Source organism: Manacus candei, unplaced genomic scaffold, assembly GCF_025592945.1.
Source record: "Manacus candei isolate 608988 ecotype Guabito, Panama unplaced genomic scaffold, ASM2559294v1 h1tg000015l, whole genome shotgun sequence".
NCBI classification, from domain to species: Eukaryota; Metazoa; Chordata; class Aves; order Passeriformes; family Pipridae; genus Manacus; species Manacus candei.
Genome location: NW_026138063.1, coordinates 9,034,308 through 9,144,408, shown reverse-complemented (window position 1 = coordinate 9,144,408; position 110,101 = coordinate 9,034,308). Strand labels below are relative to the sequence as shown.

General features: G+C 55.6%; 1 protein-coding gene across 4 annotated transcripts; it reads right to left on the bottom strand.

Moving 5' to 3' along the window:
• Positions 1 to 17,120: 17,120 nt before the first annotated feature.
• On the bottom strand, positions 17,121 to 78,369 carry EPHB3 (EPH receptor B3). 4 transcript variants are annotated; one of them, XM_051781489.1, is made up of 17 exons: positions 78,314 to 78,369; positions 78,030 to 78,156; positions 31,294 to 31,358; positions 30,253 to 30,925; positions 23,019 to 23,174; positions 22,532 to 22,867; positions 21,653 to 21,777; positions 21,326 to 21,494; positions 21,113 to 21,218; positions 20,655 to 20,752; positions 20,356 to 20,478; positions 20,009 to 20,256; positions 19,550 to 19,765; positions 19,310 to 19,459; positions 19,028 to 19,221; positions 18,708 to 18,863; positions 17,121 to 18,386 (listed from the first exon to the last, which is right to left on the bottom strand). In XM_051781489.1, exons 2-17 carry the CDS (start codon positions 78,145 to 78,147, stop codon positions 18,278 to 18,280), a joined length of 3,042 nt encoding a protein of 1,013 aa, XP_051637449.1. In that variant the 5' UTR covers positions 78,148 to 78,156; positions 78,314 to 78,369; the 3' UTR covers positions 17,121 to 18,277. The 4 variants fall into 4 exon arrangements, with proteins under 4 accessions (XP_051637449.1, XP_051637448.1, XP_051637451.1 ...); XM_051781488.1 differs by lacking the exon at positions 78,314 to 78,369 and having other exon boundaries at positions 78,030 to 78,159; XM_051781491.1 differs by lacking the exon at positions 78,314 to 78,369 and having other exon boundaries at positions 20,655 to 20,707; positions 78,030 to 78,159.
• Positions 78,370 to 110,101: the final 31,732 nt, after the last annotated feature.

Sequence of the window (110,101 nt, the reverse complement as noted above, 5' to 3'; positions counted from 1 at the left end):
AGACCCTCTGGCTGCTGCTGGTCCTGGGAAGAGGTATAGCAAGGAAAGGGGCTTATAGCCCTCCCTCCACTTTGCCCTCCTCCAGTCTGCTGTGGTGCATGTCAGAGGCCCCTGTCCCTGTCAGCTGGGATGGGCCAGGATGGCCAAATTCCTCTGGGCTGATGCTGATGTCAGTTTTTCCGCGGCACCTCTCGAAACGGGGCCGGGTGCCTGTCCGGGCTGGCAGAGGGACAGGCCATCTCCCCAGCTGTCATCACTCTTGCCTGTCCCCTCAACGGCCCTTAGAGGCACCAGGCCCTGGGAGGGACCCGGGGACTGCTGGAGCCTGAACTGGGAGCCTGCAGGAGCGGGTTCCTCCATGGCAAGAGGCTCCATGCTGGACACTGGCAGCTGCCCACTATGCCCCTGCCAGACCCACTGAGCTGGAGGGTGGGCTGGGATGAAAGCTGTGGTATTTTGCTAGGCTTGGAATTAACTTAGTGGCTTTGGAAGACAAATAGATTAGAGAGCTGCAGGGATTGGGGCAAGGATCAGCTAAATTGGAAGCGAAGGAGGGCGGGAGCGTCCTGCCCAAACCCTGCTGCCCCCTGCCCAAAGACCCACCCCAGCCCCATCCCTGCAGCACCCAAGCCCAGGGTGCCTCCACAGGGTCCTCACAGTCCCCTCCCATGACCAATCTGGTGGTGGGACTGGTTGGGACAGACTCTTCTCTCCAGCCCAGCTCTTGGCTGCACATCAGCAACCTCCAGGCATTGCTGCCTTACCTTTCCTTACCTGTCCCTTTTCCTCTGTGCCCCTTTCCCTGCCTTCTCTTTCCCCAGCACCCCACATCCCCACCAGCATCCCCACTGCATCCTGGCCATGGGGATTCCCTTGCATCTCTCCTCACATGTCATGAGGCCATGGTTCTGAAAAAAGTGGTCCCAAAATAAGCTTCCTCCAGGACCCCATAAATCTCAGCAAAGCACCGAGTCATGGTGTCAGTCCTTCAGTCCCTTTTGCTGGCAGGGTGCCCTGCCCCATCCCCACGTGTCCCTCTTGGCACCTCAGAAGGGTTTGGGGTTTTGTTGCCACCCAGATAATATTGGGTCTCAGGGGCAGCTCTGCTCACTGGAGATTGGATCAGCAGTAATGAACAACATCTGGGTGTGGAGTCTGGGGACAGAGAAGATGAGGGGACAGCCCTGTCCCCCTCCAGCAGCCTAGGCACATCTCTGGGGACATTGGGCAGCACCAGACCAACAGGCTTCACTACCCATTTTGGGGTGACACCTTCATGGCAGTATCCCCAGTGCTATTCATGACCCGAGCCTGGCAGGTCTCAGCCAGATTTTGATGGTGCAGTGGGGAGAGAGTGCCTGGCCTGGGGGTCCTCGAGGAGGAGGGGGCTGTGGCGAGGAAGGCTGGGTGTGGAGGACAGCCTCCTGCTGCCGCGGCCCCCCCGGCGCCCCCGTCCCCCTCCCGCCCCCGCTTCCTGCGCAGGCGGCCCGGGGAGGCGATGAAAGCAGCCCCAGCAGATGTTTCTGGCTTGTTTTCATCTCATTAACTGTTTCCTCTTTTATTATGGGATAAATTATTAATTGTTCGGTGCGAGGAAGAAAGGAAAGAGAAATCCTGACGGAGAACCCGCAGGCTCCGGGGAGGGTGGTGGGCAGGGGTTGGCACAGCCTGGGGCAAGAGGTAAGCAGAGGGGATTTGAGATCTCTAGGGTAGAGGCAGCCCCTTGCAGTGACACCAACCCCAGCTGTCCCCCCGAAAAAGGGGGGCAATGTGGAATGCAGGAGGTGGTCCAGGAGTGGGGCAGGGGGGGGCTGCCGGCACCTGGCCTCTGTCAGCAGCTGAGGAAAGTAACCCAGACAGACAGAGCAACGGCAGGGCTGGGCATGGGATCCAGACATCTGGGCACCAGTTTCCAAGCCCCTTGCTCAGAGACCCCCAATCCCTTCTACCTACCCCCTCTGGCCCCTGTGGGCTGAGAACGGACACACTCGCTTCACCTCCTGGCCAAGGGGTGGGGCTCAGCCCTGCCCTGCCAGCCCTGACCCCCACTGCTCCCCAGCTCCTACCCCCCTGAAATATTCATGGCCCACAATGACGAGCTAATTTAATTGCCCTGATGAGAAGCTGAATAATTTACGTTCTTTTCTAGCAGGTCAGGAGACATCATTAGCAGCTGATCTTAGAGCAGGGAGGGGAAGTGGCCAAGCCCCCATCCTGCTGTTTGGGGACGTCAAGTGGGCAACAGGGACCCAAAAGTGTCCACATCCTGGAATCCCCATATCTCCATGGCATGTGATGACATCTGAAGTACCAAGCCCCCCGACCATCCTAAACCCCACCGGCACCGTGGGGTGGGAAGGTGACCCCAACCCGGGATGTTGTGGCTCCCATGGTCCTGGGGTCCTGGTGGGCTCTGAGGCACAACCTCCCTCCATCCCCACCACTGACGCTTTGGTTTGCTGCCAGCAGCAATGGCTGGGATGAAATACGGCTGGGAGAAGGGCCCTGCACGCTCCGGATTCCTGAGATAAGGGGACAGGCGGGACAGGGACCTTTATTTACATTTTTTTCCTGGAAATTTCAGCCTCTCTCTAGTGAGACTCCATCCGGCTGCCATGAAGATAAGAGGGGCTTCTGAGGGGGCTGTTGGGAGTCAGGATGCGTTTCAGGGGGCTTATTCCCTTCCCAGCCCCGATGCTTGCCCCAGTCCCCCTACCCTGTGCGAGTGGGGGGCACAGCTGAGCACCAAGGTGGGGCTCAGGACTGGCTCCTTCCGCATCAAACTCCATGTTTCTTCCTCTCCACTGCTATGGTGGGGATCTGGGGGGGGCCTGATCCACCACATCCCCTCACCCCACTGTGTCGAGGGGAAGCAGTGTCTCCTGCTGGCTGGGCCCCACCTTGGTGGGAAAGGCCCAGCCCGGGATAACAGTGTTGTGATGGTCATGCCAGGAAATTTCGGGCCAGAGGCCACAGCAAGGTCTGCAGCCGGCTGCCCGATAACGCCTGGATTTCCTCCCAGCACTGCACAGTGTCCGGCTGGTGGGGAGGGATGTAGTGTGGGGGCTGTCCAGCAGCAGCCCCTTGTGCTCTGGCCAGAACAGCCCCAGAGGGCTGCCCCCTGGGGAGCACAGTGGAGCCCTGGGGGGGTCTGGCACTCCGGCAGTGCCGGGGATTCCAGGCTGTGCCCCTTGCAGCACTGGGAGCATCTCTGTCCCAGGGAGGGATGGGTGGGCAAGAGGGGCTCCTGCAACCTGTGGGTGCCTTCTGCACCTGAAGCCCCGGGGGTCCTGTCCCCACTGCCCCCATGGGGTCATCTGGGGAGGCTTCCTGGGAGGTCTAGCACTGGCTGGAGTGGAGGACAGAGCCAGGACTCACTGCGGCCACCCCAGTTGCCGGCTGGGCAGGGGCACAGTGGCATCCCCACAGCCAGGTGTGCACCCACACGCACACCTTTGCACATACAGACACTAAAATATACACACACAGCTACACGTGGCACTGACATCCCACACACAGACACAAACACCTCCTCCTCCACGCATTCAGACACACACAGACAGGTTCACATGTGTGCACGTACCTCCATGTTTGCACACACGTGCATCTATACACCTGTGCATGTACAAAAATACATACTGATGTGCACATCAGGAGGTGTGTAAATGTGCACACATGGGCACTCATGCATGTGCAGGCACACACCCAAACCCATACACGCGCACACACACACACACACACATGGGTGGTCCCCATGCACATACGCTCCCCATAAGTGCACACACACAAATACACGTGAACTCACACATACAAACACAGCCGTTCTCCGCTGCCTGCACGTGTGCTGCCTGCCCGGGGTACTGGCGGGTGCTCCCCATGCAGCCGCTGCCCCCCGGCCACTCTCCGGAGTTTGAGATCGAGGAGGAATTTTAAATACATTGACCCCTGACCCGTTCCTGCCTGTGAGGGGAAGCCAGACCCCGGGCTGCCCCCAGCCGGATGGGGACGAGGGGGGGCCGCAGGGGATGGTGAGCCCTCAAAGCCCATGGAGGGCAAGGGGGGCACTTTGCCTCACCTCCCTTTTTTCTGCGCCCCATGTGCCTCCTGCCTTGGGGAGCACCAAGAAGGGTCACACCAAAACATTGCTGCCTGTAGCACTCATGGCTTGGGGATTCCACAGCTGTGTGCCCCACATCAGGGAGGGTCTGTGGGAGCGGGATGCCCCTGCCATGCCCTCTGCAAGGGGTCCTGGGCCCCCTACCCTGCTCCTGCCCGGCTCCTGGCATTCCTGCCTCCCGCACAGAGGGGCTGTGGTGATGGCAGTGTAATTAAAAACGCAATTAAGCGCTGCCACTTAGCAGAAAAGTCATACAGTTTGGGGATAATTATCTGACAATATAACAAGTTGCCCAACATTAATCAGGCGCTGATCTGCTCCGGCAGCTGTGCTCCCTGCTCTGGCCACACTCTAATGGCATCATTCAGGAGATAGCAATAAATCAGGCCCTTATGCAGGCCCCGGGGGCAGCACACTGTCCCCTGCCTGTGTCTGGGGTTTTTGGGGTGCCAAAGCAGCATGTTCTTCACCCAGCTCCAGGGTGCTTCTCTTCTGTCTGAGGGAGCCGAGAGCAGTGCAGGGCAGTGGGGAGGGTCCTAAGGGATCAGCCCTCACCCTAAGTTGAAAGGATGGTGGGACACCCCTGAAAGGGGACCTGCTGCAGGGGGGATGGCTGTGCCTGGGGTGATGGCTTTGCCTGGGGGAGATGCTCCAGGCTGGGGGCTGCCCACTCGTCTCCAGCAAGGGGCATCCACAACTCCTTGCCCTCTCCAGGGATGGCAAAGGGACCCCAGATAGTTGAGGGACATGGGGTGGGAGAGGGCACACTGGCTATCAAACCCATCAGTGATGTGGGGTATTAATGAGTATTTATGGCTTGTGTTTGTCAGTGTTAATGAAGCCTTTGCGCTGTAACAATATTAACTCTGAAGCAGAGGTGAGTCCTCCCTCTGCATCACCCCAGCATTGCCTGGGGACTGTTCCCACACCAGGGCAGACCCAGACATTGTCCCATCCTAGTTGCCCTCCTAATGCTGTTCCCTGGCTTGGATGCTGAGGGGTCTCATGCCGCAGGGACCCCTTGGTGCCACATCTCCCTGAGCTGGAGATGAGCCCCTTACCCAAATTTACCCCTACAACCACTGTGTTGGCACAACTTGCTTGTGGCATGTTCCTCCTACACTGCTTTGCCACAGCCCCTAGCTCTGCCCGTCCTTGTCCCCATCTCTGTCCCAGCCTGTCCGTTTCGGAGTGGGAAGCACAGCTCTGTACAGATCTGACTTCTAAGGACCGGAGATAAAAGCAGAGCTCATTGCCTTTGTTTGAGCTCTGGCCTGGCGTGGGCTGGGGAGGGGGAACCCACCAGAAAGAAACCAGCAGCTTAACACATTCACTTCGCCCCTAATTTGCCGGTTCTGCCACAAAATCCCATTACAAAGGACTTAGCGCTGCGCCCAGGAAGAGGTCACCGCCGCCAGGGGCCCCCGAGGAGATTTTCCAGCCACAAAAAGCACGAGAAAAGAGCAACCCCATCTCCCCTGAGCGCTTCCCGGCACGGCGAGGGATGGGCACAGTGTCCTGGGGTCCCCTGTCCCCTGCCCATCCCCTCCATTCTGCACCTGGCAGCAAGGAGAGCAGTTGCAGAGGCACAGCTGGGTCAATTCACCTTTATAACTCCCAAAACAAATAAAATGCGGATTGGCATTGATCCGCAGGTGTTGAGCAGGGCCATAAAACACCAGTTCCAGCCAACGGGCGCTGCTGGAGAGCCAGCTGCACTGGGCTGGGTCCCTGCAGCCTGGTGGGGGATGTGGCTGTGGTGGTCCCCCAGAATGCATTGGAGGCAATGGGGTGACCCTACAATTGGGTGTACAGGGAGGGTGCTGGAAGCTGTGGTGAGCCCAGAGTCACCCCTGGTATTCCTGTGCCATGGGGACTGACTGTGCCGGGCTGGGCAGAGCTGCCTGCCAGCCCTGGGCACCCTGCTCAGGGTTGTGCGTGGGGGGTGGATTTGGGGGACCCTGAGGTCAGGCAGTGTGCGTGGGAGTGCAAAAAGGGCAGAGTGGGTACACATAGCCGGAGCTGGCCGTGGGTGGATGGGTGTGCACCAGCGGGTGCATCCACACAGCTGTGTGTGAGGGAAGAACACACACACACCTCTGAGCAGGGCAGCCCGTGCACGAGTGGGCACACACACCTGTGCGAGTGTGCACAGACACGGGGACCCTCGGTGGGGCCAGGACAGAGCAGCTCACCGACTACTGCATGGGGCAGTGGCACACACAACAGCTCGACACAGTGGGGTGGGGGCATGAACCTCTGGGATTGGGACAGTGTGGGGCTGGGGCACAGCTGTGTGTTTGGCACTGCTGCTGCAGGCTCCAGGACGCTGGTGGAGTGGGGAGCGAGGCCCATTGGTGCTGAAAGGAGCGGGGGCGAAAGCCCGGGCGGGATGGAAATGAGCCCCCGGGGGTTCGCACAGCACAAAGGCGCCTGCTGGGGTGGGCCGGGACCTTCCCAGCCCCTCACCACAATGTTTGCAAATACCAAAGGCCACTTATGACGGGGGCCGCCAGCAGGGAGAGCGAGGGGGGCTCCCAGCATCCCCCTCTGGCAGGGGGCTCCTCGACCCTCACAGTGCCTCATGGATGCCCCATGGCACCCCAGATGGCGGGGTGAGGCTGGCAGGGGCTGCCCATTGCCCTTGTCGGCGTCCCCTGTGCGGGAGCCAGGGGAGCAAGGAGTGTCGTGGAGGAATGTCCCCGCTCAATGCCCACCATGCCGGGGCTGACAGCCCTGAAATCGGGTTGTCACATCCCGTCTGGGCAGCCCTTCACCTCCATTTGTGGGAGCTTGTTCGGCTCCCGCCTCATTCAGCCAACACAAACAGCACTTAACCCTCTGGCTCCCACCGGCCCAGGGTGGGGGGCTACCGCCCCCAGGCAGAGCACTGGGCATCGGGATGTGCCCGCCATCATCCGTAGGGATGTGCAGCATCCATAGGGATGAGGTGAGATACCCCATGGTGCCACGTTCTTTGGAAGGGAAGTTTTGGGTCCCCAGGACCTCCCGCCCTCACCTCAGAGCCCCCAACAGACAGCCCGACCCAAGACCCACTGCCTGCCCCGGGAGGGGAGGCTCATGCCAACCCCTCTGATACCCCACACCCTTCCACCACCGCCTCCCTCCAGCCCCCACGGCCACCTCGAGACCCCTTCCCACCCCCCCGCGGGGACACCCACCCGGCAGCAGCCCCAGCCGCCGATGAAAGCAGGAGCAGGAGCCTTTCCTTTGACACAATTAAGCAGCCCGGGGTCCCAGCGCCTCGGCTCGCCGCAGTGTGTTAAATTAATGTAGCAGAAAAAATCATTATGCGGGGACACAGATGGAAGTGACCAAGCAGAAAATGCGATGTGCAGCGGCAGAGGACCCCTCTTACCCGTGTAAACACCACAGGGAAGAACAGGTTTCCCAGCTCCCAGGCGAGGAGGTGACCGCAGCCTGCCAAGGGGCTTCCCCCCTACATTGCCACCAGGGCAGATCCCGGATGGAACCAGGCACGGGGGTCCCGTGGGTGGGTGAAGAGGGCAAACGGTGGGACCCCCTGGACAGCAGCTACCCCTGGTGCAGGAGGGCTGGCCAGCGAGCCGGGTAGTGCGTGTGGCCGGGCCGCCGCTCACAATTACCATGTCATTATGTGCCGGCACAGCCGTGGCTAACGGAGCAGAAAAGCGGCCCCTGCTCAGCAGCCGTGGGGAACGGGGTGGGGGGGGGGGCCCAGGGGAGCACCCAGAAACATGTGTGCATGCACCCATACATGCACTCCGCACATGGCCCTGGGAGTGGGGGCTCATTCCCCAAGTTCCACCAACACTGGGGACCTCTCCCTGGGTGCACACCTCAGTCTCACCTGCCTTTGTGGCCCCAAGGGACCTGCACTCACCGTAGTGACCCTCTCAGTCACCAGAGGAGCTGCCCTAGAGAGGGCTTCTGCTCCCCTGGCAGATAAGCCCAGGGCAGACAAGGTCCTAGGGCTCTGCTCAGCAAACACTGAGAGCTGCAGGGCTGGTTCCCTAGACCTTGCACACTAGGAACCCCAAATACTGGGCAAAGGGTTCCCACACCAGGACCCAGTATGGGGCACAGCAGGATGCAGAGGGACAGAGGGGTGCTGAGCATGTGGGAAACATGGGTCTGATGTCATCAAGGCAAACTGTTCTCCTCCTCTCTCATGGGTCCTACCTGCTTCTTGGGCAGGAGCTAGAGCCTTGCAGTATGAACCTACAGATTTTTTAGTGTGGCAGGGGCTAGGACTGCCCCTGTGTGTGTGTGTGAGGTTCCCACTGTCTCTGTGGGTCCCTAGACAGCCCAGCTCTTCTCTTGGTTGGTTAACCTTATACTCTCCAGCCTCCTCCAGCCTGGATTTTCCCCAGCTGGCCAACTCCTGGCAAAGGAGGGCTAATTTACATGCTTGCCCTCATTTCCCAGGAGCTCCCAGGTGTCAGTGTTTGGGCACTTCCCATGTCACCTCCCTCCGGGGCCTGGGATAGCGGGACATGAGGACGGATGGAGGGTCAAGGGGGCAGCTGGGGGTTGGCCGGGGTTATCACACTGGGGTGGTGTGGGATGATAACCAGAACTCCCTCCTGTCAGCACCGTGGGGTGTGAGAGCAGGATGGGGACAGGGACCATCCCCAAGCCCCTGTCCCCCACCTTGGGGATGCCTTGGGATGGCGGGTGCCTGCTCCTCGCTGCCTCCCTGTCTGGCTTTGTTTCCACTGGGCTGTGTTCCCACCGGCCCAATATTCATGTGGGCCCCTTCCCTCCCCGGGGGGCTGCTAATCCCCCCCGAAACGGGCCAGGGATTGTTGACCGAGCTGCCATATCCCTTGAACAAGCAAGCCTGGGCCCCGCAGCTGCCGCCGGATTAAGAGTCACCCTTTCGCTGCCACAGCCCCCACACCAGAGCCCATGGCCCCCCACTATGCTCAGCCCCCCATCCACGATGGGAGGGGCAGCCAACGGGACGCCAAGGAGATGGTGGTTTGGGGCACTCCTGCAGCCAAAGCTGACAGGTTTAGTGGGGCTCTGCCAGCACCTGAAATGCTGGATCTGCTGGGTCTAGCTGGGTCTGGCTTGTGTTGGCAGTGCCTGGGGAGCAGGGGCAGGAGCATGCCACCATGCAGGAGTGAGCCCCAGGAGGGCATGCTGGAAAGGGTGACACTGGCACTGTCATCAGCGGCTGCTGGGTCAGTCCCCTTCCTGCTGCCACCAGCCATGGCATAGGCAGAGCTATGCACGACAATGGCAGCGGGTGAGGAACAGCTCTCACGCTCCAGAATTGTGGGTCATTGGAATTACAGTAATTAGTGTGTGCTAATGGCATCTAATTAACACCCGACAGTGCTGATGCAGAGCTTGCTAAGCTGGGCACCTGACCCCTGCCCTGCTGCCTCAGTTTACCCACTGGCAGCGTGGGTGAGCCTGGCACCTGGCTCCCCATGAAGCCAAGGAACATCAAACTAACAGGGAAATATCACATGGAGAGGGGACCAGCTGCTGGCTTGTTATCAGGGCCAGTCCTGCCAAGTGCCCCTGTCCGGGGCAGCCTCTGGCTATCTCGTTATCTCAAGAGCTTTTTCGAGGTCGGGGTGGACATGTCTGCACACAGAAGTGGGTGTTGCTGGATGCCCAAGCCAGGGTGGCTTGGGGGTATCCAGGGGTGTCTTGGGGATGAAAAAAAAAGGGAGGGAAGGGCAGAGTACCCCGTTTCTGCTTGCTCCTGCTGAAGGAAGGAACAGTGGGTCTGCCTTTTGTAGGGGGAAACAGGCATCCATGGGTGCTATTCATACCTGGAGAGATTAAAAAAAATGCCTTCTGGTTCCATTGACAAGCCCCCAGAGCCTTGCAACAGCATTCATCCCAGCTAAGTGCACAGGGCAGATAAAGAGTCTTCAAGAGTCCCCAAGGAGCTGCCTGAGATGTTTGCTGTCCTCAGAATGCATTTTTGGTGGCGAGCACCTTGTCTCTCTCTCGCAGGGACTCCCTGAGCCCTGCAGCAGCCTCAGCAGTGGTGCTGGACACCTACTATTGTGGGTTGTTATGAGGAAAAGCCCTTTACCCACACTGTGCTCATCCCAGCTGCTCATGGAGTTTCTGTCTCCAGGTGACATGTGACCTCTTCTGGGGACACCACCTTGAGGACAAGCCCTCCTCCCAGAGCAACTGGTGTAGTGGGTGCCATCCTCTGGAGGGTGGGCTTGGCCCCTCCCAGTGCTGTGGGGATATCTGGAGGTTGCGGCTAGCAGGTCATCCTGGCTCCATGGGACATGGAGGGTTTCCCAGCACCAGCGTTTAGGGGCATTTTGTGGCTGACCTCATCTGGGCAAGGGGATAGTGCAGGGGGAAAGGCTACTTCAGGAATTTCAAACCCCGGCACAAGCTGTCCTGCCTTCAATGCAGGCAGCGAGTGTGAAGTTAAGAGATAAAGAGGGAATTAGGAGATAAAGTCTGCATAATCCCAGTTGCTCTATGCAATTAAAATGAGCTTCACCCCGCTGTAATTGGATGGAAGCTGCCTGGCAGCGTCAGCGCGGCCGGGAGCGCTGGGCGAGCAGGCGCGGAGGATTCACCGCACCGAGCACCGAGACTTATCTCCCCGCCAGAAAAACTGAGAGGGCAGCGACACAGAGAGCGGGAGTTAATGAGATGAAAATGGAAAGCCTGGCACAAAGGATTAGCTCCCGGACCGCTCTGCTGCTGAAATCCCAAGGTTTCCTGGGAAGGCTTTCCTTGCATCATGGATACATCCTGCCTAGGCCTGCTTTGCAGAGGAGGGATGTGCTTGGAGCAGCAAAATTTGGCTCTTCTTCACTACTTGGACCCCTCAGTTGGGACCGGGCTGTCCCAGCCACCAGCTCCACCTGCTCCATTGCAACAGCGCCCCAGTGCCCAGTTTCCCTCCAGAGGCTCCCTGCACAAGATGATCCCTAACAGCATTTACAGCTGCTGGTATTAAGCAGAAATGAAAAAACCCTAGTACAGATTAAAAGGACACTGATGGAATGCCAGGAGAAGAATTACAGCCCTAATAAACTGCTGCTTTCTGCTGGGGGTGGGCGACAGGGGGGTTTACGAGGCCATTTAAACTTCACTGTCAGAAAGGTGTATTAAAGCCATAAAGGTCTCGTTGCCTCTCCTGTCCCCTGGATGCCGGAGCATGGCTGTGGTCATAAATCCACCTGCTCACAGCCCGAGGCGAGGGGCCCAAAGCCCCTGGTCCCTGGGAAAAGCCAGGAAGAGCAGTGAGGCCTCCTTGGCTGGGGTCTTGGAGGGTGACGTCAGCCCTGGCGCGAGATAAATGCCGACCGCAGGCCGGCAGGGACGGGATTATCTCGGCGCGGAGGCTGGGACATGCCTTGTCCATCACCCACCGCCCACCCGCTGGGAGCGTGTGAACAGGAGCCTGCATCCCCGGTGCCAGTGCACCCACCCTGTCCCCTGCCTGCCACCTGGGCCCAAGGGGACAATGGCTGGGACCACAGCACAGCTGCTGTCACACTCTCAGGGACAGTCTCTGCCCCACACCAGGCCCCAGATGTTCTGTGCTGTGGCTCCATCACCCAGGTCCTTGACCCCATGAGTCCTAGAGCTGAAGGCCGTCATGGGACAGACCCTTCCCATCCCTCTGCCTGGCTCTCCCCCATCCCTGTGTGGTCCTGCATGTTTGTTTGCACAAGGCTGATGACGCTGGCTCACACACCTCAGCACTCATGCTCGGGTGCTCCTGCCCCAGGCTTGGCTTATCCTCCTGATCCCCTTCCTGCAAGGCTTGGCTGTGGATGGAAACATCCGCCACCTCCACGGAGCTTTTTGCCTCCCTCCTCTCCGTCAGTGCCTCCTGTGGGGTCCTTCTGTGCCATGACATTGTGGGATGGAGATGGGGTTTGGCACAGGAAGAGGGGACAGGAACAGGGAGAGATACAGGGACAGGAATGGGGATGGTGCTGGAAGGTGCTTTCCAGAACAAACCACCTGGCACAGCCTGACTCACTGCCCCAGGGATGGGTCATGGTTTCAGCTTCATCCTCCCGGGGCGCAGTCCTGGCTCCCCGCCTGGATGACAATGGGGACAGCGGGATGGGGGAAACTACACCAGGGAGGTGGCAGAGGTTGAGCCACCCTGGGAGGTGCTGACATGAGGCACCCTTCTTTTCAGGCACCAGCGTGGGGCTGCTGGGGTGGCAGGGATGTGCTGGGGGTCAATGGGGCTGGATGAGGAGGCCCAAGAGCAGGCAGGATCCCATGGGGGAAGTTATGGCTGGGTGACAGCTGTCTCTCCCTCCAGTATGCTCTGCTAGGAGCCACTCTCCCCCTCCACTGCCCCAGTTTGGGGGCCCTTACTCCTTGCTGCTTCCCATGCAGGCTCATTAGCGAGTTCAGGGCGAGGAAACCCATTAATGGCACGAAATGACTTCAGGCTGTGGCACGGGGAGCGGAGATCCGAGCCCAAACCCTCGCGCAGAGCGGGGACTGCTGCTTTTCCCCTTCCCTTTGAACTTCCCCAGCTGCCCGGAGCTGCGGTTCCCTTGAGCACAGACCAGGGCATCTGGGATGTTGGGACACAGCAGGGTGCGGTACCCGTATCCCCCACCCACTGCTGCGCCTTCCCCCTCCACGGGCTCAACCCATCCAGCCTGGCTTCAGGGCAGTCCTCGGGTTCACAGCATCACTCTGGAGCATCTGGCTCTTGCAACAGGATGGGTCATTGGAGTTTTGGTTTTGCCAGGCTCCCGGTCATGCCACCCCCAGGGGAAGAGGTGGAGGGGGCAGGGGCGCTGCCAGGGCCCGGAAAGCCCTGCACTGGTCGCAAAGCCAGCGTGCCGGGAGGTGGCCGGGGGCCCTGCGTGACTCAGTCCGCCGTGGAGGAGGCAGAGGTGGGGTAGCGATACCAGAGCTAAAAAAAACCTGGCCGAGCGCCGGGGAGAGGAAATTTCTCATTAGCCAGAAATGTGTGGCTGAACCAGTCTGACACCCGGAGCGGCCCCCGGCCCCGGCGGCGATACTGGCCCCGGCTCCGAGGGAGATCAAAGTGGGAAGAGGAGCAACAAGGGGCCTCGGGGGCGGGGATGAGGGGGGCAGGGCGAAGGGGTCCGCCGGTGTGGAGATGTCAGATTTGGGTGGCAGGAGGGGCTGGGTGGGCAGTGTCCTGGTTGATGTTGCTCCACAGGGTGCAGGCAGCAATATCTGTGATACTCTGGGGATGGGCAGGGGTGATGGTCAGTGAAACCCAGGCAAGGCAAGCTGGCAGGGACTAGGGCATTTCTAGCTATCGCTCCTGCCCACGTGGCAGTCCTTTGGTCCTCTCATTCCCAAAGGAGTCAACGTTTCTAGCCAGGGCAGCCCTTGGTGGCAGCCTCAGCCCTACCAGCAGGGCCACCATTGCTTTCCATCTGATTTTCCCCTGCAGACTCAGCCTTTCCCAGACCACACTGGGTCGAGGCATTTCCCTGGTCTTGTTTAATAACCCAAATCTGCTTTTTGCCTCGTGGTCCATCACTGGGTGAGATTCTGCTCCCTGAATAGAGCAGACAGGCGCAGTGTGATTGATGCGGGCGCATTTGCTTGCTGGCTGCTCTGCCAAAGACGATGTCAGCTCCCAGGCATCTGGGAGAGAGCTGCCTCTTGCTCCCCAAGGCAGCCCCTGGCCCTCAGATCCCCTTTTCCAGAGCATCCCAGGCTGGCTGGCAGCTCCTGGGGGTCTTGTCCCTCATGGTCCCCCTGTGGGGACACGCAGACCTGATGAGGGGGTGAGGATGCAGCCCTGGCAGCAGTGCTCAGGGAGGACGAGCTGCGTCAGCAGCAGAGGACAGACGTTGCACCATGTGCAAATCCCCTGCTAGCAACCAAAGGAGACTGGAAGGAAGGAATGGAAAGAAAATGATTAAAACAATTTCTTTTTTTTTTTTTTAATAAAAAAAAAGCCCTGGGAAAAAGCCGTGTAGGGTCCTGGCACGTGAACAGAGTCTGTAAGTGGTCTTAAAAATTACCAATAAATAATCTTAACGGGAAACAGAAGGAGCAGAGCTGGGGTGTTCGTGGGTGTCTCGTGGCTCTTTGCGAGCATGGGAAAATGCTCTGGGTCCTATCCCTCGTGATGTAGGGACAGCCCCTTTCTGGGCCATGGTGTGTCCCTGGCTCCGGCCACAAGGCAATGACCCGCCTGGCCGGCGTCCGGCCTGTCCTTGGCTGAGCGGGTGCAGGATGTGACACCCCAGCAAGGCTGTGCTGGCAATTCCCATAGGCACAGTGTGGCAGTGGGGACATGGCAGAGATTGTGGAAGAAGACCAAGCCCTCGCTGCCCCATGCCTCGTGCTGGCCTGCTGGGTCATGGACCAAGCCATGCCGAGCCGTGATCCCTTCCAGCTGTGCTGGCCCCAGGCGGCTGACAGGGCTGCGGGATCCTCTCCCTGCCAAGTCGTTGAGGTGTCAGCCAAGAGTTAGCAGGGAAAACGCCAAGCAGCCGCCAAGCCGGCCAACCCCTCATCCTCAGCCTTCCTCCTCCTCCTCCTCCACTGCAGAGAGCCTCCCACCATCCTGCTGGAGCCCTGAGCCCGCATCCCACTCCAGCAGGGTCCCCCCTTAGCACCCAGTGTGCCTTCACCCCAGCTGTGCCCCAGGACCCCCCACCGCCACTCCCAGGGTGTCCTCCCCATCCTGGCCCCTCCACCTGGGGTGCATGGCCCCCTCCTATGGGTCTGTCTGGAAAGGGATGGTTCCCCCTCCCCAAACTTTCCAGCTCTCTGCAGAGCAGGAACAATCGTAGCCTTTGTCTTCCCTTAATCTCCTGGTTAGGAATTAAAAGGGGGGAAAAAACCCAGCAGCACAAAAGACTCTTTTGCATGGGCTGGGAGAGGGGAAGCCCAGGGCACAGGCATAGTGCAGGCAGGGTGCAGGCAGGGCTTGCCTTTCCCCCAGCCCAGCCTGGCCACCATGCTCCCCAAGGGCCACCCCACACTGTTCCCATCCCTGTGACCCCAGGATGTTCCTGCAGAGGCATCTGAGGGGTGAGGGCTCTGGGAGCATCCTCTGGTCCCCTCAGGCCCTCAAAAAGTCCTCACTCATTGGCTGTTCTGGGAGGAGGCAAGGAACATCTTTGGGGGGCACTCGGGCTGGGCTTGAGGTGCCGAGTGCCTCCTGCTCACTGCCGTGGGCTCGCTTTCACACACACAGTGCCCAAACACACCCTCACCCCCCCAGCGCAGGGCTCCCTGGCACCCAGAGCCCCCAAAGAACCACACAGGCATCACAGACCTCCATAAAATTCCTTAAATAATTTAATTGAAAAAAGTCTTTTTGTTAAAAAATATTTTTACAAACGCACGCTCGCATTGATTTCCCTGGCTGCTGTTTTTTTGTTGTTGCTTTTCTTTCACCATGGAACAGAGCTTTCCCCCAGTGTGGATTGATATGGAAAGGGAGGTGGCAGGTACAGCATGAGGAGAGCTGCTGGGTGCACCCAGGCTGGCTGCAGGAATGCCGTGTCCTGCCCCATGGGAGTAGGGTGTGCATGGAGAAGGCTGGGAGAAGGGGCTTGTTGTTTGAAATGAGCAGGGCCTCTCCCCAAAGCAAAGTCAGGCCAGAATAGAAGGTTGAGGTGGGGATGTTTGAGGTGCACTGGGGCTAGTGGGACCCCAAACCTTGCAGCAGCAGGGGCTGGGGGGACAAGGGAGGAAAGGGGCAGATCCTGTGCCCCACAGTGCTTCCAGGTGGAGGACTATGGGGAATTAGCAAGCCCCAAATAGGCTCTGACACCTCTTTAGCCACTTGCTCTTTAAAGTCTCCCAGTGACAGGGTTCCTTGGCCTGATCTGGGAGAGGAGTGAGGTCTGCCCAGCGCTGCTGTTTGGGGTCCCACTGTGGCAGGCTGGGGAGCAGACAGGATAGGGAGAAAGACAGGATGGGAAATCCCAGCAAAATGAGGCTGCAGTGTCCCCAGCAGCCAGCATTCCAGATACATCCTGCAAAGAAGAGATGGTGGGAAGCAGGGAGACCGTTGCCTGGTACAGGACCTGCTGCCAGCCGCCCTCCCGGACTTGTTTACTGTTCTCTGTGGAGAAGGACGGGGTTAATGAGAAACCCAAAGGCAGGCCAGTTCCAAGGAAAGGGGAAAAACAACACCTGCTCTGTCAGCCTGGGAAGGAGGGGAGCAGGGCCAAGTAGTGGGGAGCAAATGGGCGCACCTCCTCATTTTGGGGAGCAACTGCTTGCCCCTATGCACTGCCAGCAAAGCACCCCATAAGCCAGCCAGCAAGGTGTACTGCAGCCAAGAGGGACCTGAGAAACCCAGGATGAGCAACTGGTGGTCCCACTTGGCTACTATGGAGCAATCCCCCCTGGACTGAGGGCATGGGATCCCTGGCTCTGTTCTCCCAGGGGGTTACCTTGCTGCCTGCAGCCAGTTGGTTCACCTTGGTGTGTTCCCACCTGGCTCAGCAGCCGCCATTTCACAGGGAAGAGTGAGGCCAGTGATTGAGGGATGCCCAGGGGCTGTTGCAACATTCCTGCTGGGGGCCAGATTCTGCCCAGGGGGAGCAGAGAAGGAGCAGCACCCTGGGGAGAAGCCTCGGGGCTGTGGGGACCCTCTGGCACTGGGATGGGCAGTGTGCATGCCTGCTCTCCACTTGGCTTTCACATTCAGTGTTTGATTCCCCCAGTTTCAGCCTGACTTGATGAGGGAATGGGGGAAAAAGTTGCTGAGCACCTCTAGTACATTAGATGGAGTTTCCTGACTGGCTCTGCTCTGGGACTCACAACCTCCACCCTATGCACCCCACACGGAGCGCGCTGGGTCTCCCAGCACTGCAGGGTGGGTACATCATCACTGCCTGCTCCCCGTGGGACAACCCGAAAACATGACAGCAAGAGAAGACGGGAGCAGAAAGGGGCATAGAGCCAGCTTGGGGTTGGACAGGAGGAAGAAGAGGATGGCCCTGGTGGGCAGCAAAGCTGCAGGCAGCCAGGCCCATCCAATGAGAGCGCGATCGAGCAAAGGAAACTCGGGTAAAATTCTTATTGCCTTTATTCTGCCCATTGCCTCCCACAGTCCTGCGGCCAGCACACACCCACGCACGCATGCACACACTCACGCACACTCAGGCACGCTGGGAGTCTCTCCCTCGGCTCGGAGGAACCGGGCTGCAGTGAATCCTCAGGGAAAGGTGAGTGAGTCTTTTGGCAGCAATCACAGCGTGTGTCAGGAGTGGGCAGCCATGCCGGCGGCACCTGCTCCTTCTGCATAAAAGAGGAGGCTGCGGGAGCCGCGGCCCCGGCGCAGCCCCCACCCCAGCCCCGCTCTCCGGCCCCTCGGGGGGAGCGCGGCTGCCGTCGGTCCGGGGGCGGAGGGTCCCTGTGCAAACGTGCTGACGGCCTCGCTCTGCAGTCCAGAGCCGGCCAGGAGAACCAAGAGGGTAAGAGATGTGGAGCCAGGCAGCTGGTCCCCCTCCCTCCCCTTTCTGCTCCCTCTTTTCTTTTTTTTTTTAATATATCTCTTTTTTTTTCTTTTTTCATTTTTTTTGCCTAACTCCCTGCATAGTAAATCGGGTTCGAGTTCTGGCGTGCAAAGCCAAGAAAGGGAGCGAAGCCTTCCCTTCGGACACGTTCCAGTGCAGACCCTCGGACGGAGGGCTCGCCAGGGCTGGAGGAGAGAAGTGATTGTCTGGGGCTGGTGGCCCCAGCCCTGTCGCTGGCTTGGCCTCCCCCGGCTGCTTCCATTTGAGGACCAGAGTTAGGGAAGGGTTCTGACGTGTCTGATGGACTCAGTGGACGGGTCAACAGTCTGTGGCCTTGGGGAGGTGAGGGAAGTGAGGACTGGGGGGAAAACGGGGTGAAAAGAAATCCAAGAAGCAGAACAACTCTTCAAACCGATGAGCACCGAGACAGGGCGGGAAGCGGGATGTGCCATCTCTGTCCCATAATCCACCTTCAATATGAAGATGTGTTGCTGCCTCGCCGCTCCAGGACACGGGACGAAAAGCTGGGCTCCCTCTCGGCATGAGTGCCTTTGATCCAGGGAAGGGTGTCCAGTCCCATCCCGTCCCAGGCGACCGTCCGAGGCAGAGGAGCGCCGTGTGGAGGGGAAAACGGGAAGCTGGGCTGCACCGCAAACTGAACCTGGTTGGCAGGTTCCCTCGGTCCGTTCCAATGCAGAGTCCCCTGTGGTCAAACCTGCACTGGGAGCGTCTGGTTCATCTGCAGCCTCATGTCCTGAATGCTGCTCAATATCTTCTTCTGGTGCCCTGCTAACGTCACCCCTATCCTCAGCAGGTCCCTGCAAAGACAAGGTGAAGACTCAGCCCCCCACCACCAGCAACATCAGCATGTGGCCCTGCCCCATGTAGCTGCAAGGCTAGGGACCTATCCGTCTGCATTACAGCCCTCTGCTAAGCTCTGGTGCTCCTCTAACACCAGGGGACTAGATGCTGAATCCCAGACCTGAACTCCCTTGGGACTGGATGCTAAATCCCAGCCTTAACTCAGCCAACTACGTGCCCAGGTGGGAGGAGGTGGCTGTCAGAGAGGCAAGTGACAAGGGACACTGTGCAGCAGCCCCAGCCCCAGCCACTTCTCTCCTCTGCAAGCAGGGACTTACTCTGCAGTCATCTGTGCCACCAGGTCAAAGGAGGCAAACCCGGCATTGACAAAGTTCTCCTTGTACCGTCCCATTTTGATGGCATCCAGCCAGTCTCCCACGGTGGTGAAGGTGGTGTAATCCGGGACGGTGCGGTCCAGAAGCGGCTGGGAGATGCTAAAGGGCAAGAGAGCCACAGGTCACAGGCAGCAGAGGGCAGAGAGATGTAACTGGAAGCAGGGGATATTTCTTATCCCTGTCCTCCCACAGTCTATTTCCAACCACTCCAGCATTTCCTGGGCTTGGGGGAAGCCCTGGCTGGAAACAGGAATGCCACTGACCCAGACTGGACGCTGGCGATGACTTTCAGGCTGGCAGCATTGCGGATGAGCTTGTCCAGCGTGTTGACGATCTGTGCAAACTTGGGCCGCAGGTTGCGGTCCCGCACCCAGCAGTCCAGCATCAGCTGGTGCAGTGCAGTGGGGCAGTCCATGGGGGGTGGCAGGCGGTAATCCTGCTCCACTGCATTGATCACCTGCAGAGAGACATGTAGGCTGTGAGCCACCTGGGCTCCCACAGGCAGCCTACAGCCCCCAGTTCCCCGCTCCCCAGAGAGCACTTACGTCCTGGTTGGACATGTCCCAGTAAGGTCGCTCCCCGTAGGACATAACTTCCCACATGACGATGCCGTAGCTCCACACATCGCTGGCTGAAGTGAATTTGCGGTAGGCAATGGCCTCAGGAGCCGTCCATCTGATTGGGATCTTGCCCCCCTGCACAGACACACAGCTCCCTGATTAGCACATACCTGAGGTGTCTCCCCCCACCCCCAGATCAGTGGATCCCTCACGAGTGTCCCATACCAGGGAGCTGGTGTAGGTGGGGTCAGCCGGGTCATCCTCCAGAAAGCGAGAGAGCCCAAAGTCGGACACTTTGCAGACCAAGTTGCTGTTGACAAGGATGTTGCGGGCAGCCAGATCCCGGTGCACGTAGTTCATCTCCGAAAGGTACTTCATGCCAGCAGCGATGCCTCGCATCATTCCCACCAGCTGGATGACTGTGAACTGCCCATCATTCAGCTGCCAAGGGAGAGATCAGAGGGGCTTGCAACCCACCAAACAGACTGAGGAAGGATCCCAATGTGCCACCATCATCTTCCTCCTCCCTAGAGCCACCCCTCTTCTCCCACCCCATGATGTCTATGCAGAGTTTAGCTCCAGGGACTCTAGCATGACAATATAGAGGGGTGGGGAAAGGCTTGGAGTTGCTGTCCCCCATTCACAGCAGTCCCCACCCCAGGGCAGGAAGGTATGGATGCTCACCCGGAGGAAGGAGTCAAGTGCACAGTTCTCCATGAATTCCGTGATGATCATGACGGGGCGGCTCTTGGTGACCACACCCTCCAGGTGGATGATGTTGGGATGGTCGAACTGGCCCATGATGCTGGCCTCGCTCAGGAAGTCCCGCCGCTGCCGCTCGGTGTAGCCCACCTTCAGCGTCTTGATGGCCACAAAGATCTCACGGCGGCCGGGCAGCTTCAGGCGTCCACGACAAACCTCACCGAACTCCCCTGTGGTGGGGAAGGAGAGAGGAGAGCAGCACAGTGAGCCATGGGACAGGGTGGGAGGTGGTAGTCTCAGCAGCTGCTGTGCCCATATCCAGGACTTGCCTGCTCCAATGACCTCCTCAATTTTCACACAGGAGATGTCAATCTCCTTGGCGAATTCCCGAACAGCTTCATTAGGGTCCTCATATGTGAAGGGGTCAATGTACACCTTCGTCCCAGGGGTAACTGCAAAGGCAGGAGTCATGACCAGGAGGGACACAGCACAGGTGACAGATGCCAAGTTACTTGGCTGGCTGTCAGCCCACCCCTCCTTCATTAGCAAAGGCTGTACCTTTGCCTGCGCACAGGGCAGGAATTGGGAGAGAGCAGGCAGAGCCCATTTGCTGGGCTCTCACACTCACCATATTGCTGCAACTTCTCTGTGTACTCAGGGTCGGTGTTGTTGCGTTGCTTCCTGCCCAAAGGAGACGAGAGGAGGTGTTCAGTAACCATCCCTTTCCTGATGGGGCAAAGACATTCACTGCCAGCTTCGAAATCCCAGCATAGACAGTCTATGCCAGAGAGCCTTCCCTCTGGCAGTCTGCGTGCAGAGCCATCCCTCCACCCGAGGTGCTATGGGAGGAGATGGCCTAGTTGTGCTGCAAAGATGGCAGAGCACAGCTCATGCTGGGGAAGGAGACCGGTACAGTCCTTCCACAGAACCCAAGGTCTGGGATCCCTGCATGGCAGGTCCAGTCCTTCGCTCTCAGACTGGAGCTGACAGAGCTCTGCCCGTAGGTCAGGGGAAGAAAGCTCTGTGGCACAAAGGAGCAACCCCCAAACCCAGCTCTGAACCCACCCTTCCCTGTAAAGCCAGTACCTGAAGCAGACGATAGCGATCACCACCACAACGATGACGAACACCAACCCTGCTGTGGCCGAACCTACGATCAGAGGCAGTTCCTGGAAAGTCTTGCTGGTGGAGCCTGGACGGATGGAGAGGCAGGAATCAAAGTCAAGCTAGGGAAGGAGCATGCATAGGAGCATGCATAGGAGGGCTGGGGGATGGAGGCAGCCCAGTCCTGGTACCTACCACCCTCTGCAGTTGTCTGAAACTCCGTGGGGAGGCTGTAGCGGCCATATCCAGCCACGGTGCGTGCCCGGACCTGCACCATGTACCGAGCATTGGCCTTCAGCCCATCCAGCCGCACCGAGTTCTTCTGGCTGGTGACTGTGTTGGCGATGCCATCACTCTGGCCTTGCTGTAGGGGAGACATGTGGGCGTCACCTCTGGGAAGCCCTCCCCTGTTTGGTGGCTCCCACATTCCCCAGGGACCATCTCTGCAGTGGCTCCCTTTGCCACAGAGCTGATGGCCAACTAAGAAAGGCTGGAGGAGGGAAAAAGCTGCTCCTGCTTTACCTTCTCCGAGTACTTGATCTCATAGTCAAGAATGATGCCGTTGGGTCTCTCTGGGGGAGTCCATGACAGGGTCATGCTGTTCCCAGTGCTGCTGTGCAGGTGCATTGTCGGCACGGCAGATGGGGCTAGGAAAGAGGGCAGAGGAAGAATGAGCCACTGGTGCCAGGCTCCCCCCCTCCACCATCCCACATCAGTGTAGGACCTGCTTGGATGATCTTGGTGGAAAGGCATGGAAAACACTGGCCTCCCCCAAGTTTCTGTACGGAGGTGTGATCTCAACACCAAGGGGAGCCTCAGAAATAGTACCAAGGCTTCACCCCATGCCTAGCTGCAAACTGGTCTGGGGAAGTGCCCTGCCAGCCCAAACTGGGGCTCCCTCCCTTCCTCCACTTGCCAGGAGCTCCACGCTCCACCCCACCAAGACCCATGAAATCAGATCAGAGCACAGTGGCTGGAGATTACCAGTGTGCTGGAGCAGGGCCAGAGCAGGTGGAAGGAGGGAATGGCAGAGGGAGGGAACGGCTGGCTGCAAAGCTTTGGGCTGGTGCTGAGCCTTCCCAGGCCCACAGGGGAGAAATCTCATTTCCTTCCTCCTTCCTTTGCAGCAGGCACAGCATCTCTGGGGTAGGTCCAGGAGCTCCAGAGTTCTCTGGAGCATCTGCCAACCCTACCCTTCTCCACTTGCATGTGTTCTGATCACATCTCCTCAGGAGACATGCGTTAAACGGAGAGGGCAGTTCACCCAGGGGATTAGATGCAGACGTGGAGAGCCAGTTACGCAGCACCACAAAGGACTGCAGCCTCCCAGGCTGTCAGCAGGAAATCTCTGCTCCGCTCTGCGGCAGAGATCCAGCCCCTGCTCCTTGCAGCTCCACTGACCTGCCTGGTTGGTGGTGATGTTGACAGAGGCAAAATGGGGAGGGTAGGGACTCTTGTTGGAGATGCCATTCACAGCCTGGATCTCGAAGGTGTACTGGGTGTGGGCCATCAGGTTGCTGATGTAGATGCGTCGCTCGGTGAGGCCGAGCTGGCGCGGCACGAACTCCACGTTGTCGTCGCAGCGGGTGCACAGGCGCCGCTCCACACTGCACTTCTTGCAGATGACGTTGTAGAGCAGGTCATCCCGCCCGCCCGTGTCCTGTGGCTCGCTCCACTCCAGCACCAGCGATGTCTCGTTCACATTGGAGATGACATTGCGGGGGGCCGAGGGGACGCCTGCAGGGAGAATGGGGGGGTCAGGGATGGCATGTCCTCATGCCCAGCTCATGCCTGGTGTGGGCCCAGCATGCTCTTCCACCCCAGACGTGGACCCTCACCACTTCCACAGCTCCCCTTGCCTCCCCTCCTTGCCCCGGGCAGGACTCACTGGTGCAGGCACTGTCTGCAGGGTCTGTGTCTGCCCGGAAAAAGCCATTTCGACAAGTGCAGACCATTGCTGCTCCAGATGTGGTCCGGCTGTTGGGAGGGCAGGGAGAGCAGGGACCTTCCCCCTGCTTAGACTTGAAGGTTCCTGGGCCACACGCTGGAGAAAGGAAAAACAGACCTGAGTTATAAAGTGAACCCAGAAAGCATCCATTGCCCTCAACAAGGCTGGGGAGATCCTTCCTCACTGCCCTGCCAAATCTTCAATCAGTGGCTTGAAGGCCACTTACAAGTCTTTCCATCACTGTCAGCCATGCCCAGGTATGTAGCACCTCTGGCTGTGCAGAGTGGGCAAGAGTGGGCTGCCAGAGGGCAGGAGCACCAGCCAGCTCAGGCACAGCTCTGCCCAGGAAATGCTGCGCTCCAGCAGCAGGACCACGGTAATTAGAAATGGGAAGAGCTGGTCACCACCAGCAGCACTGGGGGCAGGGCAGTCCATTCAGGAGACCACATCATCGGTTTTGTTTCTTCACTGCTCTTCCCAAGGGTTTTGCCATGCTCCCTTCCCCAGATGGTTTCCCGACCCAGCACGCTCCATAAGGTCATTGATCCATTCTCCGGAATTTGAGCTGGAATTAAGGCTCAAAAGGAAAGGATTTCTCAGCCCTGCTTGCAGTAGCCCCTGTGAGAGGCCTCCACCATCCAAAATCAGCCACTCAGCCCCAAACCTTCCGCCTTGGGCTCTTCAGCCACTTCTCAGTCCCGGGGCGGTGGCACCTCCCGAGGTCGGCTCAAGTGGAGCACTGAGTGAGATGAAAACATTCCTGCAGGTCCTTGGCTAAAGAGCTGCTTCAGCATCACTGCCACCTCCCTCCTCCACTTCCGATCAGGGTCCTTCAAGGAGCCATAAGTCCTGGGATATGGCCTGATTGGCACCACAGGGTGTTTATTTGTAACGAGGGGCACGTGAAAGGATTAACAGCACTTGAGTTGAGGAGCAATGTGGCCTCAGGAACCCAACCCACACCTCAAAATAGCCCAATTTATCACAGTGCTGCCCAAGGAAGTGGATTCTGTGCTCTGTGTTTGCAGCCAGATGAGAGACCTGCTGGTGCCACCTTTGCTTCGGCATAGCCCTGTCCCACCTTCCACCCCTGTCACACGTCACCCTGAAAACAGGAGGAGGTTTCCTGGTGCTTCACCAGGCTGTGGCAAGTGGAAGTTTCCTGCTATGAGGCATCTCCCGTCACCCTCTGTGGAAGTTTTCCGGCTGGTTGCAGCCCCACACGGGGCGTGGAGCGCTGCTGAGTCACACGCTGCCGGGCCGGCCCTGCAGGGACCCGCACGCAGGTCCGGGGTGCTGTCCTGGGCCCCTGGTTTGACCAGACACCGGGAAGTAGAAGCCCCAAGGGAGAAGCCCCACTCCAGCACGGTGCTGCTGGGCAGGGGTATGTGAGAGCAGCCCCTCACAGGGGGTGTCACCCCGCTGCCACAGAGGGGACTGTGTGCTCTCCAGTCCCATTGCCTGCATGGGTGGCAGGAGCTACTTCCTGCTCTCAGGGTGTGAGCCTTCCGGCAAGGAGACTTCTTTGGTCAAAACAGGACCGACCACATGGCTCGACTCACTCCAGTTCCTTGACCTGAGCTCACCCAGCCTCTGGGCCTTCCCTTTGGAAATGAAAGCTTAGCCTGTCTCACTGTGCAGGCTGGAGGGCAAAGGAGTGTGCAGACCTGCTCCTTGGCTAGCAATGGGAGGCCAGCAGGTCCAGGGCTCCCATCTCCCCAGCCTGGGACACCCTGGCCACCACAAAATGGGTCTTTATGTGGACAGCAGATGCCCAGAGGTCGCAGAGCAGCCTCAGCACAGGCAGACCCACCCCAGCTGGAGTCCCGGGCGGTTCAAACTGGGTGGATGCAGATTCACACATAAGGAACCAGATTGTTGAGGAATGAGAGATGACTGAAACCTCTTGGACAGGAATGCTCTGGGCTCAGAAAGCTGCCAAACATGCTTTGGTTATGGAGAGGAGCCCAGATCCATCAGGGACAAAACCCCCTGAAATAACAGGCTTGTTGGGGGGAGAGTGAAGTCAGAGCAACCAGAGCTTGTGTGAAGCTGACAGCCCAAGCATGGCATGGCAGCTAGGGACAGCCAGGTACTCTGCAAAGGATGCAGGAGGGATGAGGGCACTTGGCCTCCTGCACATGCAGTGCCAGCTGGTGCCCAGTGGGTTACAGGCATGGAGGGGACAGTGACCTCCCAGATATGGGAGGAAGGGACAGGCAGAGCTGTCCTGGGGCAGGTGCCTGCCACCCCGCAGGAGTGCCCAGTGCAGGCACAAGGGGTGAAGGTCATTTCTTCACATTCTCATGCTACCCTGGCAGGAGGGGGGAGAGCCATGTCTTAGCCCTGTTAAGCGGGGAAGAGCAGGAGAGGGACCGAGGCCCAGATGCACTCCAGTGTTTAAGTTTCCAACTCTGCTTAATAAATCAGAGCATAAAGACCTCGGTGGCAGCATGACAGCTCTCAGCCGCCACATTTGAAGGCTGTAACCGAGCTGAAAGCTGATCCCAGGTCCCCGGTGGATAAGCCGCTGTGTCATCTCTTCTCTGCAAGAAACTGCCTGTACAACAACCACTGTCTTGGCCGGCAAGCCGCGGAACGAGCCTGGGAGCTCTGGAGTGGGACTGTGACTCCATCCAGCCGGAGCTGGGAAGCCAGGCTCCCCTCTCCCTACTGAGAGCTTTGCATAAGCACTTTTCCTGCTGAAGTGTCCTCAAATAAAATAACAACTCTGAACCTCTGCACACAGATCACATCTCCTGGTGCTGTGCTGCGGTCACCTCTGGGGAGAACATGACAGTCACTGACAGCCACAGGATAACAGGTCAGGGAACCGAAGCGGAGCTCCCCGGCCTGAAGAGGAGCTGCTGGTTTGATGGGAGGGAGAGGCAGTCTGGCCTGACAGCAGGGATCGGCCTCTGAGGGGATTTGTGTGGGGTGTGGGAGGGAGGAGGGCAGTAACAAAGCCCTGCTGCAAAGCTGCCCCTGCACCCTCTATGGAGCATTGCACAGCCGGCATGGCACGGCAACCTCGGCCATCCGGTTGCTTCTGGCAGCCCCTCCAGAATTTTCATCAGTCGCCCACCTCCAGGGCCTGATCCTGCCTCACAGAGCTGCAGCACAGGGCTGGGGGAAGAGGAGGGCACTATTCCCACATACAATCCCCACACTGGTGAATAAAATCCAAGGAAGGGAGCTGAAAAAAACACCGAAATAAAACCTTCCTGGCAGCAGCAGAGAGCAGTGACTCATCCCACAGGCAGCCTCCATTATTGCACGGGATGCAGGCAAGCGGCAACGAACCTTGAGTGCATCCCCAAAACTTTGGGGTTCCCTCCCTTGGGAAAGGCAAGGATAGTCGTGACACATCAGGAAACACTAGCCCCAAACTACCGTGTCTCATGTCTCAACTGCTTTCCCATTCACACTACACTATTCCAGCATCCTTCCAGCTATTTCTCTCCCTGTAGGATGAAGCAGAATGCCTTGTTTCAGCCTAGATAAATTAAACTGATCATATCCCTTTGCCCAACAACCCTGTAATTTCTTTAGAGGCAGCAGCCGGCTTTGCTTGGGACGATCTGTGCTTTATGAACCCGCATGGCTCGCTCCCTTCCCGCTGTCATAAGAGGCTGCAGATGGAGCAGAACTGTGGAAGCAACAGCCTGGCTATAGCTGAGGCGGTAACTCTGTTTTTAAGTCTCTCTTAAAAGGCAGTTATTTAAAAAAAAATAAAATAATCACACTTTAGGTGAAAATATTTCACACCAGCGCAGTCCAAAAGTGGATGGAGTAAATCTGAAGGGAGGGAAGGGAAAGAGCCCTCAGGGGTTTGAAGTGGCATCCAAAGAACAGGCGGGAAAGCATTTTTTTTCAAGGAAAGAAAAAAATTCAATAAGCAAAGCTGCCTCTCAAGCCACAGTGGGTCACAGGCAGTACAGCAGGGGCAGATTTCCTCGAACGTGTTACAAGTAACCCATTGTGGAGTTGCCTGGCTATAAACCGGCAGTTCTCCCTGCCTTCCCTGCTGCTGCCTTTGATCTGGGAGCCCGGGCAATTAATCCCAGGCAGTTTCACTTCCTGGGTTTCATGCAGCAAGCCCATGTTGCAATGCAAAGCTGCAAACAGTTGGCAAGTCCAATGCTTGCTTGGCAATTTTTTTTTCTTTAATTCAGGGTGATGTTTCCATTAGTCACTGATTGCAAGGGAAATTTATTTTTGCAAAAATTCTGGTTTTGGCCCCAGCCTGACCTGCGCTCACCTACTGACTGTGCCCAAATGTTCAGTGGCTGGTGCCAAGAGAAAAGGGACATCAAAAAGTCTGAGAAATGGGTCTCAGGAAAGTGTGGTGTCAGGCTGGACACTGTCACCTCAGGTGCTCTTATGGTTTGGGTATCCACAGATTGCACCACACAGCTTCAGTCTCCCTCCTGAGTGGGGTGTAGGCTCTGGGGGCACTGTGGTCCTCCTCCAGGACCCCCATGGACATAGGACCAAGTGACAAGGGGGCTCACGGCTCACCCTGGCATGGCAGCCAGCCAGACCCCAAACCTTTCTTTGCGTGAAGCCAGCAACATGAGGGGTGCAAACCCCAATGAATTTGGCATGGGAGCACATGCCCGGGAGCACTTTTAGGGAGTCCCTTGACAGCAGGTCCTCTGAACAGTTTGGGTGCTTGCTAACCAAAAGGAGAAGAGATGGGATTGCAGGGCTTGGCGTGCAAATGCAGTGTGTCCCTGTCTGTGGAGGAATATGGGGGCCTTTGTCCCCCTCCCTGGTCAGCAGCTCTTCTTCATCCTGCAAGAGCTGCCTCTGCAGCTCTGTGTGGCAGGGAGTGTGTGGGAAGCGGCACAACCCCCAGAAGGACCGTGTGCTAATTAAATAAAGATAATGAGGCTGAGAATGAGATGCCAAATCAATGCTGTGGCAACTCAGGACTAGAGCGCCAGGTACCAGCCTGGCGTATCGCCTTACAAAGCATGCCAAAGAATCTGTCTTCAGCTGGGCAGGATGAGCCCTCTGCTCCCGAGGGACTGGGATACAAGCTGCATTGTAACAGGTCTGAATGCAAGGCCTAATCTTGGCTCCGGATGGAGATAAAGAGGAGGAGGAGGAGATCTTCAAAGGCCACTGAAAGTCTGGGGAAAGGGGGAGATTTACAACAGGGCTTATCCCATCTAAGCGGTAACAGGGTATTGTTATTTATTAAAATGCCATCTGGCACTCTGGAGTGCTGCTCGCCCGCTCAGTGAAGCCTCAGAGGGCTCCCCAGGGTGGGAGTGATGAAACCCCAGCTCCGTGGGGCTGCATCCACACCTCTCTCCATGATGTGGGGGCCGGGAGCCTTCTCGGTGGTGCTGGACTGTCAAAATGGGATAAGGGAACATCCAGCCAAGAGCAGAAAAGGGAGCTTCAGCTCCAGCTTCTCCCAGCCCTTCTTCAGCTGTTTCCACTTAAAACACACGATCATATGGCGGAAAATCTGATCTTACAAGCGCAGCGCAACTTTCCCAGAGAAACGTGAGGACACTGCCGCTTCTGCCCAGCAAGAAGGCAGGCTGCCGGATGGAGACGTGCCCGTGGCTCAGCATGGCTTCCCTGCCTGCAGCAGAAGAAGCTGGGGCTTGGGGGGAAAATCAAAGGTGCCGGGAAAGCCGCCCACGTGGGGGTCTATCCAGCTTGGGGGATGTGGAGAGTGGACCTCACTCTAGGCTCCAGCGATGCCCTGAGCCCAACTCGAGGAGCCCTCAGTCCTGCCTTGGGATGCCCCAGCCAGGCAGAGACCAGATGCTGGCTGGAAACGGTGTCACCTTGTGCCCAAACCCCACTCCCTGCTGGGAAAGAGCCAACACCCTTTATGGTCCAAGATCTCCCAATCCAAGCAAGAAGGAAACCAGTTCCCCAGGAGCGTGGACCCCAGAGCACAGTTTTAAGTGGGGACGGATGCCTGGCACCAGTGTCCATCTGCCCCAGGAGGAGCCAGATTGGCTGCTCTCAAGAGCGACGTGGGGGCTGGGACACCGAAGTCAGGGCTGTGCTGGCACTGACGGTGCTGGAGGCTCTGGACACCCGGCAGAGCTGCAGCCCTGTGGAGACTGAGCTCTCCCCAACCAGCCACAGCAGCATGGCTGACAGCAACACCACTCCCAAAGCCAACGGAGAGGCCAGCCTGGCCCGAGCCCCACATCACGGGCCGTCCCACATCGTGTGGCCCCTGCCAAAAGCAAAGGGCCAGCGCCAAGCATCCCGTCATCGGTGAGCATGAGGCATCCAGTGCTGGGGGCCCAGCCAGCATCCCACTCCCTGCTCAATGCCTCCAGCCAAGGAGAACAGCGACCTTTCTGCCCTAAACCCCAGCCACCCCAGGGCAGGGTCCTGCCTGCCAGAGAAAGCTCCCAATTTAAAAATCACCCCAAGGGAGAGTAAGATCCAGCCAGGCAGATTTTTCCTTATCAACACACCCAAACTGGGTTAAACTGCAACACCAAAGTTACCGTGGGAGAGCATGGCAACTGCAGGACCCACACAGAGCTATCCTGCTGCTATGGTGGCTCTCCATCCCCAGCATCAACATGTGCAGGATGTGTTTCCCTCTCTTCTGAGCAAGAAGAAGAGGCTTCAGACCCCCTGCCTTCATGCTGCTCCCCACCCTCCCTGCTGCTAGCTTTCAGCACTGTCAGGGGGAGCATGCATCCACGTGGTTTCTCCCACAGCGCAGTGGAGCCCCGATCACCACCAGGGCTTCCGAGTGCCTCTGCACAAGCAGCGTGAAATCACACTTGCCAGGAACAATCAATAGGCTCAGCCACGAGCACTGCAGGAGGGAGAGAGGGGAGATGCTGGATATGGCAGCAGCGGCAAGAGAAAGGTTTTGGTAATGCTCAGGGGCTTAGGTGTGCTGGATCCCTGCTGAGGACCATGCCTGGAGCTGCAAGGAGATGCATCCTGCACTGGTGGTTGCAAACTAGTGTGTCACAGCAGACACCGCACCAGGCCAGGCCACAAAGGCTTTAAGGTTTCCAAGTCAAACTGCAGGCCAGTCCTCTGAGAAACCACCCTGCTCCCTTCTCAGGGAAGAGCCTCCAAAACCAAACTGAGCTCAACACAAAACCACCTCCACCGCGTCAACGCATCCGTGGGGACAAAAGCCATGATCGCTCTGCCATGTGCGTACCTTGGCACTGGGTATCCTTCATGGCCGGCTCGTACCCAGCGGCACACGTACACGCTCCCACAGGTACCATCCACTCGCCGTCACCGTTGCAGTACAGCTTTAGGGGCACAGACACCTCCACCGCGTTGGGGATGCAGGTGCCTGGCGCGATGACCAGAGAAGTGGGCTCGGCCCCCGTTAAAGTCTCCGGGAAGATAGCAAAGCCAGCAATGGTGTTGGAGCATTTCTTGTAGAAAGCCCGGACGGAGATGAGGGACATGCAGGCTCCCAGGTCCTGGAAGGCGAGGTAAAAGCCATTCTTGGAGAGGGGTCCAAAGCTGCGCACCTTGGTGTTCACGCGGCCAGACTCCAGCTTGGAGAAGCTCTCATCTGGGGCAATTGTATCCACTTTGATGTAGGGGTTCTCCATCCAGAAAGGGCTGTTTGCAGAGGCAGAATCCGTGTCTGACTCATAATAGAAGAGGTTGAAGGTCTCTTTGCAGGAGCCGGGGATGTTGGGGATGCTGTTGCAGTCCCGCACAGTGAACTTCAGCTCCACGTAGACGCGCTGGACGTCCTGGCGCTGGATGAACTTGGTGCGAAGCCAGTTGTTCTGGTTGGCCTCCCGTACATTGCAGACCTGGTACGTGCGGATGGGGTTCATGGCCTCATCGTAACCGCTGACTTCTTCCCACTGTGAGCGAGAGGGGAAGGGTTAGATCCCCAGCTGGGGACATCAGTGTCACGGACACATCGTGAATGTGGCTGAGGGTGGGGGGGAACAGGCAACAGTCAACAGGGAAGGGCAGCAGCTGCACCTACACCTGTCACAACCCTCCTGGTCATCAAGGTGACTAAGAGCAACCCAGGCCAGGGCCCACAGCACTCCCGCTCTGCTGACACAGAGTCAGGAGGAGATAGTTTCATGAGGCGAGGATAAGCATGGGAGGGAAGGACAAAGACACAGGTCCACAAAGGCACTGGTGAGCAACCCTGATTCCCGTGGGGCCAGGGCCAGCTGTGCCCTTTGGAGGTCAGGACCAGGGCTGGCTCCAAACTTACCCCTGTCTCTGGATGAGTTGTCCAGGCCAACTCAGAGGTCACCCACTTCGTGTCCATCAGGGTCTCTGGAGAGAAAGGAAGGAGAGAAAGAAGTAATTGGAGATGAAGGCCAAGATTAGAGGGAAAAAAACAGGAGGAGTGGGGGAGAAGAAAGCTGAGCCTGACATTTCTGTGGAAAACAGCAACTTGGGGGGTGAGACATGGTGGGAGGAGCGGGAGTGGAGCAGACAGACTCCAGATTTCTCTTCTCCCATCAGGAGTACAGGAAGAGCGAGGCGTCCCCAGAGAGCTGTGCCGGAGCAGGCAAGCAGGACAAGGAGATGGCCAGGCGGTGAGGGGGGGATGGTGATGGGCTGCCACCCCCAGCCACCAGCACAGCCAGTTGTGCCCCCCGGCCAGCACAGGGGGTGCCAGAGGAGGGAAACCGGGCGCCCCCGTCCGCTCCCTCCCCCTCTGCTTTGGCAGGGCGCGTATTTACTGTGGCTGGGGTTGAAAGGGCCCGTTCCCATGACAGGGCGGTGTGGGCCAGGCAGGTTTATCCAGAGGAGGAGGGACTGGCAGGCTGCTCTCCCAGAGACGCCCCACATCACTCATTTTACAAGAGGGGAGAAGAATTTGACCGTCTGGCCAACATTCCTGGAGCAGACTACAAGACAAACCACCCCGGCAGCATTCCCCAAACAGCCCCAGCCCCAGCCTTGGGGGAGCAGGACGCTTGTCTGGGAAGAGCTGCAATTGCAGGCAGCTGTCGCTAATCCCAGGCAGAGCCGCGTGGCTCCACGCGAGCACTGCGTGCAAAAACCAGGAGCAAAATGCAAGGAAGAGAGTACGGCAACAGGCTGTGGAGCCAATGGCCCCGCTGTGGGCTGCTGGCCTTGTGACCCCCACTCCAGGGATGGCCTCTAGGCTGTTTGGAGGGAAGCAGGCACCTGGAGGTTTCTGGATTGCGGGTCTTCTGGAACCTTTTCTGCCTAAGGGGGGTCTAGTGCAAGAAGTGTGCAAATGCCTGGAAACCCTGATGTGCCCAGAGGGGCTTTAGTGCCTGCCCCAAGCAGGACCCTGGACCAGTGCCAAAATGCCTCCCTGATGAGGGCATCCTGCTCCCCAGCTGCAGGTATGGCCCCATCCCAAAGCCCATGCAGCTCCCCAAGGGCTGTCTATCCATCCATCCATCCATCCATCCATCCATCCATCCATCCATCCATCCATCTATCAGCCCACTCAGGCCCAAGATGAGGGGCAGGGAGCCATGGCTCTCTAGCCCCTAGAACCAGCAGTGGGAGCCTCTCACTCTGGCTGGCTGGGGCACAGGACATGCCGGGGCAGCTCAGCTGTGCCGGCACCATGGCTCAGCCCCAGAGTGAGAGGCAGTTTCAACTTCTTTCCCTCCACCCCAGGAAAACCACAGGCTGACCCAGCCAGGGAGGAAGTGTGGAGGAGGAAGGAAATATTCACGCGTTGCAGGGTTTCGGATGAAGCCCGTCTGGAGGTAAACACCTTCCTCCCGCGTCCCACCCCGGGGAGACCCGCCAGCAGCTCCTGCGCCAGCACCCACAGACAGGCCGGGAGCATGGGCTGTGGGTGCCACTGCGGCGCAGATAAACAAGCACATTTGGGGACACGTGGGCTCTCCGACCTGCCTCGCGGTTTGCCAGGTTCCCAGCCAGGCCAGTGAGCCTGCTTCTTGCCCAGGTTGCTTGCCTGGAGCAAACACAAGCACAGTCCTATTGTGGGCTGGTGGCACTGGCAATGGACATGGCAAGGGGGACAGAGGGAGGAAAACCCCTCATGGTGTTAGCTCCCCGGTGAGAGAGGGGCAGGGAGGCAATCTCTACAACAGACATCAGCTCTGATTCGCAAACACAGAGGTGGTTACTGGGTAGCGGTTATTTACTGTTTTTCAAAAACACAAACTAGGAGCATCTGGCAAAAACAAAGGCGGAGAAAGAAGGAGCCCTCTGCCAACTGGGTAACGCAGGAGGGCTGGGGCACAGGATGGGCAGGATGGCGCTGGGCACCCATGAGGCAGCCTCTGCTCAGTCCCATGGCACTACCTGCCCAAGGAACACAGCAACACGCCGTCCCTGTCTCTTCCCATTTCCCACACCATCAGTTATTGAAGACCAGTAGGAGCCCAAGTGCAGCTCTGTGTGGTCACAAGACCCCCAAGGACGCTGCTGCACTCCCCAGACCCCTGCATGGAGTGGCTACCAGGGCAGGTGGGCAGTGCCAGACAATGGGGGAGCAGGTTCCCAAGTGGAGCTGCCCACAGCTCTCCGAGGGACAGACCCCGTGCTGGCTGCCCTAATAAGGGCACAGCGGTGCCGTGAGGGCCTAGACGTGCCGTGCTGGCGGCAAGCAGAGCCAAGCATGTGCTCGGCGCTGACAGCGCTGTGCTGCCAAGTCCTGGTGCGGATACCCTGTGTGGGTCCAACCAGTGCAGGGCCCCACTGCCGGCATGGGCAGCTGGTGGGTGTTTCTGCAGGAGGAGTGGGGAAGGGATGCCCTGCGTGCTCAGGGCTGGGGCTGCTGATGGATGAGCGGCTGCAGCGGTGAGTCAGGCTGAGGAGATGGGAATCTGGGTGCAGGGTGTGCCCGCAAGCAGAGCAATACAAGGATCCCGTGGCAAGCCATGGCACAGCTTGGACTGACCAGACCATGGGGGGAGTTTGCTTCCCAAACCTGTCCAGGACGTGCGGGAAGCCTCCTGCACTCCATGAGGCTCCATGTAGGAAGCCCTTGCCATGGCAGACGTCCCCTCCAGCAGCGTCCTTCCCCATGAGTGCTGGTCCTGGGCAGAACCTCAGCTTGGACAGGAGGCTTGCTGCCTGCATCCTAATTTGGCAGCATCTGCCATCTGACCAGCAGAGGAGAGAAAAAACTGACAGAGCCAAGTCAGCTGTTGGCGTGAGAGCCACGTAAACCACATGGAGAGAGTGGGAAGAGGAAATAATAAAAATAAAATCACTGAGCAACTCAGCTAAAGGAAACAGGCTGAGTGCAGAGGGCAGAGGGGGTTTCCTGCAGCCACAGGAGTGACCCAGGTGGGGTCAGCAGAGCTTCCCAGACCCTCATAGCCTGCCACAGTGAAGGTCGTGGGTGGATGGCCCCATGGGCTGCTGTGCTGCATGGTCCCAGGGCTGGTGGCACATGCTGGGCTGAGCCACAGAAAACGCTCTCTGCCCATAAAGCTGCCACAGAGATCTCACAGCGGCCTGGGACCGAACCTGTGTCCTCCCTGGGAGGACACAGTGCCCAGGGTGCTAGTGCCAGTGCCCAGGGTGGGGAGCCCAAGCACTGAGCTTCAGTGGTTCAGGAGCACACAGCTGCTCTCTCCCTCCAGTGCAGGGTGCCAGAGGTGGGCTGAGAAGCGTCCCGGCACAGTTCAGGTTTGCAGGTGCTTTGAAGGGACGTGAACGGTGTCAGGGCCGGCTCAACAGTGAGTCAAAGACACTTCAATCCCGCACGCCACAGAGAGAGCCTGGTCCCATTAGTCAACGGGAAATTGGCTCCCAATTTCACCAGCTTGGGGAAGTCACCCTAAGGCTTGCTTTATCACTGTCTGCAGTGCTGGGAGTTGTCCTCTCCTTACCTTCAGCTGGGCAAAAGCAAGGGATGGAGCAGGAGCCTCGCTATGCTCAGCGAGTGCAGATGGTCATGGTCAACCCCACATAAAAGCAGTTCCATGGCAGAGTGGGATCAGGGACAGGGAAAGAGCCTTATTCCTCGGTTAGGGCTTTGAGCATCACTCCAATTGCCTCTTCCCTGCCCTGCAAGTCTCCTCCCAGGCACACCCTGTGCTGCGAAGACAAGGGGTACCCCCAGCAGCCCTTCCATCACCTCCACAGAGTCCCCAGCAGTTCACTAGGTGTTTGAAGCCCTGGCAAGGACCCATCTGGAGCCAGGGACCTCTTTCTCCTGGTGCAGAGGCTCAGGAATGCGGCGTGCATGGTCTGAGGCCAGCGAAAACGTTTGAACTCCCCCCTTAAGAGGCCCAGAGAGCCCGTCTCGCGCTGTTGAGCGGCAGACGCGCGCGGCAGCAATGGCTGAGCCAGGAAAGGGGGGGAGAAATATCAAAATTCTTTCAAGATGAAGCCACTGGGGAAGACTCAATCGTCTCCACCAACAGGCTCCAATTTGAACGCTCTCTCCTTTGAATACAGGGACTGATGGCTTTTATCAGGATGTGCTGGCAACATAGAACACCAGCTCCTAGACCCAGTGAGGAGAAGGCAGCTCACGCAAGTCCAGAGCATCCTGGAAGAAGGCAAAGGAGGGAAGTTACTAAAGACGCCCACGCAGCTTTGCTGCAAACAGAGGAACCTGTTCTACAACGTGTCCATGCTCTCTGGGAGCTATGCACACCATGGCACCATGGTTGCAGGAGCTCAGTGTGGGATGAGTGGCTCGGACTGGCCATATGGGCCACTTGCCCCATGCTGAGCTCCTGCAGACACCATCGATGGCTGGACCATTTGCCCCAGGACATGCCCCACCATGGTGGTTGTTCATAGTGGTGTTGGATGCCTCTCCGCCTTACTGCCATGCTTTTCTCCTCTGTAAGAAAAAGCAGCTTGTTTAGGGATGTATTTTAAATCTTGGTGACTGCCTGCTAGTCAAAAAGCCACCGAAAGGGGCATCTCCCGGTATATTTTAATTTCCTTCTTGGTTTTGAAGATAATTACGGCAGGAGCGAGTGGCCTCGCATGCTCCCCATTCAAGCACCTATCGGTACAATTAATCCCGGCACTGTTCTGAGCAGCGGCACAAAGGGCCTTTGGTGTAAGGTCCTTTATCTGGGAACAAAGAGCTGCCTGTGGGAGAGAACCTGAGGTTGCACTTTTCCCGCTGACGAGCGTTTCCCGTACACAAAAGCTGAGCCACACCGAGCGCCCTGAGAGCACGTCAGGTCTGGGAGACCCCGCAACATGTTTTCTTGAAGCATGCAGCTCACCCAGATCCCTCCTCCTCCAGGAGGGTTCTTTCCTTTCTGACCCCAGCTAAACCCTGTATCCATCCTCCTGGGCAGGGGATGTCCCTGTTCCAAGGCTAGGGGACTTCATGTGCTGCCTGCATTGAGGAAACTCTCCTGTCCAGCTCGGCCCACCATGCTCCGTGGATGGAGCACACCACAGACAGCAGCTTTGGAGCCGTCGTGTGCACAGGAGGTGGTATGCTGGGAGGTTTTGGCACTTGGCAGCCCCTTGTGCCAGAGCTGCACTGCAGGGAGGGGAGGCTCTTGCTGATGCAGCTGAGAGCCAGGAGAGCAGGGAGGGAAACTGAAGCCAGGGAGGGAGGCAGCAGGCAGGGCATCAGTGGACTTGGCAGCACCGGGGGTGGGCAGAGGGTACCCATGGCGGAGGTGCCAGGCGTGGGGTTTGAGAGCGTGGGGAAGGTTCCGGCAGGCGCTGTCTGCCAGCTCCCTCTGCAGGGACGGGGCTGGCAGCACTGTCAGCATGCTGTACAGCCCACATGCCCTCGTCCTGCCCTCTCTCCCGGGGACCCTCTGCATGCCTGCCCACCTGAGCATCCAGAGCAAGGCCAGGGGGCTGTGCTAGTCCCACCCTTGCCCTCCCTGGCTGTCAGGCCAGGCAGGCCAGGCGGTGCGGTTCAGCCCAAGGGAAGGGCTGGAGCACTCCCTATCACCGCCCACGCTGGGAACCTGTCCTTATGCCGAGTAGGGCGCCTGCTGCTCCCCAGTGCTGAGGGGGAAGACGCAAGGCTGCCGTGGGAGCCGGCCTCCCACTTCCTTCCTCTCCAGGGGGACATGGGAGCTCTGACCACCCAATCCCACCAGTGTGCACTTGCCCCAGGTCCAGGGCAAGCCAGTGAATTGTCAATGAACTGGGAACAAAGGGAAGAGAGGAGGGGAAAAAAGAGAAAAAAAAGAAAAAGGGCCTGTATCACAGCTGTGGCCCTTCATGCCAAGGGCGTTTGGCCCATCATCAAAGGGGATCGGATTTGCTGAGGCAAATGATGACACATCCACTTCAAGCGGGGCAGGTTCTGCCTGCTGCTGGAGGCGAGCCACCAGAGTGAAGAAGTACTGTGGGCACTTAATAATAGACTCATTATTTCTGCATTATGGCAGGGCCCAGAGGCCCCAACTGAGATTAAGGTCCCTCTGCACACACACCGCGCATGCACGTGCAAAGGCAGAGGCAGTCCCTGTCTGGAGAGCCCAGCCAAGGGTGGGCAGCACTGCCAGTCCCGGCACCATTCACCATTGCTGGTTCCAGCCCTGCCAATACCATGGTAAGTTCACAGCAGGGCCCAAGACTGCCATTCCAAGGATGCTCCAAGGATGCATCCTCTATTTCCCAATTCCACACCTGCACTGGGGTATTAACTTTATGCCAGGAGACAGTCCCATGGCTCTGAGCCATTGGCCTTCTGCATCTTCCTCACAGTCCCCCCATCCGACCCCAACGCCCTTCACCTTCTGCACGGGCCAGATCCAGCTTTCAGATGAGCGGGAGCTGCCTGGCACACGGGATGGAGAGGGACAGGAGCACTCCCTCCATCCAGCCCTGCCTTGCCATCGACCCACTGGCCGCTAACCGGCTGAAGAGGGTTTTCCGGTCGTGTGCTCCTCGCCAGGAGCTGTTTCCTGACGGCCATGAGACAGACTGAAGCATGTGAGGGAGGACAGGTGCCAGTTCTGCAAAAGGCAGATCAAGTGGCAGTGCCTGGGATGCGGGAAGGGATGGGTGCTCCTTTCCTCTTGGTCACGCACCAGATGGAGGCAGGGAGGGCAGATTTCTGCCATTTCACGAGCAGGGTCATGCCTGTTCCAGCACCCACCAGTATCACACTGTGTGCACCCCCCTCCAAAGCGCTGCATTCAGAGCCTGGGACTTTTGCAGGACAGCAAGCTCCCGCCCTCCAGTTGCACGCCAAAGACACGTGCAGCCTGCTGCCCAAACCCTGCCAGGTCCCGCTGCCAGGTCCCGGTCCTGCAAAAAGGCTGTACTGACGCTGGGAGAGGACGGGAGCCAGCTGCTTGAGTCCAGCCCTGCACTGCAATTACTGTTCTATTAATACCACGGGAATTTCGGATGTCAGAGCCCAGTGTGCTACACCAGGGTCAGCTTGGCCAAGGAAGAGCTGCCATCCCTGCCCATGTGGTGGATGCACCTTGGTACTCTCTGCTTCAGCTTGCCCAGGAGGAAAAGATGCTTTTCCTGTGGCAGGCTGTGGGCAAGGGGAATGGACAGACCCCACAGACAGCCTCTCATTCCTGCTGCCTGACAGCCTGCTGCCAGACACACTGCTGGCCTTAAAATGATTGCTGCTCACTTGGGATAGGAATGTCCCTGCCTGGCCCCAGGGAAGGGGCTGCTCACTGCAGCTCCCCGCCATGGGGACAACGTGACCAGCCATGCCAGGCAGGCAGGACCTCTACAGCCAGCAGGCAGGACAGATTTATAGGTCACCGTCCCCAGCAGGAATGGCCATGCCTCTGTCCTCCACTGCCACAGAAATAACTCATCCGATCAGGACATGCCAGACCTGTTCGGGCTGAGAATGCCATTGACTAGGACATAGGCAGGAAATGGGCCTGCAAAGCCACCCTTGTTTCCAGGACATGCTATGATAGGGACGTTCCTGCCACCTCTCTCTGTGACCCCACTGCCCTGTGGCCATGGTTTCACGGGGCAGGCATCCCCACAGGGCCATCAAGGTGAGCCGGGCTGGTGCGGGTGGATGTAGAGTCCCAAAGTCCCTGGGGGAAGGAAGAAAAGGCAGTCGGTGCTGCAGACCTGTCTCCGCAGGGCAACTGTTTGCGGCAGGCTGAGATCCAAAAGGCCCCTCTCTCCCTCCAGCTCCATTTTTTCCAGGTTGTACTTTTGGAAAGTGCACAGAGAAAGAGTAATGATATTTAAAAGAAAAAAAGCTCCACCTCTTCCCCAAAAAAGGTTACTCAGTGCACATCCAAAGGCTCGCCCCACAGACGGGTGGCTCGGCTGCCAAGCTCCATCCCATCCCGGCAGCGCAGAGCGGGAGTTTCTGCCAAGATCTCCCTCCTCTCTACTGCCTGGGGCAGTTACCCAAATCTCTGCACTGCTCTTTGCTCGCTTCCTCAGCTCTCTGAGAGCACCAAGCCCATCTGGAACTGCTTAAACCCAAATATTGCCCCCCCCCTTCCCCACCTCCCCCACCCCCAAAGTCAGATTCTTCCAGAGTTAAAACAAGCACAGAGTCAGGAGGGGGTGCCGGGCCGGGCTGACTCGCTCCTTCATTTCAGTTTAATTTCTGGGGAACTAGAATAAATCTGTTCCTGGCGATCGTTCAAGCCCTGCACATTTTTCTCATTAATAAAAAAAGGCCTTGGATAGCACGCCGCGTGTGCATGCCCCCCCTCCCGGCGGGGTCCCCCATGTGCCCCAGCCCTCGCTGGGCAGGCGCTGAGCACCCAAGAGACAAGCAGGACTGGGTGAGGGAACATGGGGACAACAGTGTCCCTTCCCCAGGACAGGGATGGGTTTTGGCAGCCCTGTGCGATGGCCACACCTCACAGAGGAACAGGGAGGCTCAAATCCCCTCGCAGCTGCCGCTGGGGAGAAGAGTCCTGGGGGAGGGCTCCCCTGAGAGGGGACATCCCTGCTGCCCACCCCTTCGGCATTGCAGCCCCTGCAGGGCCCCCGGGGCATTCCTGGGGAGGGGGGCTGGGAAACAGGTGTTTGTCAACAGTTCCTGCCACATGCATGAGAAACACCAGGCCCTGCAGTGCAGCGGGGCTTAGCGATGGGCAAAAATAAAATTAAGAGACCCCTACAGCAAAATCCCCTCCGCCCCAGCCCGGGACCCACAGCCAGCACACGCTGGCATGCGCATGGAGAGCGGCCGTGGGGCCGGCGCTCGGCCCTGCCGCCGTCCTCCAGCTTCTTCCCAAGATGGCTCCCGTTCCTCTTCAGCGGGGCGGCCATGCGAAGCCAGCACTGGGCTCGCTCCCTCCTGCCTCAGGGAGCAGGGGCTGGAGGGCTGGGCTGCACTGAGGGAAAAGAGGGCACCAGGGGAGGGATGCAACCCCTCTGGGAAAGGTGGCACCGTGGGAAGAGCTGCAATTGCAGCAATGGGGATGTCGCCCCACTCCCAAGCTCAGCACCGGAACTCCTCCGTGGCTGTGCCGAGGGTGGGTGATATCAGTGCCCAAGCATGGGAGGATGAGGGTTCACCAACAGTGCCAAGCCTGCCCCTCTGCAGGCAGGACACCCACCTGCCCGCTCTACAAAATGGCTCCCACATAAGAGTTCAGCTCTGCAAGGGAATGGCCCATGCCCTGCTGCCAGCACCGCCCAGCCTGAGCACAGGGCTGGGTTTGGAGCAACAACAACAACAAAAATGCAACAAAAAAACCAAAACACGCATTTGAATGGGACAGTCCCAGTCGGGTGGGAGTGTCACTGCAACAGGCTGCCTGGCCTTCAAGGTGGCCCATCCCCTGGGGTGTGGGGTTGTACCTGGCTCTTTGAGGAGGGGCATCCCCATCCCCACCATCCCCCAAACACTTCATGGAAATACACTGGACCTAGAAACAACACCAACTCATTATGGCTTAAACCACAGAGAAGTTTGTGGCTGCTCCACCATGGCCCTTGGGTACAGTCCCCCTTTCCCAGGGTTCTCCTTGGGGAGGAGGCTGACACCCACCCTGCGGTCTGCACCAGCTGGGAACGGGGATCCCGACCCCGGGGCCGCCCCAGCACCCTTCCCCCAGCACAGCTCCCAGGCGGAGACGCTTAATCCTGACAAACCAGTTTGACTCAGCACAACAGGAACAGCTACAATTTTAAAAACATGCAAGTCTGTGATTCAGATTGCTGGGGCTGTTTTAATTAAACGCCAAGCTCCCCTGCTCCAGCGGCAGCAGCAAACGGCTCACGGAAAGAAAATGCAACCAACTGGTTTCCCCAAATATCTCTTGCAGTAAGTCATCGCAACAAAACAAGGAGTTTCGGTTCATTCCTTAAAAACCAGAGGCCGCTATTCCCAATCGCAAGGGCCAGGCAGAAATGGTCCCACAGCCGCAGCCTTGCTGTACATTAAGGGAGAAACGTGGGGCCGCAAACGGACCCCAGTGCTGCAAGTTTTCCCTCTCCCCAGCTTTCCGCATGCTCCGCCTGACACAAAGGAAAGCCCTTCTCCTCCCCTCCTCGGGAACACGGACAGGCAGGCTTCCTCGAGTGCAGCTTTTAGTGAGGAACGGGAGATTTAATGAATCCAGCGAGTGTTGCGGAGCCCCACGACCCGCTTCCCCTCGCAGCCCTACCCCAAGCATCAATAAAACAGCAGGGCCAACTTGCCCCATCGCCCCGCCGAGAAATATGCCATTTCTGTGAAAAGTAATTAAACGGAAAGCAAATCTCCCTGCCAAGAAAATACCTGGCAGTTCCAGCACAGGGGTCAATTAAGTAGGGGTTTGCTGGTGCTGAGAGGAGCGTGGTCAGACTGTGTAACACCCGCTGGGGTCTGGGAGCTGCCACTGGGCAGAACTCAGATGAGGAAAATCCTGCCTAGAAATCCTCCTGTACTGGGGGCTTCGGCTATTTCACTGGAGCCTGAGTAGGCTTGGGACTACGTGCAGCAACACAGTGCTTCTGCACAGGGGTTCGTGGGGAAGCACGTGGGAAACCCCAAGTTTAAATGGAGTCCTGGATCCAGAGGCTGTTCAGGGCAGAAGCTGCCTGGCAGAGTGGCTCCTTAGGAGAGCAGGTCCCTGTCCCAGCCCACCTGCACCCCCAGGGCAACAGGCAGATCCAGCCTGTGGCTGTCCACACTCCCTTGGGCCAAGGTATTTTGAAGCCTGGGGTTTTACCCTCGGATGGTCAGCAAGGGCCTGGAACGCAGCACGTTCCCCATGCTGTTCCACCGCGTCCGCTCCCCACAGGGCCTCTGCTCCCACAGCCCTGCTCGAACAAACTCCTCAGCTCAAACCCCTGCACTGGAGAAAGGATCCGCTGTTGCCCCTGGATAGAACATTCCTTCTGCAGCCGGCCTGGGGACTGCTGAACCGGAGAAGAAAAACACATTGTGACTTCAAACAGACCCAGCGCACTTACAGGATCTGGAGAGAAACCATTTTCTCCTCGGCAGCACAAAGCCCTCACTGAGTTGCTGCCGAGTGTGGCTTTTCCCCTCCACCCCCGTGGGGCCTTGTAAAGAAACCCAACTCCCTGCCATCCCCCCGGGAATGAGGAGCGCCATCCAGCCCCAAAGCCCCCTGCCCTTCCAGCCCAGCACCAGCCGCAAGACCAGCCTGTTGCCCCTCGGAGGGGACGGTAAAGTGGCCGGGTCTGGGGACCGCTCGCTGCTGTTCTCTGCAGGACGTGTGTGCAGATTTACGGCCACACCAGATTTATGATCAGCACTAAAATATCCGAAGAAACGTGCACGTGAGATTTACAGTAACCGCTGGAACGCGCCGGTCCCCATCAGGAAGCAGCGTTGAGCGTGGACAGAAATGCCCAACGCAGCAGAAGCGCGGGAGCTCGCTGACCGTGATGTGAGCAGCGGCTTCCCAAAGCTGGGCAAGGCAGAAGCCTCTCCGGGCCAGCTGAAACTTTCCTTCCAGCTCGAACAAGAGCAAAGGAGAAAAAAAAAAAAAAAAAAAAAAAAAAAGAAGAGAATCCCAGGGGAATCGGGGCCAGCCCCAAAAATGCTGGGTGGCTACCAGTCAGCCCTGAAGCAGTCCCACTGGGTTGGCACACAGCTGGGCCCTGACCTCTTGGATGGCGTGTTCGGCCCCTGACCCCTCCACACGTTCGTGAAGCTGAAAAAAAATTAGCGACTCCTCAGCAGGGGCTGTTTATTTTCTCTCCATCGGACTCTTCCCATTGCTCCATCCCCAGTCAGTGCTGGGGCTCCCTGCCTCCCCCGGGACACACTAAACAGTGCCCAGGTGATGCTTGCTGGTGTTGCCAGCCCCCATGTCGGCTATCCTTCCCCAATTCCCAAACCGCTGATGGGAAGCAGGTTGCAAGGCACTGCCTGCAAGCGAGGGGCCCCACTGGGCTCTCCGCCCGCAACTTCATCCTCCGACACCTCTCCAGCAGGCAGGGATCCCCGAGTGGGTGCTCGAGAGCCTCCATACCGGGAGGGCTGGGTGCCAGTGGCTTCCCCTTCTGCTGCGGGGCTCCCGCTTAGCCAGGAGCTCATGGACCCGGCAGGCCCACCAGCTCTGATTCCTACGGCGTACAAAGGAGAAGGGTTTTTAATTTTTTTCCCCCCTTTTAAAGGAGAAAAAACCAAATCGAAGGGAGGGAGGATGAAAAGGAACTCGGGCAACAAGCACCCCCGAAACTTTCTACAAAGCCCAAAGCCGGAGGAAAGATGTCCCCCCATCCACCTCAGGGGAGATGGGGCTCCTGCCCACGGCCACCCCCGGGGCCGCGGCCTGAACCCCGCAAAGCGGGGCGACGGCAGCGCGAGCCCGAGCACGACACCGCCTCCGAGCAGCTCCCGCCGCCCTCCGCCCGGGCGGAGGCACCCACAGCTCCGCTCCAACCGGGGCTTCTCCCTTCTCTCCCTCCCTCCTTCCCTCCCTCCCTCCGGCAGTGGGTTCGGTTACCGGACACCGGAGCGCCGCCGCTCCTGGCACTCCTGGCCAGAGCCCTGCATACTTTGTGCCGAGACAAAAACCCGTCCGGGCCCCCTTCTCTTCCTCCCCTCCGGCGCGACCCGCCTCGCCCGTCTGGGGATCCCCAGTCCCTCAGTGGGGCCAAAAGCCGCTTTCCTCGCTCAAACCTAGGGGTGCTTTGACACCCCGCGCACCGGGGTTCATCCTTCGAGGGGGGAGGATTAGTCCCCGTTCTATTTCCAACTCCACCGGAGCTCAGGGGTGGGCAAGCCGCGCAGCGCAGACCGGCTCGGGGGTGGATGTGGCACGCGTGGCCACTCGCACCGGCGGTCCCACGCTGGAGCCGCGGGGGTTAAAGCGGCGGGCGCGGCGAGCCCTGCCGGGGAAGGGATGGAGCCGGACACGGCACACGGACACTCCTTCCGCGGCCCCACCAGTTCTGGCACGCCGCGAGCTTCCACTGAAAGAAATATTAATTTTCCAGCCCTCTCGGTCGTGGCGAAAAGCCTCGAAACGTGAACCGAGTATCCAACGAGGCGCCGCTCCCTGCCAGCAGCCGCCGTCCGCGGAGCAGCGCCGGGCTCGGTTCCACGGGGCGTTGACTCCGAAACCCACCGAGGGCGGCGGAGCGCGGGGAGCGGGGCTGCGGCGGCGAGATCCCCGCGGGGACAACCGGCCGTTCGCGGCGCCACGACGAGCTGAGCCACGACGAGTCGGCGGGCCGGGGACACCCCGGAGGGTGCGTGCGCCCGTGCGCACTCGCCCGGGCCCCGGCACGGCGGGCGGGGATGCCCGCCCGGTACTCACCCTCCAGAGCGCGGCGGCCGCCGGGGAGCAGCAGGAGCAGCAGGAGGGGGAGCAGCGGCGGCGGCGGCGGGGGGGCCCCCGGGCGGGCCGCGGCCATGGCGGGGGCGGTGCGGGCGGCCCCGCCGGGCAGTCCCGAGCTCGGCGCCACGCGCGGCTCCTCTCGCCGCCGCGCCACGATCGCGCTCTGGCGCCGCCGCCGCCGCCGCCGCCGCTGAGCCGTGAGGGGCGGGGCCCGCCCGCCAATCACCCCGCCCCTGGCAACCCGGCGCCCCTGGCGACGGCGAGCGCGGAGCCGATTGGGCGGTGCCGGACTGGGGGGCGGGGCCTCTGCGGAAAGATGAATTGGAGGGGGCGGGCCCTGCCCGGCGCGGCCCCGCTGGCCCCGCCCCCGGCGCGCGAGGCGCAGGGCGGGGAGCGCGCCCCACCCAGCGGCCGCCCGCGGAACTGGGCTCTTAAAGGGCCCGCGCCCCCGGCCCGCCCCGCACACCCCCGGCCTACCCCGCACACCCCCAGCCCGGCGTGAGCCTGGTACTGTGCGTTGACGGGCCCCTCTGTGCCACACTACTGGCAGTCTGATTTACCTGTGCCACCCATTGCCATCCCATCCTCTACAGTCTCATGCCATCCTCTCATGCATCCCACCCTGGGCCATCCCATCTCAACCCATTGCCCCCTAACCCATCCCATACATCCCATCCTACCTCACCCATCCCATCCCATCCCATCCCATCCCATCTCATCACATACCTCCTCACCCCATTCCGTCCCCACCACATCATGATTCCCACCACAGGGACTCAGATGAGTGCTGGGATCCTGGCCAGGGTGATACCATACACACATCCCCAGGATCTCTTCCCCTACCCCCAGAATGCCTTCACCATCACATTTCTTATGGGAGAAGGTGCTGACTACTGTGCATGCAGCCACAGCTTCCAAGCCTGTGGGTGCTTCAGTCTTCTTCCCCTTCTGTCCCGACATTGCCATGGAAAGGTTTTGGAGCTCTGTGTTGGACAGACTGCTCCCTTGGGGTGGTGTACACACACATTCTGTCCCTGTGGTTGAAGCCACATCATTCAGGACAGACACATACCTGCCGTGCCAGGTGCGGGACACAGGCTGTGACCTGTCCTGGCCCTCTGTGCTGCGTCTCCTCCTTGGATACCTCGGGAGGCTGTGCTTGGGCTTAGCAAAATCCCCAGGTCCCTGATGTTGGGGCATGTTGATGCTCCTGGTCCCCAGGGGTGGCTGGAACTCCAGCAGGTCCAGGGACAGTGGGGTGCATGACTGGTTGCATCACCCCCGGCAGCCTTGTCCCCCTGGCACAGCCATCTGGGCTGCCCCCTCCGCAGCCACCTGCCATCTGCCAGCAGCACCTTTCACACTGCTCCTGCCCCAGAAATCTGACCCAGAAATTCCGTAGCTGTGCAGACCCAGTCTCAGCCCCCCACAAGCACAGTGGGGCGCCCACAGGCCCACGCTCCTGGCTACACTCCCCGCAGCTGCTGGCAGGAGCTGGAATTCGGGAGGTTATCAGACCTGGCTGTTGTTGACCTCTCCTCTATGCAAACAGACGCAGAGCATGTCCATATAACCTCTGCCTTCTGCTGCACAAACCAACGCTGTGGATGGGCATTTTCCTTCCTTGTCCTAGAAGGATTCCTATTTCCAAGCCCTGGCCACAGAGATTGGCACAGGCCTGAGCTCTGCCTGGGCTACTGAAAATTTGGAGATGATCAATTCCTTCTGCAGGAATTCTGGCATCCTCTGGGAGCTGCAGGGAGTCTCGGCAGAATGCTGCGCCCTGAGGAGTGCCACAGTGCCCCAGCACCACTAGGCACAGTTTCCAAAGGAAAAAAGCCATGCCCGAGAGAGGTAGTGTGCTAATTTAAGACAGGACATATGACATATGACTGTGATAAATATCTGAGAGGGACAGGAGATGCAGCAAGTGGGGCATTGCACTCTCCAGGTGAAAGGAAGCGGTTGAGGAGCAAAGCAGAGGTAAGGGGATTGCATTGGTGGAAAACACCAAAGTTTCAGCCAACAAGTAGAAGCTGTTGGTTTGGACACACTGTCACTCAAGGAGATGAGCAGTGGAGAAGCGAGTGACAAAGCCAGCACCATCAATACGTGCACTGGGGTACGATGCTGCCATCAGTGGGGAAGGAGAGGGCTGGGGGCTGATGGAGATGTCGAGACTCTTAGCCAAGGGCCAGACTCAGGGTGGGAAGATTTGCTGTCTCCTTATGAAATCACTCCTGGGAAATCCTCACTGCTGGAGACACCGTACCAATTCCGGCAGCCAGAGCCTGTTGGCTTAGCGAGATGCAGAAACCTCGTTTATTCTGCAATTCCAGAGGTCTGAGTTACCCAAGCACAAAATTTCTGAACGGAGCACATGGGGAAATTGCTTATTCACACTTGAATAACTCAAAAATGGCTGAACCAATTTTACTTAAACTTTCTCCAAGAATTCCCCTTGGAGCCAAGCCATGCCTGGCAAATTTCAGCCCAAAAGGAATTTATTTCAGAATAGGATGAGAAACTGGAGCAGGCAGCGGGGGGGCGCGGGCTGGGGGAGGATGCTCCATACAATCGAGTCTCTCCCCACGTGCTGTAATTAATAAGCCCCTGCTCACTCCCACTGGGCTGGTGCTGCCAGCCGACCCCTCCCCGGGGCCTCAGGCTCCCCTGGTGCAATGCCGTGGTCTTGACTGGAGCCTGAGGATTTTGGGGCAGATCGATGGCCAGGGAGCCCCGGTTGCTGCCTGTATGTTGCAGCTGGTGGGCAGCGTGGGGAGCAGCACTGGCAGGGCTCTGACGCCTGCACAATAGGAAATAACTGTGGTAACTGCGTGGTATTTTCTGGCAGGGGCTGGCTCTGTAATGTCAATTCGCCTGCTTGGGCAAGGACTCAGTACTGAGTATGGTGCTGCTGTGGCCCTCAGGGGACCGGGTGATGGCGTGGCTGGGGGACACACATGTTTGTATAGACACGGACATCTCCCGGCCACAAAATGTCCCTGCACAGACACTCAGCCTCAGTCCCCTCCAATGGCACCTCCCTGGAACTTTGGGGTGATGGATGGAGCTGAATAGGGCTGTAAAGAGGACCCCGTTGGCACGACATGGGCAGGGATGGGCTGAGAGCTGAAACACAGCACTCTGGGGTAGGCAGGGGAGCGTGTCTGTAGCATTGACCTGAGTTAGGGATGTTTTGCCTTAGAACAGCCTACAGCCTGCATGGCAAAGCTGTGGAGCCCAGTGTCCCCGGGAGGCATTCCTGTGCAGACAGGGAGCAGCAGAGATGAAAGAAAAACCTCGAAAAGCAGCAATGGCCATGGAAGTTCAGAGGACAAACCTCCCAGCCAAGCCCTCTCTCTGTAAGAAATTTCCTACCTAGAGACCCAATCCCGCTGAAGCAAGCCTGACTTTCACTCCCCATTTCCAAATGCAGTCCTTATGTGCTCCGGTGATGGGTCCACATCGCACAGGCACGTGCACAGTGTGTGTCAGACCATGGCCCCGCACACGGGTGCACCCACACACCCTGCCTGCTGCGCCCAGCCACCGCCCCTCACCTCCTTTGCATGCGGCAACCTCAGCTGCAATTTCATAAGGGAAGGTGATTAGGGAACAATTATTCCTATTTTCTCAGAAGATCTAAGGGGCATCAAATGAAACTACCCAGCAAGAATCTAAAAACAAACAGATGGGAGTACATTCCTCACCAGGCAGCCAGTCCCAGGAGCGCATCACCACAAGGTAGGTACGGGGACGCGTTTGAAGGGTGGAATGGGGGAAAAAACCCTGCAAGACGCCTCCGTTGTCTGCTCACCTGGAGGACAACTGTGCTGGGGATATGGGAAGCTGGGTGGAGGGTACCACTGTAGTGGGGCCATTATGGCATCAGGTGACATCATCAAGTCCCCTGTCCAAAGGTCAGCACTCAGAAGGGCAACATCTGAGCAGGCACTTGGGGCAGCCATGTGGCTGCTGGGGGGTCCCCTATGCCCTCCCCAGTCCAAAGGGAGCCCCAGGGTGCCCTGTTCCCAGGGCTGGGAGTGCCGCCGGGTGCCAACTTGCCCAGCCGGTGTGTTTCCCGCCAGACCAGAGCGGGCTCCAGCCTGTCTCCTTCCCAGGCTCCCTGGGCTCTCGCCCCTCCGGGAGCTCCTCCCTGTGCTGCCAGGCGCTTGATGCTGCCAGCGGGTTGGGGTGGCTGGCAGCACCCCATGCCAGCCCGGCTGGGCCCAAGCAAGGCAGCCACCTCCTGCTGCTCCTGGTCCCCACTTCAAAACCCTCTTCCGTCCCACCCACATCCACCACCCCTCACCTCTGGCAGCTTCAGGATGCAGTTTAACACTTCAGCACTTAAAATTTCAGGTGCTAATTGCTTAGTAATGAAAACTTTAATCACAGGGCAATTAAAACCTTAAGTAGCTGTGGGAGATCCATTCCACGTCAACAAAAAAAGAGTGCCGTCACTGCTCCAGCACCACCCTGGCACGGCAGGGCACGGCACGGCTGGGAGAGCCCATCCTGCCTCCCCCACTGCTCCCTGCTCTGGGGATCTGAGGAACCCCCCCTTCCCATGCCGAGCAGGAGGTGGCCGAGGAATGATCAGCTACTGCCGTAAAACTTAAAACCCAGCTAATTTCGGATTAAGTGCCATATGAAAGGGTTTTGTTATTTTAAATCTCCTACTTTCCAAATTCCCAGGATTAAAATTCTCTGCATTTATTTTAACCACATAACATTTGCAGACAAATCACTTCTCCCAGTGCAAAGTTTGAAGCAGGCTTAGCAGATCTAAAGCCTGGCCACAAGCTCCAGGGTGGAATTGCTGGAAGTGGCTGCCAGCGGCCGCCAGCCTTGTTTGCTGGCGCGCTTGCAACAGAGCTCAGCCACCATTTCTGCAAGGGGAAAGGGCCTGCTAGGTGCTGGAGCCCTGTGAGGCAGCATGAGGAGGAAGGGTGGCTGTCATCTTGGGTTCTAGGCTGATTCCTGCACTGGGGATGTGCCCTTGGGAAAATCTGATGAGGCTTGTGTGTTTGGAGAGCCAGCCCTGTCCATCTGCCACGGGGTGCGTGTTGCAACCATGCTGATGCTGTCCAGGTGACACTGTCCACTTCTGCATCACCCCTTTGTAATCAGATGCTGACAAATGTTGCACCAAAAATAAATAAAAATGCCTTTTCCCTCCTGCTCTGCAGCCCACTGTGGCCGAAAGGGAAAAGAGGCATCCAGCCTTGCATGCTTTTGGCTCTGCAGGAGGCAAAGGCTTCGGGGCTGGGGGACGATGTTTGGCCCCAGCTGCTGGGAGGTGTGGGAAACATGGGTGCCTGTGGGCAGCAAACTGCCCCCTGCTCTTTATCAAAAGCAGCATCAGTGTCTGGCAAATGTCACTCTCCCGCATGCTTCCCAGCTGGGAGGTCCATTTCCTCCTCCCATCGCCCCCTTCCCCTTGCAGCCTCCCAGCCCTGCGGCAGGATGGGGCACGGCAGGATGGGGACGCACTGAGGGGGGTGACCAAGGGGCTGAGGGGGCCAAGGCAAGGATGTCAGTTGGTGACACTGCAAGGGGGGTGTCCTCACCCAGCCTATTCCTCTCTCGGGAACTTTGCTGACCAGGCAATTAGCAGCCTGGCCCCATTACAGACATTTTAGGGGGCTGCAGCTGAAATGCCAGTGCAGAGACCCTTTGCATGCTTGGCCCTGAGCTGGGGTCAGCTGGGTGCCCACTTTAGTCATGGGAAGCAGATAATCTCCAAACATGAAGATTTAGGAACTGAAACCTGCCTTGTGCCACAGCCTGACCCCACACAGACATTCCTAACTGGGGGTTAGTGACCCCCAAGGGGGGTGACAAGGTATTTGGGGTTCATACTCATATTTAGAGATGCTTGGCAGACCCTCCTGGCTGCAAAAATCTAAGAGGTCTCACCTGACCCTGCTTGTCCTGCAGAGATGGTTGCTCTCCGGGACTGAGCATGCAGGAACCAGCACCACGTCCTCTTGGAGCTGCCTGGGAGTGGCTGGAGGTGATGGTGGCAGCAAGCACAGTGGGGCTACAGCAGGGCTAAGCACAGAGCCTGGACCCCACCAGACTCCATCTGCCCACCCCCTCCAGGTGCTGTGGGCCAGGGGCAGCCCTCAGAGCAGGGTGGCTTTCCTGGACTCCGAGCCCAGGCTTTGGCATTCCCCAGCCTCAGGGGGGTACCCTGGTCCTGCTTCCCATCCCACCTGGAGCATCCCTTGCCCAAAGCCAGCTCCGGATGCTGCGCCTCTCATTGCCATGGCAACCCCCATCCTTGCCGGGTTGCCATGGCTCCCCAGCCCCCAGCCGCAGCAGCATCCTCAGCATTGAGAGGACCCAGTGATTTGGGTCCTCAGAGGCTGCCACCAGAGGAAATGCCATGTAGGGCCTGGGAATGTAGGGATGAGCCAGGGCTGGGAGGATGAGCAGCCAGGGCTGCTGATGGCTTGCTGGCATCTCCACGTCGTGTTGGGTTTGGGCTCTGGGAGCACATGGGACCTTGGGAGGCTGGTGGGGACAGGGTCTCCCAGGACCATCACTGATGGCACTGGGATGGCATCACTCCATGGGCTACCCTCACTCTTCGCAAACCTGCCTCCTTCCAGCCTAGGGTGTCTCTGCTTGGTGTAGCTGCCATGGGCCTGTAGGGTTGGGTTGGTGGGCAGACACACAGGTGCTAAAGCCCTTTGGTGTGGCTGTGTGCTGGCAACATCAACAGCGCCAAGCGCGTGTGACCACCCTCTTATCCCCTGTCCCCTTGAAACACCATTGAACCCACTGCAAACACCCCACCAGGCACTCGGGAGAAACCTCAGCACGGGGTTGCCATCGTGGCACTTGCAGTGCCGGGGTTATGGCTGTGCTCAGCAGCAGCGCGAGCCCAGCGGGCTCCAGGCTTGGCGTGCTAAATAAACACAGCCACCGTGAGAAAAAGGCAGCCAGGAATAAATAGTCAAATAAAATAATAAGCTGAAGGAATAAACAAAGTGGGGATATGCCTGGGCATGGCACAAGCCTTTGACGTAGCAATTCCAAGCCGGGCTCCAGCCCAGCCCCGGTGCCTGCAGGTGGTGGAGCCCAGCCTGCTGGCAGCACGCTGACCAGACGCACCCCCACCCCAGTTTCCCCCCGGCTGCAGGGATCCCCTCTCCCCGTCACGCCGCATTCCTAGGGTGCCCGAGAATGAAAGCGCAAACACCCTGGGAGAGGTGCCAGGCAATTCCTGGCCTGCCCGGGATTTGCATCCGCTGCCCTGGCGCTTGGCTCGGGAGGGATAAGCCCAGGCTTAGCTATTGCTTCCCCTGGGGCCGGTTGCCAGTTCCTAACCAGTTTTGCTGTAGTCCTTTCCCACACTAACTGGGGTCAAGGGAGTTGTGTGGCCTCCATCCCACCTCTTCCCTCCAGCACTCAGGTTTTCATGGTTTAAACAATTTGCTGCAAAGCGAGAGTGGGAAAGGGGCAGCACTGAAGGCAGGGGTCTGTAGTTCGAGGGACTGGAGGGATGTGATACTGCAGAGGATCTGCCTGCAGGCTGCAAAGCTGGTGTGTAGACCCACGGCTGCACCCCCAGAGCCTGGATAAGGTTTACGTGGCTGCAGAGTGGGGACCAACTGACAACTTGCAAACTCAGTGCTTCCCGGGGGAAACCCACAACACGGGGCCCAGGTGGCAGTGGGGGAGAGGGCAGCTCAGAGGACTCTGAGTGTGACACACTGTCCCCATCACCACAAACCTCCTTTAAAACTCTCTGCAGGGCCCTGACACTTCACCTCCCTCCCTCTGCAGCTGGCATCCAGCGGTGCTCAGCCAGGGAACAAAGGAGTATGGTTTAAAGTAGCCAGTTATTTTAAGAGCCTGCACTGGCAGTGACAAGAGGAAAATAGAAAGAAAACCAGAATAAGCGACAAAAGAACATTCCCTGATACATACTTACCCAGCAGTGCTTCCATGCATTCGGTGTAAAATCTATTGCAGGCAAAAAATTGAAATAAAAGGAAAATTGCCTCAAAGCCCATCCACAAAGCAGCACCTGGGTGTCCCGGTGGGGCAGGACATCGGTGCAACGTCACTGCCAGCAGCTGGGCACTCAGCCTACAGGATTTTGCATGTAAACTTCACATCTGCAGGTTTCCCTTGGCTTTCCAGCCTGAAAGGTTGAGTACAAAACAAATTGCTGGCATGCCATGCTTCGCTCTGCTGGCCAGGCAGATGGACCTGCCGGGGCCCCGGCACAGCCTGGCTCACCCTAGGAGCGAGCGACGGCAGAGCTGCAGCTTTGGCATGACCCGGACATCCTTTGTGTCCTATGGCACAATTCTGCTGAGATTTCCAAGTGAGCCTTGTTTGATCTTTGCCTCCACATGTCTGGAGGAGCAGCTTGACTTCTCCCTGGCTGTGGTGGGATGCTTTCTCATGCTGCTCAGCAGTGAGGCTCCGAGGATTCAGCATGTTGTAAAGAGGTCAGCAACATAAGATTTATCACCTCATGAGTGCTACATTCCTAAAAAGAGCCTGTCACGGCACAGCCCTCTCCACTGTTCACTGATTGGGATGCTGTACTGGCTATCCTGGCTCCCCTGACTTGGGAAATGGCCCCCAAAGCCAGCAGCAGTGTGGGTTTTTCCTGAAAGCATTAATGTGTGCCATTATACTGGGGAAAACCCAGTGAGAAGGTGTAGAGGAATGCAGGATGTGTTGTCCCGCAGCCTCTGGGTGCCAGGGCTGGTTCAGCAGGCCTGTGGTTTGGTGACCCTGGTGTGCCCCTGCCCACCACCTCTGTGTGAGCCTGGTGGGATGGGGAGGAGAAGAGTGGTGAGGGAGGACCTGCCCACTCCACACCAGCATGGAGGAGAAGGCAGGAAAAGCTGACAGGCAGAGAGGTGCACCTGGGACTGGGCTGAGCCCCAAAATGCCCCCAGGCTGAGAGCTGGTGGCCCCAGCACAGGAGGGGATCTGCTGTCCTTTGGCAAGTGGGCAGACCCGGACCTCTTGGCCACGGTGCAGATCAGGGGAGGTTGCTACAGTTCAGCCGGCCCAGAGATGAGGGCCATGTGTGGTGCTCAAATCAGATGCACCCCATCAGAAAGCAGCCACTGCTGACCCAACCAGGTACAGCTTTGTCCCCTACAATGGCTACTCAGGATGCCGTGGCTCATCTCTGTAGTCCACATGGCAGCATGTTTTTTAAATTTTAACTGCTTACTAACCCCATGTTAAAACACCATGGAAAACATCCCCGACAAGCTGCTGGGATGCCAGCAGGAACATCCCTGCTCACTCCTTGCTGAAGTCCCAAACTGCCCCTATACCATACCTGGCACCATCTTCACCTGCAGCAGGTATAGGAGCACGTGGGATAGACCAATGGGGAATGGGGACAGGGAGAGGACACTGACTTCAACCCTCCCTCTTGGCACCCACACAGACCCCCAGATGATGCCCAGAAGGCTGGCAGGCTGTCGGGATGCTGAGCAGAGCCTCTAGGACCTATTCACACTGTTTGGAGGAGGGACCCCCGAAGTGCCAGGCCCCCCTCAGCCAGGGGTTTGGCAGGTGCAGCCAGGGGTGCTCCACGTCCACCCAGGTTCTCGGCCTCCAGCAGAGCATTTGGGGGGAGGTCAAGCAGTTTCTTCATTCTCTCCCCCCTCCTTTTCCAAGATGAAGAATTTAATTTTAGTTTTTACAGCTCCTCCTAGGTGGATAAATCCCTTCCTGGCGAGTCCAAGCCCTGGAAAATCTTGTGAATCTAACGCTGGCCCTTCTGGCAGTCACTGCAGCAATTCCTGTTTCTCTCCAGCCGCACTCTGTAAAGTTTTATAGTTTCCTGGTTGTAGCTGCAAGGCCCCAGCCATGCCGAGGAGGGTGGTGGGAGGAGAGCCCAGCACTCAGGAACTCGAGGCCAGGGAGGTGAAGCAGGGAACCGCAGCCAGGTGAGATGTGCCAGGGAGTTGCCAGGTCCCTCCGCAGGCTCATCCGGGCAGAGATGTTCTGTGCAAGGGGTGGCACAGTCCTGCACATGGAGATGTGGTCCATCACGGCTCTCATCCAATCCCAGGGTGGATCTGGGCCAGCTCTGCCTGTGCACACTGGGATGGTGGCACGGAGATGCCATCCATCACCCAGTGCAGGGCACGTGCCTGGGGAGCAGGCAGAGCTGCCAATGGCACAACCCTGCTGAGTCCAAGAGGGGCCCCACGGTGAAACCTTGTGCTCCTCCCTAATGAAAATCAGCTTTATATCTGCTTTATATCACCTTGACGCTGCTCCAGCCCCGGGGGGATGAAGAACCTGGAGAGCAAGCAGAGCTGCAGTACAGCCCATCACCTTGCCCATTCATCCCCATTGGCCATGTGCACGTCCTTGTACCTCCAGCTTCACAGTGGAGGCAGTGCTCCCCATGGTGATCCACTCCCCTGGGAGCCTTGGGCACTGCATAGAGAAGATGAACCATCACATCACCAAATCTATTGATTTTCTTTCTGATCCTTACCTGTATTTGGCAACTTCTGGTGGAAAATTTCATCCCCAGCAAGGTCAGGGGTGAGAGGATGAATCTGGTGGCTGTGGAAGGCACAGAGAAGACCCTGCTAAATGCACCATCATGGCTAAAAATCCTGGTTGATGTTAGGTTTTATTAGGGAATCTGTGAAAGACTGAGTGCCAACATTGTAATGCCATCAGCTCTGTTAATACTTAAGCTCAGCCTTTGAACACCAAAGTCACCATGCTCAGCTCTGGCTGCTCTGTTGCCAAAAGGATACATTAAAAACAGCCCAGAGAGAGGCAGGAAGGTAATTTCTGGAGAAAAGGAAAGAGGATTAGCACAGAGAACAGAGGAATGAAAGGGTTGTGACAGTGGTACACAGCCTCCTGTGGTACCAGCCCGGTGCCCTCTCACTGAGTCCCATGGGGCTTCAAGGCATCAGAGGAGACAGAAGATTGTGGTTGGGGTGAGGAGACTGGGTGGGAAACAGCATTTCCACTGCTGAACTCACACTGGGTCTTCCCCTCGTTCTCCCCAGTCAACCAGCAGCCAGGGAGAAGAGGGTGCCTGTGGATGTCGGGGCACCCAAGGGTGCTGGGGGCCATTGCAGCATGAGTGGGACCTGGGGGATGAGAATGCTCTTGAGTAAGTGCCACATGGGGAACTTGCTCCTCATCTTCCTCTTCATCCCAGTGGCCAGGCTGGGATGTCCCCATCCCCTCTGCTAGCGCCAAGTCGCTGGAGGACATCACGGGTCACAGAGCAGCACAGAGACCTGTCTAACCCTTCACACCCTTCCCAGAAACAACGGGCCGGGGGAGGCGGTGAGTGGGGTCATAAACTCTGCATTACCACTAATTAAGCACTTGGCTGTCACTGAGGCTTCCTAACACACCTCCTTCCCTGACACTTTTACTGTTTGGGGAAACGGTGTCTCGGGCCTTTGATGAACTTGCTATGAAGTTGAAAGGAGCTCGTGGCGCAGTGCCAAGGCCCATCACAATTGTCTCTCGGGCTGGAGATGGGAAATGACCCATTTATAAAAAGTGTAGTGATAAATTAGACCTGGGAAATGGGATCCACTGACTGTGGATAAAAGGCAGGATGGGCTGGACTGGCTGTTGGGTGCCCCTGCCTGTCCCCAGTGCTGGTGGGTGCAGGTACAGTCAGGCTGGGGTGAACCCAGGGGGTGACAAACCTTGTCCTGCTGGTGATGCCAACCCAGCACCTGGCCCCTGCTGTGGTGGGAGCATGAGCTGGTGGAAAAGGTGACAGACACCCTGCAGGACACCATGCAGAGGAGAACTTCTGGGGGAGTATTTATAATAGGGTATTTCTGGGGCAAAGGAACTTTAAAAGATGGAAATCCAGAGCAGGGATGAGGAGGAACACATTCCACTGTCAGGCTGTTAGGAGGAGCAGACATGATCCTTGTCCCACCATGAAGGCAGCTCATGGCTAGGGCTGAGGCACAGCCCTGCATGCTTTGCCTAGGGAATGTGCAGTCCAGGGGGCTATTGAGCCCCCATGCACATGGCTCAAAGTGCCACCAGGACACAGGACCGGGCTGGGGTGCAGGTGACAGTGAGTGTGTGGCCATGCATTCCTGCTGTTCCCATGTGGGGACCCCACACACCCTGCCAGCACAGATCCTCCTGCTACAAGGGGCCAAGTCCATTCCTTGGGTCAGGGTGGGCCATGGGAGCCAACTCCTGCTGGGGTGCAGAGGCCCTACAAATTCATTTCATGCAACATGAGCCAGGACCATGGGGGCCTCCCAAGCACCTCATATCCTGAGCAAGTGAAGGTGTGACTACACTGATGCCTGAGTTCAGGAGCCATCACCCACAGCTACACCTTCAGCCACCTTCTGAGTTCTCCCTGTCCCTTGTGTCTGCCCCTTGCGTCTGCCCCTCTCCCTACCTCCATCTGGCCATGGGTCACGCCTCAGCTCCCAGCTGGAAAAGCAGCCTAAGGGCTGCACTGCAGGATCACTCCAGGTTAGTTCAGGGCAGCTCCATAGAAGGTGGCTGGTTTTGCATGACTGGTGCCTGACCCCAGAGAGTGGGGGCTGCAGGAAGGCAGCAGCAGCCTTCCCTTTCCCTGTCCCCATCCCTGTTCCTGATCCCCAGGCTGGGGTGATGCTGGGCGATTCTCCCCTTCTCTTTACAGGCTCCTGCAGTCAGTATGGGGCAGGGGGACACCAGCTCTCTTCTTGCTTCAGCAGATTGCAATGGGTTCTGTAGGGCTTGCAAGTCCACAGGGTGAAAGCCTGCCGGAAAGCTAATTAATGACTACCAATTAGCACTTGTCAGGCCCAGTTGGAGGCTGGGAACCGGATGCAGCAGGTGATAGGATTTGCCGTGCAGTTGAAGGGAGAATCTCTGGGTTTCACATATGCAATTCAGTTGCCTATTTTCTGGCTGTGGATGGCCAGAAGCTCAACTGCACACAGACACAGCAATGGCTGCATGGGCTTGGACAGCTACTGAGAGGCTGCAGAGCGTGCTTTGGTCAAGGATGCAAAACACCGGCACCCAGAGATGCTGCTTCTCATCCCTCCTTGGGCTTCACCACCCACTGCAGCACAGGTGCCCACCAGGATTTCACCCCTTCCCTGGGGCAATGTGGGAGTAGCCCTTGGCATTTCCCTCCCTTTGGCATTGTGCATCCCTGCACATCTCTGGGGAAGGAGCTGGGGGAGATGCCTCTGCCTATGGTGAACTCCTGGGCCAGCTGGTAGGTCTGGGGGTCCCTGCTGCCATAGAAGACAACACCTGTATCCCATTCTTTACACCCCTCAAACCCCCTCCATCTGTCTTTTAGGACTCTCCCTTGTGCCCCTGCTCTTTGCCCCACATTTTCATGGCCGCTGTACCGCAATATTCCCTATACATTTGAGCCTCAATTATTCCTAGCACTATATATGAGTGTGAGTATATGTATACATATATATTCATCTTATTCTCCTTGCATTGTGTTTCTCATTAATTATTCACATCTCATGAAATAGGAATGAAAAGAGATTGCACGATGCTGGCCGGAGTCTCACAGGAGGGAAATCAGCCCAAAGATTTCCTGCAGCCACTGCTGAGCTCAGGCATGAAACCTTTTGCCCCGGGGCACAGGGCACCTGCTGTCAGGGTTCCCCAGGGTGAGAACCTGGAGAAAGAGACCCCAACTGAAGCAAGGTTGCAGGGAGCCCCTCAGCTGCATGGAGTGGGGGACAGAGGGCTCTCCTGGCCCTTGGTGAGTTCCTACCATGGTGCTCTAGCTCCAGCCTCTGGGTTTCGTTATGTATTTTTGACTGAAAGAAATCCCTTCCCTATGGAGGCACGTGCTGACTGCAATGGAGTCTCATCCTAACCTCCACTGGGATAGACTAAATAGGCAGGGGCCTGCCTCAGCCTCCCACTCAAAAAGCAGTTTCCCATATTCCTGAGCCTTCTCCAGTCTTTCCACATCCTTTCTCAAGCCAGGATGCAGCATCCACTCCTAGTCTCACCCGCTATACACAGAGCTGGGCACATCTTTCTCCTCTTTCCACCTTTTCTCCTTGGACAGTCACACCCTGGACAGCACACAGGTACTGAGCCCTGGGGTCACTGCTCTGCATGAACGGGAACCACTGCTCCTGCTCCACCCAAATAGCACTTGCTTTTTAAAATAACTAACTCTGTTTTCCCTCCCCCTTCTCCCTTGCTATTTAAAAATCTACTCCATATACTTAATCTATTCTGTTTTTAAGAGGTTATCAGGAAGAGAGGGTTGAAGAAGGTCCCTCTTTGTCCCCTTTTAGTCTCTTGCTATACTGTCCTGTGCCTATCACCTTCGCCCTCCACTCCCCCACGTGCTAGCTGTGTTGATTTAAGCAGTGGTACTGCAATATTTCCAGTGATTTGCTCCATGCTCTCTGCCCATTGTAATCTTTTCTTTGCTCTTTTGACCATCAGCATATATTGAATAAGAGCTGTTAATTGAGCTGTCTGCATTGACACATTGGGCTTGTACTTAGTGGCTATAATTAATTTAGGACAATATATGTGAATTATCTTGATTAGTCTATCCAAGATGCATCATCTTGCATGGGCCCATAGTGAATGTCATATATCTTCGTGCAATCCTTTCCCACAGCAGCGAAGTCCTTCAGCCTTAACTAACCTAAATATGTCACGTTTTTGCTAACATGCTGCCTTCTCCACATCATTAATGAGCGTAATAAACCACACTGATGCTAACGCTCAGCAGCCTGCCTGGCCCTCCGCTAACCTCCTGCCACAGGGAATAGTGACTGTTCACACAGCCTGGAGGTAGAAACCAGGACCCGGTGATGTGGAGGTGCCTGGATACCTGGATACGTGCTGGGATGGGGGTGGCTTTGTGCAGTGCATGCTGCCGGGGGCTTTCCCTCCTCCCCACTGGGTTGGACCTCACGAGAGGTCCAGACAGGTCTCCTCCGAGGACTGTGCTATAGTTGGCACGTGGATCTGGGGATGCATAGTCATGTTTGCATTTTTTAGTGTCTTTTTCTGGGGGGAGAGGTGTGTCTCTGTCAGCTTTCCACAACTGAGGAAATACAATGGTGAATATGCTCAGCCCTGCTTCTGTCAACTTCCCCACTCCCCTGCCTCTCCACAGCCACATTTTGACCACAACCTTTCACACCCACTGCTTGACCCCTGAAGAGAGCCTTTCTCATGGTTCTCCTGGAAGTGCTCAGTGATGTTAGAACCTGTTTTCAGGCACAGTGGGCGATCCCCCACTCCTGTGGGAATGCTGGTATGGCTCTGGAGCCGCCACTGGTAGGACGGGTTATGCTTATGGGGACATGTAGTGGCTCGACCTGGAGAAGGGCTGGTGCTGGCTCCAGGGCAGGCCCTTTTTTAGAAGCGGTGTGTATCACTGCCGAGACCTCCTTTGATAGTTGTGCTACAAACAAACATGCAAACAAACCAACCAGACCTTCAGATATCACTCAGGCAGAAAAATACAATTACAGGGCTCAGGTTTCCAGCATCAACCTCATGCTGGTGCTTTGGAGAGGCCTGAAACCAGTAAATGCTTAACTCTGCATCCATTTGCAGGTTGCTCTGAATTTCTCAAGCACTGCAGAGTTGTTTACCCAGTGCAATAGCGCACCGAGACGGAGGAAATTTGGCAGTCCTGGTGATGTCTGAACCCAAGGCAGTGGGGAGATGTGGCACACACACCTCACATGCCGGCAGCCTGACCTTGCCCAAACAACCACATGCTGCAGGATCCTGTTTGGGACAGACTGAGCAAGATGGGAGAGATGTTTAGGCTAAGTCCTCGGTATTTAGCCTTCGGAATTTAACCCCGCTGGTTCTGATTATGGCTCAAGAAGTTCAGTTTCCATCACAGACCACCAGTTTTGGCCACTTAAGAGCAGTCGGTATCACCTCTGACCCCCTGAGAAGCTTTATTGCTGCAGCTCGCAAGGAAGCAGCCTCATCGGCTGCCTCGTAAACCCCAGGGCTGCCGAGGGTTGGTCCCAGAAAATAAACCCCTCGCAGATACCCTCCCCCCCATGCACTCCCTGGGGTCCCTCAGGGCCACCCACCATCACTGGCCTCATTGCAGGATTCCGTGGCGGTGCGTGGGAGAGGGCAATGCTGTGCCAGCCAGAACAGTGCCACTCACATCTAGTGGCTGGTTCCTGGGGAAGGCTTCAGCAGGGACAGTGTGTCCACCTGGGGACACCCCTCACTGGCATGGAGTTTAGGTGACATTTCCTCAGAATGGCCTTGTTTCAGCTGTGAGTTGGAATGGTGCCGTTCCTGCCCTGTGAATGCTTCAGCTGCAGCCAGGAGAAAGCTCTCCTATGTGATTGCTGTTTGGGGACACGGCAGTCTCCCTCCTCCTCCTCCTCTCCCCAGCCTTGGTTGAATTACTGACACCCAACAGAGTCAGGAGGGAGTTAACCTCACAAATATCACACCCCTTTCCTGCTTTGGGGGACCTCCTTGCAGCCTTGCGTGGGGGACATGTGGGTGATGGAGGGGAGCAGCTCCATTCCACTGAGTCTCTGTCCCCATTTCCTGGCAGGCTGGGGACCAGGAAGGTGGCCCCAAGAGGTCCCCATCCCCACTGGGATCTCTCCTCCTCATCCTGAGCCTACTTGCTTGACATCATCCCAGCTCTTTCTCTCCTTGGAGCTTCTCCCAGGCACACATGGTCTCAGGGGCTGCCTGCACGTACCCAGGCCCTCAGAGCCACAGGCCATCATCCCAAGGTGCTCAGCTCAGGGATTTCTCCTGCTGGCCTGGGACTTCTGTGAGGAAATCACAGCCAGTGCCCACCCTGCTCTTGGCACACAAGCATCCCCAGCGTCCCCTCTGCTGGCATCTCCTCTTCCACTCCCAGATGCTCTCAGCTGTGTCTGCTCCCCCTGCCATGGCCTCTGCGTCAGGGACGGGCACTGGTGGCACCTTGGCTCCAACGTCCCTTGCTCTGGCTGCAACACTGCTGGGGATTCTCATCCAGACAAGCTGAAGGAAAACCTCCAGGAGCTTTTCTGCTTTTGTACAGTGAGCCAAGGCTCAGGATTTGTTTTGGAAACTCTCCCAGGGGAGGCTTTTTGGCTTGAATTTTTTTTTCCCTTAGAAGGATGAGGTGTGCCCAGTCTGGGCTCCCCGGCCCTGCCTGGAGAGAGTTTGGGTTTCTACTGAGATGGTGAGTGAAGCTCACGGGAACAAAACTGCATGCCTAGGCTGGCCTGCAGGTCCCCTCCAAGGGGACACAGTGCCATACACGGCCAATATCCTCCAGGAGAGATGAATCCCACACTGCTAACATGCACAGCAAGCAAACACATGGGTGTTTAAATTAAGAAAAGTTAGTCTTCTGGGTTTTCCCATGCCTCACAAAGCACCATGAAAGGGCACCCACCCAGTGTTCCACCTTCCAGGCCATCCCTGGTGCCCAGTGCCAAACCACCAAGTGCTCCCCAGGACCCAATGCTGTCCTGGATGCAAGAGCCCTGAGTGGCTGCGGCCACCATCACTGAGGCAAGGAAGCTGCATCTCTCCCTGCATGAGAGCCAGGGGATGGAGGCACCCCACGGTGCTCGTGGAAGGGAGCAGACCCAGCAGCTCGTACCCAACGGGGCTCAGGACTCCAAGGGATTCTCAGGGTGATGTTGGTGCCGGGGCTCCACCAGGGCTCCACCCTCCATCCTCCTCTCACGGCTTGCTGGGAGGAAGAGTATTTTGGCAAGAGGGGTGGCTTTTCAGGGGAGAAAGGGACAATTTAGGCTGAGCTGGAGTCCCCCATCTCCCAACCACTGAGTGCACGCAACAGGGATATGCGGGGGCACTGCTGGCCGTGGGGACGCTCTCCACAGGGACACAACGCTGACGTTGATACTTGAGACACTTCAAACGGTACCGGCCAAAGCCCCCGAGAGCAGACTGACGGCAGAGCTGCTGGCGCCGTCCCCAGACGGGCTCCTCGGGTCCGAGGAGGGCTGCGAGCGCTCGCCTCTCTATTTACATTACGAGGAATGCACAAAACAGGGGGGCGCAGGATGGGAGGGGGGCGGTATTGGCTGATTGTTCCCAGGATCCCCTTGTCAGAAACCCTCCCTGCTCCGTTAGTGTCTCTTGATATATGGCTTGCATTAGGGGATGAAAGTGAGGCATAGCTTGGGGTTTTGGCACGACAAACCCCATTAAACTCTCTCTGGGAAAATGAGTCCAAAAAGCGTTTCGGGGGGTTGAGTCACTAACGGAGCTGTGAGCAGCATTTACCCGCACCTCCGCCAGCCTGGCCAGGGCAGGAGAGGGGAGGGTGCTGCCGGCGGCTAGAAAGCAGTTACAGCAGCTCGCTTCACCCGCCCCCAACCCCCTGCACCAGCCGTCCTGCCGGAGACCTGGGAGTGCTCAGAGGCAGGGCGACTGGCCCCAGCCCTTCCACCGTGCTGGTCCCAAAGTCAGGCATCCCTCTGCCACCTGGACGTTTGGGAGTGGGGGGAGGAGTCGCAGATTTGGGAGTCTTCCCTGCTCTCTGAAAGCTGTTTTTGGGGAGGAGATGAAGATAGTATTCTTCCCCACCATCGCAGCCCGACCAAGAAGGTCACCCCACACCCTTCTCCTTGGGGTGCTCCACGGGCAGTGGGGTGCACCTTCTGGCACTCCACATCCCCAGCTGCTTTTCATTTCCCCAGGGACAGCAGGGCAAACCAGGGGGGACCCAGCTCAGTCCCACTCGGGTGTGCCACAGCCTTAGTCCTCCACTGCTTGGAGGTCAGGTGGAGCAAGAGTGAGCCATGCTGGGAGAAATCAATGGGAGCTCTTATGACCTGAACTGCTGGTTAAACCCTCTCTCTCCCCAGCAGCGATAGGACTCAAAGACAGGCAGGAGGAGGGAGGGTCAGAGCAGCCCTGAGCCCACAGCCAGCCTCTGCCTGTCGTTCCCAGCCAGAGGGGCCAGGCAGCTCAGCCACCTGCCTGCACCCCCCAGCCCCACAAAGGCCACTCTGCAGGTGATCCGCTCCAGGGTAAGGAGAGAGGACTGCCGAAAATTTTCCATCACCCGGTGAGGGAGCAGGAAAATACCTGCAGAGGCTGAGGCAAGAGTCAAAGCACCAGCAGGGATGGCAAAGCACAGGTGAAAGGAAAATTGCTCCTGCTCGGAGAAGGCAATCCTCTCCAAACCCAGCCCAAATCACCCTCTCTTCCCTGTTCACACTGTTTCCTGCTCTCTTTGATGAGAGGCCACATGAATCCCCGAGTGCCAGTTGTGCAGCAGTGAGAATGTATCAGATGCCAAGAGCAATGTAATAAGAAGATTGAGAAGAGGGACAGTGAGGACATTGTTTGCCTGCTTGCCCCCTGCCTCCCCCACTAGCTACTCTCTTACTGTACCATGCTTGCCCCTAGTTTCCTTTTGAAGGGACCAGGAATTTGGGCACCAGGGGCAATGGGCAAAGGCAGAGCATCACAAATGCCTCTGGCTGCTGCCCACATTGGGTTCCTGAGGCTCTTATCTGGGGGAAAGGCTGATCCAAGCCCCAGCACCTGCCATGCTCCATGTGTCCTCAGACAGCATCCCAGGATAGATGGTGCAAAGGCACCAGGGGACTGCGAGTTACACTAGGGTCACCATCCTGTGGGACATCAAGCCTGGCTTCCCTGGCCTGCCAACCCTGCCCAGTGCTGACACCAAATGCCTCCTCAGCATCCCCCAGTGGGGTGATGCTCATGGGTGCCTACGGCACGGTCTGCCTGGGCCTTGGAGGGGAGGGGGCGGCTGTCAGGAATGAAAGGCAAGGCCCTGGAAGATGTCCAGCTCTATTTTAATTAACCTGAACAAGCCAGAGCTTAAGTTTCCGAGCCAAGCTGAAGTCTCCCTGTTAGGAAAAACCTGCAGTACCTGGCAGTAATTTAATAACTCTCATTTCGAGCTTTCTAATAGCAGTGCTGTGGAATGGCTCCAAACCCGCTGGTCTCCCTGCCTTTCCGCAATCAAGTTACCTTTATTGCTTTATAGCAATATTAACAGAGATACCAGTGTTAATGCCTCACCTCAAACTCGGCTGGCAGGAGCCTGGCACGGCTGAGAGGAAACCCGGCGGCACGTGGTGGGGCCGGGATGGCTGTCTCCCAGCATGCATTCCAGCACCCACCCCTCAGCCCCCAATGTCAGGCATGTGGCAGGGTGAGCTGTCATCCCTGGGATGGGGACTGGCTCAGTGGTACCCCAGGATGTAGGATGCCTGTTCTCAGGAATAGTACACACCATCACCCTTGGATCCAGCCCTTTGCTGCAGGGGTACAGGATCAAATCCTTTCCCAGCCGCCACAGGGGCTGCCAGGATCCATGAGGGATGTGGCACCAGCCACAGCTGGCTTGTCCCCTGCAGCACAGGAGGAGTTAGGGTGTCCTGTGTGGCAGGAACTGCCTGCCTGCCCCCCACCCCTCGCAGGGCTGCAATTAGCTCAACTGTATTAACCTAGAGGAGGGGGTCCATGGCTTGAGGTCCTTCAGAAATACTCCTCCCTCCTCTCTCAGGGAGGGCAGGATGACTTTCACTTTCGAACTGACAAGCAGGAGAGGGACAGATAGGAGACAAGTCCCTCCTTCATTTTGAGCCCAAATCTTGCTACTCTACCGGGAACACCCCATCACACACCTGGGGCCATGTGAGCTATTTATAGGAGCCCTCTCCTCTCTGTCACTCACAGGTGTCCCTCCATGGGGCTTTCCCTGGCTGTGGTCTCCCCCAGCTGAACCCTGTCACCCAGCAGCTGATGCTTTAGCGGGGTTCCCCCAACACTCCTGGCTCTGCCACAGGTTTATGATACAACTGTGGTGCTCCGAGAACATGTTTGGAGAATGTGCTTCTTTCTTGCTGGCTGGACATTGTAGGGAAAGCTTGTCCTAAGGCACAGCCCTGACCAGGGGTACCACACAGGAATGTGGGTCGTGTCACCCTAGACTCCCTTGGTCAGCCCATGTGACAAGGGAGAGATTTGTCACCGGTGCCATGAGCACCAGTGAGGAAAAGGAAGGGCTGAGGAAGCAGTTGGCATGTGGCATCTCAGCTCTCCTAACCCAGGCAGTGCCATCAGGGGAGTGGGGTGTTGGTGTGGGGAAGACACACATGCCTGAGCCCTGCTGGGGCGGTGGCAGCACCACGTCCCAGGGGAGAGCAGGATTGTGTAAAAGCCCCTGGCTGTGGCTGGCCACTGGCATGGGAGCTGACAAAGCAACACTGTTCCAGTTTATGGGATTGGTAACAGCTGTCAGTGGGCTATGGATAACCTGACATGGCAGGGACAGGATGGATTGCCCGAGGGGACAGGCTGACAAAGAGTGAGCCCTGCTGGGGGTCACCCAAACCCTACTGGTCCCCACTGGTTTCAGCTGGGAGCTGGGCTGGGGCAGTGGATTCTCCCAGGACTGGTGTGCTTTCCTGGAGCATCTCCCCATTTGGGTGGGAGGTTTCTCCCCAAGCAGGAGAGCAGAGCCGAGTGTCAGTCTGCGTGCGGAGCTGCTGCTAATACCTTCTTTGCTATTTTTAGCTCAGCAGCCTCGTGCTGTTGGTTTCAGTGTATTTTTTTTCCTCCCAGTAAATTCCAAATCTTTTTCCTCTTTCACCTTCTATTCCGGGATGCTGCCTGCACCATTCGGCTTTGATCTGCACTGATGCCAAGTGTGTTTTGAAACTCTAAGTATAGCACATCCCTTGAATTTCTCTTATCTAGCAAAGCAGTAATATCCTCAAAGAGCTCCAGCAGGCTGGTTAAAAACCTGACATTGCACGGCTCAGTCCACACCAGCTACTTCTCAGCCTGGTTCCCAGGCATCCTCCCCTCCAGAGTGCTCTGCAGGCTCATGACCCAGGCTGTGCATTGCTGCTGGTGTCTAGAAGTCGCTGTCAATCTTTTTTTACAGCTCAGAGACTGAAAAGGGCAGCTAGGAGCAAAGAGGGCCAATATTTATTTTTCTTTATTTGTTTCCCCCCCAAAGATGCCTGAAAGCAGCCTTGAATTTTGCATCTGAAGAATGATTGTAGATACAAGTAATAACATTTTAGACTTCAAAATAACTGGTTTTCTGATGTAGGCAGGTAACCAGGTGGCCAAATGTAGTCATTTGTGACTGGCAGTGGATTGCAAGGGCAAAGATCTGAAGGCTGCTCTTAAATCCGTCCCCAAAATGTCTAGTGCTCTATACACACACTCTGTAACAAATTAATGTCAGATGCTGTACTTGGTATAATTAGACAGGATTTAGAGTGGCAGAGCCAGCAAATTGCTACAATTTATGTGAAGCCCCTATCCCGAGGTCTGTACCAGTCACTGCTTCATCATCACTGAAAAGCCATTCATCAGTTGTAGGAGGGAGCCCCTGAATTGTTTGGCACAGTTTGGCCCCAAATTTGGCCCCTATATGGATTCCTGATGCCAGCTCCTTGGGATGCCCTTTGAGGTGTGGGGTATCAGTGGGAGCCCAGAGTGCTGATAAACTACATAAACCAAGAAAGACACGTACAGCATCCAGAGCCAGAATGCTAGGAAGCACCAATCTGGTTAGTAAATCTTTTGCTGCTTTTCCCCAATGCACAGTATGAAATAAAAAAAAGGTTAAAAAAAGAAAAAGTGCCTTCATTCCCTAGTTCTCATTAAGAGATAGACCCAATCTGGCTTAACTAACTAAGCCAAGCTCTGGCAGCAGTGGCGCGTGAGTGGCGCGGGTCTGCTCCAAAGTGGAACCAGCTCCCAGCCCAACTCTTCAGGAAACATCTCATCCAGTGAACCTCGTATTTTTCCCACAAACTCCCCTCAAGCTGTAAAGCACATCTGGATAATTTTAGGCAGAAAGGGATTTTCCCAGAAAGCTGGAGGGGGAGGGGGGGGAAGCAAGGGGCTGGTTATATTTGGAAACCTCTTTTAAGCACGGAGACCCCGTTGCGGCGGCAGCATCGTGGGGTGATTGTAAGCGGCGCGGCGGCAAGGGCGGGTGTTGCACCGGCATGGAGTAATGTCTGGCAGCAATTTGTGGCCATGGGTGGGTTTTTCTCCTTGCAGCTTTGTTTTGGAGTGTGCTTCTGCCTGTACTCCCTCGGCTGCCCTAGGATGAAGCAGGGACCTGCTAAAATTCTATGGAGATTTGGTCCAGTGGCTCCAGGGCAGCTCCGGACATGGCACTGCTCAAAAGCAACGGAAAGGCAACAAAAAAAGGCATTTTGAAAGGATAAAGTGCCCCGACTGCCTCAGGGCCCAGCCAAGCGTTTCTCGGAGGGGCTGGGCCGGTGATGAGGGTATGAGGAGGCAGCTCATCAAGCCCTTATTAGCACAGGAACTACCGAGTGCAAATGAATGCTCCAGACTCCGTCTTGTCCCAGCCGTACGGTGAGCACCGCGTGCGCAGCCACGCTGAGCAGTTTAATCAACTCAGAAAGCAATTTGTTCTCTCTCTCTCTATAACCTTGACAAGCTAGTAGGTTATTTTTAAGTACACCGGCAAAGGCAAAGGTAATTCCCGGCCCGGAGGCAGCTGGCTGGCAAACCATCATGCTGGGCAGGTGAGCAACCCTCTGCCAGCTCTGCTGCCGAGCAGGCAAAACCTCTCCCGAAGCTCCAGCCCCTTCACCCCCACACACTCAAGTCAGGGTCACTCTGCCATGGGCACAGTCCATCACCTTGGGGCAATGCAATTCCCTGATGCTGTTGACCTGAGGACACGTGCACCCTGTTTGCTCTGTGCTGTGCTACGGAGAAGGTTGGAGGAACCAAGCTGTGTGCAGGGCTCAGGAACTGAGTAAAAACAAATAAGGCATGATGATTTCCCAGAGGATGGGTGAGTAACTGGGGTACTGTGATGTAGTGGCATTGCTTGCCCTGCTTAATAATTCCTTCCCCCTGGAGAGGGCTATCCCCAGGCAGGGAGGATGGAGGAGTTGGTGTGCTGGGATGGCAGACACCCCTGCCACATGCACTCTGCCACCCAGCGTGCTCCTTCACCTCTCACATCTGATCTCCCAGTGAAGGAAGGTAGATGTTTTGCCAGGCACAGTGCCCACTGTGCAGTGTGCCCAAGGTCACCCAGGTACTGGTGTCGAAGCACCAGCCCAGATTTTGGCCAAGGCAGCTCCCTCCCTGCCACAGCATCCCTCCTCTCCGCCGCAGTGCTGGCTGGGTTTGTCCTGCAGAGCCTCCTTCTTTCCAGAGGCCAACCGGACCACTATGGTGGGAGATATGGTGGGAGATATGGGACCTGGAAACCCGAGAGTAGGCGCAGCTGCCTCTGACATGCTCTGTGTCCTCAGGGCACTGGGCTGTGTTTGCTTTGGCCTGTGCTGCCCCAGCAGCTGCTCAGATGTGCTGGTGATAACATGATTAGCAGCAAATTAGTTAATGCTTTCCCAGCGAGCAGGGTGCATGGGGGCCGAGGCCACCTCCCCATCATGACCACTACGCTCCCCTCAGACATAGAGGTGCTGGGTGCTCTTGGGGATAATGCTCCCACGCTGGTAGCTGGAGATGGGAGCTGGAGAGGACCTGGAAAGTGGGACTCCTGCCCCAATGATGATATGGTTCAGTGCCTGCACTTCAAGCTGATTTAAAGCAATGCCCAAGTTTATAGAGAATTAGTGAAACTGAGGAACGTTATTTTTCTTTATTAGGTTAAAGGGTAAGCAAATACAATCAATCTTGTCATGTATCACAAGATGTCAGCAACTTCCCACCTCAGCCAGAAAATTACCAGCTCCTCAGTGGATTGTGGAATTACATTCATAACCGCAGAAAACAAATATATCCGTGTATATTTTAATGAAAACACTGAAGGTCGCTACCTCACATCATCATCACAAATAGGTTACTGCTGAGCTAATTTAATAAATAATGAAATCCAGGCTGTGGAGGAACCCCCACTTGGCACAAGATGCAGCCCACATAGGGAGACGAAGGTGTTGGTGAAGGGATCTGCAAGGTATGGAGCCGGCAAACACGACCCCAAACCCCAGACTGGGCTGGGATTTGCTGGCCCAGCCCCCAGCCCTGACCCAGATGAGTACAACCACAAGGTGAGGTGCTCTGTCCTGTGTTCTAATGATGCTCTACCCTGTGTTTTAGCTGTGGGGACATTTTGCATTGTCCCTGCTCTGGCTCAGTTTGGCTTCTTCCTTTAACAGCTTCCTAATTCAATTCCTCATCCTCACCCTTCCCTTGCCATTCCTGGTGCAGATAACCTTGCTGAACTCCTCTTGGAGATTTACCAGCAGGAGAGAGCCCAGTCCAAACTTTAGAGTTGCTAATCACAGCTAATGAATTAACCAAGAGGGTGTTGATTTCCAATTTGAACATACAGGAGAGGGACAAGATCTGTCCTTCGCTCTGCCACATCTCCTGCATCCCGCCACAGTCCCTTGCTCTGACAGTGCAGGATTCTCCCCTCTCCTCACTCCATCCTCAGTCCCACTTGGCTCGAGGCCAGCCAAGAGTGAGGTGAGAGGAAAGCCCTTTTGAGCTGGGAAAACACAAATAATCATTGTAATAACGGCTGGTAGGATTCCAAGCTGCCTGCCAAGATCATGAGCTGCTCAGACAGCCCAAAGAGCAGAGAGGATGGACGTCAGCTGGCAAGGATGGGGCTGCCCGCGGTGGTGGCAGGGCAGAGGGCAGGGGATGCAGAGAGGCGAGGAGGAGCACAGGGCTGAAGGCTTTCCTGCCTAGCAGGATGAGGGATGTGGCCCAGCAGGGCCAGTCTCACCGTCGTGGGCACTGTGCCATGAAGGAAGCTGTGTGTGCCGGCCGGCGCTGCCAAGGGCTGCTCCTGCCCTGTGTCTGACCCTGCACTCACCCTGCTCCCCCCACGCAAGGGCGACCGAGTGACAGTTTATACAGTACCAGGCTGACTGTGTCTCTAAACATAAACTGGCGCTCTCCTCGCTCAGCAAAGGGCAGGACCGAGTCATCGCCTTTTGCAGCTCCAGGCCCCCAGCTCCACTGCGTCCACATGTCAGAGACAAATCCCGAAGCAAAAACATTTGGTGACACTCAGCGAGGTCCCCCAGACTGCAGGCAGCAGGAGGAAGGGGGTGGCCCAGGCAAGTGCTGCTGTCCCCTTGCAGGGAGAGGATGTGGCAGGGTTTTCCCACTCCAGAACAGTGCACCCTCCAAGATCTGATGTGCAGGGTGGGTGATGATGGCAGTGCTGTCCCATGCCACTGCAGCATTGTACCACAGTGGAGCTGGATCAAGCCTTGTACTTGAGGTGCTCCTGGGCAGTTAGTCTTGGATGTATATCCTTCCTGGAGATGTTCTGCACACGAAGCTGGTAAGGCCCTCATCCCTAGTCAGGGAGGTCACTGTCTGTCCCTCTCCCACCCACCTGGTGGAAGAGCCACACTGCAAGGTCTCTGTCACCCTTGTCACCCAGCAGGCAAAGACTGTGTTTCCCCAGAATTTGCTCTCCAAACCTGTCCAGGGAGCCCAGTCATCCACTCCAAGGGTCACACAGGCAGCCTGGGCCCTGTTTGGCAGAGTCATCGCTGCACTCCAAATCCCGACCAATGCCCAGACTGCAGTGACAGGCACCATAAAACGCACTCGCATGAGCAGACGCGCAGCAGTGCCGAAGGCTGGCTGGCTGGCTGCCTCCTCCAGAGAATGTCCCTGATTCAGAAGTGCCCATGGTTGCCCAGGCTGCTCAAGGCTCCCCCGGGAGCCCTGGCTCAGCCCCTGTGAATTGCAGAGAAGTCATGGCAGCTCAGAGCTGAAGAATTACTGGGGTTGCACAACTTGCTGCTTACCCAGCTGATGCAGGCTGAGAGCTGCCGTGCACACGCTGATGCTCACCGGGACCTGCAGCAGGATGCCATCTATTCCCACATGGAGTTTGCCTGTACCACTTGATGCCCATTGGACAACGATGGCTCGAGCGTGCAAAGCCCAGGGGCAGGCGGCATGTGGCACAGCCACCACGTCGAACAACACAGCTGGGGAAGCCGAAACGTGCAGACACAGGCACACAAAATATGCAGCCCTCTGCGCCTGCTGGCACATGCAGACCCCCAGCCTCAAGCTGGACTCCTCTACCTGAACCCACAGCTTTCAGTTGAACCCAAACACCTTTAAAAAAGGTTTTCCAGCAGGACATGTGCAGGAGGATGGTGGGGATCTGTCTGCGCCTGGTGCTGCAGGCGCCCTGCATCCGCAGCCACGGCGTGCTGTCGCTGCGCAGGGCGGGCAGCCCCAGCCTGCCCTCATTTATCTCCCCTCCAAATTGTGAATGAACGAACTTTCTCCCAGAATAAATAACAATCGCTCAGAAGTTATTTTAGGGCTGGTCTCAGTCGCTGGAGTTTCCGCGCCTGCCGAGGCCCATCACATTGTTTTCTGCTGCTTTCCTTGGCACAGCCCCAATCCAGGGTTCAGAAGTTATTACTATAAAAGTCAAATTGCTTTGAGGGGGGGAGGCTGGGAGAGGCAGGGTCGGCGGAGAGAGAGGGGATGGGATTCCTGGAAAGTCTCCAGCCGGGGATAATTGGAGCTGTGCAGGGTTGGACCAGTCCCCGCCGCGCTCAGAGGAGCGTTTCACCTGGCCCGTGGCCAGCGGGAGCTGAGGCGAGGAGGAGGAGGAGGGATGGGGTATTGTAGGCACAGCCCCCCCTACAATACGGTACTGCTGGGGCTCGGTGTGCTGGAGGGGTCCTGGGGGACTTTGGGCTCATTCCCAGCCATCTCCTGGAGAGCCCCTGCCCATCCTCCTCCTCACAGCCCCTTCAACCTGTGCTCACCCCACTTCTATTTAATGCTGGTTATTTCCCCATCTACAGCACTAATTACTTTCCTGCCTTTGCACTGAGGATTGCCTTAAGCCTTGAAGCATTAATGTTTTATTTCCCTTCTAAAACTTCCTCTTTCAGTGTTTGCCATCACAACTCAGTAAATTTTGGCCATCCCTAAAAGCAAATGTTCTGTCCCTTCACACCAGGCACCACACTTGGTTGCAGTAAAGCTGTTGACAAGATGCCAGTCCCCATTCTGCACCAAGCAGCATCTCCCTCCATCCTTTGGGCCCGTTTCCCAGCCCCTCTGCAGCCAGGGCTTGCCCTGGACCTTCCTCAGCACAACAGGGCAGGAGCAGCTCATGGATGTGGGATCTTAGTGGGGATGGGGGAACAGGCTACCTCTGTGTCCTCGTGGAATTGTGCCCTGGCTTGTGTCCCACATCCTTCAATCTAAACTCGATTTTTTTTTTCCTTTTTAAAATGAATTACATGAAATGATCATGCTATGTGCCCATGCAACCTCATTAGGATTCAGTTTGCTCTCTCCTTCCCTCCAGGCTGCCTTATTTTTATTATTCTCATTATTTAAGGTTGACCTTACAGCAATGACCAGTATCCTCCTGGCAGATGGGGCGTCGGCTGTGCCAGCCCTTCCAACCCACACCCCAGAGACCTGCCCCAGGGTTCTCCCTGCCCTGAAACTGGAACCTCTAACCCACCACAGTACACAGTGCTGGGGAACCACTGCGAACACCCTGCAGCCAGGACTCCCAGGCTGGGAGCAGGCAGGAACACAGTCAGGAGATAAGATATGGCTCAGCTTTGGTACGTGCAGCTCGTACGCCTGCAGCAGAATCATCAAACACAGGCGTCCACTCGGCGAGATGACCACTGGGCAGTGAGGCTTCAGAGGGACAGGGAGCAGGCACGGGAGGTTACCTGGCAGCAGGATGTGGCAGCAGCAGATGTGACCTGTGGATGCACTTCAGAGAGGACATCTTCATGGAATCACTGACTGGAGAAGCCCAGCACTGCTCTCACTCCTGTTCCCCGTGCTTCTGTCCCGCTGGCACTCCAGCTCAGCTCAGCCACCCTGGCATGGCACAGGGCACATCCCCAACCCCTTCCCTGCCCCATCACCTGCCAGGGAGCTGGGATACTGCACTACCTGTGATGCTCAGTGTGAGCAAATATAAAAGCATTTAACTGAGAATAAAGAAGAAAAATGTGACAAAAGGAGAGGAAAGCAAGCAGGGTGAATATCAGATGCCATGGCAGCTGGGAGATAGGCAAGGGACAGTGTACCATGCAGGAGGGACCTCCCTGCCTGAGGGCATGCGGAAAAACCCTGTCCCAGGGCTGCAAGGTTGCCATTCCACACCTGCAGCGACCCAGCACAAACCCCCAGGCACAGCTGCTGAGGGAAGTCTCTGCTTCTTGCAACTCAAATCCAGCAGAAGTATCCCTGGGGCCACATCCAGCTGGGCCAGTGTGTGAAGTGGGCTCCTGGCTCCTCTGTACACTTTTTCCACCTAACTCTTCCTTTCTGTAGAATCACAGAATGGTTTGGGTTGGGGGAGACCTTTGAAGCCCATCTAGTCCAACTCCCCTGCTACGAGCAGGGGCATCTTCAGCCAGTTCTGGCTGACCTTGACCAGGACTGATCTTCCAGGATTGGGGCATTCACCACTTCTCTGGTGGCACAGGTTTCACCACCCTCATTGTTAAAAGAGTTGTTCCTTACATCTAATTTAAATTGACCCTCTTCCAGTCTAAAACCATTGCCAACTTTTCCTGCCCCTTTTAAACCCCCACTGTGAGCCCCTACCATCCCGCAGCCCCTCCACCGCCCCTCTCCTGCGATCGCTGTCCACCAGGCATGGCTGGTTCCTTCCCTATTCCTTCCCTAATGGATCTGACAGCTGCTCCCTGCACTGGGCCAGGTTTCGGTTTCCCCACGCTGAGGTTTTCTTGCACAGTCTGTTGCAAAGCAAGAGCCAGGGCTGGCTCAGCCAGGCGGCACCGGTGCTCCCTTCACCCCAGCACGGCTGCTTTGCCAGTGGGTCACCCTGCCAGTACCCTCACGGGCAGTCACCGGCATGCTGGGGAGGGGAAGGAAGGAATAGAGTCGCAGGAATCAGATTATGAACTGAGTAATATCACATGTGGAAGGGCCTGTGGGGAAGGGGCTTCCAGGGCTATTTTTGCCCAACGAAAGTTGCAATTAATTTGCAGAGGAAGTCTCTCAGCATTAAGAAACCCTCCAGGCAGAGTCCGGACTCAGGGACACACATCACATTATTTTCTCGTTTAAAAACCATCGCGGTGGTGAAGGGGGCTGCTCCCCCCAGGCCGGCGCTAACGGGCAGCTGTGGGGGGAGCTGGGGAAGGGGGGAGCTGGCTCCGGAGGGGCAGGCGTGTTTGGAGAGGGAAAGGGAGCTGAAATTAACCTTGGAAAGCATTCAAATTAGGCTGTGTAATAAGAGACCCACTTCTCTGGGTAAATTTGTTAGGATTAGGGCTCACTGAGCTGTTGAGGAGAATTCAGCATGGCTCAGAGCCAGGGCAAAATGAAGCTCCTGGCTTGGTCGGCTGCGGGAAAGTCCAGGCTAATGGGCTTTGGTTCAAACTTTGATACGAAAAAAATCCAGGAACAAAGGCACTAATTCTTCCAAAAGCCCCAAAATCTCAGTTTATACATTTCTGTTTATGTTCATTCATAATAGATATACACAGCTGTTCTTATCATTCATATTCAAATTCCATATGCATCTTTAGCAGTTAGTACTCCTGCCTCAAAATGAAAAAGAAAAAAAAAGGCATGTGGAAGATTAAAGAAAACTGAAAACCAACCTGTCTGGGGGTGTGAATTCTTCCAGCATCTGTGTCTGAGCTCAGGTCCTTGCACTGGGGTCCAGCCTCGGGGCAGGAGAGGAATCCACTGCCAGCCTGGGCTGGACATTTTAGGGACTTATTTAAGGCTCTTTGTCACCTGCCATGGACCTGTCCACTGAGCTCCCTCTGCCCTGGGTAGTGACGTGGCTGGCTGGGGTTCACCCTGTGCCTCCAGTCCCAGCACACATCGGTGCACCCACAGACTCCCCGGTGATGCTCTACAAACCAGAGAGGAATGGGCAAACCTGACCCTCTCCTCAGAGCTGAGGCATCTGTGCTCACACTGCCCTGGGTGAGCAGAAGGAAACTTTCACAAATTCAGTTGTTTTAAGCTAAAAAAAAAAATTAAAACTGTGATTTTATATTACTTGGTCTTTTAAAAAAGTTTCTCTATCTCACATTCTGGAGGATCTCTCCTCTCTTCCTTTAAAACTTATCCCTGGACTAAGGAACAAAAAAAAATACATTTAAATCTGGATATATCACAGAATATTTGCATCTTAAATCTTATTTTTTGATCCCTGGAGTTTGCTGTTACAGACAAATCTAGTGCTGTTGAGTAAAGCTCATTAGTAGGAACTAGCTCTTAGAATGAGCAGCGGGGACACAGATAGCACAGATACTTAAAGTGTTGTCACTAGGTTTCAGAGTTAATCCTGCTGAGAAGTTCCCCTCTTAACTCTGAGCTGTTGTTGTGCACATCCATGGGGGCTAGAGACACTGCTATTGATTCTTAGGATTATTAGGGAGGGCTGAGGCTCCATCCCTCTGCCAGTGAATATGTGACCCGTGGTACCTCACTGCAGAAAGCAGGAGCTGCAGCAGTGGGACTGGACTGATGCAACAGCCCCTGACTCTCCTCCTGCTCACCTCTGCACACTGCCCAGGTGAGACTCAGGTTCTGCCATGGCACAGACACGGCCTGAGCTGTTGCAGGTGGTTCTCACACAGCTTCCAGAGCCAGGAAGGGGGCGACGCGCCCTGCGGAGCAGCGCGCTGCTGCCGTATTTACATTCCAGCATAAATTGGCTTCTCCTCTGGTCTCTCACGTGTCCTGTCCCGGTCCCCTCCTGCTGTGCGTTCCCCTGGCCGCTGCAGCCCCTCCGTCTGGTTGAAATATCCTTTAATCGGGAGCTCATGTGTTCCGGCCACAGCAGAAGGGGGGCAGCAGCCTGGGGACAGGGGACAACTCAAGCACGCACTGCCCCCCTCGTGCTGCACCCCAGCACGGCCCGTAGTGCTGGGGACTGCACAGGGTTGTACCAGCGCCTTCCCCCACATTGTCCTTGTCACTCAGGATACAGGTTTAACATCTGACTGGGACACGACCCCAGATGGATGTGTCCTCTACTCATGCAGTGTTTGGGTGCCTGTGAGACATGAAGGGGGGTGTCACCCCGAGGCCAAAAGACCCTCTCCACGATGCAGGAGGCAAACCAGAGGAGTGGAAAGCAGGCTCACCAGCCGTCTTTCATTTCATGAACAAACACATGAAGACCTGGAAGCAATAAATCCAGAGCTTGGACTACAAAACCAAACATGACTGCAGCTCTCCCTTGGAACAGGAAAGGGAGGAATGAGGACAGTCACAAAGCCAGCCAGGGAGCACAAGCACCACCAGGATGCTTTAGAGGGGCTGGATCAGGGTTCTCTGGCCAAAAATGTGTCCCCAAAAAGCTGTCTGTGCTGGTGTTTTTGAGCTGTCAGTCACTATGCGTCAGGGATGCACAGAGCACCCTCGGAAGCAGCCTGGATCGGCAGGTCCCAGGGTGAGCAGCTGTCCCTCACCCTCCTGGGAGCAACAGGAGCAGAGCCCAGGGATGCAGAGGGTGCACTGGGAGGACACATACCCTCCAGGTGTATGGCATCACCTGCACCCGAAGCTCGAGGTGCCAGCCCGTGCAGCAGCCAGAGCCCCACGGGGGGCTGTGGGCCACGTGTGCTGTGCCAGTGGGGTGCTGTGCCTGGCTGCTGCCCCGGCACAGGGATGCCTCAGGGGTGCTGCTGTGGGAGGGGGCTGCCCTGAGCTGCTCTGTAGGCAGAGCTCTGCCTGTGCAGGGGCACCCAGCCAGGCAACCCCCAGCCTGGGTGCTGCCTGCCCACAGGAGTAGCGAGGTGCGAGACAACCGGGCTGAATCCCCCCTCTCAGTGTCCCATGGAAAAACAACTGGGAGCCACCAGACCCTGCTGCTGCAGGTTCCTGTCAGATCTCCCCAGCCCAGCTCTCTCACTCCTGCTGCCAAAAACTCCCTTTCCCCCTCCCTGTCTTGCACTGGGGGCTGAGCTTTTGTGTTGCTGCACTGGCCCTGCCGAGATCATCAGGCTCACCTCCACCTGCCCACGCAGCAGGAAGGACAGGTGTGTGCCCAGGCCATAGGGATTGCCCTCCAGCCAACACAGCTCACTTTAGGAAGCCCAGATTCCCATGCAGTGGGGGACCACCACGGAGCCTTGGGGAGTCCCACTCACACAGGGCTGGAGACCCGGGGAGGAAGAGAATGAGAAAGTGACAGCAAAACCAAGGGGCAGTGCAAGCCATTAGTGGGATCCCTGGCCAAATCTGCACTTCCCCATGGCCACTCTACAGTAATCCCAGAATCCCCACATCCCTGCCAGGTGCAAGGGAAGACTGGGTGCCCACTGGCTTCCCTCCCCAGAACCCTGCTCACCTGCGTCGATGATCTTACAGGTGATCTTTTCCAACACAGATGATTCTATGATTCTGTGATCTCCCCTGGCAGCTGGGGAAGCTGCAGCAGCATCGGAGCTGCCTTCTCCTTCCAGCATTCGGGCAAACTGCTATTTGTAAAACAAAGGTGAAAACATCAAATCAAATGGATGAGTCAGAGGAGAAGTTCGAAAACGGGGAGCGTGGGGAAGGGGAGAAGCAGGATCTCCATCTCCCCTCCCACCTGCCAGTAGGCAGGGAAGCAGGCAGGGAAACAGGCAGTACCTCGCCTGCTGGCAGCCCATCACGGCTTCAAAGCGGGCGCAGATCGGATCTAGCAGCCGGGGATGCACCGAGCAAGCGCTTAGCGGGGAAGGGAGATGGCTTCTCCGATAATGCAACGTGTGAACTCCCAGGTTTAAATTAACTAATGACTTCAGATGCTGCCGATAGTCTGCAGGGGATGGGGAGGAGTGATTTATGGGGAAAGATTATGCAGACTAATTAGGCCAGCTTTACCACTTAGGAGTTACCCAGCCAGGCTGGGGGCTGTGCCTGGGAGGACACACTGTGCCCCAGCCTTGTGCAAAAGGATGGGGAGCAAACCCAGGCCTCTCCCTGAAGCCACGGGCACCCTGGCAGCCTCCTCACCCAGGAGCATCACAGTATGAGCACAGGAGATCCCACCATGCACTACAGCACTTGCCCACAGCTGCCCGTTCTCAGGTGCAGACAGAGGATACTCATGGACTCTCTTCTGCCACATGACCTGCACCTCCCCAAGCTCCCCAGCCAGCACGGGGGGCCAAGGGCTCTGCTCAACCCCCCTGGACTGCTTTATGGCCATTGCACCACAGCTGCCAGGTGTCTGTGGTGAAGTGCACGGTCAACAGGACTCACACCAAGGCTCTTCCAAATCCCAGTTACATACACGCCAAAACCCAGTGATTTCCAGTGGCTGGGCAAGCACTGAGCGCAGCCTCATGCTGCACTGACTCACCGCTCTCAAGTGTAAGAAGTTGCTGTGGCCTCAGCCAGGAGAGCTTTTTATCACGTTATGGGAAAGCACTTGCAGTTTCCTTTTCCAGGAGCCCTGGATATAATAAAAAGGCCTCCTCAGGCTTCAAAGCGGGAGGATTTTCATTGCTTCCTGGGCCAAGAACAAAGCACCATTGAGCTTGGCCAACAGTTGTTGTCTCTGTCCCTTGAAGTGCATCAAGAATCCAGTCCTCAGGGCTTGGTGACGGCTTGGAGGGTTCAGTTCACAGGGACGGAGACAGGTTCAGCCTGCCCTTGTGCTGGACCCGAAGCACTGAGATGGGTTTGCCCCCCTTGCATTACTCCAGTTTCACCAAGAGCTGCCAGGGTGGCCATGGGTAAGGCACAAGGAGCACTGGTGGCCTGACCCTGGAGCTGGCATCACTTCCCCATCCACCCACTCAGTACCTGCAAGACAACGGGGTGCTGCTGTAGTGCATAACACGGTTTTCAGCAGGGATTGCATGCATGACTGTGTAAATAACACAGAGGTACCATGAAACCAGCTGTTTTCACGTTAAAATGAAAATTTAACAGAGTGACAAGCAGGAGTTGCAGGGAATGCAGCATGGGCTTCCTCAAGGAGACCACACGAGTCACAGCTTAGTGCTGGGGCACAAACTTCCCACCACTTCCAAAGCCCAGCCCTGGGGTGATGCTTGCCCAGAGCAGTTCAGGGAAGTGTGGGGACTTCCTGCCCCTTGGCCCAGGGTGCCCACAGGGAGCTGGATCCCTGCTTTCAGCCTGCAGCCTCTGGCACTGTGATATGCCAGGGACAGACAGACAGACAGGGACATTTCCCAGATGCCTTTGGAGAAACAGGAGGTCCTTGTCGCCGCTATCAGCATGAGGCTCCTGAGCCCTTCCTCTGCCCACACTGGGTCTGAGATGGAGCCCTTTGTCACCAGCGCATGACCAGCTGCCCGGGGAGGGTTCTGCTTGGCATGATGCCACGAGTCCCATCACTGGAGATGGGGTTCTGGGGGGAAGGAACTGCTCTTGTCCTCATGGCTCCTTCTCTCCCACATGAAATGCAAGGAACCAAGTTGAACAGGACTGGGGTGGTCCCATGAGCCCCTGCCTGCTACCCACATCCCCTGCTGCCAGCCCACGCTCAGGTCCAACCACCTCACCTCAGTTTCCTGGGAAACAGAAAGCCTTTACGTTTGTGCAGAGACAGGCAGGAAAGTTCACATGGTAAAAAAAAAAAGAAAAGAATAAAAAGTCAGAGGAAAGAGCTTGCCCTGTGCTGCCCCACTAACACCACACTGCTGTGGCTGCCCACGATCTGCTCCAGCCATGCACAACATTGTTGGCAAGCAATTACTTATTACACAATATTTTTGTTTCCTCAAACCATTAATGAATTATTTAGGCATCTCTAGCAGTTACATGGAGAATGATCAACCACTGCTCGGTGTGGGCTGCCTGAGTGCCTGCCAGGGAGCAGCTTTTGGGAAAAGCACCCCTACACCAGGACACTCCACGTGCTCGAGCAGAGCCACGGCACTGCAGAGCTCACTGCTGCAGTGTCAGCAGGGCAAAGCACACCACCCCTCCCCACAGAGGCTATCGACCAGGAGTAGGAGCTTTTTTCCAGAGCTTGAAGAGCAAAGTTCACCTGCTCCGCCTTCCCCAGCCCTTTCCTCCTCGCAACGTGCTCCAGGCACCTGCCCAGTGCCAAAACCATGGAGAAACTCGGCACTGATTTGTAGTGCGTGAAGGTAATCCAGAGCTGGAGCAAACTGTTGCACTGAGTCACTGCAATCCTTGGCTACCTGCTAATGAACACAGGGCCAGGATGTCTGAAACCTGCAGAGAAAGCCCTGGCTGTGGCTGCGGGAGAGTTCTGGCTGCTGCCAACTGCAGCCATGAAACTTCACGAGGGTGATGCCAATCCTGGACAAAACAGTTCCCTACAGCATGTGCATGGGCTTATCACATCAGCCCATCTTCCTGGAGCAAGGTACCACTCAGCATCCTGCACTAGCGCTAACAGGTGCTAACTGGAGGCTCCTGAACCCAGGCAAGCCTCAGGGAAGGAGGTTTTCCAAACTACTCCAAGAAGCATCTTTAGTCTCGCAGATAAATGCATGGAACATGGAACAATGAGGGGGTAAAAGCACTCTCTAAGAAAACTTCAGAAAGACACAAATGCTTCCATAAAATCACTCTTCTTGTTGGAAAGGCACATGGTGAGGATAGACCACTGCTGCTCCAGTGCTGGCTGGTGCTCTGAAGGTGAGAATAGTACCTCTGGCTTGCCTGGTGCCTTGTTGCCTAAAGATGTGGGATCTGATGGGAGAACTGGGGAGCTGGTGCTGGCCTGCAGCACAGGGAGGCTGTAGGTCTCTCTGCCCTGGAGCTAAGGAAGAAGGCTATATTTTAAAGCCAAAATCCCTAGTAAGGGATGGGAAGCTCTGCTCCCGGCTCTCCCTTTCCTGTCAGTATAGTCAGCAGGCTACGGGTGCCAGGAGAGACACCAGTCCTGAGGAATGACAAAGGAGCTCTTGGGTCTTTCAGCTCAACCATAAAGTTTCTTCAGCCCTTCACTCCCTCACTCTCATGCCAAGTTTACAACCTCTGCCACAAACCCATCTTTGGGCTCACCCTGGATGGGCTTGAGGCTGCCCAGGGGTCCTGGTGGGAGTCAGCCTCACTGCCTACCATGGATCTCACCCCCCAGCAAGGTCTCCATCCCTCCTGGCAGCCCTCAGCAAACTTGGTCATGGGTTTCTCCCCACACTTTACCCTCTCCCTTTTCCCCACCTCAGCCCCCTGCATGGCCTCAATTACTGGCAAAGGCTCCCAGAGGCCCCAGCCACTTGCAGCTGATCACAACACTCTTCTCAGACCTGGGGACCATAGCCCCCTCCCCTGCTTCCAGCTCCTGAATAATGTCTGATTCCTCTTGCTCATGGCTTCACAGCTGTCTGATGTCTCAGTCATCCCCAGCCTGCTAGTCCATGGCATCCCAATCACCCCATAAGCCTGGCACACTCCTGGGCAGTCTTTTACCTTGTGAATTACTTCCCCTATGCTGAGGAATGGGACAGAAAGAGCTGAGGAGGTGCAGATGAGGATGGAGCTGGGATCATGGAAGCCTGAGCCTGGGTACCACTGTCTGGGTGCTAAGCCACAGCAAATTCCAGGAGAGAGTGCCCTTCCCAGGGAAAGCACTCAGCCCACTTTGGCTGCTTCTGAATTTGGTGGAGCACCTCATCCAGGCTCTACGGTTTGGGCAATTAGACCTTTCCCACAACACATAGCTACCATGGCGCTGGTCCCTCTGATGTCTCAGTGTTGAAAGCTGAGATGAGACCCGGAGGGAGGGACCCTCCATAAGCGAGAGGGAGTTCGCAGACATCACTGCAGCTCCAGCTTCCCCTCCTTCATCCCCAGCCCCACTGTACATCATGTGGGTCTCGCCCGCAGCGAGGCCTCCAACCAGAGAAACACTCGCTTTTTTTGTCAGGGCTGGTCTCCTCATGTTTATTTCCCTTTGCCGTGTGAGCAATTTCCCCTTCCCACACAGGGAGCGACGGCCCGCAGCCGTATCAAACGCGGCCGTGGGGATGGGGCCAGCCCTACCCCGTGCTGGCAGAGCCAGGCAGGGACGCACGGCCGTATCTCATCCGCTGGCATGCAGCACGCCGCCGCGCCTGCAGGAAACATATGTCACTGGTTAAACAGATCGTGAAAGCTTCAATCACTTCCTTATGGCGGAGCCGGGCTGAATTCATACCAACAGCCAGCATCTCCCGCACCCTTTCCTGTGAGTGGGACCAGCCCTCGCCCCTGTGGGGTGCTCCCCTGCCTCGGTGCTCCCCTGTCCCCATGGAGATGGGGCGGTCTCATAGAGAGCTGTGAACCGCTTATCCAGAAAGACAAACTGTTTCTTGTCAGCACCTTGTTACCTCCCCGAAATGCTCCCCTCTGCCTGCAAACCCAACCGACGGGGAGCTCAGGGGTGGAGAAAGTCTCCCAAATTCACAGTCTATCACAAGGGTCCCTCCAGCATATTTGCCTGATGCACAGCTGCTGTGTTTGGGTCACTCTGTGCTTGCTAACAGCACATGGTCAGAACCCAGATGAGCCTCACTGGTCCCCGACCCCTCACCGACCCCTAGGGTAGCCTTGTAGGAGCTCAGTGCATTTTATGGGCACGGGCTGTGCATGGAGGAAGGGACCCTCAGCTCTGCCTGTCCTCAGGGAGCCACAGGCAAAGCTTTCTTAGGGTGTCTCCTGGGCATTGGCAGCATCTCCTGGAGCAATCTGCTCTGGAGCGATGTCAATCACACACTCTCTCCTGCTCCACTGATGGGGTTATGAAAGTTCCCAGTGTCAATAAAGTAGACAAACACAGCTGTCCCTTCCCCTTCAGCTGGGGTCCAGGGCTGCCCAGGCAGGTCCCTCCTCCTGCAGACACGGGTAGGTGTTGGTGAGACAATGCATCATCACAGAGTCTCTGCCTTTACGCTCAGTTTTTTCCCGTGGGCTGGAAGTTGCTTTTTTTGGAAGAGATGCAGGCAGGAAAGCTCATGTGGGCTTTGGTTATGAGACTGGCAGCTGCTGTCATCTGAGCCCAGCAGAAGGAGATATTGGCAGGCCAGGCCAGCCTGGCCATGGGTGCTGCTGTGATGGCAGACCACATGCCAAAGAGCTCCCCCAGTTTCTCTGTTTTCACCCTGCCTTGCCCAGAGGTTCCCCTGTCTCCCTCTGCCTTCCTGCAGCCTTCAGCCACCTCCGCAACACCTCTTGCCTGGGACAGAGGGGAGCACTTGGCAATAACATCTTCCTTATGCGCCTGCAACAACAGCCAAAGTCCCAGGCCTTTCCTGGGATTGCATTTCAGTGAAATCCCCGCACCCTTACGAAAGGAAAGAGCAAGACAACAGTGTTATTTCTGCAAATACAAACACCCACAGAGATCCTTTCCCACCCCAGGCACTGGAGCCATGGGTACACAAGCTGGTATCATGTCTGCATGGCTCCCACCTCCCCAAGCTCTGCTCACCAAGACTTCACCTGAAACAGCCAGTTTGCTTAGGATGGTCCTCCTGCCTCCCTGCTCAGAAGCAGCACCAGTCCTAGAGCAGTGCCTGCTCATCAGCTCCGGCTCCTCTCTGCAGAATTGTGTTTGCTTACCCAAAGCACTCCCTTGCTTGTGAAGGACAAGGACCAAATCCCTGCTTAATCTCACTGGTGTGATCCGTCCAGGTGCCTCTGCTCCAGGACCATGCGCTGTGTGAGCAGCCCTGGTTTTGTCAGTATTGGCAAATCCAATCCCAGCCAGTGCTGCCTCCTGCCAGCTCATCAAGGAAGGGAGTAGTACATAACAGACCCCTCCCTACCCACCCCTGCAAACCACCTATGGGGTGCTGTCCTCACTCGACTGCTTTCGAACACACGTGGCAGCAAGTTGGTCCCCTGTGTGGCCACAGTTTCTTATGAGTGATGGGAGCCACCATGGCTCTGCCAGATCCCGTGCCTGCCCCAGGCAAGAGGTGGGGTGACTGCAGCCCTATTCCACTGCTGCACACCCATTCCCTACCCCAAAATCCTCAGGGTCGGGTTTGCCTCCCACCCACGCCTACTGTTTTGATGGGGCAGCCAGAGAGGAGCAGCCACCTTCCCAGCAGGAAGGAGTTGGTGGAGGATTGTGCAAAGGCACCAGGCAGTTCACACGGCTGGTTCCTGCCATGTTGACTGATGTTCCTGAGGGACACACCTTCACTCCAGTTCACCTGCTCCCTTTTATTTCCAGCGCCTGGGAGCCATCTCCCTGCCATGGCAGCTCTTGCATATCAGTATCAAGTGCTTGGCTCCACAGCTACTTTGTACAAATTAAACCAATTTTAAGGGGAAGAAGAGATGCAGACTCACTACTCATAAACATTTTGCTTTGTAGTCTACAACCTGCTCAAACCACGTAGCTCCTCATGGTAACAACATATAAATAACTCCCATTGCTGGTTCCCAGTCTGTGTCTCCAAAAACATTTTTGGGCCAGACCCTCTATCCCTCCCCATCTGCCCGCAACTCCAGTCCTTGGAATTTACCAACACTTAAAAATATTTTATACATCCCTGTAAAATCACACACATTTAAAGCCAGTTAAGGCCTGAATTATGTTTTAAGAAGTTGTCCAATTTGTAAGCATCATAAAAACCTGAAACAAGTTATCGTAGAAATAACCACAGCGAAATTACCGTCCCGACTCGCAGCCGAGGAGGCCGTGACCCAGGTGCGGGAGCAAACAGCTCTCCCCGTGGCTAATGCAGCCTGTGAGTGGGAGGGCTCCTGGCACTTTCGGGGGATCTAATTTAACCATCGAATTTGCGGTAACCCCAGGCAGCTTTAGGGCAGTCATTACATAGTTTGCCTGATGCCATGAGAGCTTGGTTTTTCACCAAGCACAAATTTATCACCAGCACAGGCAGAGCCCAGTCACATTACACCCGGGAACCCCATGGGTGCTTGAGGGATGGAGGATGAGGAACTCCAGGAGGTGGGTGCCAGGACAATCCACTGCCCTGGAGCTGTTTGGAAGCATGGGAGGGAGGGAAGCATAACTTAGGCTGACAGGTTTTTTTTCCCCAAAGTATTTCCTGATGAGCCATGCTGGAGGAGATCAAGCCCATGCAAAAAGCTTTCCTACCAAGCCATACTATCTCATGTTTTGCATTTGAACAACCAGGCAGGGGCTGGTGAAGAAGGCTGCAGACCCTCAACAACTGGTACACAGGGTGGCTGCCGCTTCCCAAGTCTCCTCCAATTCATCTCTGCAAGGGACCACTGCCCTCTGCTACATAACCATTTTCTCCATCTTGTTTCGTTTCCAGTAAGCATCCTGCTACATCTTGCTTTTTCTCTGAAACCCCCTTGTTTTTGCTGCCAGCTTCCAGAGAAGGAAAGGCACCATGGAACAGGATGCAGCAGCTATTCTCGGCACATGGAGACTTCACTGGTTTCCCAGTCACTCTGAGCAAATCCAGTGCCATATCTGGGCCATTGGCTTTCCACCACCTCCAAGCAGGCTTTGGACATCATGGATGTGCACAAAAGGTGGGTCATGAAATGTGCAGAAAAGGACATGGAGCAGGACCCATGCTCATGAGTAAGCCAGCCCTCTGCATGGTAGGAGCAGCCGGATGCCTTCCCCATGTTTTGCACTCTCCATCTGTCTCCAATGCAAGGCAGAAGCCCAGCCTGGAAACCCGCTGATTCTTTCCAGAGCTGCAAAATGAAGCTTTTTCATCCCAAGGACGCAGGCTGCTCTGCAAGCTGCCCTCCTGCTTCCCTAAACTCTGACCAGATTTCACACTGAGCCTTCAAAGGGAAGGAGCTGGAGCAGCATCCCTGGCAGGCAGCACTATGGGGACTGGCCAGCTGAGCCCCCCAGGGGTACCAAGGGGCCACTGGTCCCCTGGGCAAAGCAGCAAGTTCTCATGGCAGAAAGGTGTTAACAAAGGCCAACCAAGCAGGCTGCAGCTCAGCTGCTGGCAGGCAATCAGAGAGCCCAGGTCTGTTTTGCTGCCAGGTTATCAGTGGATCCATCAAGGGATGCCTTCAAGACGCCAAATCTATCAGCTCTCCCATATGGATGCCATCCACACTGAGCCATTTCCTGCCTAATCGGTATCAGCCCTGCTCCTCCCTCCCCAAAATCACTCTTTATAGCCTGCTGCAACTCTACAAATATTTTTACAACAGGTAAAAAAGGCATTCAGCGCATCTCCCCCGCCCAACCCTCCCTCGGGGCACTCTGTGCACCATCACCATACCAACTGGGATGCAGGTGTGGGAAGACATCCTTGGGCTCTAACATTACTTTGCACTCTGAATTTTCACTGTGGCTCTGTGAACACCCCAGTGGGTACTGGAGGCCTCACAGGTACCCAGGAATAGGGGTGCAGGTGACAGGGGCTGGACAGGACCTCCCTGGGTGCCAGGGCAGAGCCCTGGTCAGGGTGTGCCTTATTTACCAGCAGAGAGGAGTTTACCTTGCAAAGGTTTCTGTGCCTGATAGCCTGGGATTATTTTGTCTTTCATGTGGTCTCTAATGAAAGGGAGTCTGGAACAGACGCAGATTTGAAAGAAAAGAGGAGGAGGAAATTTCTTAGCATAGGGTTTCGGTTCCCCTGCCTATAAACAGTGCTGACAGCGAGAGGCGGCGGTGATAAACACGGCGATAAGGGCCCAGCTAGACAGGTAATCTGGCACAAAAGGTCCGTCCGGAGAAGTTTACGCAGAAGTCGCCACACACTGTTTAAAAAACACAAAACCCTCAAGCCCTAACCAGTGCGAGCGGTTGCTCTAGGGAATTCCCCCAGCTGCTTGGGCACAGGGTGTCCCTGCCAGGAGGGGGTTTACCCCATTACTAAGAGTGGTTCGTTTTCCTGCCTAGCAGCTGTGGGAATTCCCAGCGGAGGGGCTGCTTCCAGCAAAGGCACTCAGCATTCCCTCCACAGCCCCAAAACCATCTCACTTCCTCATCTGATGAGCTGTCACATATTCTTAGAGTTAAATGTCTTCAACGGGCGCCATTCGGGGAAATAATTTCTTCTGTTTAAAGATTCATTGATATTGGTGTTGGAGAGAAAAACAGCAGTTTTCCCTTCCTTGTGGTCAGAAATCGCTGCAGGGCAGGATTGTTTCTGATAACAATAAATAGCACCTTGGCCCAAGGATCATCCCACCGGTAGTGCCGTTCCCAGGGTCCCAGGTAAAGGGACCATAAATCCTAAAGCCTTGAATAAAGAGGGTAAATGTTTTAAGGCAGAAGCAGCACATATAAATTGTGCAGAACTTTATAAAAGCCACAGAAAATACATCCCTCCTGCACGAGCACCATAAGCCTTACACAACAGCCGGGATGATTCACGGGAGTGGAGAGGCATGAATCACTGGAGGCGGGTGAAACAGGTTCCTACCCTGTACCTGTAATGCAGAGACAGCCCAGCTTCGGCAGGGATCTTATCAATCCCATCCTCCTCCCTCGGCAGTGCTGCATGACTTGACTTGCCGGCATAGGCATTGCCAGGGTGTGATGGGAAGAGCCAGGGCAGGCTAAAGTGTTGTAGGAGAGCCAAGGAGGGTTTCTTTTAGACCAGCTGGTGCCTAGCAGGGACAGCAGAGAGATGCCCACTATTTTCAGGTGATAACAACGAAATATTTCCACAAAGAGCAGTGCCAAAGGGGCAGAGATTGTATGTCTGGCCAGCACAAAGCCTCTGAAGTTGAAAGCGAAATACCCAAAGGCTCTGATGGCTCTCAATCACCAAGTGACCTGGCTGCTAACAAAAGAGCCAGCGAGGGAAATAGCCTGTTCTCTGGCAGGCATAGAGACGCGTCTCTCTTTAAGGCTGCGAGAACCGAATTGGTGGTTAGAGATGAAGGTGCTCATAAGAAGCTTAATTTTAAAACCTGTAAATTAACTAAGTAAGAAGGGGGAGAGCAGTCCTGGCTTCCTGAAAAGAAGTTCATGCCTCTATCTGCTAGGATGCTTTCTTCCATTATCAGGAGGGCAAACTAAGGAGAACTACTTGACATAATGTGTTTGGTGTTTCAAAGCTCTTTGACAAGGGTCCCTTATGAGAGACTATTAAGGGAATTAAATGCTTGCAAAGCAAATGGAAAAAGTAACTCTAGTGGTTGGAAACACAGAGGCTAAACAGTCTATATCAATGAGGGCTACCTTCCAGGAGGCTATGGTACCCGTGGGGAGGCTCCCCAAGTTTTCGTGTCAATACCAGTGGTGTTAAAGAGATGCCTTAATGATCTGGAAAAGGAGAATGAAAAATGTCATAAGAAAAACCTGGCAGAGGACTCGAATCGCACAGAGTGTTCAGAACAAGAGAAGACTACGGGAAACTTCAAAAGGCCTGAAAAGAACTTGATGGATGGGCCAGTCAATGGCGGATGAAATCCAAAGTAGACAAATGCGTAGTCATGCATGCTGTGAGGAACAGGCCCCACTAATTCAAACAGAATGTTAAAGCACAGAGGAACAGGAGAGATAACAGGGGAAATGCTCTGGTGCCAATACTTCCATCGATGGCACCCCCTCATTGGGGGTGTCATGCTCAGACCCAGTTGCTTCACTTTGGGGGCAAGAGGCCCTTTGCAGCCCTGCTTTCCCCAGGAGGAGCCCAGGGGCTTCACAGGCACAGAGAAACCCTGCCCATTTTTAGACACTGAGATCAGTGCAGATGGAGGAGGTCTGTCAGGTGAGATTAAGCATCTCCTCTGTCAGGAAGTGCTGAGCAAGAGCCCGATTTTGTGGGTTGGGATTGCTCTCATAGGGACCCTCATCTCCCAGAGGAAGAGCCCAGTGAGACCTGCCAGGTGTTCATCCAGCTGAATAACCTCCTGACAGCAAGGTAGGGTGAAATACCTTGCCACCCTCCCCAGGGATCAGTCATCCTAGAGAATAGCTGCTCTGAAGCAGACTGGGAAGATGGGAAGTCCCATATGGGGCCCAGGTTTAACGGGATCAGCCAGTCTGGTGAGGTCCACGTGGTGCCTGACCCAAATGCTGTCTCTCTCCTGGGACTGGGAGAGCTGCTTGTTTGCTCAGCTGGGGATGGTCCCAGCTCCCCACTTCGCCCCTCTCCCCCTGGTGCTGCCCAAACCAGCTCAGAGGAACCATGGAGCTGGGGCTGGACTTCTTCAGCCTTGACAGGTCCCCTCAGCGGGTGCGTGGAAGTGATAAACATCTACAGTGTCTTTGAAAGAAATGCAGATGTTGAGACATATCAGTCACTGAGCAGGGGAGCATGGGTGGGCAGAGGGTGCCCCCATGGGCTGGGGGACAGATGCCAGCAGGGTCCCAACAATGCACCCTGGTTTTGACGCTTGAGAGGCTAGGCTTCAGTGGGAGTTTTGCTTCGAGAGCTGGACACTCCAACTCCAGCACTGGCTTTAAAGAGCCCTCACAGGCTGGGGAGGGAGAAAGCAGAAAGTACACCAAACTGAACACCACTGGGCAGTCTGATGTGAGCAGGGACCTTGTGGGGAGCAGATGGGGAAGACCTGGTGGAAGTGGTGCCGAGGAGGCAATGCACACACAGCTAGGAGCGGGGATGGGAGCGCTTGTTCCCACAGACAAAAGCAAGCAAAGGCACACCAAGAGCCCTGCCGGGTTTTTCCCATCCACTCACAGCTTTGTCAATGGTTACTTTTCCGCAAATAAATTCAATATTTATTTCCAACAAGTGGCTGGTGGGAGGTAGGGGAAGGAAAGACACTTATTGAATAATTGCACAACCCTCAAGAAAAGCCATAAATTACCCAGCTCTGTCACTATAATTTCCAGCCAAAGTCCTAATGAATCTTTCCCAACAATAGTGTAAGGACAGGTCTGAAAATGTATTGAACCATCTAAGCACTTGGGTAAGCAAAGCAGAGGCATTAATAACCACCACGAGACAGCCCACACTGCAGTGGGGACAGAGCATCATTGCCTGTCTTCGCCCCCATGGCCTCTGCCACAGCCGTCGCTGCCCCATCACAAGGTGAGGGTGGCTCTGGGGGTCACCAGCCCAAAAGAGGAATTGGAGGCTTAAATAGTTCAAAGGTTTTGATAATTATAGGCAAGAAAACTCAGCAGCAGGAAGGCATCACTAACAGAAATCGGTGCCTGAGGTGTGTCTGTGTGTAAGAGAGAGGCGACAGTTTTGCTGGTTTACCCTGTAGTTTTGATCCACAAAGCAAGAGAAGATGAGAGGTTTGTCCGCACAATGAGTCATGTTTCACCTACAGGCTTCAGCCCAGCACATTAATGTAAGAGTAGATAAAAAATACAGGCAATTTTTTTGCCAGACAATAACAAAATACAGTAAAAGCTTCTTCTGTGAATTGCTTCTCCAAGAAGTGTTTCTTAATTCAAACACATCTTTTTGCCTTTTCTCCTCAAACTCTTCCAGCAGCCAGTATAAGGGAAGGTTAAAAAAAATAATAAAAATGAAGTACTCAGACAGTGGCAGGTGGGATGGGCAAAGCCCAGTTCTCTCCAGAATTACACTCACTCTCACAACTGTGGCAAACCAGCACCCTGACAGCCATGGAATCCTGGGGGCCAGGGCACCCAAACCCCCTTCTCCCAGACAAACCCAGTCCTGAGTTACAAGTCCAGTCAAATTCCTAAGACCCCGATATGCTGTATGCTTTCACTTCACGTTTCACTTCTGCACTTCAAATACTATTCCCACCGTGAGGATTTACTGCTGCCGGGTTTGCACAGCCCTCTGCTGTGCATCACGTAATGCCATCTCCAAACCACCAGCACGGCTCTCTTCATGCTTACAGGACCCCCATTACTGATATACGAGCACTTCACAAACAGTAATGGATCTAAGCCTGCAACCTCCAGCTGAAGCAGGGAAGAGGTATTACTCCAGTTTACAGAGGGGAAACCACGACACAGCAGGAGTGGCTTGCCCAAATCCATGATGAAATCTGTAGTGAAGCAGGTGATAGGGATGTGGTTTCGTATCTTTTGGATTAGCATCCCAATACCAAGTTCGCCCTTCCCTTCCCATTCCCATGGATGGCCTTCCTACACTAAGGTTTCAGATGTTATTGCCTGCCCAGCCACACTGCAGCTTTCAGTCCGAAGGGATAAATCCCAGTCCTGCTCTGCCAGAGGGCACAGGCAGCTCCTGGGACCCTGGGGGGCAGCTGTGAAGGGGGGTCCCATGGGAGACCTCAGCTTCCCGCAAGCAGACAGATTAATGTTTCAACTTGTCTTGGTGTGACATTTCCATCTGGTTTGACAAACTAAACATTTGAGTTTGCAAATGTCAAAGAATTTCCATCAAAAATGTCGGTGGTGAAGTCTGACATTTCTTAATCTCTTTTTTGTTCCCATTCTGTGAACATTTTTGATATTTCAACTTTGTCTTGATTTGAGAGGGAAAACACATTGCAATTTTCGACCAGTTTAAGCAATTGCATATTTTAACCTAAGCCATTAGCTAGGTCCTGTGGGCTATTCCTGCCAGGAATAGACATTGATGGTGGCACTGGACAATCCCTCCATGAACCCCGGTTATTTACAGAGAGGGTTCAAAGTCACAGCCGAGAGCATGCTGGGAAGCAAGCATATGAAGTTTCCTTCCTCCAGGCTCCAAACCACATCCAACCTGCCCTTCACCTCCAACTTCTTGCTCAGCTTTTTCATGGGATCACGCTGAGCTCCATCTCCAGGGGCCTGGGCAAGGGGCTTCCCACCACCTCCTGGTGCGTTAGTGGAAGAAGGAGCAGAAGTCAATACAGAAGAGCACGTACCATACGGAAATCTATAGTCAGCTGCATTTTGATACAGTTCCCAAAGTACCTAATTATGCAGCTCAGATTTCTCCCTGCTCCTCATTCCAGAGATAGCTCACCCTGAATCTTTATCAGGCCTTCAGGCTTCGCAGACTGAAAGGAGACATTCGGCTCTCCCTTCTTCCCAGCAGGATGGGAGGGCAGAGGTAGAAGGGCGACATACTGCTCTTGTCAGATTTGCAGAACGCGATGTCAGGGAGCAGGCGTCTGTGTGCACGTAACACCTAAATAAATGCCTGACTTCCCCACGGAGCTCAGGCTCTGCTGGGGAAGGTTGGTGTGGAGCCAAGGAGGCAGCTGCAGCAGCGCAGGAACACGCTCCGAGGGGGTCTTAGAGGGATTTGGGAGAGGGACAGCATGCACGAAAATTGCATCAGAGCAAGAGCTAATTGCCAAGATTAACAGGCTCCAACAAGTGAAGGGTGAGCACTTGAAGTATGAAGTGTCGACTGAGATGTGAGCGTTACCCACAGGGCCAAGCAGGGATGATGTGCAGAGGGGCAGAGCTACTTTTGAGTGATGAGGGGGCTACACACACCCATCTGCACCCCATTCCCAGGGGATGCGCAGAGGGAGTGAATGGCCTACTGCCCCTTATCCACAGCAGGGAGGGTGGTTTTGGTGGGCAGATGTAAGGGAGCACAGAGCTTTATAAACCATGGTCCTCCACCGCAGGGATTTGCATGTTAGAGGTTTCTCAAAGGTGGGGTCAAGGATGGGCAGCAGCTCTGCCAAGGTGCCACTGTGTGTTATCCATAGCATGTCCTCACCCTTATATCCCAAGAAAGGTGTAGAAATGCTATTTGCAATTAGGAACTGGTGACCTAACCAGAGAGACTTGAGCCTGGGAGGGAGCAGACACTGGGGCGCAGGTGGATGCCTGCTTGGAAAACCAGAGCCAGCTGCAAGAAAAATAAACACAGCCAGCCAGCTCAGACGCTCAGCCAAGGGACATATTAACTGCACAGCCAGGGAGAGCTGCGAGGTGGCTGCAGGAGCTGGACAGCTTAAGAGATGGATGAACACCATGGCCAGGAGGATTTGTTGATGTTTAAATTAAACGAGGATGGACATGTAGATACTCTGGCTCTGGCAGAAACCCCTGGGACTGCATACCTAGCACAAGGCAGAGGCTGATGATGGTGGTGTGCTGCAAGAGGAAAGGAACTGCCTATAGGAGAGGGCAAGAATACCACCACTGCCTCTGTGGATGAGGGGAGTGAAGAGGAACAGCTGGAGTGAGGGCTGCAGCCCAAGTCTAAAAGGAGCTTTGCAGCAAGATGTTGTCATGAGGAGGGAGGAGATGGATGGGTGCTGCCTGGGAGCACTGGACAGGTTGCAGAGCACATAGCAGCCTTGCAATGTCAAAGCTGTTAGCAAAAGGATTCAAGGGAAAAGCTGAGATACGGAAGTACAACCTAAAGGAGAAGATACAGGGAGCATCTTCTCCCACAAACAGCAGCAGTGGGAGTGAAGAAGGTGCCTGGCCCTGTGCTGAGCTCCCAAGGATCATTTTAAGACAGGGGTTCAACTGGCATGTGCTGGGTCCTGCACTTTGGCCACAACAACCCCATGCAGCACTACAGGCTGGGGACAGAGTGGCTGGACAGCAGCCAGGTAGAAAGGGACCTAGGGATACTGATTGACAGCAGGCTGAACATCAGCCAGCAGTGTGCTCAGGTGGCCAAGAAGGCCAGTGGCATCCTGGCCTGGATCAGGAATAGTGTGGCCAGCAGGAGCAGGGAAGTGATTCTTCCCCTGTACCCAGCACTGGTGAGGCCATACCTGGAGTGCTGTGTTCAGTTCTGGGCCCCTCAATTTAGGAAGGATGTTGAGGTACTGGAACATGTCCATAGAAGGGTGACAAGGCTGATGAAGGGCCTGGAGCACAAGTCTTATGAGGAGCGGCTGAGGGAACTGGGGGTGTTTAGCCTGGAGAGGAAGAGGCTCAGAGGAGACTTTATCACATGCTAAATGGTCTGAAAGGAGGTTGTAGCAAGGTTGAGGTTGGTCTCTTCTACCAGGCAACTAACAATGGGGCAAAAGGACACACTCTTAAGCTGCACCAGGGGAGGTTTAGGCTGGACATTAGAAAGGGTGATTATGCATTGGAATGGCTTCCCAGGGAGGTGATTCCATCACTGTCCCTGAAGGTGTTTAAGAAAAGAATGGATGCAGCACTTAGTGCTATGGTCTGATTGACAAGGTGGTGTTTGGTCATAGGATGGACTTCATGATCTCAGAGGTCTTTTCTAACCTAGTTGATTCTGTGATTCTGTAAGTGGCTGATACTGCAGCGGGATCAGGAGAACTGGGCATTAGTGACCCGCAGAGGAATGGTGCCCACATGAATTTGGGCCTCCAGGCCCCAGAGGTGGGATGCAGACAGCTCTGCCAGTCTGTGTCTCTCCTGCTTAAATCCCAAAGGAAAAGGGAATTGTACACATCAGTGTTTGGCTTGGAAAGGCAGGAGTGCTGTGGAGGAGGAGGATGATGAGACTCACACCAAGTCCTGGAGGAAATCGATGTGGTAACTGGAAGCAAAGCCTGGTTTCCCCAGTTGGCTGGCAGCATGCTGCAGGGCACCCACTCCTCCTTACAAGCATATCCCAGATGTAAGCACAAGCACAAGCACAAACCAGGTTTGGGGCAGGCGTGATTCACAAACTAGGGAGAGATGAAGTTCTAACAAACATTATTTGCAAACGTATCATTCAGCCAGTTCTGTTTCTAGGTTACACAGCTGACAATTTTGTAATGCAGAAAGAGAAAAAAGATCAAAACCAGCCAACATGTCAAGGAACATAAGCCACAGAAGACAAAACACAGGGGGAAAAAAAAAGACCAGTTTTCAAAGAGAAAAGAGAAAGAAAACATTAAACCATGGGGTGCCTGGAGATCTCTGCCAGAACCAGGCAAGCCTTCCTCTGTACCAGGGCTGGGAAGTCAGAGTTGAAGCGATGAAAACTTGAAAACTCTTTGAGGGGGGGTTAATGGAGGGCAGTGAACATGGTGTGGGGCACGAGGGGGCTCCTGGCACAGCTGGGTCTCAGTGCAGGGTACAGTGCTGCTTACCCAGAGCCCAGCATGGGGATGTCCTGGGCTATTCATGTGCACAGTAAGTGGTTTGAACACAGCTGAGGTGGAAAGAAAATGCCTGAACGTCACTGCAGATATTCCCCCAAATGTGTCTATGCATAATGCAGCAGCATTCAAAACCCAAATAAAACATTATAGAGTATATAAAGGGTGGGATAGAAAATACTATTATATAAAGCTGTCTTCACATCCAGACTGAGGGCCTTTCCAAAAAGATACACTTCGGCCAAACAAATGATGGAGCTCGGTACAGGGATAACCGGATGAGGTTTAATGGCCTGTAATAGGCAGGAGGTCGGACTAAGTGAGCTAATAGTTTCTCCTGGCCTTAAAGCCTATGAATGTAGGAATAAATCAAGGGAATACTTGTTTAGTTCCAGTCCCCCAGCTGCAAAATTATGATACAGAAGGAGGAGAGGGAAATTAGGGATGGGCAATGGAGGCAGCACGGGATGAGGAAGGGGATGAGGGAGGTTCAGGGATCACAGTGCTGGACAAACCCAAAAGCCACAGATGAAGATGCTGGGCTTTGCACAGCATGTGACTGACCTTGGAGCTGGTGGATGGGAGGCATTGCTGCAGTGAATTACAGACATAAGAGGACAGCTGGTAAGGAGTGGCAGTTGCTGGGGCAGGAGGATACACACGCCTTGGGCCAGGACCAGCCCCTGGCCAGTGGGACTAGGAGGAGATGAAAAATGGGAGCACAGGACACAAGAAGAGATGGCACCAGTCCCCATTCCCTAATGCTCATGAAGGGAGGAAGAAATCCCTCTGCTAAATACCTCATCCTGCAGCGGGTCGGGGCTGAGAAATCCCAGAATAAACACGGTCAGTGAGGAGAGGAAAAGCACCAAAAGCAGGGGCGTGAGGTGAGTAAAGCCACAGGGATGGAAGCTGACTGGTGGAATAAGTTGGAACTGATAAAATGTTCCAGGGAATACAGAGGGCTTATAAAGGCATTGGAGAAAAGAAGCACTAGCGAGACAGAAGGATAATAACAAATGAGAAAGGGGCTGGAAGGAATGAAGAGCTTTAAAATGGCTGTTGCAGAATTGCTTTTTTAAATTGCTCTTTAAGGCGATAACTAAAGAGAAGAGGCATGGTCAATTAGGAAGTAATGAAGACCTTGTAAATACACTTACTGATAAAAAGCACGTAAGGGAATGCTTGACAAGCCCAACATACACAAATCAGCCGGGGCGAACAACATGCGTTCTGAATTATTAAGGGAATTCACTAATGAACTTAGCAAGCCTCGGCCACTTCAAAACCCACCACCACCACCACCAAAAATAAAATTGGAGTCCGCCAAATTCCGAGCTGGCGTAACAAATCAGTGGAGGACTCGGGGGGGGGGGCTGTGGCGGGAACTGTCAGGGAAGGAAATAAGCACAAAGTAAAATTTAAAAGAAAGAAAAAAAAAAGGGGAGACTGGAAAAGGAGACTGACAATTAGTAGCCAGGAAATTTGTTTCATCTTCTAGGCAAGGAATGCCACAAAAATTGGGGATTAAGGAAAAGGCATTTGAAGCTCCCAGAGGAGAGCAAAGCCACAGGCAATGCCAAGGATGAATTTATTAAGGATGAACTACGACGGTCAAAGCTGACTGGTATTTTACAGGACATTGCACCCTCTCTGGAGGCAGGGACTTGTGGATAAAGCCTGGCAGGACACACAGCATTTCACCTTGTGTCTCGTAGACTTTTCTTGGAGGAATTAACTGGCTGCAAAGTGAGGCCATCTCGGGAGCCCACATGGTGAAGTGGCTGGTGGAGGAACCAGCACTAGGTTTGGTCTTGCTTGGGATGAACATTAATGATCAAGAAGATAAATGGTAAAGTAATTGCATTTGCAGCTGATGCTTAATTAGGTCACACTGCGAACAGCAATAACACAACAGGAGCCAGGAAGGTTTGAAACACAGGTGGAACTGGGTGAGCAATGAGCCTGAAATGATGCAGGGACCTCAGGGGAAAAGGTATCCTCAATGTAGGTGGTGGGGAGACAGCTGGGAGTGGGGGGACAGCTGGGAGACAGCCCCAGAGTGGGGGGAAGCTGGAAGTAGCAGATTAGGTGGGATTTGTCATTGCATCTGTCCTGAGCTCTCAGAGCTCTGAAAGTCATCACAGTCCCTCAAAATTGCCAGTGGCATGGCAGGGTTTAGCCAGGCATTTTGCAAGGAGGACACTGATTGTTGCCTTGCCTGGAGGTTTTGGGACAGAAAATGTTGTTCTGGGGATCAGGAGAAAAATGCTCCCTTGGGGTCCAGGGGGGCTGGAGTGCTGGTTGCCTCATGTGGCACGACCGGGGCTGAATGGCCAACCAGGAGAGATGACACCTCTACTCTGGGAAAGGGCACAAAGATTTGCCCAGCGTGGGAGGAAACCCCTTCCCACCCCACCCCACCCCCCAAACAGGGCAGGGCAAATAAAAGGATGGAGTCCCAGCAGAACGGGTGTTATTTGGGAGAGCTGTCAGAGTGCTCACTCCTGGGGCACCTCTGTTTCTCATCTGCCTGATGGAAGCTGACGTTGCATGAACCTTTCCGAGCAAACTCAAATTATTTTAATTTCTAAATCCAAACAGCTCCAATTATATCATTTCCCCTGTGCGAAGCTGGGTAATGCTCTCCCTCTGCTTCCCTGGCAGGGCTACATCAGCTGGCAGTGGTGGGGGCCTGGGGCTTGTTTGGGGGTGCCAGGAGCTCAAACCCCTCCCTACGCACCCCTGCTGCTCAGGGACAGCTCAAGGGGCACATTGGGACAGACCCCAGCAGGCAAGGTGAGGTGGGGTAATGGTGAGATGATTTAAATACACAGATGGAATTTCCAAGGCTCAGTTTTGCACGTGTATCAGAAAAAAGGGGAAAAAATCAGGCTTTTCAAAGAAATTAAAAATCTTTTGGATGAACTGTCCTATCCACAGCAGAGCTTTTTTGGTTTTCTTCCTTTTGCTCCATACAGAGCAGGCTCCCTTGGCAGGCTCAGGGCAGATTTCACCTTAAGGATGAACAACAAACAATTTGGTAGTTATGGAAATAAAGGGGTGAAAAAAGCAATTGAGGAAACACTTCCTAAACAACTCTGCTTAACTAATTAACTGAGTTTCTTCCTGCACTAGCCTGTCCCCCACAGCTTCAGTATCATCCCTTTGCAGAGGGTATATTGCACTAACACTTATGTATCATAATTGTTATTATACACCTCCAGCTGCCTTTGGTAATTTTTTTTCTCCCACAAGGAGCTCTCCCCCCTTTTCTCCAAAATTGCTTCTGCCTCAGCACCCTTTTCCCACCTTTGCTTTACCCACAGCCTGTGCAGGGCAAGCAGAGCAATCCCTGGATGCAGCTCCTGCCTTTCACTTGCAGGTCCCTACAGCTTTTTCACCTCCACCCCCAAACCTTGTTGCCTCCAGCATCACCTCTTTCTCCTCTCTTCCCCTTGCTGCCTCCTCTTCCATCCCTCTCTGTGCTATTTTACCAGTGTGCCAAGGTCTCTGCTTCTAGCAGCTCACAGAGCCTCTTCTCCAGCTCAGCCAAGCCAAAATCCAGGCATATTCCCCTCCTTGCACCCACAACTCAGTTCCCCAAATCACTGAGGGGCTTCTGCTGAGCCACTCGGTACCACACAGTCCCAACAAACCTGGTCTCACGTGGACAAGCCAACCTGGTCTGTCACACACAGGAAAGGCTGACCCTGCTGCCACCACTCCTGGCATCCCTCCCTCAGCCCTGCCCTCGCTGCCTTTTAGCACCTCTGGTCCTCTCCAGTATCACTGGCTGTTGCTGGCAACCCCTAAGCCCCCCACTTTCAGCACCCTGCCTGCACACAGATGGGGCCAAGGCAGGGGTGAACTGTTCTTGCTCCCCCCGGAACCCCTTTGCTCCAGGAACCTCAGCTCTCCAGCACCATCTCCCTTCTAGGCTCCACTAGAGTTTGCCGGAGCACCCGCAAACACCCTCTCAACCCCTCCATTTCTGGTTTAAATTCCCGGCCCCTTATCACATTACAAAGTAACCGGGGTGCCTCTGCAGTCCTCTAAACTTAAACACCTTTTATTCTCATTAAAAGGGTCTATGCTTCTCTCTCACTTCTCTATCTCCCAGTTAAAAGCCAGTTAATTACTGTTGACTTTCCCAGCAGATGTTCTCGCTTCGGCACTGGTCGGAAACGCGGTGATTTGTGAACCGCAGGGCTCCGGTGTGGAGGAGTGAGGACCGGGACACGCAGGCCGGCAGGGAAAGGAGCCCTTCCCAGCCAGCCCAGCTTTTGAAAAGGGAGAGAGCATGGCTGCTTATGAGAAAGTCACTGGCTGTTTTTCTTGGAAAGAAGTAAAATCCTCAGATAGGGGTAAAATCCTGATTCCACAGAAAATGAAGCAGTGTGGATTTCAGTTGGGTCTGGTCAGAGGTTTATTTCCCCTTGTACAAGAAACCTCTCATAAATCACTGCTCTCTCCAAGGGCTTTTCAAAGCAGTGATGCAAAACAGAACTGCACTGTCCGCCAAAGGCTAGCCAGCCCCAAAGTGCACAGGGAAGTGGGAAGCAATGGGCGGCCATCTCTACTGTCCCACTGCTCTGTCCTGCCACTGCTCTGCATTTGTCCTGCTCTCCCTGCAGCTCACAAAACACCAGCCAAGGGCAGCAGGGATGAGGAACAAATGGGTGCTGGAGTAAGGAGATGGGTGACAGCGATGGATCAGAGGGACCTGGCAGCATGCTGCATGTTCCGAGGCAGAGAACACTTGCCGAGGGTATACCCCTGGAAAGCGGTCTGTAGGTGTATTGGTGGGTATGGGCACCCCAAGGGGCATGGGCACACCAATGGAGATGGGCAACCTGGCGAGCATGGATATTCTGTTTGGCCAGGGCATCCTGATGGGCATTCCAGAAGCCATCCTCGTGAGCATGGGCATATTAGGGGCAAGGACATCCCAACAGGAATGGGCATCCTGGTAAGCACGTGCAGCTCCTGTCTGGGACTGGTGTCCTCACCAATGCCTTTGCTCTGCTGGAGGTTCGGCGCCCTGGTGCAGACCGGGATACAGAGGTATGAAGTCCCCACCAACAGGGTGCATGTCAAAGGCACCTTTTTCTGCAAAAATGCTGCTGAAAATACTTGCAAATAGTGAAGCTCCTGGGCTAACAGCCATGCAAATCCCCCTGATGATTACAGTGACTTTCTAATATCGACAGAAACCTCTGTGCTAATGAAATGCACTGAAGTTAAGCAGCCGTGGAAATGCCAGTGTAAAGGAGAAAGGCCACCAAACAGGCACTAATGGAAACCCAAATCCCCAGAACTAACGGGCTGTGATTGGAGAGGAGAGAAGGGAGCAGAGGTCTCCTGTGCCACTGTCCCTGGACAGTGGTGTGACCTTCTCTGTCTTTGACTGTGTGGTGCCACTGTCCTCAGAAAAGAGAGAGTGCATGGGTGGGGGTATCACTGAAAATGGACAGAAACTGGGAAAATATGGAGGAGTTTATCCCTTTATCTCTCAACTTGGGCACTTTGAGGTACTTTTCCTTCCTGGGGAGCCCCCAGTGTGACTGGGAAGTGCCAACTGCGGAGTGAGTGCCTGAGGAATGCAGCCACTCGAAGCCCTGCCTGGCCCTGACAGGCTGTTTCCCACTGAGCTGTGGGTAGAAAATGGGATTTCAGCTTTTCCTTTTCATGGTAAATGTTTCTGATTCTGCCAGCCGATGTGTTAACCTCGCAAGTTAATAGGCAATAAGCAAAGCGTTGTCATTCTTGTTAAGGAGACAGAAAGGGCTTCATTTAAATGCAACGTGCCCGCAACATATGCTGGGCTGGGAGAATACCTTGTGCTTCCCGGCAGCGGTTCAGGGAGCGGGGAGGGCGGTTTGCATTTTCTCTGACAGCAGAGGCAGGCTGGGTGCATGGCTGGAATACACCAGCACTGAAAATAGGGATTTTTCTTATTTTTCCATCAGCACTGCCAGGCATTTGAGTCGAAAGCGACCTCAGACACAGGTCTTCCAAGCTGCTCCTGCATGGTTATCAGGACATACAAGGTGTGACCCTCTCCCAGCCCCATTCTGCCTCATGTGCTGCCACTCTTTGTAGCTGCCAGAGCACCACAGCCCAGGACTGTGCTGCTGCTGTGAACACCATCTTGCTGAAAAGACACAAGAAATAGGGACAGAATCCCTTCAGACACCATCCATCTTCCCATAAAGGCTGCAAGGTGCCAGCAGCGTGGCAAACTGGGGTGCCCTGTGCTGCAAGCACATTTGCTGTTGAACACTTTCTACTAATTGCATTAAAAATCTCACACTAAGATGAGGGTAAAGGCACCTGGGCGATCAATGAGAACACTCTCAAATTGACTCATTACAAAATCTCTGTTACTGATAGGGCCCTCTTTTTAAATAACAAGTTTTGGATTCTTCTTGCTTTTAAAAATTCCATTAAAGGAGAAATTGCAAAAGCTTTCTGACTCCTTTGATCATTTTTAAGGGTCCTTCCAATGTGGGAGAGAGGAGGGGAATGGTGCTGAGCTGAGGGAAGTGCTCGGAGGGGTGACTGCACTGGGCTCTTCTCACATATCTGAGGAGAAATCCCTCAGCCACGCACAGAGCACTCTGTGTGCCATCACAGACATGTTCACAGAGCCCAGAATTGCTGCTGCAGCTGGCCAGGCTTGGATGGTCCTGGCCCATGGGACCAGCTGGTGAAAGGAGAGGAGAAATGCCAGGGCCTTTGTGACCAGGGGAACTGCTGGTGCTCACATACGATGTCTGTGTCACCTTGGAGGAGCCTGAGCAGCTTGCTCTACAAAGTTGAAAGGTGTCAAAATTTGTGTCCCAGCCCTGACCCCAGCCATGGCAAGGTGTCTGTGTGATGGGAACGGGGTGGCACGAATGGAGACTGGGTTGTCCTGCCGAAGTCAGTGTTGGCATCACCATATCACCACATCACCGTGTCACCACACCACTGTCACCGGACATCACCCCGGGGGAACCGCCACTGCCAGGACCAGGTCTGGGCCGTGCCAGGCTCACCACTGCCAAGGACATACAAGGTCACTGCTGAAAGCCTTCTCATTGCTGTGGCATGTGAAGGATCTGTTTCCTTACAGCCACGCACGTCCTTTGGCTTAAACACCAAAGCCCTGGCAGGCAAAACTTTTTTTCTTTTGTCTTTTTATTGAAGGGCAGAATGTGCATGGGAGGGAACGGCAGCCGGGTGTGTTCTAATGAACCCTGATTTCTAGCAAAGCCTTTAATAGTATCTTGGTCTTGTGGTATCTTGCTTGAAAAATTAATTCAAATTGGTTTGGATATAAGCCTTTTCACAGAGGCTGAGAACAAGCTGAAGGATCTGAAACAAAAGGGAACAATAATATCTTGAGCTGGAAGGTGCTGTTCAGACCCAGCAAGGATTGGTGTTAGGCCTAGTTTTATCTAACACCTTCAATTAATTATCTAGGAGAGGGAACAAACAGCACCTTAATTAAATCTTCAGATGACATTACCGTGAAAAGGTGTTAGACACCAACAGGGATGTAGAAAGGGGCTGGAAAAGGCGGTGGAGAGAGCCTGGCTGACTCAGCCATGCCATTCGGGAGGAAGACCTGAGGCAAACTGGGTTCTCCAGGCACCCCTTTCCCACCCCCTGCCTCATGCTGCATTCACAGAGATTAATGTGGAGAGACTTCAGCGTGCTGGCTCCATCCCCAGCATCATTTTACCCCCAGATTCCCATCTGAACAGCTTTTGGTGCTGCCAAAGCCATGACAGTCGGAACAGCACCCACTCCTCCTGTCTGCTGCCCCCATGGCTATGCCAGTTCTGATCACACTGGACCATGGAAGACTTGCACTTCCTGTGGCTCCTTGAGCATCTTTGAAGCTGTGTCTGGGTTGGGTATGCTCAGAGTAAAGCCAAAACCCTTCAAGCAATCTGTTTGAGGTGGCAGAACCCAAGTGAACTTAACAGAGGCACACCTACAGTCTTAACTGGAAATGCCAGGTTTATTAATAAAGAAACCGAGCTAAGGAAGTTCTGGACAAAAAAGTTAATTAACTAAAAATGAAGCTTCCAGAGGAAGCTACATAAATACTTCTGGGGAAAAAAAGTAAACACACAGAATATTTCCAAGAGAATTAAGAAGAGCCATAAGTATTTCAGCCTAGAAATGGGAAACTAATATTGTGAGCATAAAGATTTCAGTTCCTTTGCAGTTCATACATTTTATAACAGAAACCCAGACATCTAAAAACCAAAATAAAACACTCCAATAACAATCATAACTCTGACTCTCTCTTTTTCTTCTTTCCTGGCACCCAGACAATGGCTCAGAAACGCATCTCATAACTCGAGCTTGGCACCGGAAGGGACTTCTATAAAGTGGGGTAATTAAGCAAAAGTAACGTGTTATTTTAGAAATTACATCCTCGCCATAACATGCTGGAGGAGGATGCTGGGCAGCCACGGGCTGAGACCGCTGCTAAATGCATGCTGGCACCCTCGGCACTGAAGCCATTGGCATTCCCACTGCGGGGGTTACCCGTGGCTCAGGGTGGTTGCAGTTAGCCCGGATGTACTCAAGCTTTGCATTTGCAAAGTTCTTAAACTAGTGCTTCACTCCCAGGTTCTCTGCTGCTGGGGAGGGCGGAGGGTAGGGCGGAGGTCAAAGCAAGGCTGCTCCTGGCAGAATGATTAATTCAGGCTGCGAGGAGCAGGGTTGTGGTGCTCTGGGATGACAAGCACTGACATCTCCCTTTGCCTTATTCTGCTGCACTGAGGCTGTATTTTGCATCTTGTAGCTTGCATCAGATGTTTTTTTGTGTGGTGTGGCTAATAAACCAGCTGCTGGCAATTCCCACTCCCCTTTTCCACTCTGGCATTTTATTGCTGGGGCCGTTGTCCCTCTTTTACATCCTGGTGTTTATTTTTCCCTATTGTTTAGATTAGCTTTAACTTCAGGTGGACGCCAGGCTTTTATTCCGAAAAAAAACAACAATCCCATGAGCAGCCAGATCTAACAACATCTTGCAAATACCTCTAAATATTTCAGGGAGAGAGTCTGTCAAGACTGCAGGGAACGTCTCCGATCTGTGCTCATTCATAGTTTAGCACATCCCTCGCCTCCTCCCGCCTCCTCCCACCTCCACAAGTGATTGTGCCTGAGCTCAAACACATACACACCTTCCTCATGCTGAAAACATGTCAGCAGCTTCCTGCAAGGAGCTGGGCCAGCCCGGGCTGTCAATCCAACTGCCCTGGCCCTGCTGGGGGGAGAGGAGCAGGAGGAGAACCGCTGCCTCCAATTAATCCTGAGCAAAGTCCCAGTGCAGCCAGAGAGAGCTCAGATTTATCTCCCGACTGCCTGACTTGGCTCCTCTCCCCCAAACATTTGGCAGCGGCGGCTGAGACGCGGCGGCTGGTGGAAACTCGCAAGGGTCCACTGGTGCTGGAGCTGCTTCAAGGAACCTGCTGAGGGTCCCTGTGGTAGGGTAGGACCCTCAGGGCACCCCAGGGCAGAGGTGCCCGCCCTGCCATGCTCTGGTCCCATAGTGTGCTGACTCCTTGCTCTGACCCTCTTGCCTGCTGCTGGGAGCTCCCCCTGGTCACTGCGTGCGCACGGGAGCCTTGGCTGGGACCCGCGCCAGGCAGGAATGCCACGGGGAAGGCAACCCTCAGCCAGTGCCTAGCAGAAAGGATGAGCTGGCTGGTTAAAGAGCTGTGAAAATAACATTTTGGTTTTGTTTTGGTTTGTTTTTTTTCAGCAGTCCTATTTTTAAAAGAAAAGATTTTTGAAATCCCTGCAGCCAGGGCAGAGCCAGCCATGCTGGCAGATCCTCCAACCTTAGAGCAAGGACAGCAGCAAACGGTGGCTGGGAGCAACGCCGAGATGCTGCTTAACCTTGGAGATGACCCATCTGCCCAGGCAGCTTCCTCCAGCCCTGCTGCGTGGGCACGGAGGGATAAAAGGATTCATGCTGCCAGCACAGAGCAGTAAGTCACTCTGAAAAAAGAAAAAGAGGAGCAGCAAAGGCAGAGGAAGATTGAAAAAGGGGTGGAATAAGTCCTGGGAAGAAGGAAAGGTGAAGGAGCGTTTGGGTCCAGCACTGCGTGGGGAGGCCCGGCAGGCTGAGCAAACCCACAATCTCCACTGCTTGATTCCTGCTGTGCCAAGAGTAACAGGATATCGCACGTCATTTGTAAATAAACCACGGCATCAAAGGAGTCCTCATCTCCGGCCCGTGCACCCATCCCAGCCCGTGACTCTCTGGAGAGCACACCAGTGCTCCCAGGGAAGGAGCACAGGGAAGTATGAGGGCTTTTGGAGGTTTGTTCACCCACTGCACTAGGTGGTGGCATGTCAAAGGGGGTTATCCAGGTGCTTTGAAAAAGGACACATTGGAAGAATAGGTAGAGATGTCTCCATCCCTGCAGCCCCGACTGGTGGTCATAAGCCGCCCCACTGAGGTGCCAAGACATGCAGTGACAGGAGATGCTCTGCAGAGTGAGGACCTGGGATAAGAAGAAGCTCACGGGTGTCACACGCCTTCCCCAGGGCCCTCCTGCCACCACCTCCGCCCAGGCGCGCGGGAGCCCGCCAAGGGAATAAGAGCTGCTTCGGCTCTCTGACTTCAAAGCTGTGAGGGGAACATAATGATGTGCGAAACGCTGAGCTGCCAGCTCCCCGCGGCCGGCCCCACGCTTCCTTTGGAGTAAATAATGCCGTCTAACGAGATGGTTTAATTGTGTCACGCTAATTCCATGAGAAAGGAGACAAGATTGAGCATGTGCGCAGTCACGGTGGGTGCAGGATCCCAGCCCACAGTGTCCCCCTCCCCATGGTGGCCCGGTCACAGCGGTGCTGCTGCATGATGCTCAGCTGGGTGTGAGAGGCAGAGACCACTCTGGAGACAGGGGGGTGGCTGGTGAAGCTGTCCTGTGCAAAAAGGTCCACTGCTCCAGGGCACCCTGGGGTGCACATGGGTGGGTGGTGGAGAGATGCCTGGTACTGGGCAGAGCAAAGAGGCCAGGGAAGGTGCTATCCCACACTGGGACCTTCAGTTCATGCCTTGAGAGCCTGTGTGTGCTGCTGGGATGCTGGGAGTGGTGCCAGCCTGGGAAGCTATAGAGCGAAGCCAGAGTTCTGGCAGTGTGGAAGGGATAGCCTGTGGCTCGAGTTTGTCTGGGCTCCACAGGCATTCGCGGTACAAAGATACAGCATTGTCCTTGATCACAGCGCCTCAGGGAAGGATGCTGTTGAGCCTTGTCTGCCACTGAAGCCCTGTGCCGATACCTCAAGGCCAACCCATGGGATGGCTGCAGGCAAAAACCAGGTGGGAAAACCCCAGCAGCAGGACACGCTGTGCCCGGGGCACAGTCATGTCCCTGGTGATGGGCACGGATGCTCACAGACTGAGCAGGGCCGTGAGCATCTTCCAGCTCCCAGCTCACATCCAACCTGGTTCTTCCAATTCTATTTCTTAAATGAGATTAGGACAAAGGCCACAAGGAGCAGAAATGTGTACGAGGGGTAAACCAAGCCTGGGAAAACCCCCTGGTGAGCCTGAGCCGAGCCTGTGCCAGGATGTTTTGTAGTGACAGTCCCCAGTTTCCATCTCCACGGCAATGTTGCTTTATCTGGTAGTGCTTCCTGTCTCCCTGCGCAGGCATGCGCAGCACCACAATGCTTCTGGGTGGTTTATGGCCACTGTTATTCCTGTGGATTAGCATTTAGTTATTGTCTCCAGGCATCCTGACCCTGGTCCCCACACTGGGATCCCAGCTGGGGCTCCTGGATGCCAAAGCCCCCAGGCATGACTTCAGCCATCGGCCACATGTGACAGTGCTGAGAAGCCAACACCTGCGTTCACCATGAGCCTGGTCACCCCGGCCACTGTAAGCTCTTTCCGGGATGTAAACCCTTGGTTTTCAAGGCTGTTTTCTCACCAGATGAATGAAATAAACCAATGATTAAAAGGAAAAGTAGGAAAATAAATTGCACCATGTGCAGTCGTTTGGACACCCCAGATGGCTTGTCAGCAGGGTTTGACTTTCAGGTCTACAGCACAGATGGCTACCTCTGAAGCCAGGGGAAGAGCTGCTACCCATTGTGTGTGGCAGTTCCTGGCCCTTATAGCACTTCCCAGAGGTCAGGGGCCATGGTTCAGCCCCAGGGCAGCCCCAGGGTCTCATAGGTCCCACCACAGGGTGCTCAGCAGAGGCTCCACTTGTGTGGTTGTTGCACTGGATGGGTGATGCTGTGCCAATGCCCTTGGGTGCTGCCTCTTGTGCTGCTCTGTTTGCACCAGGTGATGCCAAAACACTTCGAGAGCAATTCAGCCAGGCACTATGCCAAGGGCAGGACGTGTGGGCCGACCTCAGACAGGGAGCACGGTGTTTATGAGGGGACATTGTGTCAGGGGAAAGCTAGGGCAGGTTGGGGAACCTCAGTGGCCACGCCTGCCTTTTTTCCTGCACACAGTAGTGATGATGACAGCCGGCCTGTTCTCCATGAGTCTGCAGCCCTCAGAGCTACCTTCCTCCTTTTCCTCACAGATGTATGGTCTAATTTGGAGCAGCAACTCCTTGGAGTGGAGGCTGCATCAGTCTCTGCCTGGAACTGCCAGACACATCGGCGTGGTGGCATCGGCACGAGGGAGTAGCAATAATCATTATCACTGGGACCGAGGACTCCGTGCTGGCAGTGATGTAGTATTTCCATTAGGAGCCTCACACCGTTCTATTACTGTGGCATTAGCAGGAACATCACTGCTGCTGTGGCAGCCCTGGGAATGGGAGAGGATGTTGGCTGTGGTGGGGCAACAGCCGATCACCAAACCTCCCTACTCTATTCCCAGACAGGATGCACTGGCAATGCTCATGTCATCACCCGGGGGAAGAAACCTGTCCCCCATCACCAGAGGGTCACCCCATCACACAGAGGGGTCTGTCCCAATGTTTTGGCACTTGGTTTTGTTTCCTTTTTTCTCCCCACAGCTCTCTGGTTTTCATTGTGAAGTCCAAACTTTCCCCTCCACTTCCCTGCGTGCAACAACATTTCCAACTCTCCCCTCCTTGGAGACTCACGAAGGCTCCAGGAAGAGGGAGGTTTGTGATAAACAGATGGGAAATAGGGAAAATAGTCAAACAAAGAGAGGAATGAGAAGGAGAAGAGAACAAGGTGCAGATTCCTGGCCACTGGGGTGGGAGGGGGAAGCGGGTGGATTATTACGTTAGGAGCAGCTTCAAACTCCCAATTCTCAGGGCACGAAACCTGCACAATTTAAAGTAGTCAAAACAAACCCTTTGCCGCTATTTATACTTGGGCTGCCTGCAGGCGGCAAAACCTTGACTCCATATTCCAGGACTAATAGATTCCAGGTGTTTTCCAATAAACTCCCCTCCTCCAGCAAGAAGACTGAATAAGCTCCAGGCACCTTTCGTTCCCTTGTCCCCCTCGGAGCAGCCGGAGGGAAGGGGCTGGCCCCCAGGGTGACCAATGCAGTGGGGCATCTCCTGCTCCCAACTTTCACTTCTGGGGCTAGAAATGCAGGCTGGGAGCTGGGGCTGATGCTGCAAGGGGGTCTTTCGTAACTGAGGGGTGCAGAGCAGCTCTGGGGGTAACCTCTCTGAAGCCAGGCTGGGTCCCAGGGGTGATGGAACCAGTTCTATTCCATGGAACCAATGGGGAGTGGGAGATGGGGCTTGCAGAGGGGATGTTGTTTATGCCTGTTACATCCTCATTTCCCCTCCCCACATCATTATGGATGGCCATGGGAGGTCTGCTGCCTCTGGAGGGGGTCCAGCCCCATGGCCAAGCTTCACGGTGCAGCCCTCAAGGGCAGCTTTGTCACCTTCAGCCTCCAGCACTCTGGGGTGAAGGCTCTGTCCTGGCAATGCCTCACAGTGGTGCTCAGCAAGGAGTAACGTAGGGAGCACCACAGCACCCAAGGAGAGAGCGCCCACCTGCATCCCTGCCTGCAGCCCCGCTCCTGAAGGATGATTAGATCTTGCGGAGCAGAAACTCCCCTTTTTAAAGCAGTGGAGGAGAAGTGGTAAGTCACGCTTAGCATCAGGTAGTTAAGCTGGTGACAGGGGTCATGAGCAGGCTGTGTATTCCCCTCTGCTTTCCTGTTGTTCTCCAAGGGTGCTGGGCACAGCCAGGTTTTCTCCCTGTTGCGATCTCTGCACCCTCCCAAGCCCACCCCAGTGCTCCCAGTAACATTTTACATATCAGCAGGTATTCCTCATGAGCTAAACAAGGTTCATTTGCAGCTCCCCAGGAAAAGGTGCAGGTCTGGCTAAAAACGTAATGTTTCAGAAATTACTTGAGTGGGATAAAGCCTAACCCTGGTGCTTTATCTGATTTACCCAGCTCTCTGGGAGAAGGGTGCTGGGACAGGGATACAATCAGACTGAGCCACAAAAACGCACTGCAAATCCTGCTCCTACCCCCTCCATTTCCAAAGAGGTGTTTGTGAAAGAGCTGGGAACTGGTTTTGTTTTATTCATGTCTCAGAGCCAGCAGAGGCCACAGGCATTAGCACTGCATTGCACGTGGCAGAGAAAACTCCCCATCAGTTCCTTTAGTGTGTGGAGGAAATTAACC

Bases quoted from the DNA above. Each gene is read 5' to 3' on its own strand.
- EPHB3 (XM_051781489.1), bottom strand. From the start codon at position 78,147: ATGCTGGAAGGAGAAGGCAGCTCCGATGCTGCTGCAGCTTCCCCAGCT. The intron at 23,175-30,252 runs GTACGCACATGG...TCCTTTCTCCAG, and splicing joins GAAGGATACCCAGTGCCAAG to CGTGTGGCCCAGGAACCTTC. The intron at 19,460-19,549 runs GTATGGGACACT...GTGTCTGTGCAG, and splicing joins CCACCTACACCAGCTCCCTG to GGGGGCAAGATCCCAATCAG.